This window comes from Rhea pennata, chromosome 15 (genome assembly GCF_028389875.1).
Source record: "Rhea pennata isolate bPtePen1 chromosome 15, bPtePen1.pri, whole genome shotgun sequence".
Classification (NCBI taxonomy): Eukaryota; Metazoa; Chordata; class Aves; order Rheiformes; family Rheidae; genus Rhea; species Rhea pennata.
The window spans coordinates 3923312-4049647 of NC_084677.1; the positions used below are offsets into that span (position 1 = coordinate 3923312).

The window sequence follows — 126336 nt, forward strand, 5'->3', positions numbered from 1 at the left end:
CTCCATAGACTGAAAACGGCCAGTAACAGATTTGTGCGCTGCCTGTGGCAGGCCCCCTTTCTCTCATACGTGCTGAGAAGAAATGCTGGAATAGGGCCTGAAGATTTACTCAGAAAGTAATCCAGCAGTGGCCCAGTATTGCTGCCAGTAAATCACGCTCAGGAAAGCCTTCCTGCTTTTTGGCATTTGATCTCCCTTAAGATATTAGGGATGAAAGAGGAGGTAAAAGTGCTTTAGCTGCTCCTAGCGGATTAGGACGTAGGCATTGTCTGGGAACAAACTTGAGTAGCGAGAGGGTGAATCGGGCTCCTAAGCAGTTCCAGCTGGCAGGGCTCTGTCGTCGTGCCAGAATGGACTGGCTCGGGGGAGTGATCCTAGAGCTGATCCCAGCTGCGAGGCCAGTTAAATGGCCGCATTTGGCAGTTCAGCCTTCTCCTATATTTACTCCTTAGCGTTGCTGCGGGACCTGACAGGCAGGCCAGCGAGGAGCACGGAGAGAGTGGCGCTGCCTTGGAGAGCGCAGCAGCACCTGCTCACGGCAGCCTGGCCGCGCGCTGTCTTAGTCGTATACAGTCTGCAACTCCAGCGGTGCTGGGTGCCGCCACCATGACCGTTCCCTCTGCTTTCTGGCTGCTCTCCTGCTTTAGCACAGGACTTCTGCTCGTGTTGCTTCTCACTGGCCTTTGAACTCTCCTCTCTTCCAGAGAGCAGGGCATTTGCAAATGATTTAGGTGTAAACTGATGTGATCAGCAAAGTGAAAGAGTTGTTGAAATGTGGAAAAGGGTTGAGCTAAATATCACAGGAAATGCCCTTTAACTGTCCACTTCACAGATTTCCTCCCACCACTGTTACCATCTGCATGAAACATGAAGCACACAGCTGCTGCCTTTTCTCCTCAGCCTTTACGTGAGACCTGCTCATATGAAGATTTCTGTAGAGCGTGCATTTATTCTGTACCATTCCTTCCCACATTATGAATCTTTAAAGTGAAGATCAGGCTTGCTCCTCCAGTTACAGACATCAAATGAGAACTTGAAGTAGCAGAGCTCTCTGACAGTCCATCTGTATTGGTGCTCCAGTCAGAGAAACAGCCTTGGTGGACTTTCCTGGAATTAATTCAACTGTTAGATGGAGGCAAAAAGATCACTGGGAAGAGGAAATTTATTCTGAAGGTGTGCTTCCACTGTTGCAATATCAGTGGTGTTGTTTTGAGCTCTGATTCAGAGGAGGAACTTTTGGGGTTTCTATGTCAGTGTAGAAGGCACTGAGTTGCACTTCAGTGAGCAAGGCCCCAACTAGCATTATTGAAACCTCAGACATTAGGGGGATCCCTGACCCCTGCTGTCTTGACTGCAGCTATTTCCAAATAAAAACTATAGCATTTGCTTTGGGAAAAGGGAATTCCCAACCTAATGCATCATATTGCATGGAGTTTTGTGGAGCTTATCAGGCATCTCCTTGGTCTGGGAGCTCAGCTACCAAATTCCCCTCTGCTGCCTTGAGCTCCATGTTACTCTGTGATGTGGTTCCTCCACTACCACCCGATTCTGACTGTTGGTGAACATTTTCTCAAACAACTCCAGGACCCACCTGCCCAAGGAAGCCACAAGCAGGACCTACAGTAAGAGGTCTAGCCTCCTCAAAGCACCAGTGAGGAGCAGGACATCAGAAGTCAGGACACTGCAGAAAATATTTGGCTCATTCAACAATGTACCTGAAAGGCAGCGCAGGATAGACTCAACATGCAGCTGTCCCAGCTGAGGGGCTGATCCTGTGTTGTTCAGGGACAGCTCACTAACACTTTCCCATCCAGTTCCTGTTCCAAACATTGCTTCACCCTCTTAGGAGGCAGCCTTTCCACTGCGCTCCAGCCAAAGGGACATAAAGCTGGGGGGCTAAAAGAGGAAAGGAGAGCCAAGAGGCTGAAGACAGCATCTGTAACAAGACATTTATTAATGTGGAAGTCTCTGTTCTGAAGCAGAATCAGCTGTTTCCACTGGCTGGGCTCCCAGCAGTGCTATTGTGCCAGCAACAGCTCAGCCACTGCCGAGTCTTGGCAGATAAGACAGCGAGGCTGACCAGCACGGACCACAGTCACACTCCACAATCAGGTCCAGGAAAAGGTCGGGGTTGGTGGAGAGCGAGCTACGGCAGGGTAAGTCTAGTCCAATACGGTGGGCTCTCTGGCTGATGCCTGATTTAATCCAGGTGTCACTCAGGAGTCACCTTTCAGCTTCTATGCTGTGTTCTCTGCAGGCCTTAAGGCAGACAAGAGAAGGAAGGAGCTGACGTGGATGCTCTAAGCTAAGGCCCCTAACTCCACTGCAAGGCTCAGTCCCACTGTCACAGTGAGGATCCGTGCCTGAGCTTTCATCCAAACATACCAGGTTCAGGGGATAAAACCCAGAAGAATTAAGATCTCCCACTTGCAAACAGACCTCCCAAACAGTCAGAGCAAGCAACAGCTGCTGGACATACCATGCTGGATAAGGGCAATGGGATGCACACTGCAGACCCACAACTGCACCAGCTGGGATGGGGAACCAAATATACAAAGAAACTTTGAGCTGGTCCTGTTAGGTGAGACCAAGGCAGAGAAAGGCCTGCAGGGGCTAACAGAAACTGTAAGTAGGTACTGCTGAAACAAAACTTATTGTCTAAATCAAACAATCTCATCTGGAGACAACCCTTGCCTTTCTGGAGAGGCAATTTCACACTGATAGCTTTGGTCCATCAGAGGCCTTGGGCAGGGAAACATGCAGCACCTATCCCTGCCTTAATCCTCCATGCAGCAAGCTTTTAACTGGAAACTGGGGGATTTGAGGGCTTACTTGTAACAGGAGCCCCAGAAACGGATACACTTCTGCTATAGCTGCTGCCATTGCAGGGCTGACTCTATTAAACTGCTGGATTTGTCTCTTCCACACTTGCCAGAGTCCTGTGCTGTCCTTCTCCACTCACACCCCACTGGCCCAGGCCTCAGCAGCACAGAAGGGCAATGCCTCAGTCTCCTGCAGAAAGACAGATTGCTGAGAGCAAAACCTAGGGATGGGCCGTGCAGTGAGCACTGGCCTGCAGGTGCCACATGCTGCCGCCTTCCACGGGCATTAGGCAGTTGGCTTCCTGACTAAAATCCCTCTCTGTCCAGGACTAGTATCTTTTCTTCACAGTTCTCCTTCCTTCCTGGGAAAGCTCCAGAACCTCTTGTTGAAAAGGTTTTCCTAAAGCCGTCATTTTCCTTTATTTCCTAATGCTGAATCAGAACAGCACTCACCTTCAGAACAGAGGCTTTTCATAGGCACAAAGGATTGGAAACAATCTGGAGAGATCATCTAGTCTGAGCCCTTACACTGACAGTGGCGGGGACAGGCTTGCATTCACAGATGAGGGTTCCTGTAACTTCCACTGAGGTTTTCCAAAGCTCTGGTCTTGGGATTTGACTGGTTCCAGGGATACAACTTGTTTGTATGGATATTTTGCTATTGCTGTAGTCAGCAGGGACATGCTGGCCAGATCTCTGCCACATGTCTAAGAGTAGTACTTCAACATTACCCCACAGCTGGAGCACCACCAGTGCCTGGAGGGGAAGGGACACAGGTGAAACACGTAACACTCCACACAAGACAAAGATTAGCTCACACGGGCCAGCTGTAAGCCAGGCCAACCTGAGGCCCTCACCCTCCTCCAAAGACACATACCCAGCTTATATTTCAGTTGTGCTGGTGTCAGCCTTGACCTCCAAAGGCACCTGGGGAGAGGAGTGAGGAAACACATGGGCACAACACATCCCTCAGCAGGTAAAGCTGGGCTAGAAGCAGAAGGAGGCTGGCCTGACCGCATTAACTCTGTTTACACAGCACAGCAGTAAAGCCTGCTTGTCCTTCTTAGCTTCCAATAAGCCAGCAAATCATAACGCTCTTCGGGCCATACTCAGACAACAGGGCAGGAATTTAGTTCAAGGGATATCAAGCATGGATTCAGATCATATTTGACCTAGTTTGTGACAGGAGCACCCCTGCTCTGTTGTGGGATACAGGTTTTGCAAGGCAGGCACCTGGCTGAGGCCTTAGCTGGACCCAACAGACCCTTTCACGCCTAATGGGAAGGGGGAGAAGGGGGGCAGGCTCCCCTATACAAGGGAAGGCTAGATCAGATCTGAACCAGGGTCTTACAAACAGGAAGATCCAAACAGGAAGATCCAAGTCCGCTATCCTATCCAGTCCCACTGCAAGTCAGGGTGAAGAAGGATACCCGAGGCTTCCAAGTTAGCCAGTATCTCCCCCCAGCACAGCATTCACTACATGCAAGCGCTCACCAGTGGGAACCTTTTCTGTACAGCTCAGCCACAGGTAACACATAACTTCAAGGACCATAAGAAGTTTCACCTCCTGTATCTCCTGGTGGATCAAAGACAGCCCTGGGCCAGGCTGAGATCTGTGACTCTGCTTTCTGAGGCTCAGTGCTTGCTGCCTGCCTTGCTCCTGGTTACACTTATAAACAAGTGTATGTAGAGCTCTTTTCCACCAGCTCTACATAGTAACACCTGGGACTGATGTCTGATAAAAAGGACAAATTTAATCAGCTCAGATCTGCCATCTCCCAGAACAAGCAAATCACTGAAGATGTAAAAATAACCTGTTAAAGAAGACAGTGACAGCTGCAGAAATTGCCAACTAAGAAAAACTGGCTTTGTCTGCACTGTAGGCTGTTATTTGACCACATTATCTGCACCTGAAGCCTGTTATATGACCACAATAGCTGTGATGTTTTACCCAGCACCAGTCAAAGTACAGATCTGTCTCCACATGAAATTCTTGTAGCAAGGATGAGCATAAGAACAGGCTACTTCTGCCTTCACTGCCATTCAGATACTGTTTTACACAGTACCTTCCAATAGCAAACTGAAATGGGAATCATGCTTAGTACTAGAAGGTACCAGCCCTCTTTTGAATTCGCAGTGAGCTGGGTTTGAGAAGCAATCACTGGCCTTTGGACACGGGGGGGCCTGCAGCAAATCTGACTAGCCTTTTCCAGACACGCAGTTGGTACCTGCAGCAGCATGCTGCATGCAGCCCCGGCTTGGAAACGCTCCCGGGTACCCGCTGCAAGCTCCGCGTGAACGACCTGCAGTGAGCCCACAGGGAACGTCTACAGCTTTGCTGAGCTAAGTTTGGGCTGATTTCTTCCGCGACAGGTACCTCTCCCGGGGGCTGCGCTTTTCTGGGAAGTTTCAACAAAACAGTACAACTATTTCCAAGAAGATAAGGGAAGGGGAAGAACACACTTTTTATCCATGTTAAAAGTATCAACACCTTGTTTAATTAGGGAGCTCTGCCAGGGGGATTTGAAGTTTGGTCATGCTTTCACGAAGATGACAAGAAGTCGTGCAAATTTGGGGGTGAGCAAGGCTCAAGGGACCGGGCTGAGGATCCCGGAGCCCGCCAGCGGTCGCGTTTTTGCGGTGGAAAGGACACGGTGTGTCTGCGCCGTGCCGCCGCCTCCCGGGGCGCATCCCCGGCAGAAGCATTTCTAAGAGGCTTCAGGGCAGGCCGCAACAGAGCGGATCGCAGGGCTGTTACAGGGCTGTTTACCCTCGGTGCCGGGGTAGGACCAGGCTACCCGAAAGCGCTCGCCGAGGCGCCAGGCCGCGCCCGTCGCCATGGAGACGCGCCCGTCGCCATGGAGACGCGCCCCCGCCGGGCGGCGCCCCCCGCCGGGCGGCCCCCGCCGCCCCCTCACCTGCGGCGCGGCCGTTCCGCTGCGGCGGCTGCCGCCAGGCCCGGCCCGTGCGGGCACGGCGGGGCCGGAGCCCTCGCTGGGCGGGGTGACACCGGGGGGCGCGGGGGCGCGTTAGGCGGCCGGGCCGGGCCGGGCCGGGCCTCGGCGGCTGCACCGCCCTTCGCTCCGCCTCGGCCGGGCGCGGCGGAAGCGGGCAGCGGCGGCGCCGGGCGCCGCCATGTTGTGCGTGGCGCTGGCGCTGCTCTCCTACCTCCTGCAGAGCGGTGCGGGGGCGCGGGGGGGCGCGGTGCGGGGGCGGCGGGGGGGGCGCCGGGACCCCCCGCCGCCCGCTGACGCCCCGCTCCCCCCGCAGCCCGCGGCGGCGGCGCCGAGCGCACCTTCGTGGCCGTGAAGCCGGACGGGGTCCAGCGGCGCCTCGTCGGGGAGCTGGTGCGGCGCTTCGAGAGGAAGGGCCTCGCCCTGGTGGGCATGAAGCTGGTGCAGGTGCGGCGGCCGGGCCGGGCCGGGCCGGGCCGGGCCGGGCGGGGCCTCGCCCGCGGCGCCGCCCGCAGCGCGAAGGACGCGTTGCGCTCTCCCCTGCGCAGGCCTCCGAGGAGCTGCTGAGGGAGCACTACGTCGCCCTGCGGGACCGGCCCTTCTACAACCGGCTGGTGAAGTACATGAGCTCCGGGCCCGTGGTAGCCATGGTGAGCGCTGCGCGGGTTCGCCCTCGCCCCGGCAGCGGCAGAAGGGGCAGCTGCGCTGGCTTGGGGTCGGGGGGACCACACAGCGGTGGCCCTTTGGAGGGCGTAGTGCGGCCCTGCTGAACCGAAGGGACGCCTCACTGTAGCAGAGGAAATCCACTCACAGTTCGGATTAGTTCTCAGAAGCACCGCTTGAAGGCTTTGTGGTGAGAGCCTTTCCTGGCTGTCCTTGCGGTGGATCAGATAGGGGATTTAGAGACCAGATAATACGGCCTGTGTTGCTGGGTGAGCTGCGGAAGCTGATTGCAGGTTTCCTGTCACCTAGGTCTGGCAGGGCCTGGATGCAGTCAAGACAGTCCGCATGATGATTGGGGAGACTAACCCGGCCGACTCCAAACCCGGCACCATCCGAGGAGACTTTTGCACTGACATCAGCAAGTGAGAGCATTGGCTTTTTGTTCCTTGAGTAGTTTTGTGAGCACCTGTCTAGGCATTCCTGCACAAGACTTGCCTAAGCCACGTGAGCCTGCATCGCAGCAGAAGGTGTAACTGGGGCCCTTCTGCAGTTTGCCCTTTCTGTGCTTGAGTCACAATGATCTTCCTCAGCATGGCAGTTTGCAGAGCAGCACTGTGCAGGATGTGCTGAGCTCTGCCTTCTGAGCTTGGGATGAGCCTAGTTTTGAGTCTTCCCTGTTTTCTAAGCTCTCTTCTATCTAATCTAGTATTTCTGTCTGTCTAGTTGGATGTTTTCGCTTGGCTTTTGCCCCCAAGGAATCAAGCTCTGTCAGGCTGTGAGGAGGAAGGGAGGAGAGGGTCCTTTCCTGAAGAAGCAGGGCACCTAAAGAGCTGCTTTAGCTCTACCAGAGTTTGAGTCATCAAAAACCAAGCAGGACTTCTGCAAAGGAGGCCCACATGCACTAGGGCTTTCACCAGTGAAGATTCACCACTGCTGACCTCTGGTGGTTGTAGCTAAGCCTGGCTTGTGGTAGGCAAAGCTTTTAACTAACTTCTTTCTAGGGTTAAATTTCTGTTCCTTGGTGTCTGATACCAAACCTACTTCACAAGACCATCTTTATGATAGAGGGAAGGGAGTAAAATCTGGAGACAAAGCCTAAATTTCATAAAAACAAGCAGAACTCCAAGTAAACAGCCACTTTCATGAAGCTCATCTTGCAGCAAACATGATTCCTCATTGCAAGAGGAAGGAATGTTGGGAATTTGCAGCTCCTACAATATCCACAGCCTAAGCTATGTTCAACATAACCACAACCAGCCCTGAGCCAGAAGGAGGAGAGCTGCAAGGTGGGGAAGGAATACCTTACACTGTGACTGGCTCAGTAGGTTTTATTAAGTTGGTTAAAGTGAAATTTTCCCAGCTATGGCTTCCCTCCCCCTTTTCTCTGTGTACTGCAGACTAATCCCCTTTTTCTTCCTGCAGAAATGTGATTCACGGCAGCGACTCGGTTGAGAGTGCCCGGCAGGAGATCTCCCTCTGGTTCCGTCCAGAGGAGCTGATTTGCTGGGAAGACACGGCTGAGCACTGGATCTATGGCTGAGCGCTGGATCTATGAGTGATAAGAGCAGCCTGAGGGAAGCATGTCTTCCTGACTCAGGCACGATGCATGTCCATTCATTTCATTTCAGCCTGTTGGGCTGGCTGTGGTTTCTGCTGCAGCGTCATGTGCAGTTGGGGGTTTCTAGTTTGGTTGGGGGTGGGGGTGGGTCATGGGAGCTGTTCTGTGGTTTTAATTTTGCAGTTCAGCTCCTTGCAATAGTAGCTATTTCTTTTTCTTATCGGCTGTAGTAAGTAATTATTGTTGCTATAGCACCCTAAAATCCCAAGTAGCTCAAGGTGATTTACTGAAGGAAAGCTAAAATTGGGCTCTATGCCCTTGACAGTGTGTAGGGCAGGCCTGCATGGTGCAGTAGAACAAATACTCCTAACCACTAGGAAAGATGCTCTGATCATTGGATAAGAGTGACCTGATAGGTATAATCTACATGGATTTCTGCAAGGTTCCTCACCAAAGGAGGTGGTTCCTCACCAAATTTTAGAGTTAAGTTGCTATGGGATAAGGGGGAGGGTTCCTCTATGAGTTAAAAGAAAATGGTTCCAAAGTGAGGAATGAAGGATAGGAAGAACTTGTCTCTCTCTTTCTGTTGGTGGAAGGTTGTGGTGGGAGCTCTGCAGGGTGCATGTGAGGGCTGGTGCCAGTTCACCTGGCTTCCGAAGTGATTTAGAGAATCTGTGAAAGGAAAATTCACTAAATGCTGTTAAACGCACAACTGCTGCCTCTGGTTCAAAGGATCCCTGGGCTACGAGTGTTGGGAATGGGGAGGTGGCTTGTCTAGGTCTGCTAGGTCACCTGTGTGAGTATGTCCCTTCAGTCCCAGGTCCCATCTTGCCCATCGCCCCTTCAGGTTTTCACACTGCTGACCATTCCTTAAAGCTGTGTCGTGTTGGAGCCCCCGGCACAGCCTTGGCAGCGCATTAGGGCAGGGACAGTGACTTTGCATTCTGCCACAGAATAGGAGTAGTTTTAAATCCAAGGGAACAAGGTCCACCAGAGTTTTGCTGCATGTGGGCAGAGACATGTTTTGCCCATGCCCTAGATTCCTGCCTCTCTCTCCAGCTGACCTAGCTTTATAGCTGCTGGGGAATGAGTGCAGCTCCATGGGGGCAGAGAGAGCAAATTCAGTCCCTACTTCCACCTCCAGACTGGCCTAGAGCATGCTGGGGCCAGGCAGGCCCAGACATAAGAACAGGCACAGATTGGGAATAGATGGTGTTCCTCTGCTGACTACAGTTTTCTTCAGCTGGCTGATTAAAAGGTGCAGCCACTAGCAGCAAGGACTTCTCCTGCCCCTAGGGCCTTGCCAAGAGGTTTACAGATCCAAATACATTACAGATTCCATTTGTTTCTAGAAGTCATCCATTTGCTTTTTTTATAATAAACTTTGGACAGTGCTGTTGTCTCCTCCAGTGGTTATTTTCCACATCGATCTGGAGGGTGGTGGTGGCAGCTGATGAGTGGGTTTATTTAGGCCAGTGCTGGGTAAGTGCTCTGTTTGCAAACCCACTGCACCAAATGACTTACACTTTACTGATACTGAATTATGCTGCTAGTTGCAATTTTGCTTCAGTACCCTAGAGATGCAATGCACCTAATGAGGAAGCAGCCACAGTTTGTCAAGACATTAAAATCATTTAGAAAAGTAATTGCAAGGGAATCTACTTGATGTAGTTTATTTTAATGACTAGCAGCAGGTAATTGGCAAAGGCAATATTTATAGCCTCATACAGTTTTCACTACTTCCCTATTCTGTTGCCTTTTATTTATTATTGCTACTTACATTCCTTGAGTTCATTAAATTCTACAAAATAAACACTACTGGGACTGAAAGGAACAAACAAGCACAACAAATCCAGCTTTTTAGAGGCAGGAGTAACGAATGTCATGGATTCCTACCAGACTTTCTCAGTAGCACCCTGTAACTGACAGGGGGTATGGCAGCTGCTCTGAAAGCTGAGACTGATGTGTTAATTCTTTGACAGGACCTTACTATCCGATCTGAAGGGGGCTGCACAAGGAGGCTGTAGTTAGACAGTAGCTGAATGGGTCATCCTTTCCGCACTTTATTTCTGATATTAAGAGAAGCTACAGACTGCACAGTCTTCTAGTGTATGTACCCTGCAGGAGCAGCCCTTTCTGCTCTGACTCAGTGAGCAACATGTATCTCATTTTCCAAAGACTGCTTATAAAGGTGAACACTTGAGCTAACCACTCTTCTAACAGCCCTATTACCACAGACTGAGTAGAAGTTTCAGTTACAGGAATAAACACACTGGCACTTAATATCAACACATTTATTACACACAGAACAGATATGGTTCATTCATAGCACAAAGGACAAAACACAGGACCATATTCATACAGCAGACTTTACAGAATATCATCTTCATACCAAACAGTGGAGTTCACAGGTTCTGTAACCTTAAAAATCCTTCTTTGACATACAAAATACTTTATATAGATCACAGTGGAGATGTGACAGGGAAACGTTTTGAAGCCAGTCCACTCTCACCATGCTCCCCAGTAGCTAAAAAATGATGACAGGAATATGCCAACAGCAGTTAGTTTTATTTAGCTGTAGCTGCCCTTTCCCCCACCTTTAAGCTTGTGTTTCTCTTGGGAGAAAAAACATGTATCAAATTGGAAAGGAAACTGCTGATTGAAGCCTGAGACCTGTTTCAGCTGTGAAACCAGCTGAACTATGCAATTGATCTGAGATGCCTCCAGCCTGAATTATCTGGATGAGGGTAGGCTTTGAGCCATTGCCAGGCAGCCTCAATTTAGGATTCCAAGGGCTAAATTTTGGACCTCGTAAAATTTCACTGCAGAGCTGGCATCTGTTTTTGGTCATGTGTGTTGCTCTGCTGAGAAATTTCCTCCCCAGTGAGGAAGCAAGTGCTAGTCACAATCTATTTTTAGTTCACCCTGCACAAACTCTCAGACTTGCTTGATTTTTGCAAGTTTCACCAGTTTGCCTCAGAGAAAGAACTGCCTTTGGGGTAGGTACTGGTAGTGCTGATGATACTGCAGGCTCCATGGTGGGAGGTGCAGCAAACTTATGGGAATTTCTTGCCATTTTTGCCTGTAGGATCAGATTTCCTTGGCAGCCTCCTGAGATAAGCTGGTATGTCCTACCTGGGCCCAGTTCAGTAAGTGCCTTGTCACTTACCCGTTGTGTTAATCCCACTGGTTAAGAGCGAAGTTCTGGCCATTCCAGGCTTGCTTTCAACAGTTTGCGAAGGTGGAATAAGACTATCAGAGCCCACATTTTGCATATGGGGATGGACTGCTTGTGCATCTTTCTTCAGGGATATTAGTTTGAAAATGCTCAGAGACAATCAGCCTCTGCACTTCGCACTTTGGAAAGCTAAGCAGTGGAAACTGCAGTAGGTACCATTAGATTATTTGCCTGTGCTTGTGCTCTCCCAGCATATGCAAGTCCTTGCTTCTAAGCAAGCCTGGAAGATGCTACAGCAATTACAATCTTGTAAGATTAGCTTTTTCCTCACAAGGATCTAAATTAAGTATTGATGCAAGTAATCAAAACAGAGTTTAAATTGATAACTTTAATTCTTCAGGACAGAACAGTCTAGTAAGCACAGTAGCCACTGGTTTCCAGCTCAGATAGCTGAGATTCTTAAAAGTTAAGATAGGAAAATAATTACAGCAGAATCCCCAGATAAGTGTCCCATTCACTTCCTTCAGATGCTCACCACAGTAAGATATGTTCTTTAGCACACATACAAAAGAATCACACACACACAAAAAAAAAAGTTTACTTCCTTCACTTGCAAGTGTTTTCACTATAAAAACTACAGACTATTTATTCATAGGACATAAAAAGAAAGAACAGTTAGTGCAGAATGTTATGGCTTTATCATTATCTTATCCCTGCTTTATACTCAGGCTACAGTACACTCATAAAGCTCTATCAGTCATTATCCAGCAGAAGATGGCCTGAGAATTTCTGGAGCCTGTCAGCTGCTAAGTAAAAATACTCAGCAGCATTTCAAACCCTCCTGGGAGGACAGTTCTACACAGAAGCTTCAGCTGCGATGGTCAGGCAGGAACTGCCAAGAGCATTAATCTGATGCTTCCATTCTTACACTGACTGCCCTCAAAGCCTTTTCTTTGTCAATCTTCATCTTACAGTTCTTCTATAACAGGTCTAGGGAAAGTACCTGTCTAGATCATCATGTAAAAGACTAAAGCAGGATAATCTGCCTTCTGACACAGAGCAAGCACAGCTGTCACAGCCCGCAGCAAACACTTCTGTGTACCCGGGGTACAACCACGGGGACCCGCCGGCCGCCGGCTCCAGCAGCCCCTCAGGTGCGGCCCACAAAGGGGATCAGCGCTCCAGGCCTCCCGCGAAGCCGCCGAGCGCGCCCGGCCGGACACGGCGCTCCACAGCGGGGCGCGGCCGAGGCCGGGCCACAAGAGGACGCGGCTCCCGGCACCTGGCGCAGCACCCGCCTCCCCCCCGGGCAGCGGCCCGGCCGGCCCCCCCGCCGGCGCAGGCAGGGGCCGCAGAGCGGTGGCAGCGCCAAGCCCGGCTCCAGCTGCGGCCCTGGGCGACGAGCAAGGCCCCGGCCCCGGCCCCGGCCCCGGCCCCGGCGTCCCCTCACCGCACCGCACCGCACCGCGCGCCTCCTCAGCCGGCCGCCGCCATCTCGCCGCCGCCGCCGCCGCGCAAGGCCTGCCGGGACAGGGCGGCACCAACCGCGGGGAGAGGGGGAGGGACGAGGCGGAGGGGATAGGGCCTCCCCCGTCACGTGGGACAGGCCGGCCGTTGCCGGGACGCTCCCCCGAGGTGTGACCGCCGCGGCGGCGCTGATTGGGTGCGGGGCGCGCGGCTTTGTGACGCCGCCCGGCTTCAGCGCGAGGGCAGCGCCCCCTGTGTGTGACGCAGGAGCGTCGCTCGGATCCGGCCCGGGAGACGGCGGCGGCGGCGGCGGCGTCCGGCGGCAGCGGTGAGTGCGGGAGGCGGCCCCGCCCGCCCGGCCCCGCCGCCCCGGCCCCGCCGCCCCGGCCCGGCCCCGGCCCGGCCCCGGCCCGGCCCCGGCCCTCGCCGCGCGGCCGCTGCCCGGCCCCCGGCGCGGCGGCGGCTCCCCGCCGCCCCGCGGCGCGGCCTGGGGGTGCCGGCGGGCGGCGCGGCTGGCCGCGGTGGCGGACGGCGCCGGGCGGGAGGCGGCCGCGGGCCCGGCCGGCCGCGTTTCGGGCAGCCGCCGTTTAACGGCTTTCGGTCGCGGTGTCCGGCCGGGCGCGCTCCGCCTTCCCTCGGCCGGGCCCGGCGCGGCGGCGGCCCGGAGGTGCGGCGGCGGCGGCACCGTGCCCTGGGGCAGCCCGGGGGAGCCCGGCGCGGCCCTGTCCCGCCCGCTTTGTGGGGGTCGTGCGGTTTCCCGGCCCGCCGTGCCTCCCCCAGCCTTTGGGAAGGGCCTTGCGTGGTGCTAGGGGAGAATCTTGCGGCTGGACCGCGGTACAAAAGCCCGGGACGGCCAGCCCCGGAAGCAGCTCTGGTCTGGGCACTGACTTTCTTCTTTTCTTTTTGTCCTCCTTTAATGATTGCAGCAAGCGCTAACGGCACAAGCCCCTGTCATTTCCTAAGAAAACTTCAAATAGCTCGATCCGCTTCCAGCGCCCTCCTGTATCCTTAACTGGGCAGTGAAGTCCTCTTGTGGGCATGTATGCGGTTTGGGCAGAACTTTTCTGATGCGGTGGGGACTATGGCATGAGAACTGGTAAGACTCGGCTGTCGCCATGACGGAACCCCACAGGGTTCAGTTCACCACTCTCCACGGCCCGCTAAGCTCCAGTTTCTTGAAAAAGCCTCGCAAAGAGGATGCAGAGCATCCACAGGACTCTGAACCGGCTGCAGCAGCAGCAGTTCGAATCACGCTAACTCTCTTCGAGCCGGATCACAAACGCTGTCCAGAATTTTTCTACCCAGACCTTCTGAAGAGTAGTCGAGTCAAAGCAAAAAGTAGTTCTTCAGGAGACAAGGTAAGCATCCTCTTTTGGCCTGTGGTGAAGCATCTGGTTTGTCTGAAATTTTCGAGGACTTCTGCAGTATTACTTTTTTAATAGTTACGAGAGTTGGTTGTGTGTTACCTGCTAGGCACTGAGAGGTGAAATGATTAGTCAGCAGTCAAACATCAAACTGGTAGGAGAGCTGAGATTAAAATCCAAGGTATCTGATGGCTGGATATGTGTTCTTGCTGCCAGGCCACAGTGTCTTGTTGCTTTGTCTTCCCTGGAGTTTCACATCAATTAGGTGACATGCTCTTGGCAGAGTTTGACACATTGTCAAGAAATGCTGATACAATTTGAAATTGCTGGATCTAAAGTGTTTCTTTGTATCTGGTTTGCTAGCAAGCAGCAATGTCTTCCAAACAGTGGGTACATATATCTTTTTGAGGATGCCCCTCTACTGCACATGAAGATTTCCAACTTAGGGCTTGACATCTGTTCCTGCTTGAGGCTTAGTACGCTTTCAGATGTTGTCTGACAATTCTACTTGCCTGATGAAAAAAATATTTCAAAATACGGTGGGATGCCAATTAATATAGTGCCTAAATTTTGTATTCAGTGTTTCTTTTTTTTCTTCCTGATAAAAAAGTACTTAGAAAAGATCAGTATTTTTCACACTGTGACGTCGAGGAGCTCTGTTTTCCTGGCGCAGCACCGTTGCCGCTGCTGCTTGTGACATCAGGGTAATGATGCTTGAGAAGGTCAGTGGGATTCTAGTCATTTTTCCTGCTCTTCAGAACTATTTTACAGTCAGTTGACAATCCCATGATGCTCCTTTGACTAAGTCAGGAGAAGCAGAGATAGGTGCAGAACTAGCTGAGAGAGCGGCTTCAAAACCTAGAGACTATAGCAAAACAATAAATGTTTGTGCGAGTGTCACGAGAGCACCTACAAGTTGTTGCAGAAATGATATGCAGTAAAGAACAGGGTAAAAGCAAGTTCTCTTGACTTCTATCTGCCAAAGAGCATTCATGTGAAGTGAAGAGCTGCTGGGGGAGGAGAAGGTTGTGCCCCAGATTTGTTCATCAGCTCTTGGAGAGCAGTTATAAAAAGAGGAAGGACTTAAGCAGTACCTGGAGCCTGATAACAGGGTACTGTCTCACCGTCGTCTTGTTCTTTTCTGTGAGAGCATGACTGGAGTTGAGAGAATATACCACTCATTACAATTTTGTGTTTTTCTCTGTCTCTAAGAAGCTTAATCTCTCATCAGTCTCCTTCACCTCTTTTTTTTCAACCTTTTTGTATGCTTGTTTCTGGGTGACTTGTTTTGAGAATAACACCACTCTCAGAATACCATACTCAAGGCTGATTGTCTGAGGTTCTGCCTGGGTGTTCTAGCCATGGATTTAATGCACGTGGTATAGGTTTCTGTGGCACTGTGACAGAGCTGGTTCTGATGGCTTTGTCTTTATTTGTTTCTACAGAGGAAGGATCCTGCTGATCCCTTCAACGATGAAGAAAATGAAAGGCAAGAAGTTGAGGCTCTTGCTAGGAAGTTTGAAGAAAAATATGTATGTTTTTCTTTTTTATATTTTGCTGTTCCTTAGAATGAATAATGATGCTTAGCTCTCAAACAGTAGTACTTGAATAGAAATTAAAGGTCATTAGCTCTTACGTTCCTATTCTTGTGCAATCTTTTATCTTGGCTGGAAGGTGCTGTTTTCTGTGTACTTTTCTTTCATCTCAGGGCTGTGGTATACTAAAATAGTCCAGATACATTCTTAAATCAGATGACAATCTGATTAAAGTGAATTTCAATCTCATTTATGGTAGCAAAATGCATTAACATAATAAATTGAATATATGAAATTTAATCTTTTAAGGAAAAATAAATTTCTGGCTCTTGCAGTTGTGGCACAGTATAGTCTCTTAAGTGCCTAAGTATGGTGCTCTGGTACCTACTACCCTTAAGATGGTGCTAAGCCTGGTAGTGTGAGAGAAGCTTATCCAATTTCTTACCTATTTCCTTGCTGCTCTTCCTCTTATTTTACTTCTATAGATGGCAACAAAACTATGTTTTGTTTTCTACAACTGGTATTTTTGGATCTATGAATTGCTGCATTATCTTGCAACACAGATTTGCTGAACTGGGCATCTTAATGCACTGTGTGTATGTTTGATACAATACAAAGTTTGTACTACCTTTCTGGCAGTTATGGAAGGGCAATCCATCTCTGCCCTGGCAGAAGGTTTTAAGGGATGCACACCTGATCCAGCATAAAGTTTGCTGGCATAAAGTTAACCTGTCAAAAAGATTTTCTATTAGGTCAACATTTTGTTTCATATGTCTGCACCATTTTTGTTCCATATGACAGGGCCTAAAACAGGATTTATTGTATCCTAGATTACAGTATGAAATCAGTTATTTAGTTCTACTGCAGCTTGGAGAAAGAACTCATTTTCTTGCCTATACTGGAGAGAATGTGTCCTGTATCAGGGCTATTCCTGTGATAATTAGAGATGAAAGATGAGCAATCATCAATCTTTTATTGCTTAGGGTGGCAAGAGACGTAGAAAGGACCGTATGCAGGACTTGATTGATATGGGGTATGGATACGACGAATCTGACTCCTTCATTGATAATTCTGAAGCAGTGAGTACTTGGGCAGGTGCAAGGGTGGTTAAACTCAGGTGCCTGGGGGGACTGAGCTGGCGCCTGGGGAGAACGTTAACTCACTACATGCAAGGAACGTACCAGAGCTGGGTAATGAGAAGTCCTGGGGCAACTGTATAGCAGAAGAATGCTAGTTAGCAGATATATCCACAGCCTAATCTATTCTTGGGAGGCGCAAGTCCCATTCCCTTCTCCAAGTAGCTCAAACACAGAATAAAATAACAAAACACACAATTTCAATAGATCGTTCTTTTTTATTACCAGTATGATGAGCTTGTTCCAGCTTCTCTAACTACGAAGTATGGAGGGTTTTACATCAACTCAGGAACACTGCAGTTTCGGCAAGCATCTGATGATGAAGATGACTACATTAAAGAGAAAAAGAAGAAAACTCCCAAGGTCAGCAGGCCAGCTTTCTAGGAGTATTCCCTGTGTTAGAGCTTGGTGGGTTTGCTGCATGAAAAGAATATTGAAATATGAGAAGGATTTGTGAATCGGTGTGGATGGAATAAAGAGGAGGGATGTAGAGTCTTGTAAATGAGTTCTTCAAAACCCATTCTATCCCTGTATTTGATAGTGAAATGAAGCTTGTCTAGCACATATGAGACAACTGGTGGTGTTCCCTGGTTCCTAGTGTAGAAATAAGGGCAGCCCTTTGTCACCCTGAAGGGTTGTTTTGCATTATTGGGATGCCAAGAAATATTAGAGGGTTTTTCTGTTTCTCATCTGAGGTGCACTGGATAGAGAAGACTGTTGGTAAGCCAGCACCTCTGTTTTGTGGTAATAAGTCTTTGGAGAAAACCACATTTTCATAAAGCTAAAGTGACATGATTGAAAGGGTAGACAGTAAGAGCACTTAGTGTTCCTTCATCTTCACTGATAGGATCTTCTTTAGTGTAAAAGCTGGGTGCACTGGTGAAATGTTGAAGACCAGATGTGCCAGATCTATAGTGATATTTGTATGTAATTAGGGTTAATACACCCTTTAGGGAATGAGCTGATCTCAGATTATTAGTGAAGGGCCCAAAGTAGCTCTGGGGGTGCTGCTCCGATTCTAGGATCAGGGGACACTGTGATTCTGACTTGGTTTTAATTCTGTCCAGAAGCGGAAGTTGAAAGATGGCGGTGAAAAAATGAAGAAGAAGAAGAAAGATGATTCTTATGAGAAGGAAAAGAAATCAAAAAAGTCCAAGTTCCCCAAAGCTGGGTAAGGAGGAGTAGGGGGAGGCTTGCTGCCTGTCACCTTGCTTCAAGGCTACTGGTGGCATTTGTTATACCACAATAGTACACTTTGGAGTGAAAGGTTGCTTTGATGCATGCTGCGTAAACACCAACAGATAAACACCACTCAGAGCTTCAAGAAAAAAAAAAAAAAGGCTCATGGTCTGGAAAAAAGCATAGCTCCCCAGCAAGAGTGTCGGAGAAGAGAGGGATGCAGGTGCCTGAAATGCTTTTATTTCTTGGAGACCTGTTTAAACAGTAAGAGTGGGAACAGATGTAGGACACTGTTGAGAGAGAGAGTGAGTGAATACTGGGAGGAAGTTGAAGGGGGAAAGGCAGGAAGGAAGGGCATGAACACAGAGTTGTAAGTGTCTGGCTAGCAGGGAGAAAGAGTTTTGAAGGCCATGGGCATCCAGAGCGGAAAGGAAAGTTATGTGTTGCTGCCACCCCTCACCAATAGTTGTGCTCTTGCCCCAAATGATTCTTGGATGAGTGCTCAACTTTTGGAATTTTTCTCCTTTTGTGCCATAAATGTGAGTTGTCTCCAGTAGTCTTCTCATTTTTTCCATTGGTCCGTACTTGTTTTGTTTTGATTTCTGTATCTGCTGCATTTGTCTTTCTTGCTGCATTTTTCTCCTGTGTATCTCCTCCTTCCTGTAATTATTCTTTTGGATTTTTTTTTTCTTGCATGGCTCTGTTTTCTGGCAGCACGAAACCCGCATGTCTGACGGGGTAGAACCAGTGTGTGATTCCTCAGTAGTGAATAAGGGAATATACTGTGCTGGCTCTAATAGAGGCAAGAAGCATCAAGTATGATCAGCTGCTGTCACACTAACTCTCTCTTGTTTCAGTCACTGTGCATTAATTGTTTGTGCATTTCCAGTTCTTCCTTTCTGCAATAATGTGAATGATTAAATAAGAGCATAACTTGATGGAGAAGTTTTAAGGTACATTACCTCTCTGGAGTGAGAGAGGATTTTTACACCAAAGTAAGTTCTGTACTGAGGCAGTCCTGTCCCTGGTGTGAACAGTGCCACAGATGATGAACCTCTTACAGGAATCTTTCCTCTTCCCCTCAATTAAAAACTGCACAGCTGAGAAGAGCTTTACCTTATGGTCCCTGGGATAGAGGGTCACAGATGGAGAGAGAATTGCTGTTTAGAGGGAAGCAATGCTATATACCTTAAAATGGAATCCATGGCCTCAAAACAGTTGTGAAGTTGATCTCAGAGGCAGGAGCATGCAGAACAGCAGTTTCATATGTATCCTCAAGTCTTGCTCATTTCTGACAGACTGGTAATGTTTCCTCTGGTACAGTAATATGGATTTGAGGGCAGTTAGGTTAAACATCCTAATTATTTCCATTTGCTGACTGCTATTTCACAGGCAATAGTTATTAAACCTGGCATAGGAGTTATGAGACAAATGCATTTTTAAAGCCTGATAGATTACAGGCAAGGAACTAAAATTCTTACGTATGATTAGGACTGGATGGAAGAATACCTGATAGATAAATTGCTTAAAAAAAAGAAAGAAAGAAAGAAAGAAAGGGAGGGGGAGACATTACAAAATGAATGTAAATGCTCTGTGTCATGTGGGGCATGTGTACTTTAGCTGAAGTTTCAGGCTTTCAGTCTTATCCTTAACTCTTAGCTTACTGCCTCTCAAGGCCGTAGCTATTTTTCCTGGTATAATGGGTTAAGGGGTTAAGGCCTTCCAGAGGATTGGTGCATATAGCTGAAGTGAACTGGGATGAAGGTATCCTTTTCTCCTTGATCTTGTTTTATTTCGTTCTTATTTTTCTTTCCTCCTCCATTCTTTATTTACAGCTTTACAGCATTAAATGCGAGTAAGGAGAAGAAGAAGAAGAAATACTCAGGAGCTCTTAGTGTCAAGGAGATGCTGAAGAAGTTTCAGAAGGAGAAGGAAGCTCAGAAGAAAAGAGATGACGAGCCGAACGTGGTGACTCCTTCACCAGCAGAACCTCCGGCCCCAAAGGAGGTGGAGACGATGTCTGACCCATTGCTCTCACTCTTCGGTCAGGCCAGTGATAATGACCTGCTTCAAGCAGCTACTGCTATGGATTCATTAACTGATCTAGACTTGGAGAGGCTGCTCAGTGAATCCCCAGAGGGGAGTCCCTTTCATGATGTGGAGGATGGGAGTGATCCTCTTGGGGTGGGCTTAGAACAGGATTTCAAGCAGCCACCATCCCTTCCAGAAGGACTACCAGCCTCTTTGGAGAAACGCATCAAAGAACTGACTCAGGTATGGCAGATAGTTGGGAGGCAGCAAGACTGTGTGGTTACCAGAGCAGGAGAAGCTTTGCTGGGTTCATGGGTGGCTTGAGACAGAGTGTGCTGTAGTGGGGGGGGGGGGGTTTCCCAGCACCAAGTGGTATCACAGTTTTATATCACCCTGTTTTCTGTTATGGCCAAGTCACTTTTTTGAGTACTCCGATGTCACAGTGGCAAAGTGCTGGTCCTTGGCCTTGTTATCTGATGAACATGACACTCATGAGTTCAACTGTTAGTAGGGTTTCTTTAAGTCTCTTGGCAAAGTATGGACCTAATGCAATAGGTTATTTCTGAAGTCATTGGAAATAAGTCACGAATGGACTTAAAATATGTACTGGAGAAGCTGGGGGCCAAGTTCCACCATAATAGCTTTGATGTGCTATAGTGACCAGGAAAACATCTATGAAGTAGAACACAGAATTCTGTATGAAAAATGAATAGGTGCACCTGTGCACCACAGCATGAGAAGGTGTGAAGAGCCCTATAGATTGGATTTGAGATTTTGTTAGAACTGTTTCCTCTTTCAGGCACATGTGGAGACCTTCAGCAAGGTATGGGTACAATTTGGCAGCACCCATGTGGAGCTACGTCGCTGGCCATTTGAGTTCCTTTCCCATTTGTTGTGGTACTGCTTAGGGAGTGGGATACGTTAATTTCTAGAGGAGTGATCCCGACACTTTCCTCTAGCCACTCCTGCAACTGGACTTCTGTGGGGCTTGCCCATCTTCTCCAAAAGGCTGTGGCCCAGTTTAAGAACTAGTGTTGTGAAGTGGGAGTTAGGTGCTGGTCAAGGAGCCATCTCCTGGTATGTCAAAGAAGTACACTTTCAGATTTACTACAGGGTTTCTCTGATGTAAGAGCTATCAACATCATTCTGCCAACAAGTGCTGAGATGTATTAGTCCTGCTACTAGTGTTGCATTTAAACATTGATTTTAAGCCCTAAATAGTGCTCTTATACCTCAGCACTGGGGTGTATTCTGCCTTCTGGGGCAGAAGGTCATCTTAGAGCACTTATTACTTAAGCATCTGTTACTTAATAACTCCTGTTACTAAAGATAAGCTTCTATTAAAGATAACTGTATCCTGTTGAGAAATCTGAAATGTGTATAGTGATCATGAGCAGATGGAAGAGAAGCAGGAATTGAAGTATTGCCACAGCTAAATGTGTCTGATAGAAAGATTGCTGTTCATACTGTTAATGGATAACACTGAAAAAACTGCCTCTGAACTATATCTGAGTTAAAGCTGAATATTACAGAGGCTCCCTTGATACCATGTTAATCATTATACTGCTGCAAGATAGTATAACAGCAGATTACCACCAGATTTTCCTGCTCAGATTTTCCTGCTGCTCTTTTTTGTTGCTGGACAGTCTACATTAGGATAAGAAATCAAGTAGGAAAAGCAAGATTCAACAAACTGAACCCCCTGGGTCAGTCAGGATTTGGGGACATGAACTCCACTGCAAGTGGGAATGGAAAGGTGCTGTACTTCTGTCTGAAAACCAGGTCTCTTCCATCCCAGCAGGTAGGAGAATCCCATGGATTAAATGGAGCCTGAGACATTTTCTCTTGCACTTGAACTGATTTGATTTTAAAACTCTCCTTCCTAAAATAACTGTCGTGTTGAAGATTTTCTTTCATATTGAGTCTTCTCTTTTGATAGCACCAGCTGTGTATGACCTGTAGCCAACAGAGACCACTTCAGGAATGTCTACCTTCCAGGCATAAATTCATCTCTTACCAGCCTGAACCTTGAAACCTTAAATTCAGAGATTTCAAAATCATGCCTTGGTCTCCTTTCCCATGCAAGGACTTAATAACTTGATGTGGTGCCTTGTGGCTAATCCCAGTTTTGCTTGCATCAGTTTTGTGCCACTCAGCAGAGACTATAAAAGCTCCTTGGCAGTCTTCTGCTTTCTCATTAAGCTTTTGGAATTATTTTTCCCACTGGACATATTTTTCAAGGGTATGGTTTTTTTGGACAGAGCTCTCTGTATTGCAGTCATAGTTTAGGGAGCTTCCTGAACAGGATTTTTTAGTTTCCATGGTATTGATAGGAAATAACATAGCCTCTATGGCTACTATTCATTCTGTTGGTTTCTTAGCTTAGTGTTTGGATTGATCTAGAAAGCCTGGTGATAAGTATCCCTGGCCTTCATTAAGCATGACTAGGATGAATGTTCCTGTTCCAGGGGCAAGCTCTATGCTCACATTACTGAATCTAACAGCTCTAGCGTGAAACCAAATCCATGTCCTAGAACCATCCCATCTTCCTGTAGGAATTACGCCAAGCAAGACAATTTCAAAAAAAAAAAAAAAAAAAAAAAGTCTCCTTTGCCCCAGGAAATGGAGTATATCTGGACAGCAGAATCCAGAATCTGAGGGGTTTGTGGACAGGTCATGGTCTTACCAGTTCAAATGGCCCTGTTGGACTTGAAGTGAGGGAGCTGTAAGAGGAAAGGGCATAGGTAAGGTAGGATTGCAGTTTGCAATTCACATTTTGGCCTTTTTCTGCCAGTCCCTTGATTTAGAAGATGACTTTGCTCCTTCTCCTCTTGACACTTTCTGTACAGTGGGGAATTCCAGATATCTTCCTGTAAGTCTAGTGATAGTGTTGGGTGGAGCAAAAGGAGATAGGTTTGCACCTGCTGCCAAGAGAGTGGCTCCAGTTCCAGGCTTGGTGGTGCTTCATTAGCCTAGAAGAAGAGAGAAGCATTAAAGCAGGAAAATAATTGGACCTTTCGGCTTGATGGTATTTGACATGGTTAATGTGGACTAAATTGGAGACTTTTGAGCATTGATGCATTTTTCATTCTCAAAGTATCTTCCAATGGGTGTGATGCTTCTGGCTGAACATAGCAACATAAATCTGACCTCCTTTGCTTCCCTTTGTCTTTCCTCCTCTTCCAGGTGTGCAGCATCCAGTGCCTCTGTTTGAGTGACAGCAGGAACATGGTGCCCTACATATTTAGGGCTTCAGTATACCCTTCAGTTACTTATTGAAAAAATCCTCTGATTCCTGTTGTGCAAAAGCCTTTCTCATTTAAATAGGTGCACTGCCTTTAAAAAGAGTGGCAGGAACAGAATAGGATGGAGTCTGATTGCAAAGGTTGCAGAGCACCATGGATTCATTTGTCATTCATTGCAATCAAGCATAGCAAACCCTCCAAGTGAGAAGCTGCTAAATTCATCCTGAGGCATATATCACACAGGGCTCGAGCTAGTGTCCCAGTCTTCAGTTGTTGAAGAAGTGGTTAGCATCAGTGAGCTAAGCTCAACCCTTCTCCAGCTAGTTGACTGTTTGGACTTTGAATTTCCAGATGATGATTTGGACAGTCCTGTCCACCTTTTGGAACAGGTGGTGAGCTCTGAATTCAGTCAGGGGACTGCAGCATTTAGCCCACTTGCAGCATGTGGGGTAGCAGGTGCAGAACTAGGTGGGGTGAAACTGTGCCTTGTTTTACAGTCTTTCTGAAGTGGTTTGAAAAACACTTGGTTACTTGTGCTTGTCTGTACCTGTAAGTGAATGAATGACTTACGTTATTTTCCAGGCTGCCAGAGCTGCAGAAGGAGAAGGAAAACAGAGATTCTTCACTCAGGATATCAACAACATCATACTGGAGTAAGTGCCACCAGGGAAGAGGAGTGGAACTAATGTGGGGGAAAAAGAATATCCAGAGCATTTTTTTTAAATTATCTTTTTCATTTCATTTTTTTCAGCAGCAGGTTTAGCAGGAGTTGTGTGGATCTGCTCATGCAGATCCTCCACATAGAACATGCCTAGGATAACATGAATGTCTCCTAGAAATGATTTTATGTTGAAATGAGATATATAATTGAGTTAGGAAAAGGTTGGAGGGGATGTGTTGAGGCCTCCTGCTTTCAAGATGATATTGTGTACTTAAATTTGGTCGTTTGACCTGTGGCTATAGCTTCATACAAGAACAGTAAATCTCTTCCTCTTAGAGATGTCAGGCATGTTCCCTGCTATTGAAGTTATGTGCTACATGGAATATTTTGTCACAGGGATAAGGCTGCTGAGTTTAGTTCCCAATCTGCCACTGGTTTTCTGTGTAAACTGGAGGAACTCCATTATTGCTCTGTATTTTTGAGTCCCCCATCTACAGAATGCCAGTGTTGCTTCATGCAGCTGTTGATAATGGCTTCATTCTTCTTCAAGTGCTTGGAGAAAGCTGATGAATGCATGCAGCTTTGTGATCATCTTAGAGTAATACTTACACAGAAGATTTAGTTTTATTAAGGTTTATTAAGGCACTCGAAGGGAATTGTTGAAGGGAAATTTGGGAGTCTGTTTCTCACTCCTTTCAAGTGTTGATTATTACTTTTTAACATTCCAGCACTGACTGCATGAACAGTCTAGTCACAATCTTTTTTAAAAGCTAGTAACTTTAACCACTTTCAGAAGTGATTTAAATGGATCTATATGAATCTGCTCTAAAATCAGTTAGGGATGTTTACAAGTATATTGCCACCAAGATGTGGTTTTAAAAAGCTAGTCTCTTAAGTCATATATAACTGTGTAGACAGGTTTGGCACACACTAACCTAATCTACTAGGATCTACAATCTACTGTAATCTACACGGGCAAGTAAGTTCAGACACAAGAGCTAACATTTTATTCTATGTTATCCTGAATTAGACTGCAGTAGCATCTGACATAAGTAGCGTATACTTCTGTCATGTCATTGCCTGACATTCCTGCACCTCAGCTGCCAGGAAGAAATGCAGAATAAATGGAAACTCCTGAAATACTTTTGGTGCTTTTCAAGATACTCTGCACTAGAATGAAAGGCACAGATTGGGAGAAATGGCCTGAGTCCATTGATTCTGAAATCTAATGAACCTTTGTGTAATTTCACTTGTGCTTTCTCCGTCTTCTCCCTGCATCCAACTCCCCAGGTGTCAGAATTGCATTTATATCGCTTAGAGAATCTGTGTCAGATCCCTGGTACATGTTCTGTCTGTCCTGTTCTTCAGCATAGAGCTGCAGACCCGAGAGCTGAACAGCCAGATCCGCTCAGGGGTGTACGCCCACCTGGCTGCCTTCTTTCCTTGCAGTAAGGACACTCTGATCAAACGTGCCCGTAAGCTTTATCTCTATGAACAGGTGAGTAAATTTGTCAGCACAGCCCCATCTTGTTTGCTCTTACCTCTGATCTCCAGAGCACAATTATTTTCTACATTATGCACTGTTGTCCTCCACTGAGCGATGAGCCAGCCACCCCAGCACTGTGGATTCAGAACTGACAAAGTCTCTGACCTGCCAGATTTGAGGTCTCTTGGCTGCAACGTGCGGTGTAGGACCTTGTTCTTTCTGTGATGCACTTTAGGGTGGCCGATTGAAGGAGCCTCTACAGAAGCTAAAAGATGCCATTGGTAGGGCCATGCCAGAGCAGATGGCTAAGTACCAGGAGGAATGCCAAGCCCATACTCAGGCCAAATTTGCCAAGTAAGCTCATCATTTGCTCATTTTGCATCTATAGCTCTTCTCAGCAGGTTCTGTGTGAACTGTGGGCTGCTCTCATGTAGTTTTCTTCCTATTTCTCTCTTGTATTTGAAAATTGATGACAGGCATTAATTAACCTAATTAAGCTGTATGTGTTCTTTGCACTGTCTGTAGTGGTGCCAGCTACTGCAGCACTGATGGGACAAGAACATGGCTGTAGGGTTTTTTTTTTTTTTTTCCTGCCCAAACTGTAATTAGGAACATGGCAATCTAAGATCAGTCAGGCTGGATCAGTCCTGTGGTCTCTCCTGTACATTGTCAGATACGTAACGGTAGCCAGTACTAGGGGAAAGAAATTCCTTAATGTTGAACACTTAGATCAGCTTACAAGCTAGAGCAAGAAATTCAGGCCCTTCTTCCAAACCATGCATTATCTTCAATTATTGAGACCTCTGAACAGTCTTATTCAGAGATATTTTATCTTGACTTCAAACCTAGCTAAGTGATCATTGCACCTTTCCAGGACAATGATTTCCACATTATTTCTATCTCCTTTTTAGGATGCTGGAGGAGGAAAAGGACAAAGAGCAGCGAGATCGAGTTTGCTCTGATGATGAGGACGACGAAGAGAAGGGAGGCAAGCGCGTCATGGGACCTCGAAAGAAATTTCAGTGGAACGATGAAATCAGGTTTGCGCAATTTAAAGTGGACTATGACTTGTCTTATTCCAGGAAGCTGGATGCAAAGCATTCAAATGTTTGTATCTTGTTTTCAGAGCAGGACTCATCATTTGTCCTAACAGGCAACTTGAAGGTTTGTGTATGTGGAAGGCACTACTGCATTTATTAAATCTGAACCTTAAATTCATTCCAAAATTAACCTGGTTTCAGGCATTGGCCAGCTCTGAGATATGTGGTAAGAACCCTCAGTATGCAGAAGCCAAAAGGCAGTGACTCTTCTTTGGGAAAAGAAGGAACTCATCTGAATTCTGAGATCCTACAGACTAGAATTTTAATAGGACCAGATTTCTGATTATGAAAACAGTTAAAGGTAGTGGGAGCTGTTGCCCCTGACATCCAGGTAGCTGACAAAGAACAGAAGGCTGGGTGAAGGGGAGAGTGAGAAAGGATAAAATGAGAATAAATCATGCTGTCTTTTTCATCTTAATCTGTAACAGAGTGGGGTGCTGCTACATGGATCGCTGATTCATTTAGAATAAAGAAAGCTTTACTTCCTGCAAGATCTCACTGCCTCTCAGCACAAATTGTTGCGGAGAGGTTCTGTTCTGTGATTTTTAATGAGGCTTGTAATTCTGGCACTGGTTTGCCACCTCTGTTGTTTCAGGATATTGGTATGGGAAGGGGTAATAAGGCTTTTTTCCTCTAGTGCATCTATGTATGTGCATGTGTAGACAAACACTCAGGAATGTACCTTTCCTGTCCTCTTTCTTATGAAGTCAGTGTAGGGTTGATTTTATTAGAAAAGTGTTTGGAATGACTGGACTTGGAATCCTGGGCTTGGCTCGTTATGGTCTGATCCAGAATAATCATGCAGAGCCAGGCATGTCTTAGCATATTCATCCAGCCCTGCATAAACAGAATGACCTTCATCTGGGGAAAGCTGATCTGAGTAACTATATTTGAAATCTTCCTGTTCTTCAGGGAGCTGCTTTGCCACTTGGTGAAGATTAAATTGGATGGCTATGAGCTTGAAAAGAATAAGGCTCAGTCTCTGGAGGATTATGTGAAGACCTTCCTAGATGCAGAGGTGAAGCCCCTCTGGCCAAAAGGCTGGATGCAGGCCAGGTGAGCAAGAATCATATTGTACTGCAGGGATTCCTTATCATGAGGATCTCAGAAGGTCATTAGTTCTACCCCCTATTCAAAGTATGGCTAACTTTAAAGTTAGATCAGGTTGCCCAGAGCCTTGTCCAGTGGAGTTTTGAAAATCTCCCAAGAATGGAGGTTCCCACAGCATCTCTGGGCCCCTGTTCTAGTACTTAATCACTCTTCATAAGATCTTTTTCCTTATTTCCAATGAGAATTTCTCTTGCTGCAACTTGTGACTGTTCCCTCTTGCCTTTTACTGAGCACCTCTGAGAAAAATCTAGTTCCATCTTCTTTATCTCTCTTTCTCTCTCACTCACACACACACACACACACACTCACACCCCACTCACTCACTCTCTCCCCCCCTGCCCCCTCTCCCTTCAGATAGTGGAAGACTGCCTTTAGATCCTTTCTTGGCCTTCTCATTTTCCAGGCTGAACAAACCCAGTTCCCATAGCCTCTCCACATATGTCATGTGTCCTTGCTCCCTAGCCATCTTAGTGGCCCTCCTATGGACTGTCTCCAGTTTGTCAATATTTCTCTTATACTGTGGGGGCCCTGGAACTGGATGCTATTTCCACATGTGACCTCGCGAGTGCTGAACAGAGGGGCATAAGTATTTGACCTGCTGGCTACACTCTTGCTAATGCCTCCTAGTAGTATGATTTGCTTTCAGCAGTACACCCTTTTAAAGGCAGCTCATGTTCAACTTGCCCACTGGGACTCCCAGGTCCTTTCCTGCAAGGCTGCTGCCTAGCTACTTAGTGCCAGCCTGTGCTGTTGCATGGGATTAGTCCATCCCAGCTGCAGGACTTCGTGTTTGTCTTTTTTGAACTTCACAAGGATTTTGTTAGCCCATTCCTCTAGCCTGTAAAGGTCCCTGTGAATGGCAGCCCTACCCTCTAGGGTATACTCTTGTTTTCATGTTTTCATGTCACCCACAAACTTGGTGAGAGTGCAATCCATGCTGTCATCCAGGTTGTTAATGAAGATGCTAAGTGGTCTTGGCCTCAGTATTGACCTTTGGTAGATGCCACTGGAAGTGGGTTCCAAGTTAGAACTTGGATTGCAGTCAGGCTGACAGGCCTGTGGTTTCTGGAAACCTTGTCACAAAGGATCTTTTTAGACACTTACAAAGTCTTTCCTAGTATTCTCAAAATAGTATAGTGTTCCCTATATTTCCTGTTTTTATAGTATTCCTGAAAGAAAGCAACGCAGAAAGATTTAGGGACCTAGGGACTTAAACAAATCAGGTTGAAGAGAGTCAACAGAGTAAGTAGGAATTAGGCCTGGTTTTCTTTATGACATCCTGTGTATTCACTGCTCTTTCATGCCCTCCATGCTCCATGCCATTGAGCTGGCAATTGCAGAGAGTCATGCAAACTGCAGAGTAACTCTGCTAGGACTGTCATCAGCTTCTGGCCTGCTTTGTTTTGCTCGATAGTTTTAAAGAAAGGACACCTGTGTAGTCCTACTGCTGGAATCTGTGTCTCTTTGCATTTAATGAGCTGGACAACACTTTTCTTTGCTGGATTTGATGTTTGGGATTCATGGGGGATGAAGGAAGAAGTAGGCTCCAGTTTGTAAAGTCAATAAGCGTGAGCAGGAAATTACAGATCCATTTGGAAAAATGCATGACCATTTATTGCAGTTGCATGTGCACATGAAATATAATAATGTGCATGGTTGTAGTGAGCTGCTCAGTATGTGAGGTGAATGATGGAATTAGGAAATCGGTGCAGATTCCTTCTTAGTTAATGATGATAATACCAGCTTGGGGGTCCCCGCTGGCTAATTTTTAAAAACTCTTTCCTTGAATAACAGAAAAGTGAAAATCTGTTCCCCCTATTTGTAGGTGAAACTGTTCTTAAACATTAAGATGTTCCCCTAAGAATCTCACTGAATGTAGAAGAGCCTTACAGCAAAGTTAACTAGAGAATAACCGAAGAAAATTAGTTTTTCTGTTTGCTTTCCAATGGCTAAAGGACAATGGTTTCTCTTCCTGGGACTTTGTGGTCTAAAGACAGAGAATAGGCTGACAGCCACACAGAAGGGAAGGGGAGGGATTGGAAACACTAGGAAAATTAGAAACAATTTTATGGACAGATCAGATGATTCGCTGTCAACAAGAGCATAGAAGTTCATCTTTAAGAGGAGCTTGAAGATTGACAGACTGGCAACTTTGTGTATGTGTGTGTGTGTGTGTGTTCAGAGGTGCCCTGCCATGATTGTTTTCTTGGTTAGCACTAAAAGGCAATTAACAGAATATATGGTTAAAATAAGCTGGCTTATTAAAAGAAAAAGGATGACAACAAAAGTCTGTGTCTCAAAAATTCAGTATGGTAGTAACAGAAGGAAAGCATATTCAGTGTGCCAGTATTGATGGTGTATTTATGAGCTTTTCTCCCTAACATCTAAGAACAGCTGATGGGTGGCAGCTCTTCTGGCTGAAATAGTGTTTGTGTGAGATGCTGGTTTATGTAGTCTCAGTAGCCCAGGATTTTGGATGAAGCTCTATTGGTTGCAGTTAGACAATTGCTACAGAAATGGTTGTGCTGATTTAAGAAGTCACCTCAGCTGTTTGCAGAGGACACAAAGGCAACAGAGACATGCAAAGCCTGAAGGCTTCTCATCCATGTTACTCTAATGCCGTATTTGAGGCAGAGGAAGGTAACTTTTCTCCCTTGAACTTGGTGAAGAGCTTTTGGATGATCTGCCAGCCTTGCTGTGGCAGCAGTAACACCCATCTAGGATGATTGTACTGCCTCTCCAGTTGGCCATCAGTTTTTTAAGCTGGCAGAGCTTTTTCCTTAGTTATTGTCCAGCAACTGCCTTAATGGCCTCTCCAGCGCCTCCAAGCATAGCTCCCCAGAGAGGGAATTGAATGGGGGAATTAAGAGGATTTTCCTGGAAAAGGGATGGATATTTGTTTCCTCTCTCTGTGGTTTTAATTTCACTAAGTCCCCTGCTGTACTGTGCAGCTCTTTCTCCAGTGATCCCAGCTGCTCTACTGGGTCTTGCTGGATATCACTTCTCATTGCTCTCTTCCCTTCTTAGGACACTGTTTAAGGAGAGCAGGCGTGTACACGGACACCTCACATCAGTCCTGTGAGTATCGCGCAGCATTCCTTTGGAGTGATAACTGGTGAACTCCATTCCCTGGGGTCTGGGTGGATCATGCAGGAGCACCTGAGCTTGCTTGGCTCCCATCAGATAGTTTGGCGCTGTGTTACTTGGGGAGGTCTAGGGAGAGTAGTTTCTTCGTGTGTGTTGTCTCCCAGCAACAGTCTTACTGAGGTGCCTTGCAGTAGACTCAGAGATAAGAATAAAGTAAGAACTCTGAAGCAAAGTTGCCTCCTGGCATTGTTCACCAGACTGTAGTCAGGCCTCTGTTCTAGTCCCTGGGAGGCAAATCAAGGTAAAATGGAGTGTGATGCCAGCACTGTGATTACTGCTACCTGTTCAGTCAGTTCTTACTGAATTCTGGATTCCCTCTTTTTTGTTGCCTGGTTAAAGGAGGGGTGTGATGAGCTGAAGCTAGTGAAGGGGGGTAAAAGAGGCTTGTGGGTGGCAAATCAGGAGAGCCACCAGAATCCAGCCAGGCAGGTGCTTTAATGCCAAAAAGTCTTGTGGATCTTGCTGGCAGTCTATAGTAGACAGTCATACAGACTTAGGCTGTTTGAGAGAGGGTACTGTTCTTGGCACTGGTTCGATGAGGGGAAGTGCAAGAGCATACGAAGTAGATCATAGAACCACCTTCCCTCAGCCATACAATTCCAGCAGCTCAGGGATGTCTTGAACCAAAGATTGCATCTGACCAGACATAAAGTGATCTATTTTCTGTGAATTTGGCAGATGCTTTTGGATCCTTGGCTTCTTCTTGGAACCTAAAATAAATTTAGAGCTTTTCTCCATTATAGTCTTTGTATTAGTTTCTGTCTGGGTATTGCTATAGTCAGGTCAACCCTGGGTTCCTGTAGTAGCGCCTAGCCCTGCAGCTGGTGCAGGATGTGTCTGTTGAGTGCTTTCACTGCTCTGCTACCATTTCAAAGACTGCTCCGCTCCCTAATTCATTCCCCTGTGTGGGAGTTGGGGCTTCCTAGAGCAGCAACAAATGTCATACAGTTTTGAATTCTAGCAACCTGAGATGCTGCCTCTGTTCCCTTGGTTCTTTGCAAAAGACTCAGTGGATCATCATTAACAGCACCCAAGTGTGCTCCTTAATTGGGTGCTTCCCTGAGGGCATTCAGTGAGCCCGTGTTTCTTTTGTCTCCTTTCAAACAGGGCAAAGAAGAAAGTTATAGTCCCCACTAAGGTGAAAGTGAAGGTGAGTTCTTTTATTTTCTTATTCTCATGATTGACATATCCTAAAAGTCAAGAAACTGCCTTCTTAGAGGGGCTCTACATTTGAGCCCCCTATACATTAGATACAAGGATATTGTTCCCTGAAATCGTCATGATAGTCTGTACAGGGCTTGAGATCTACTAGAGCAGCAGCTAAAATCGATGACATTGGCTGTAGTGCAGTACCAGCTGGGAGGGATGGAGGGACAATCAAGCACAGATCACACTCTCTGTGCCTCTCCTCCCCACATTAGGAACCTTTCATTCACTTTTCAGCAAGAAACTCTGCCTCTGTTCTAACTCTGCCTTTTGTTGTGGTTTTGTTCCAGGAATCTTCCTGTAAACCAGATAAAAAGATCCCAGTTTCTGTTCCTTTGATGCACTCAAGCAGCACCTTGGCTCTGTCATCAGAGCCCCAGGGAGGAGCTCTGGGAAACAGCACCCAGACCAGAGAACTCTTGACCCTTGGGTCAGCCCAAGCAGCCAGCAGCACTGGCACTTCTGCTACCTTCATGGATGACTCTTTGGATGAGGACTTAATTCATAATCCCACCTCTTCACTTGAAGCAGTCTCTAAAGAGCTGGCTGTGCTGAACAGCAGAGCAGGAGGGAGCCCTGACTTTACTCTTCCTGGACCTCCAAAAGCTCCATCAGAGAAGATGCCAATTCTTGCATCCTCAGAGGAGAAGAAGACACTTCCAAAATCCAACCCTTCCCCTACACCACCTCCTGCTGGTTCCCTCCAGTCTCCTCTAAATTTCCTGGCTGAGCAGGCACTGGCATTGGGTCAGTCCTCTCAAGACAAAAAGACAGAGAGCTCAAATTACAAAGAGCTATCCTGCCAACCCTCCCCGAGCAAAATCCTTCATGATGCACACCAATCTAAACAGAAACACCACAGCTTGCTCCGACCTAGCCACGGGCCTCAGACCTCCACCCCAGTGCCAGGCACTCAGGTGAAGGTCTTTCACTCAAGCAGCCAGCCACAGAAAACTTTCACATCCCCAGCTCCATTTGTCAAACTGCAAAACCCCAAGTCATCTTCCCCAGTGCCCCAGCGTGCACTTCTCCAGCAGGTCAAGTCATCAACCAAAGCTCAGAGCTTCCATTCCTCTGCTTCACCAAGCAGCACCCCAACTTCCACCAGCTCCCACAAGAGCCCAGGCTCATCCTCATCATCTCTCAGCTACACAGGAAAGCACTCAAGTGGGTCTAGCTCTTCAGGACAATCTTACAAATCTCCCTTTGTTTCTGGCTCCCTCTCCAAGCATGGAGCCTCTTCCAGCAGCTCCTCATCTGGAGCTTCTGCAAACCAGGGCTGCTCCTCTGGTAGCTTGCTGCCTGGTGTGCAGACTCCTTCCTCGGGCCAGACATCCAGCCGCTCATCCCCAAGCTCCTCAGTGAAGAAAACACCCGTTTCCCAGAAGCTGACTCTGGTAGCACCGCCTGGTGGTTCAAACGGAGATTCTAGTGGGGGTACTCAAGGGGTGGCCAAATTACTGACATCCTCCCTAAAGCCAGCTGTTGTTAGCAGCACTGCATCTTCTACCTCTGTGCCGGTAAGCAGGAGTATGCTGGCTTAACCTAATGCTGGGAGAACAGATGGCACTGTTTCAGGCAGTCTCCTAACTTGTTAAGACATGCCGTAAAGTTGTAACTTCAAAAGAAGTTCGTGAAATTCTTGAATGACTATCTGAATCCTGCCTGCATAGGCTATAAAGATGTGGTTGCCATGGGTTGGCACTCCAGAACTCAAGCTTTCATTTTCAGTTTAGTGTATCAAATAAGCAAAATAGTGCAATTTCTGGGTAGTCTACATAGTTGTCTTGGCCTGACTTTGTGAGTTGTGGGGACAATAGTGCTCTCGTTTAAGTCTAGAGGAAGTGCAATGAGACAAGTTGCCATGAAAATTGAAATCACTGCATAAATTGAAATTGTAATTACCAATTTGTTTTTAATTGGGTTTGAAAACTTGGCCTTGTTTAAATTTTCCTAAATTATTTTAGTATTAGTGACACTTTTTTTTACTACTGATCAACTGAATAAATAACCTGTGATACTGTGCTGTAAACTCAAAATGCCTGCCCAGCTGTCTTGGGTGGTTATTCTTTGTCACTTCCTGTTGCTCCTCAATCACTCCTATAACTGAGTGGAGTGATGTTTAGAATTGACCTCAGTGCCACACTGCGAGATTCAGGATCTGAAAATTCGATGGGATTTAATATCTTGTGAAGGACTCCTGGGTTACTTATACAGACTTGTATTTTTCAGTCCTGGTATCTAATGATACAGGAGCTTTATTTTTCATCCATAACAAGAAATTATTCCCAACGCTTTCATATTAATTACTTGGCAGCTGCTCATACTTGCCTTCTTTTGTGGCACTCAAAGATCTCAGAGAGGATCACTGGGCAATTAAATACATATATTTAAATGGTCCTGAAAACTGTATCTTGCTCAGCCTCTGGACCCTATATGTTACTGAGATAGCTGAAAAGCATTCAGCAGTGGAGTAGATCTCTAAGAAAATAACGTTCTTGGGTAGAGGAGTATAACAAGCCTTGATGCCTTGAGTTGTCAGCAATGATATGCTGCTGGAAGTTAGAAAGATTCTTCTTTCCTGGAAATCATAGCGCATGCTTAGGCTTTTCCCCTGTCTATCGCAGGCAAAGTTCTAAAGTAAGGGATTGATGGGATCAGATACAGTACATTCAAATTTAGAAGAACGTAGCATCCAGTGGCTGGATGGTCACTGTCCTGGGCTTCTCCTGATGGCCAGCAGCTGGCAGCTCTTGGGCCCTGGCTGGGAGGGTGCTTCTTGCATGGCAGAAGTCTTGAACTCTTCATGTTTTTCAGTTCCTTGTTAAGTATGAATGATGAAATGCCATGGCTTTTCCACCCCTGACTGACCTTTTCTGTTGCCTTTCAGAAAGGAACTAGTGGAGCTGTGCTGCTAACAAGTTCTTCCTCCTTAAGTGTACTGTCTCCATCCTACAAGTCCAGCAATCCAAAGCTGCCAGCTGCTCTAAGCTCCACCCCTTTAGGTATTATCTCTCCTATTCATTCCTTCCCTCTTCATGTCATCTCCTTCAGTTCAGACTCCTCCCCGAAAGCAGGAGTATCAAAGGATGCAATAGTTACAGGACCTGCCCCAGGAACTTTCCACCATGGCCTTGGCCACAGTGAGTGCCAGTCATGCATGTGCATGTTACTTGTGCCTGTGCTGTCAAATAACAAGAACACCATTGCTCTGCTGTGTTGACCCGTTGCAGACAAACTCATCTCTCTTGCTGTTGCTTCATGCTGTAGTTTGTGTATTTATATCTCTAGCAATTGCATTTGGAGAACCTTGGGCACATCCTTATAGCTATCCTAGAAGTCCCAATAGCTGGAGGCTAAGCTATAAGCTCTAACTGCTGCAGCTCCTCTGCTTGTTCCTGTCTTCAATGTGTATTTGTTCTTTTTTTCCCTCTCCTTTCTTTGTTTTTCTCTCTAGGTCTTCTAGCTGGCTTGCACTCCAGCCCCCACCATGCAGCGCCACTCCCACATTCTGCCCTGTCCACTCATTTACCGCAAAGTTTGCCAGGTAACTTGTCAGACAGTCTTGTTTGTCTTCTGCGTCATGAGTCATCCTGTACCTTTGCAGATGCTTTTTCTAGGGGTGAAAGCAAAGTTGTTTGCCATATTGTCAGACTGGTGCAGTCCTTGCTAAAAACTGTAGCCTCTTCAAGATACAAAGCTAGGTTTAGCCCTTTGCAGCCTTTACTGTTTAGTTAGCCAGTGCAAACTTGTTCAGCTGTGGAATGATGAGCTGTCAGTGCTTATAGCAAGTATTGGTTCCTGGAGGTACTCAGCTTTGCTGTTTGTGTTGTACTAAAGAATATTCTAGGGTTAAAGATGTGCGTGTTTATGTACAGTCTGCTAGGACTGCCTAGGGTTGAATGTTCTGGCTTTTAGAGATTTGTCACTGGTGACCTACATAAAATGTGTTGGAGCAGAATGTCTTGCATCTGTGCACTGAGCTAATTGCCTGCATTTCCCTCACAACAGGTTTGTAGTGTGAATGGAAACTGCTGTACTTGATGTTGACAGTGTGATGGTTTTGCAGTTAAGCCTGTTCCTGCCTCAGTTTGATGCCTGCAGACCTAATGTGCAAGACGAGAGATTTCTGAAGAACACCCTCTCTGCTCATAAATGGAGTCCTGCCTGCTGTGGTTTGGTGGGCCGTGAGTGTGTAGAAACATGGTAGCGCTATGGAGAAAGAAAAGTGAGGGGGTCCGTGCAGCATTCAGGAAATCAAAATGTGAGGGTGCAGGATTGGGCTCACCTGTTTCTGGCAGTTGCTTACCCCAGGGTAGTTGCTGCAGCTGTTTCTACTTTCTTCATCAAGTCTCCCTTGTCTCTTCAGTACAGTTCAGTGCTACTCTCCTAGCACCTGCTCCTATAGTGATTCTCTTACTGGGTAACGTGTCTGATTTGGGAGTAGATGTGCTAGCTTAATTTTATGGCACTGAGGCTATTAGTAGATGTGCAGACAAGCTGCTGGAGTTAATCTAGCTTCGCAGAGTAGTCATGGGGTAAAATGCCCTTGACTGTTGAGAACAGTGCTTGTTTGCTGAAGTAAGAAGGGTGTGCTGTGTGCTGGTGAAAATTCGAAGAATTGATCTTCTTTACTTTTTTTGCTGAAGTTTACCTGAGGCATGTTGTTACATCTCTTCAATGTGATGGAGCAGAAGAAGAAGCTACTGGCAGCAATCACTGAAGTGAAAGACCTTTCCTTGATCTACAGGGAAGAGTAGAAGGCCTTCTGCTTTAAGCTGGATTTGTAAATTTACAATTACTGAAGAGCAAATATTTGATTTTTAGTTGGTCAAGAGTTGTGAAATGTATTTTGTGACACTGAGGAGTTCTCTGCCTCATTGTTGGAGGGAATCTAGAGTGGTGACTTCACTGTGGCTTTTAGAAGAAGATTTTTTTTGATGGACTGCTGCTTTTAGACAGGATGTAGTGCCAGAAGCTGAGGGCGGATGAAGTGCAACTAGAAATAACTGACCACTGAAACAGCTTCTACAAGGGCACACTGGATTCTTCCTTACTTGGCCTTTTTCTATAAAGATTGGAGGTTGAGCTCAGTGCTATCATTTCTGAGAATGTTATCAATTGTGCTATGCCAAAGTAGATACTTAAGTGACCATCATGGGCTTAAAATATATTAATTTCTTTCTGTGGAATAAACTGTGGCTAGATGTATAAATAAATGGCCACAGCTGTATTGTTCTGTCTGAAAACTGAGTAGACTCCAGTGTGTTCAGAGGTCTCTACAGGTGTAAGGAAATGTTTAATGTCTTAAGCAGAAGTGCTTATACCAGCATTCATCAAAAACATTTGAGCAAAGAACATCCAGTGGTTGCTTGTGTGTTATTACTGCTGCATTTGCTGCTGGAGGTGCATGTGTGCTGGTGCTCTAGCAATGGTTCTGCTTGCTTTAGAGAGGGTCCATGTTGGGACTGAGCTCTTGCATGAGGTAAACTGTCCTGGCCTTGGAGAAGAAGCTGTTGCTACCCTGCTTAGTGCTTTGTTCATGATAGTCTGATGCTAGTTTAGTTGCTTCTGATAACTTGTGCTTCCTTAAACTTTCTCACTTCTTTTTTTTCTTCACTGCATTTTTCTGTTCTCTCCACATCTATTCCCTTCCTTTATTTCGGTGGTTACGCTCCTGTGAATCCTGTTGCTATCAGTGAACACCCAAAGCCTTCACTGCAATGGCAAAGGTCCACTAACAATTTTATTTGAGCCTGCCTTTAAATGCTAGGCAACAAATACCATGTATTTCTAGTTTCCTAGATGGGGGTACAGGGTAGCATAAGTTGCTAGGCTAGCTAGCCTCCCAACAATCCAAATCTCTGCTTGGTGCTTTTGCTGAGTGATCGCTGGCGACTATCAGGCCTTCCCATGGTTTTTATCCAGGTGCAGAGGAAGGGCTGCTTCCAATTACTAGATGTCTCTGAAGTGCTTCCTCTTACCCCTCATTGGCTGAAGAGGAAAGTAGGTTTTTCTGTGCAGAGGGATTTGGCTACCCCAGCTGCATGCAGCTCCACATAGCTGATGCCAAAACCCCTTCCCACTTGGTTTTCATCTCTTTCAGATGCTTCTCAGCTTCATGGCAAAGGGTCCAATGTACAGCAGCGGAAATTGTGACATCTGCAAGGAGGGGAGCTAGAGCACACATAGGATAAAACCAAGAGGAACAGGTCATGACGATTGAATACCGGCTATGTCTTTTTCTCACGACAACTGGAGAGACTGAACTGCAAAGAGGAGCTCATTGGCGCATTTGCTCAGAGGCTTTCGGAGCAAGGCCTTACACAAAGGGTCACCTTGAGCTATGCCCTAATGGGAGAAGCATCTGTAGCACTGTTTTATTGCTGCTGCCCTTCACGCATTCCCTAGCACTGGCAAGTGCTAGAACTTACAAGGAGACTCTGGTGGCTTGGCTTTCTTGCAGAAAATCTGGTGCTGGTGGATTCCCACCCACCTATGTCTACATCTGCCAAGTACCTCCAAGTCTAGTTACCTCCTTGGTCTCCCAGTGGAGCGTGTGAAAGGTGCTTCTTTCTGCTTTGGATTTACTTGGATAATTCTAGCACTGCCAGTGCTTTCTGAAGATATTTGACTAACTTTTCAATTGTACTATAAAACTGTGCTACACTCAATTGGAGGACTTAACTTTTCCTGTGTGGTGAATCTAACAAACCACCTGACGTTCCCCTCTGGAGGAGAAGGAAGACTCTTTAGAGAGACATTTCTAGATGCACTCATGAACATCGAGAATTCTACTTCTTTTGTTCTTTGGATTTTTTTTCCTCCAAAGGGATGCATTTTTTTCTGCTCAATTTTATCCTCATTACCATTGAATGCATTGGATCGAATGGGACACTTCTCAGCATGTCACATGTATAGGAAGACATAATTCCAGTGCCTTTTATGGTGGAGCAAGAATGGACTAATGATACACATTTCAGCCCTATTTTGTGTGCTCCTCAACCCTTTTTTAATCATTCTGTATTTAAGATGTATTCTGTTTTATTTAATAGAGCTTTTTATGGTTGCACATCAAAAAAAAGCTGCACTGTCTGGACTTTAATGGTGTCTTGGTGACTGTGAATACAGTACCAAATCCAGCAAGAGCACCAGTTCTTATCTGAGTTTGTGCAAGCCTTCCCCTAAAGCCATTCTTTCCTAGGGTCTTCAGTCATGATCTCTTTGGTGGGCAGAGGGAATGATCTAGGTTAACCAGGGTCACTACTACTCAACAGAATTCTGGAAAATAATAATGCTCTCCTGGATGATTTCTGCACTAGAATCATGTGCTTGTCACAGCTGCAGGAATGGGGACCATCTAGAACTGGGGGATCTCATTTTTAATTTTTTAACTGTTAGACCTAAATACTGATCCTTGAGCATACCCTTTCGATCTGTGCATAGCTAAGGGCAGACTATGGTTCCAGCTGAGCTTACGGGTTTTGATTTTTCCACTCTCCCAGTCTCTCTTCTCTCAGGCCCCCATAGCCGCATCTGAATTATGCAGCAGCAGCACTGACCCACGTAGACTTCACTGGTATTCCCAGGAAACGCTTGCAGCCTTCCTTCTTGAGCTTTGGGGAAGGATGCTGACATTGAGCATACTAGCAAATATTTGTTTTAGTTTTCCCCATTTTTTGGTAAGATCCAAGATAAATGATTTCCCAAGATCACTACATTGTATTTTTAAGCAAATGCAGCTCAGAAATTAAAAATTTGTTTACAAAAATACCTAGGTTGTAGCAAAAGAGCCAAAGACAGAACTTGTGTTAGCAAAATTTAGCACAGCGGTTACTGACGGACTCTGAGCAGTGGATGTCGCGTGGTTCCCGTTGAAGGCCTAATCCTGAGAGGTACTGTGCACCTTCAACTTTCAATGGTAGCTGAAAGAGTGTTTAAATACCTGGCAGGATGGGGACTCTCAGCGAGCGGCCTGAGGTACTGGTTCTACTCCCTCTCTTTGCTTTCACTTGAATGCTTCTGCTGGGAAGCACACACGTGCACGGCCAGAGCAGAATGCCCTCATTCTAGGAATTTAGCAAAGCCTCTTGCCTCAGGGAAATGTTTATTTGGTGGAAATTCTGTGGGCTATTTTTTTTTCTTTACATGCTATAATGAATGAGTGAATGGTATTGAGCAGAGTCGCAGCAAGGCAGAACCACGCAAAGCCCTGGCAGCTGACGGGGAGCCGGGAGTCCGGCAGCTCTGCCTTGACAAGGCCACCCGCAGCACTCCCGTGACAGCGTGGGGAGGCGAGGCTCCCGTGGCGCTTACTTTGTATGGCCGTTCCTTTCGAGCGTAAGAGCTGCAGTTTACTACTATTACATCTGTGTGTGTGTGTGCATGTGTTGGGACTGTCTTGCTGAAGATGGTGGGGGTGGTATGAGAACTGTTAATCTTGTACAGAACAACTGAATAAATTGTTTCAAAGTTTCCAAAATGCTTTTTCCATCTCCTTACCTCTAGTTTCACAATTTGGTTTTCAAGAGTAGCTGTAGCTTGGATGATCATTTCTTGATCAGCTGTTACTTCAGTGATTAATGAATTAATTAGCATTTTAACTAAAGTCTGCTAAATGGTAAGTAAATTATAGCTCTGTTTCTAGACTTTGTGGTTGTAAAATTGCATATTATTCAATGGATGTGCTCCTGTGGACTTTTGAAGTTTTATCTGCTGGGAAAAAACATCTGGAGTTCAGAACTGGGACCAACAGTGCTGATTTCTGTGTATTCCTTTCATTCACAAAGGTAAAAATTATTTTGTTGATCTCTAAAACCAAGATGGATATGCAGTGAATGCTTATTGGTGCTTTTGTTGACAGTGGAGTTTACTGGAGTCTGGGCATTTAGCGCTGCACAGGCACACGGGAAGTGAGCGTGTCGGATAAGGCATACAGACTGTAATCTGAGCACACCTGAATGTGAGCACTGTTAAGAGGCAACACTGATCTGTAGACCTTTCACTGGATAAGTGGTTAAATAATATGAAAAGACCCCACGTTTTAAATTTTGATTGTCTGCGTGCCTACAATTGGTGGTGTGGGGGGTGCTGTTTACTCTGGTAAAGTATAAATTGAGGGAAAAGAAATGAAGTAATGAGTATGCTCTAGACTTGGAAGCCTCTGGTACTGTCCCAGCATAACGCTCTCTTTTCCTGTAGCTTCAGTCCCATTTGTTTCTGCATTTCAGTCCCATCTACCACTGCTAATTAGTCCCAGCTAGTGCTGGTTCAGCAATTTTCCTCTTGGAAAACAGAGTCAACAGTCTTATTCTTTAATTTAGATTCCGAAATTTCATCTTCCTTTAAAACCAAAGATCAAAAGACTAACTAAAAAAGAAAAACAAACTTCTGTTTGGAACCACTGCGTTTTTATTTTGTACTATAAATAGAATTTCCCCTCTATTTCCCATTCCCTTACACAAGTAAATGAAACGTGTAGCTGCATGTAACTATTCAGTAAAATACCAGCACAAATGGCTTTTAACCTTGAGGTAAGCTAACTGTGTTTAGAAGGCACTCTACGTTTGGTTACAGTTGCATGCTTTACGCTAGCATCTTGTGTTTGGCAATACTGCCACCTCTTCACCTGTTTCTTGGTGAACCCTACGATAAATGAATGCTCCTCCTGAATCTAGCACTGACACCATCAAATTACGGTGCTTTGCTTCACTACTCCTCAGCAGCATAGGCACATAGGTGAACAAAATGATAGTGTTTGGATATTAATGCAGTGATACCAAATTAAGATGTATACTACACCTTTTGTCTGCAGAGCTGGTTTTCTCAGATGAAAATCTCATCATTTAGTAATCTATCCACAATGAAACTGTCTGGCTTAACAACTTGCAGTTGACATAACTAGCTTCTAGTGGCCATCCTGGAGTCATCTTGACCTTCAATCTCTCTAATGTCTGCTGCACACAGCATACTCACATATTTGTGAGCACATGCAAAAGAAACTGCAGGCCATGCTGAGTCTTCAGACTTAGACACTTCACAAGTTTAAGGCTGTTTGTCTTGTTTTTTTGTTAGGTTGAGTGATTAAGTAAGAAGAAGGGGATAAAGCTTTAATGTGGTCTTGATTAATGTTTTTTCCCACTATCGGTGGTGCTTTTCTGCAATGTATCACAGCAAGCAGTGTGGCTTCATAGCATGCTTGTGATGGCTGGGGCAGTGGCTCTAGCATTCTGGAAGATGCAAAGGAGGGCAAGGATTTACAGTGATCTGGTAGTCTAGCAAGTGGTGCAGCTCTGACCAGCTGCTTTTAAGAAAAGTTTCTAAAGTGGAGGGAGTGCTGTGTAATTACTTCCGGACACCAAGACTGCCAGCTCCTGGATTGACATCTCCTTGTTGAGGTAACTGTCATACTGAGCCATGGTTAGCCTTCCACTCTTCAAGGCATCCTCAATTGAGAACTCTCTACCAGACTTCCTGTCAAGGATCACAGATGATTCCCCATTGGGACCCTTTATTGAGATCTCTTCCCAATCACATTCTTGACTCTTCAGTTTGACAAACAGGCTCCATTCAATGAGGCCAAGCCTATGAGCTTCCTCTGGAGACATCTCCTTGCCTGTATCAGGGTCAATGACCACGATAGAGCGCCTCAGATGGTTCTCTCTTTGTTCCCTCTTGATAGCCACTGTCTTGAGGCGATTTTGGAGTTGCTCAATCTCTGCATCTTTTTCTCTGGATAACTGCTTCAGATCATCTAACTCCCTTTCCAGTGCTTGGAATCTGGAGTCCAGGTTTATTCCACTGTCCACATGGGTCATGTTTCTCAGATCCCGAGCTTCTGTTGCTGTGAGTTCAATCTCTGACTGCAGCCTCCTTGTTTCCATCAGCAGGTTCTGTTTTTCAAGATGTAGTTTGTGGTTTTCCTCTCTTAGTAAGTCTAACTCCTTTGATGACTTAGAGTTGTTGAATTCCACCTCAGACAACCTGGTTTCAAGACGGTTGATATCTGCATCCAGCTCCCTCTTACGCCTACTCTCCTCCTCTAGATTGCTCTTCAGCTTTTGAATCTCATACTCTGTGTCTCCTCTGTCCACTTGGACACTCTCTGAAAAGACCACTTTCTCTTTGACTTCCATCTTCTCCAAAGAAAGAAGCTTCTTTCTCAGGGCTTCCAGTTCAGTTTGCAAGACTTGTCTCCGGTGCTTCTCTTCTTCCAGCTCCAGCTTGAGGAGGGAGTGTTCCTTCTCTTGCTGGGGATCTTGCTGCAGGATCACTTTCTGTTTCACAGTCACTCTTTCTGTTGTTTCCCTCTCCTGTTCTTCTAACTCATTCAACCTAATCTTCAGCCTCTGCACCTCCAGTTCAGCCTCTCTGCGTGCCTGTCTCTCTTTCTCAAGTTCTTCCAGCTGACGTTCTAATTCAGATCGCCTCCTCTGCAGCTTGCGGAGTTCTTCACGGAGGCAGTCAATTTGCTTCAGTTCACTCTCAATGCTCTGAGAGAAAGAGTTGACTTCAGCCTTCAAGGCAGGATCTTGCTCATACTTCACTACTTCCTGTTGGACTACCTTCTCCTTCACCTGGGAAAGTTCCTCCTCTTTCTGTCTAATTTTCTCTTCTTGGAGTAGCCGCTCCCTCTCTAGGTCAATGTGTTTCATCTGTTCCTCTGCTAGCTGAATTCTCAGAGACTCTACTTCCTCTCTAGTCTTGGGGTCTTCCCGAAACTGCAGAATTTCTTGAACGACTTCCTTCATATGCACTTGAGGCTTGGTATCTTTCAAGGCTTGTATCTCTTGTTTCAGCTGGTAGATCTCCAGGTCAGCTCTTTCAATTGCTCCTGTCCTGTCTATGATTTCTTCCCGAAGTCGCTGTAGCTCCTTTTCAGTTTCGGGATCGTTCTTGTACTTAATGACTTCCTTAATGACTTCTTTGACTTCTACCAGTGGCCCTCTGTTCTTCAGAGCAGCCAGCTCAGTCTGGCAGGTCTTCAGTTGTTCATCGCCACCCCGGCATCTTCTCTCCTGCTCTACCAGCTCCAAACGAAGGTTGGCAACTTCATTTTCAGCCTTAGGATCTGGGCGCACAATCTCACGCACTTTCTCCTGGACAACCACTTTGGCATTCTCCTCCTCCAGTAGCTGGATCTTCCTGAGCAGCTCAGCCTTTTCTCGCTCATTGGAACGACCCTTGGATTTCTCATCTTCGTACTGGCGCCGAAGCTCGTTCACCTCTCTCTCAATTGCTAAGTCTTTCTCCACCTTTAGCACCTCCTTGACAGTAATTTTGCCCTCAGCAATGGCCCGTTCCTTTTCAAGGCGTTTGAGCTTGTCCTTGAGGAAGCTGAGCTCTTCCTCTTGCTTCTGTCTAAGGGCGCTCTCCCTCTGCTTGGTCTCTTGCAATATCTGGAATTCCATCTCCAGCTGTGGATCATTCTGCAGCTTCAGCACCTCCTTCTCTGTTACCTTCTCCTGCTCTTTGTTCTTCTCACTGGACAGCACAGCAATTTGTTGGCGTAGAAGGATGACTTCATTCTCTCTAGTGCCTTCCTGCCTCCTAAGCTCTTCCAGTTCTTCCTTGAGCTTTAGGATTTCATCAGCTTGAGCCTTATCTTGTTCAATACGTAGCACCTCTTTTACAATATACTCCTGTCCTCCTTCTCTCTTCTCATGCTCTAGAACACGCAGCCTATGTTTCAGGGCCTCCAGCTCATCCTGGAGCACCTGGTTTTTGCGCTGCTCTTCTGCTAGATTTTGCTGTATTTTGTGGAAGCTCTCATCCAGTTGAGGGTCAGGCACCTTTTTCAGCAGTTCTTTCTTAACCACAGTTTCTTGAGGCTTTTGGTTTTGCAGGTGGACAATGCTGTTTTGAATGGCTTTGATCTCTGCTTCTAGCTGCTGCCGACGCTGGGTCTCATCCTCAAGCTCTTTCTTTAGCTTCCAGACTTCTTCCAAGGGCCTTTCAGACTTCTTGGTCTGGACAAAATCTTGCATCACTTGAACCTCTGGCTGCTGTTGTTGAAAAAGAGCATGTAGTTAAAATAACCAAAGGATCATATTTGGTGCTTACTTTCAGTGCATCCGGTGAGAAACACTACACAAGAATGTGGCTCTTGGTTAACGGAAGCTGCCTATTGCAAATGCTGATTAGGGTATATTTGCAAACAGGCTTCTCTTGAACTACTCTGTTAATTTCCAGCCTCAGAAATACTTTCTGTATGATATCTGTTCCTGTCAGAACAACGGTTTCAGCCACAAGGGATACAAACACCTCCCCCACCAACACACACACACGTGTACACACACACACGTGTACACACACACACGTGTACACACACACACGTGTACACACACACACTTCTGGTACTGGTTTGGCCAGGAAAATGTTAAGAATGATGTGGTGCCTCTTAGGATGAGGAGATTATGCCTATGAGGGCACTAGGAAATGCAGAATGGTTGTCTGTCTGATTTTTGGCAGATTGTTTAATTTAGGTTTCTGCTGACTAATGATTTTTAGGGCATGAAATGCTGAAACATTTCCAGTTCAACTTGTAACAGCAAAGGCACATGTGGATATTATTTACATACTATTCTTCCAGAACAGCATTGCCTCAGCCTATTGAAGCTAAATCATATCCACTTGTCTGCTGCGTGCAGAGATCCGAACTGTTATCGACAATTGCAATGGAGCCGAACCCTTCCTCTCTCCCCCCCTCCCTCCCCCAGCCACCAGAAGCGATGGCTTTGGGAGCAGCTATATGTGGCAAAGCTGAGCTCCACGCTTCCTCTTGCTAAGCAAACGCTGGGTAGTGATCAGTTACCTGCCGCAGGAGGTTCTGAGCAAATTCTAGATTCTGCAACCTCTGTTTATTAACAGCATTTACTTCAGTGAACTTGGCTGCCAGAACAGCTTCCTAGGAAACAAAAATGCATTCAGGAAAGGTGCAGGAACCAGGGATGTTTGGTCAAGACTTGCTGAACAGAAACAAATGGCCAGGCCCAAAAGAATGGGTGCTTTCCCCAAACCTTTCTACAACAGTGATCTGATTAGCTTTGGGAAAAAAGGAGTGATTCTTGTGCGTGCACACTGATACCCCCCCCCCCAACATGCACAGTGGTCTCACTTCTGCTTTTACCTGTATGCTCCTGCTCAAGACTTGCAAGAAAAGATACAGCCAAGGAAGAACCAGGTAGACATTTTTGTTTGCCTGCCTCAATAAACAGGACATGTTTGAGGCAGGTAGCAGGCAGATCCTGCGCAGATAAATAGTTTGTGCCATGCTCTCTCCCTAAGTATGTGTATCTAGCATTCCACCTTTGGCACCGAAACCTCGCTCTCTGTTTGAACGGCTTGAGAGGGGAAAGGTTTTCTTATTTCTGTCTTTTCTTTTTTTTTTTTTTAAACTCTCCCCTTTTTGGAAAGGAAGTGCTGGATCTGGTATTTCCCCTCCCTCATTCTGGCCAGCTGAGTCCAGCCCAAAAAACGGATGGGCTAAGAATGCTGAAAAGTTCCTTTCTCCCCTCATCCCTGTGCAGTGCTTTCTGAGGCTGAGGCCACTGACAATAAAATAATTGTTCTCAAAATCCTCCTTGGTCTCACAGGCTGTAATCTGCTTTAGTTTCTTACCTCCTCTTTCACTTTAGCAGCTGGAGATTGGAGCCTGGGCTTCTTGCTCATGTACCCATTCCGTCCATTCTCCAGGTCAAGGATGGACCGTAGCTTCTCAGCTTCTAACTCATAGTCCTGTGGGAACAAGTTCGCAGGAGAAAGGGGAGGTTATTGGGTCCCCTTCGCAGGCAGATCCCTCCTGGACCCTGACTTTAATGACTTCTTCCCTTGAACTGTGTTTTTTTCCTAGGCGAGTCACTGAGGATGGTGGGACCTCCCAGCAAGCTCCGAGTCAGGTATTGCCTGTCGCACAGTCCTGTTAATACACTAGCAGAGCTGCACACGTGTGCTCAAACTTTCAAGTTACATTACCCATACTGAGCTTTGGAGTCGGGAACCTCATTTTATGGATAGGAGGATTGAGGCAGTCACATGGCATCTGACTGGCTGACGGCCACAGCAGGAGTCAGTGTCAGAGCAGACATAGCCTGGTTTTACTGCCTTAGCGGTTGTGTGTGTACTAGGCTACACAGGCTTTCTCTGAGCAGCTCTTTGTAGGATGTTAAAAATTCTTCCATGGGTAAAATCACAGTCCTTACCTTCACTGCCTGCTGGTATTGCTGAGCCGTGGTGGTGACTTTCTGCACCTCCTGTTCCTTGCTTGCAATGTCACTTAGGAGTGCCTAACATGCACAGAGACACATGTCAAAGGGAGCACAGAACCAAACTCTTCAGCCTTTTTGAGATGTGTAATTAGAGTTACAATACTGAGAATTATGCCTTGGCACTTCACGTATAAAGAAGTCACAGACAGAAGAGTGGGACTTTACAGTGTAAAAGTAAATCTAGTAAGTGTATTTTTCTCTTATGTTCAGGAGCTATCTGGATTCCCTTCATTATTTTTTTTTTTTTAAATAATGTTGTTACTTCTATTCTCCCCCTTGGAGCCCAGGACTTTCTCAAAAGGAATTACCGCTTGGTTCTTCAGCTTCACTTCAACTTGCTGAATGTTATCAGTCTCCTGCGGTTCATAGGTAGGTATGTTGCAAAGGAACTGGTTGATTTTGTCATAGTTTGTGCGGTAGTTGGAATAGGCACTTCTCGCTTTCTGCAGAGTTTGAGTTCTGTAGGGAGAAAGCTCAGCTTCAGTACTGTCAAATCTGCTGCATCTTCTGCAGACACCTCTTAACTGGACCCCACTTCCCCTTCCCCTTTTCCCTAAAGACACAGATTTGTTTGTTTTCCTTCCCCTTTCCTCTGAGAGAGAGTCTTCTGCAGGAATTGGTGGCACCTGGTCAGTATAAATGTAGGCAAAAATGAGAGGAGAAAGGACTCATGAGGCAACTGCAGGGAGAATCCCAATGACTACTGGCCTTGAGTCTTTAGCAGGATAAGAAGGTACATGATGTGACATGATCCAGGGAGAGGTAGAGGTGAGAGGATGTGGTGGATGGTACACTCTTACCTTACCCATGCAGCAATCAATGCATGCTCTCTTACCAAAGTTCACATCCCTGTTACAAAAGCAGTTAATCCTAGAGGCTGTCCAGATCTACCCAGTCAGTACATGCCAAGAACCTTTCTCTCTTCTTCCTTAGACCTCTTGGAGGCCCTTCTGCAACTGCTCGTTCTTGTGACAGCATTATGTTTCTTCCAGATTCAGTGTGGCTCCATCACTGTAAACATCCCAGCTCTTCAGGTCGGTCCAGTTCTAGCTAGATCATGTCCTAGAGTCTTACCTGTGGTCAATTTGCTTGCTGAGGTTGTTGAAGCGCTGGTTGAGTTTGTAGAGCTCAGCTTCCTGCCGCTCGATGTCAGGGCAGTGCTCTTGGAACTTGGTAGCCAGGGTGTTGGAGCACGTCTTCGTTTTTAGCAAGTTCTGTTCTGCTTCACTGAGCAAGTACCTTTTGGATTGGAGCTCAGAACCCATGGCCTGCAAAAGAAGCAGAAGGGAAAGGATCTCCATGGCTACACAGCATTTGTCACTGTTTCCCAACAACTCCAGCATCTGCACTGGAGCTGTAGGTGATGTTAAGGAATAGCTAAACTGCAATAACGCTGTGAGTTCTGGAGAAAAGCAATTAGAGGCGTGCTTCGTAAGCAGAGCCATCTGGTAAATATGTTGGGGAAAGAAGCGAGCTCTTATTCCTTTCTCTACCTGTCTTTAAAAATAAGTGTGCTGTGTGAAAAATGTTTTGTGCTCCTCACGTAGACCTTAGGTCCTTTTCCTGCTAGTGCAGCAACTCCAGAAGGAGCTACGAAAGCTTTTGCCTGCTATCCTCAACTTGTGGACTTGTGAACTTGTGCAAAAGCTGAAGAAGGATGTGAAATTCTGGCCTAGCCAGTTCTTGGCCTTTGTAGCAGAACGAGCGCCAATTCTGCTCAGTAGGTTTTTCCAGAGGTAATTGTTCTCAAAACCTTGATAGGTCCATCTCTTTCACTTATCAGGCTTCAGCTTTGCTTTTCCCAGACCATTTTATCTTTTTTTTTTTTTTTTTTTTCCCTCTATTAGTCCTCAGTCAAATCAGAAGTACTTAACTGGCACTTGCTTTCTGGTTTGGGGATGGGAACAGTTTGCATTTAAGCTCTTTTCATAGGTTCTCCTCCCACCCATGAGCACCTTCTGAGACAGCACTCTGCAGGAAACTTGAGAAAAGACTGCCTCTTCTCAGGTATGTGGGGATCACTGGACTTTTATATAAGGTATGTCACATCTCCAGCGGGGATAGGTCATCCCTCTACCAACTGACACAAGTTTGTCACAACAGCAACTGCCACAGCTTTTGGGAAGTGCCTCTGTACGCGTAGTATATCAATAGGGTAGAAAACTGTCCGGAAAAAACACTCACTGAAAGCTCTTCTTTCTTACGATCTACAACCCGCAGATCTTCTGGTACAGTATCATCTATGACCAGCTTATTCTCATATGTAGACAGCAGGTCTCGGCCTTGCTGGAGGCTCCTCTCGAGGTGCGTGGCCACTTCAACTCTGTATGGACACAAAGGGAAAAGAACTAAAGCATGTCTGAACCAGTCTCCTGCAAGATCCAACATTATGCCTGGCTCAAGTCATGACTTACTTTTCTTGGGCAGCACTGAGCAGCTGGACTACACGGTCATACTTGTTGTTGGTGTCCTCCACTTTCTTCTTGACCAAGGTGGCACTGCCAGTGTTCGGCACAGATTCAATGAAGACCTCGCACTCCTGGATCTTCCTTATTTTGTCTGGTTCAATGCGGCGGACCTCGTTGGTGATGTTCTGCAGCAAGAATAAAATCTTTATAGCAACTGAATTATACCTTGCAATTATGTGTCAAACAAGCTGACCCTTGGCTCTCTGCTATGAGACAGGAGATCAGGCAAAGCAATATGTTCTGTTGACTTTTATGCAACACTGTTCTGGGGCAAGCCAACTAGCCCTTAAAAAGAAAACTCCGGCTGGGAAGGGAGTGGTTCACACCAGCTCTAGCTCAGCTAAAAATCAGGACTGCTAGGCTCCACAATGTTAAGGACGAATTTTTGATGCTGCTTGAGCAGAGGTGTTGGACTAGATGATCTCTAAAGGTCCTCTCCAGCCTCAGCTCTTCTGTGATTCTGTAAAATCTTGTCTGGACATCAAAGCACTGCAGGAAGTTGGAGCAATATGCTTTCACTTGTGGTGGATTCGGATTTTGACACAGCCCTGGGCAGGTGATGTAACTGGGGAGTTCAATTTCCTCCAAAACAAGGGAAGTTTGTGGCAAGGAGCCTGGCCTAATTAGGGGTCTGAAGGAGAGGAAGGAACCTGGATGTTACCAGCACAAGAGCCTGATGGAGCCAGTGCCTGGGACCACAGGTATTTTCTTGCTTCTCCTTTCTTAGGTGGTGATGGCAGTGGCAGAATTAGTATATGTGCTGTGCTCCAGGAATGAGGGCAGGAAAGGCACGTCAAAACTTTAGGGTTCCCCTTCTCTTCCTCTCAGCCCAAAAAAGCAGCTGTCATTTACTTCCCATTTAACCCTACAAGGACAGAGCTGGACCACGAAAGGCAAAGGTTTGGCTTCTGAGGCTGCTCAAAGGGCAGTTCCCCATCTCCACTGAGAGAACGCAGCTGGCTGTAAGCATCACGCCATGCCTGCACGCTCCTGAGCTCAGGGGGCAGCTGCAGCAACTGGCACGCTGAGCACCACCCTTGGGAGTACAGTCCCTGCACGTGCCTGCTGCTACAGTGCTGTACCTTCAGCTCCTTGGAGCGCTCAGCGCTGTCCTGCACAGCCCGACTCTGCTCCAGCGGCGGACGAAGATTTGCTGTTATTGCTTTTTCCTGCTTGTCCAGGTCACTATTCACTTTCTCCAGTCCTGCCAGAAGCTGGCGCCCCTGAATCGACGCTGCATCTGGGTAACAAGAAGGAACCAGGTTAGAATTGGATGGAACCTGGGGCTTGGCTTGACCCTACCGCTGAGGAGCAGCCAGGGAGCAGAGCGCGAGACCAACATCCTCTCCCGCTCCTGGAGCCCTGCCCGCCATGCCCGCAGCCTGGCCGCGCTGCTCCTGCGCACGTCCTGGCCCAGCGCCCAGCCACCGTTCTCCCTGGGACCGTTACTGGACTGGAAGCTGTCGGCAACATGCCCCCACTGCAAATATCCAACAGCCCAACTCCTCTGGCAGCGAGGATGAACCAGCTACAGGTAGGAGCCAAAGGCAATGCTTCTGGGATGTCTGTGCCCGCTACAGTTCCCTGTCTTGGTGAGGTTAGCAGGGCGCTGTGGTTTCAGCCACCAGGCTGAGGGCGTAGGCAGAGCCACTACCAGTGTCTGAACCCAAGCTCAAGCCTCAGCTCTCTTTTGTGCCTGTGTCGGAAGGAGCGAGCCAAAAGCTGCCCCTCTAGAGCCCCACCTCCAATGCTGTCTGCCTTTAGCCCCTCGTAGCGCTGCTGGAGGATGGTTTTGCAGTTGGTAGTCTTCTCCTTCACGTTCATATACTGGTTGGCAATGCTGTAAAACAGGACAGCATGGATGAAAGGTTAAACCCTGGCCCCTCTGCCTCCCCGTCTCACCCGTACGGGTGCTCTAGGAACGCGGTGCAGCTCTGGAGGGCCCTCACCCCCACTGCAGTCATGAAATGAGCTGGCAAATGGGCAGAGCAGTGTCTTCACCCAAGGGGTGTCCGAGAGCAGGGGACGCAGCACAGCTTCTGCCTGCTACCTCCATGTGTGGAAACACCCCTAAAATACCCCATGAGCATTTCTCAGGCCTGACTTGCAGAGAGACAGGCAGGTCTCTCCTGCCCTTAGGAGGGCCCGGAGGAGGGGGGACCTGGATGGCCCGGAGCTGGCTCACAAGGCCTGCAGGTCTCAGAAGGCAGGTGAGTGCCTCGGCCTCTGTCCTTGGCAGGTCAGACCTTACATACAAACAGAAGGGTGCTGGAATCCCCTCCCTTGGAGGAAGTCTGAGGCTTCAAACAGGCATGTCTCACTGGGGGCATCGGGGCAACAGGTCCTCGGTACTGCCAGGTGCGGTGAGGAACAACTTGCAGCCTCTGCATTTGCCCAGTTGCTATGTTCCTCTAGCTTGTAGCTGCCTGGGTTGGTGGTCTCCAATCTGGGGGGTGTGGGCACTGTGGTGCCTCCAAGATCCTCTGCCACTGCTTGCAGCCCCAAGAAGCACAGATGGATGGTGAGGACAGCTGTGATACCGCCCCAGCATGGTCCTTGCTCCGTGTCACAGCCTAAGGCTAGTGTGGGTAAACTCTAGGGCTCTCACTCAAGAATGGCTGAAGCTGCTGGGGCAGCAGGAGGGTCTGACACGGCCCAGCTGCAGCAAGGAGCAGGCCAGGTAGCACGTACTTGTCAGCAAGGGCTACCGCTTCGGGATCAGTGGGGGGGATCATGAAGCAAACTCCAGGGGCGCTGATTTTGTGTCCTGAGCTGTCTGTGATGTCCCAAATGTCTCCGTTGTTCTTCTGCAGGGTGTAGCGGGCTCCTCGGGTTATCAGGCCCTTGGGAACAGAAACGAGTCATAGCAGCAGCTCAGGAAAAAGGCGTCCTGCTCCGCTCCGGAGGCAGCCCTGGGGAACGGTGCTTTCGGCAGGCAGGAGAGGGCCTAGATCACAATCCCGTCTCTCAGCACCCTCCGCATTCTCCGAGTATCTGCCACTTGCAGAAACCTCTTGTGCCTGCTACTCCCTTAAGCCTCCAGGTACGAAGCCTTGCCTCCTCTCGCGACAACCACAACAAGCCAGTTCCCGCTAGGGCAGAGACAAGGCGGCGTTCCCAAGGCTGTGCTGTGGGTTTCCTTTTCTAAGACCCGGGCAGCTGAGTCAGCCAGAGCTACTCTCTCCTCCCCAGCCCCCGCTGCTCCAAAGCTGTCTCTCAGCTTTGCAGCCACATCGCTTCGTTCAGCCATTCAATCCTGTACAAAAACTGATATTCTACTGGTGACGTGACAGCGCAGGTGGGAGGGATGCAAATGTGCCTGCTGGGCCAACACTGGTGTTGGAGGTTTGAGTGTCTCTGGTCAGAAACATGCCTGGACGCCTTTAACATGCCAGCCCAGGCAGCAGGAAGCATGGGAACGCGACGGGGCCGGGCTCTCGTAATCCTGCCAAGGGTGCGATGCGCACACCGTCCGCAGGAGGAACGGCGGCTGCATCCTGCGCTGCTCTTCCCAACCTGCAAGACTTGCTTTCACATCACCGCAAGCTGCACCCTTGCCTCGTCCATCGCTGCCTGGGCACTAGCAAAACCTACTCCTTAACCAGCGATCTTTCCTGTTCCCTGCTGTGCTCCAAGGAGCCGAACAGACTGTTGCCAGCCGTGCCTCTGCGGCCCCCACGGGAAGAGGGAGACTTTACCTGCTCGCCTTCGTACTCGCAGAGAGCCTCCACGGGAACGGGCTGCAGTGGCGTCTCCCGGCGGTACCTCAGGGGCAGAACTTGCTGGCTGCGCTCCTGCAGGGACTTCACCACAGCATCGTACTTATCCAAGGCCTTCTCCTGGTCCTGTCATAGGGTGACAACCAAAACCAGTGCAGAGATGGGGGAAAAATGAGGCAGGGGCTCCAGATCTCCTGGGCCTTCCCAGCTGGTGGAAGAGCTGGTCTGGGGAAGAGCTTGCACAAGTGCTGGTGGCACAAAGACTTCAGAAAATGCGTCCTGAGTGCTGCTATCCTGCTGCTACGCTCCTGCACTGAGCACTCTCCTCTGCTCTTCTGCCTCTGCAACTAGACTGGGATTTGGGAGCTTAGAACGACGTTCCCCCGTGATTTTGCATTCTTCCAAACCTAAGCCTATGCCAAGCTCACGCTGTTGCCATGCCTCAGCTCTAGCCACCAGGCAGCAATAGGCATTTCCCGGTCTACAGCCCACATCTGTGCAGTTGCATATTGATGTAATAACCCTGATCCCAGCGAGCAGCTCTGGAGCCTCTTGCAACAGCTCTGGATCAGTCGCTCTACTTCTAGATGCGCAGGTGGGTATCCCACAGTGTTTACTGGGATGGAGCATGCAAGAGGAAAAGGATGGCTCTTGGGAAGAGCTCTCAGCTGTCCCAAGAGATGTCAGGCCTGCTGGGGCATGCTTAGGCCTGGGCTGGGCCAGTTGCTCCACACAGCCGTTCCCAAGTGGGCGATCTCACAGCCCAGCTCTCTGCAGCACAGCTAGTTCCACAACCTCCTCTGGCTGCAGGTCTAATTATGCTCCCACCCCTTATGAGCACTAACTGAATGAGAGAACAAATAAAAACCAGCCCAGTGAGCAATTACGTCGCCATGGGAGAGGCAACCTCTAGCTGGAGGGGAAGGAAGAGTCAGGTGAATGCTGGGCGAAGGGAGGCAGCAGTGAGGGCCCTCCTGCCAACCACCGTGAGAGCCACGCTGAGACGCCTGCACAGCCAGGGATGTGCCTTCTCTGGGTGCTGCAAGGACCCCCTGGTGCCCACTGCTGCTACCACCATGCTTGCCTCCCCTTTTGGTCCTGGCTACACCGAATACTCACATCCAGCTCCCTGAGGAGAGACTCGAGCTGGTATCTATCCTTGAACTCCGGGCTGAATTTCTGGTCCAAGTCTGTATCTACCTTCTTCAAGAGCTCCTGGGCATCCTTAGTGTCTTTCTGGAACTGCAGAAAAGCACAGTCTCTTGTGAGCGAGGGCCCCTGCTGAAAAATGTGGCAGTCCCTACAGCCCAGCATCCCAGTCCTTGCACTACTGGAGTGGAGAGAGACAAGGGGAGAGACGACAGAGGTCTGAAAACTCAGAAATGCATGGAGAAAGAGAATGAGGATTCACTATGTGCCATGTGCAGGACACTAGAGCTAGGGGAAAGACAACCAGTGAAATAATGGGGCAGATTATTTCATGCTCTCTTCCTGCAAACTTGCTAAATCCTGCTTCTGACCCATCCTTCCCACCTTTAACTTCGTTTCACTTGAACAGCGTCATGAGCAGGACGCCTTTCTGCACCGCGTCTCCCCGGCCTCCATTGCCAGCGGTGAGGCAGAGCCGAGCCCTTCCACACACAAACCATCCCACGGGGCAGTTATTCTCGTAGATACTAAACAGGCACCTACAAAAGGCACGGCCTGGGCTGGGCGCTACCATTCAACTTTGGCAAAGGATTCATCACGTCTTAAACACACCCAGGTCGTGGGAGAGGAATCCTGCCTGACCTGCTCTCCTGCCGAGCCTCCCTAGCTGTCAGATGCAATTTATCAAGCAGACATCTGTCTGCAGAGCAGAGCTGGAGTGGCGAGCCCTTCGCAGGGCTCCCTGTGCGGCGAACGGAGCAGCGTGCAGGTTAAATGTCCCCCTCAGACCTGTTCTGCTTCCCCACAGAACACGCAAGGCTGCCCGTGGCCTGGTTTGAGGGTACGGTGACATAAGGCTGGCTTGAGCCTTGCTATAAGCCCAGCGGGAAACTCCTCTGCCGTCCTGCAGGCAGAGGATGCTGACACTGGACAGCAGCTCTTGAACCTTGGCAACAGGAGCGGAGACTTTCTGGAAGTTATGCTTTGGCCAAATAAATTATTGTGCTCAGAGTTTGAGCGATTATGACTGATGTTATATCAGGTCAAGGCTGAGGACCCAATAATTCCTCTAGCTTAAAAGCTCCTTAGACTAGAGAACTAAATCTCTTCTGTCCTGTTTCCAGAGTGCTAGGGGCTTGTTCGCACACTGGCATCGCTCACGGCCCAGCATCTACCCTCCGGGGTGCACAGAGCAGGTGACAGTGCCTCGCTAGTCCCAAGGCTCTGGTACCTTGTGGAAGTTCTCCATGAACTTCAGATGGCTCTCCTCGCAGATCAGGAAGTTGAGGTACTCCTTCCAGTCGGCATGGACTGCCTCAATGTGAGCCTGTTACAAAACTCAGCATCAGAGCCCAGAGCTGGCAGCGACGCATTAGCCGCGCACGCACACAGTGCTTCCAGGGAGCAAGGTGGAAAAATTTGCTGCGTGGCCGAGCTCAGCCCGCTGCAGTGAAAGGACTTGTGTTGCAGTGAACCTGAACTGGCCAGCAGCAACTACCAAACTCCATTTTGCACAAGCAAATCCTTGGCTGCCTATGAAACCAGCCAGAAGCTCTTGTTACAGAGCTAGGATGGGAATGCAACAGAGATAGTCTGAAACTGGGGTGCTTTTATGGGATTGTGGGGAATGGTGGAAGAAAGTGGCAAATTCTGTGGCAATATGTCCAAATTCCCATCAAATGTGGAATTTGGACATGTAATTTATCCTTTGTGGAGAAGCAATGGATAAACACTACAGGAATAATGACAGTAGGAAGAGCTACTTAGACTATCTCTGCTCCTTTGGTTCTGTTTATACGCTTGCAAGTGAAGGATGCTTTTCCCACTTGGCATCCCAGGAAGTAATTCAAGTGTTGCAAAAGCACAAAACCCCCTCTGAGCATGCGGGGAAGCCAGAGGTCACCTCGATGGCATTCTTCCCAGGGTGATTCTGGGCAAGCAACTGATCTCCATCTGCGTGCAGCTTGTTGATGGCCTCCTCTTTCTCTTCTAGTTTCCGGTGGATGAAGTTCTGCAATGAGAGGGGACCTTGGCTTAGTCCTATGTTGAAGCTACTTCAGACTAAAAGGGTGTGAACAGCTCCACAAGACTGATGGCCTAGTATTCTCCTACTTGCAGATGTTGCTAAGATCTCTGGGTTTGATGGTTACCGAGCTAATGCTGAGCTAAGGAAGAAGAGAAGTAGGAACTTGTCAAGTCTCTTCTTTGCTTAAGCATCCAGCACCTTTATTTCTGGCAGGAGGTAAGGATTAATTTTCCTATTCATATTCGATCTGTAAATCTTAGTGTTTCATGATGGAATGGGGAAACTGAGGCATGGGAAAGGGATATTTCCTGTCCAACCTCCAGTCTGCTTCCCTGGCTCCATGCCTACATGCATTGCTGTAACGCCTCCGGCCTGGAAGGCTGGTAGATGATGGCTGGTATGGGTGCAGGCTACACGGGAGTACACAAACCTCGTACTGCCGGCGTCGGCTGGGGTAGTCCAGGTTGTGGTCGCTCCAGTCGTAATGTGTCCTGTCCTTCGCCTGCTGATCCAGCCAGTAGAGCTTGTTTGTGCAGCGCTGCATGTAGTCCTGCAGGGAATTCAGATCCTGCTGCCGCTGCTGGGAGCTGGCCTGTTAAGTGGAGGGTTAGAGAAAAAGCTCAGCCCAAAACTCCTTTCTCCCCTCCAGGGTCTTGCTCTCTCCTCCACGGGGCAGAGCTGTCTGCTGAGGGTGCTTGGCTTCCCCAGCAGAAACACCCCTGTAAAAGGCTCTTCCCACCCCAGCCTCATCCTGCTGCCACCCAGCCTTTCTCCAGGGCCTCAGAGGTGTCTCTTACCAGCAGTTTCTGATATTTGGTTTGGAGGTCACTTGTGTGGTCCTGGTAACAGAGAAGAAACATAAGCATTAAGAGCACATCTCTAGTGAACAACAGTCCAAAGTGGGTTGGATGAGGGAGGAGGATGTGGATTTAATAGGATTTGCCTCACTGTAAAGCCAGGGTCAGTGTGTGATGTTCAGCTCAGAGGCTAGGAGTGGATCTGGTCGCCTACACAACCCCATCCAGGCTCTGACAGCTTTGGAGCTGTCCATGATCCCACCTGGGCAAGTTGCCTTGCTGCCCTTGCCTTCTTCAGCAGCATGCTCCCCCTCCCCCCAAGTCCAAGGTCGACTCTATGGGGCAGTGCCCCAGCTAGCAGAGAGAGGGATGAGAACTGACCTTGTTGCCTTCCTTGGTGATATGTGGGCCGATGGCCATCACCTCGTTGTGGAAGATGTTGTGCTCTTCTACTTGGCTATTGACCAGTGGCAGGTCAGTCCCGAAGCCCTTGCTGCTCAGCATGTCCTGTATCATACAAAATTTAGGGTTAATGATGGGAGAAAGGAGGCACATTCGGCTGAGGGATGTGGAGCTACCGATGCTACCAGGAAAGTCTCATGCCCTGCAGGTTAACCTCATGCTCTGGGTTCCGAGCTGGATGCTGTCTGCATGCTGAGGTCATGTGGAGCAGCAGAGGGATAGCAAAACTGCAAAACTGACTGTGAAAACAGCCCAAATAACTTCTTGGCACCCAAAGCAGGGTGGTCAGGGTGTGAGCCAGTAGCCGAGGGTGTTACAAGGGATCGGCAGTGGCAGGATCCCTGGTGAGCAGGCAGTGCGTGCCATGGACCAATCTCTCAAGCTTCCCAGCTTCTCATGCCTACAGGGAGGTTACTGAGACAACAGAGCTAGGCTCTTTAAGTGCTGCATGGTGGGAACTGTGAGGAGGTATGAGACAACAGGCATAAACTGAAACAGGAGGTTCAGACTGGCTCTAAGGAAGCCTCTTCACTCAACAGTGAGTATTGCTGAGTATTGGAGCATGTCACCTGGGGAGGGGGTGCAGTCTCTGTCCTCACTGACGCCCTGTAGGGATTTGCCCACGCTCACCTAGCATGACATGAGCGTTCAACCTAGATGCTACCTGCATTGCTGCTTTAAGCATTGATTCCAGCACTGCGGCAGCTGACCTGCCTGGCCTTTTTCTGTCACCTCTGGCACCCTTTGTTACCATCAAGCACCCCATGTTCTTCCCATCTGTTCCTTTGCACTCCCTCCACCATACTGTTTACTGCTTGCATGGGTATGAGACCCTGTCTTCTTCCAGGCACTGCTGCCAGCTGGGTAGGTGTCACCGGTGTAATCTCAGGCCCCCTTGGTACCTGTTTCTCCTTGATTACTGTTGACCAGTTGACCTGGGGTTCCACCTGCTGCAGGGGTAAGTTGTAGATCTGGTCATGTTTCACACGTAAGTTTGCCACTCGTTCCTTCAGCTGCCGGATGCTGTGGGAACGGAAAGATGAGGGTAGGATGCAGGATGTGGGCATGAGCCAGCCCTGGCATTAATTTCAGCAGCTCTAGGTGATACCCTCCCAGCCCTCTCATAGATGGCCTATGCCCAAGCAGACTGCCCGTAGGAGACCCTGGAGAATGTAGCACTGCCAGGCAGGGTGGTAACAACCACAGAGTTTGTTGCCCATTGTGCAACAAGCTGGGGAGCGAGAGGGCAAAGTCTCCTGCACACTGATCCTCTGCCAAGGAGGCTCAGCAGCAAGGAGGCTCAGCAAAACTTCTAGCTCAGAGCAGGCTATAGCGGGGGAGAGCATGGCTTGCCTGCCTGCCGGGCAGATATGACCACATGGGCTCTGTGCAGAGCCTCACACATGGCTACAGACCATGATGGTGCAAGGATCCTTGCCTTTTGCATGTGTGTGCCAGAGGATGGGTGCAGGTATGAGCTAATGCAATGGGTTGCAATGGGAGGTGAAGGAGCCTGCAGTACCTCCTCCAGGTCCAGGCAGCAGCTGAGCAGACCCCCTGGAGAAGGGGCTTCCCAGCCTGTGAGGGACTGGGAACAGATTTCCTTCTGTGGTACTTACTCTTCGGTGATCATTTCACCCTGGGGGTGCTTCATGTGCTTGGCAACTGCTGCATCCCCATCCAGCACGTAGAGCAGCTTGTCCGACTCGCTGAGTTTCTGAGCCGTGAGGTCCTTGTACTGGGCCAGCTGGCAGGCCTTGATCTTGTGCAAGTCCTGGGGAGGCACAGGGAGAAAACTGGGAGTAGAATGAAAGCGAACAGTCACAAAGGAAAAACTACAGCACCCAAATGGCCACCGCACAGAGCTGGCCTGGCCCACACTGGGCTGTGGGATGGGTGCGCGCACACACATAGCACCGCTGAGGTCTTCCTCCACACTGTTCCTGGAAGGTTTCTCAGCTGCCTGGAGATGGATCACCCTTTATACTCCCAGTAACGTACTTTGCTTTCTCCTCCTGTAAGTTAGCCCTGAGGAAGAGCTAGGGGAGATTATATTGCCTTTGGATGCACCATGTCATCATCTGAGAAAATGAAGATGTTTCAGCCCCCTTCTTCATCACAGATGCCTTTTTACTGCAGATCCCTGCTCTGCACAGTAGCATCCTGCCCCGGATAGAGAAGACTAAGGGGCACATAATCTCTCATGGACTTCCAGCTTCCTCCTGTAACCCTGAGGAACCTGTACCTCCATCTGTCACAGAAAGGCAATCCCAGCCCAAGTGAACCCCTCCAGGCAGGGCGAGTGTACACACATGTGACAGGACAGACAGCAAAAGCACTTCGAAGCAGCACAGGCTGCTGGAGCCTGGCCCGTGGCTGGAGAGTGATGCTGCACGTGGACTGGCTGTGCAGAGGACTCTGCAGGGAGTGTTTGGAGGAGGAGGGTGGGAGCACAGGGGAAGGAGCCTGCCTAGGGTGTGTAAGGACATTGTATACTCACGCTCTGCATGCGGGAGTCAGTCTCCACAATGTTTTTCTCCACCTGGTCGGCATTTTTCTGCAGGCGTTCGATGAGCTCGGTCAGCTCTTTGCTGGAGATGCTGGAGAAAAAGAGGGTCAGAGAGAGGCACTTGTCACCCCATGAACGTGTGTGCGGAAGGCGGCGGCCTGGGGCTGCCAGGGGCTCCTCTCGGCACGCCGTGACCCCGTCCTCCCTCCGCAGCGTGCGCAGGGGTGGCGGGGGGCCAGCCGTGCCTGCCAGGCGCTGCAGCTGCGCATGACTCACTGGTGCCTTTCTAACACTTTCCAAAATACTTGGCTGCTCTGCCAGGGTGGGGGCGGTGGTTGGGGACTTACCATCTCCAGCACAGTGCAAACAGGAGTCCCCACCTTGGCCAAGCCTCGTTTGGCCTCGATGCAAGCAAGGATGAGGGCTGTTTGCTGGAGAGCGAGAGAGGGTGCCTCCCGCACAGAGGAACGGGAGCACGAACCCCCCTCTCTGCCAGCAAAGGGGACCCCAAACCCCAGCACCCAGGCAAGAGGGCCTGTTTGGCGGCACCTGTGCTTCTGCCTGCGTGCAGCCCTGGCTGCGTCCCCTCCTCGGCTCAGGGCTCCCGTGTTTTGCGCTGCAGCAGGCACTGCCCTGCGTGCATCGAGTACCTGCCTGCAGCAGCCCCAGCTCCCTCAAGAGATGGCACCTGCTCGGCAGCTTCACATCCACAATTTAAACCAGGTGAAAGGGGACAGGACAGCACCCAATCCATCTACCCTCAGGCAGCCTGTCTCTTGCTGGGCAGTGTTTTTCCTTCCCTCCAACAGGTGCCCAGGATAAGGGTGCTGTCCAAGCCCCCCTCTGCGTTTGCAGCTGTGCTGATGGGGTGCGAGGCACCTTCAGTGTGCTCCACACTACTGGGGGATTGCATGGGGTCGGCCAAATATTCACAACCGTATTGCAGAGTGATATAGCAGGCTGAGCTAGAGCAAATTCTTCCATAAGCTCACAAAACAACCCGTGACAGGTTTTGCATAGCTATGATTATTTTAAACATTTCATCCTCTCTCCGTTAGCTTGGCTGCAAGAGGAGAAGGCGAAGTGCAGCCTGCAGCGTGCCAGCTCTGTTTCCAAATGACAAGCACACTCCCAGTGATGTGCTGGGCAACACTCGCGTCTCTTCTGCTGGAGAGTCCTGGCCTGCTTTGCAGACTTGAGACAGAAACCACTTTGCTCAGCGATGAATCACAGCAGCCTTCTCCCAGCAGCAACACCTCTGCACGACGACTTTGAGCAGGAAATGCAGGACACAACGCCCACCCACAGCTCCCAAGGTAAGAAAGGTATAATTAGTTGTTCTGGCATGTTCCCAGAACGCCATCGGCCACGCTCCTACTCTTGGTAAAAAATGGGCTCCTGAATGGTCCGAGCAATGTCACCGTTCAGAGCAGAGTCTAGGCCACAGAGCTGGAGTTCATGGCCCATTTGCAATTCCTGTTCGCCATGTGGACTTAAGCCATCGTTTAAGTGTTGGCTCACTCCAGTTCCAGCCATCTATAGAGTGGGAATAATAAGCCTTAATGGCTTTGCTATGTGGTGGTAAAATTAATCCTTATGTGGTGTTTAAAAATGTTAATTGCTGTTACAGCTGCCAGTAGACAAGGCATGTATCGCCTGCAAAAGCTGGTTCCCCGGAAACCTAAACGGCAGCAAGACAGGCGGGGGTCTGGTAAGAGCAGTTATCTGGAGGAGAAGCAGCGTCCCAGCCTGGCTTGCTTACAGCACCGAGGGCTCCTGCGGCAGCCCTTTGCCCCCACGCTGACAGCCCAGAGCTGGCAGCTTCAGCAGGTGAATCCCTAATGGAGCAGGAACCAAACGTGTAAGCTTGGTGGAGGAAATTGAGAGTGACCCACGTCCTCCCTCCTTCCGCAGAAAGGTGGCTCAAAGCTGGCAATGAAAACTGCCTGTCAAACCGCAGAGGTCAAGGCAGTGGCTTCCCTGGACACATGCCCTTGCTCAACCATCAGCTGAGGAAGACCAAGAGGTGGCCTTGGTGATCCCTGTGCATCATATACCCTCCAGCAGTGGTGTTCCTCTCAGCCTGCTGCCTTTTCGACACGGGTGCTGCAGGGAAGAGCCAGCCTCCCCTCCCAGCACCGCTGCTGCGCTCCAGAGCATGGTCTTGCCAGCTCTGCGTGTCCATCTTCTTCAATGCAGCAAGAATAAAATTCACCTTGGTGCCTGGTTCTCCATGCCTAGAACTCGCTACAGGAGTCTTGCAGCATGTGACAGATGTGCTATTGCTCATGCTTCCCCTAGTTCTGGCCTGGGCAAGATTCACGCTGTGTTTATTTTTTTGTTTATTTTTTTGTTTTTGTTTTTAATAGAAGCTGTATCATCAGAATGCTACTTAGTGTGGCTGGTGGTTAGTGTCTGCTACCACTCTTCGTGCCTGCCTGGCACCTTCTGATTAACAAAAAAAAAAAAAAAAAAGAAAAAAAAAGCACTACCATAATTGCAGGCCCTCTTGCATCAGCAGAAATGAATGCAATTTCAGAGGAGAGGAAAAGCAGTGCTGGGCTCTGCAGGAGGTTAAAGGCTGCCCAAGGCACCCTGGGCAGCACAGCGCACGGTCTGCAGCAGGGCCTCGTGCGCAGAGGGCCTGCGGAGCAAGGCAGCAGCGAGCTGCGCGCAGCTCCCGCAGCTCTCGGGCGAACGAGGTGCCGGGAGCGTGCGCGTCCACACCGGCAGCGCGAGCCGCGCACCAGCTGGGCAGCGGGAACGGCGAGGGTGAGTACGGGTTTCCATCGGTAAATAATCACGTTTGGAGGACGCACTGGTAAATAATCACGCGCACTGGGCGAGCAGCTGCCTGGATCCTGCTAAAATAGTAAGAAAAAGCTCTTCAGAATGGATTTTAGAGTTTCTTCTGCTGTGCTGTCAACGAGCTCCAGCTTCAGAGAGCCGTGGCCGCGCAGGGCACGGATTCGAGGAGGCGGAGGAGCGTGAGGCCCCGCGGCCCCGGTGAGACGGGGCAGCGCTCTCCGAGCAAACCCAAGCGGCCCGGTGTAGCTGCATGTACGGGGCGCTCCAAAAGCGATCGAAGATGAAGTTAGGCAGTCCCTGGCGCCGGGCACCTGTCCGCCGAGTACAGCAGACCTGGCTTGTGAACGACCCTTCAGGACGGGTGCTGCCAGCCGCGGGGCATCGCTGGCGTTACGGACGGAGCCAGCGCTCCGCGTGCCGCTGCGGAGGGCCTCGGTCCTGTCGCCTGTCCCCTCTTACAGCTCCTCGCTTAACGCCGAGCGTTACAAGGATGGGAGCCGATCGCCCCGCGCAAACCCGGAAAAACGCCAGATGAGATCAGTGGAGCGAAAGTGGTTTGAAGCAGGATGACTAAAAGGGCATCACACCACGCGCGTGCGCTCCTGCGCGCCCGGACGGTGGTTGCTGCTCGGCGTGAGTCACGAGGAGCCCTGGCCCTGGGCTCCTGCGTGACCAGCTGGGCAACAGGCTTGGGAAACCTTCCCAAGCACAACGGGGCACTTCTCACCCCTCACTGGCCAACTGGAGGCCAAACCCCACCTCAAGGGTGGGACGGGCTGATTTTCCGGGTGCAGGTTGGGAATTACAGCTGCCATCGCGGTAAGCTGAACCAGCACTGACCAGGGGCTCGGGAAAAGCTGGTAGGACTCGCCGGCTGGTCTCTGCGTTTTCTAACAAGCCCAAGGATGAACCTTCAAGGTTTAAGCAGATCTACAGCGTGGATAGGAAAACCATCTCTAAAGGCAGAAGTAGTCTGGGGATTTTCTAGTTCTGTTTTAAACTGTAACAAAGAAACTTCTAAATTGCACAGGGCAAATGAAAGGGAGCAGAGCTCCGCCGGGATCCGCGGCAGCCCGGCGTTTCACGCACGGCGCTCGACGGTGGGGCTGCTGAGCTGGTCCGGCCGAGCTGCAGCCGCGGCGCCCGGCCGGCCCCCGTGCGTGCTCCGAGAAACCACTCGGCACTGCCAAAACCGATCTCTGGTGCCGGGAAACGGAAAGCGTGCAACACCCAGGCCACGGCCCTCTTACTCAGGTGCTGCCTTTGCCAGGAGTTTCCTACACAGAAACTGGATTTCCTCGCTGGTGCCGAGACAGCCAGGAGGGGGTCCAGGTTCTGGATGATCCCTCAGGGCGAGGATTTGCCCCTCACTCCCTTCTGCAACTTAATATCCACAATTTAAACCAAGTAAAAGGGGGTAGGATTTATATACTTTTTTTTCCAAGCAATTCATGACAAACAGACAAGGCAATGATTTTTGTGGTATGAAAACCTTGCTACTAAAAATGAGACTTTTCTCCCAAGGTGACTGAAGAGAACCGATTCCTAACCCTAAATTCCTAGCCCAGACCATTACACGACCAGTCCGCTGCCCAGCAGCAGCCTCCTTGCCAACAATTTAAATCTCTCTGCCAGCTAACGTGGCAAGCCACGATCATTTTGCAACACGAAACGCAGTTTGAGCGCTTTCCGTGTGGGGCTGTAAACGGGCGCACTGATTTCCTGGTGGCTTCGAGAGGGCCGATGTTTGCTCGGTGAACAGTTCCAGGTGACAGGCTGAGCTGCTCCCGAGCAAAAGAGCACCCGCAACGCAGGGCGCTGCGTTTTTACGCCTCCTTCCCCCTGCAGTGATGCGATCCTTAGTGGTTTTTTTAACCTCTTCCTCTCAGGTCGTGCCTTCGCTGATAAGAACATTTTTTGGAGCTGACTTCCTCAGCTGTGCCAGAGGCCCGAAGCCCCGAGTAAGCATCTCTGGAATGTTTGTACGTTCACACCCTCGTTCTGCACTTGCTGGCAGGTGGCAGGAAATCCCTTCAGGGGCTCTCACTTCTTTGATTGCTTCCTTTTCCAATCAAGGCAGATACTTCACTAACAGGCCTAGGTGGGGGTGCTCAAATAGATGGTCCTCGAGTTCTGACGGCTCCAGCTGGACCCAGTCCCTGTGAAAGCTCTTGTGTTGACAGCTTGCCCATACACCAGATCGTACTATTTTGCTGAGAAGACGCAACATTTAATGGAAGTGGCTCTGTACTGCTCCTTCCTGCAGCTCGGTGGATGTTGCCTGTGACCCTGGCACTCCTGATGGCTCCAGGGGTTGCTGCTGGAGCCCACTGGGAACTTGCCCATAACACCAAGGGGGAGCTCTTAGCCAGGGTCAAGTGAGCAGCTTCACATAGGGTCTCTGTGCTCCTCACTCAAAAAAAACCCACTGCCCACTGCACCCCACTGTTGGAAGCACAAATGACTGCTTACAACTGTTCTTGAAGTAGGTTGCCATCTGTACATGTATCCATGCGAGCGCTGCTGCTAGAGACCAGACTTCACACGCTTAAACTGTACTAATCTTCCTGAAGGCCAAAACACAAGAGTGTAACTGCCTTTAAAACCTCCTGAGCCTCAGACGCCAGTGCATAATGCTCCCTTGCTAATTCCTCCGAGCTGCTCCTAACAGCCCTGGAGTGACACTGCAGCAGAGCAGAGGACGAGAGGGCTGAGCTAGTGTCATTGAAGTTTGGTGGAGATTAAGATCTGGCTCAAAACTTTTGATTAGTGTGTTGTCAAGCTACACACACTAGGGCATAGCTGGACAGCTGGGTTGCTATGCTCAGTCCAGCTTGTTTCAATTATACTTATCTTGCCTTGTATTAATGGAGATATATTATTGTAATGTGCATGGAAATTAAAGCAAAACTAGGCCAGGTGATGGTGAGGCTTGCTCCACTATAAATACAGAGCAACGCCCCTGACTCACTCGTTGTCTGTTCATTATTGCTGACTCTATCCCTGCAAAACCACCTCTAGAAATCAGTGTCAGCCCTGCTGCCAGAGCCTCTGCAGATGTCCCCGGCTTGTACCCAAGGTACATAAACTGCCTTTTGGATAGGGAAGTGGCTGAGCCACTCTGAGAAGGCTTCGGGTCTCCAGACACCATTGAAGGTCTACAAGGCTGGGAGCCCTCCTGAACCTGGGCGTTGCTCTGATGCTGTGTGTACTGAGGGGGAGCCCAGGAGTGGGCCGAGCTTCCACGAACATTTTGGCAGCGACTTCTCATGGCTCAGCTCTGATCTTTGTTTTCTAACTCTCAAGCTTGGCCTTAGAAAGGGGAAAAAACAACCTCATGTTTTCTTAATGCAGCAAGTGTTTGGTAGAGATGAAGGAAAGGAGTGAGATGTGGGTCACCTACCACATACTACATTACAATGTGCGGAGGTGCCCAAAGCCCAGGGTCGGACAGGATGGGCTGCCGAGCCTGAGGAACTGCAGTCTCAGGCCAGAGCTGTAGCACCCGCCACTTCTGCACCCAAAGTCCTGCCTCTCGCTACACAACTAGCTCAAGCTAGAGCCCAAGGCTTTCACAAGGGTCTCACGTGGCAGGTTCCTTGCCTGCCTCTCTCCTTAGAGGGAAGGAGAAGAGATAAGAATATTCCTAAGGAGACACCTGGGCCCTAATCTTGCTAATTTGTGCATTAGAAGAAGGAAAAGCCTTGGAGAACTCCTGTGGAGGAGCATTAACCTGCAAACCGGTGATAAAGTAAGTGCTGGAGGATGGGGCACTGGTGTAGTATTAGGAGGCGGCTGGAGGGGCAGAGGGATCCAGGGTTCTGTGCACAGAGCATCACAGGGGTTTTCCTCCAGCTAAGCAGTGGCACAGTGCATGGCTGATGAGCTGGAAGACTAAATGTGCTGCTGAGGACAGACAAGCCACAGCAGGCCAGAGGCCCCGGCTCTACCTGTGTGCACCAAGCTGTGTTTAAATCATCACGGCTCTGCAGGATTTAATGCTGCTTCTGTTCTTTCCATGCTGTTGCCTCATGAGAACTCCAAAGCGGAGTGACTTTCTTCCTTGCTTGCCCTTGTGGGGCAGATGAGCTTTGAGACGCGGGTCGGTCACCACAACCAGCTTCTTACTTGTTTGGGGAGGGAGTGAGCTCCTGCGGCCGCCCACTGCCAAGGCCTGCAGGACCTGGCCCCCAGCGAGCACAGGCCACGTCCCCACCAGCCCAGGGGCAGCAGCAGCCTTGCCGAAACAGGCCAGCTCAGCTGCAGGGCCAGAGCGGAGCATCCCACCCCGGCGCACGGGACCTCATGCCCTGCTGGGCGAGGGCCTCGCTCTTTGCTGTCAGCAGGCTCTGAATCACAGAGTCGGTCAGGCTGGAAGGGACCTCTGGAGATCATCTAGTCCAACCCCCTGCTCAAGCAGGGTCACCAACGAACGCTCTGGGTAGCACCTTGGTGTACTGGGGCCCTACATGGCATGCAGATAGGAACCGGAGTAGGGAGGGGGTTGCTCGATGCCCTCACGTTTCAAGTTGCTTTGGATTGGAGCCTTACGGGCTAATTTTGGGTTGGAGACCGGTGACCACCCGCATTCTGAGCCAGCAAGACAGAGAACGCTGTTCCTGGGCGGATTACCGAGCCCGGCTTGAGCTGCAGAGATTCAGCTTTGGATCCTGACAGCCCTGCTCTGGTCTCTGGTGCTGATCACCACGGCAGCCGCCTGAGCACAGACGGCAAGGTGCCCCACTGCAACAGGAATTTGTCCCAGGGCTTCCGACCGAAGGAGCCGCTGAGATCCCGTCGCGCAGCGGCTCCTTGTCAAAGCTCTAACTGCCCTAGGAAGGTACTTCCGAGGCAACCCCAACTGCATCGGCCGAGATCACAGGCCCGGCTCCTTATTACCTGCAGGAAACGCTCCCGCGTGACTGATCGCCTGCCAACCCTGTGCTCAGGTATCCGCTCTGCCACCACTGCACTTTGCATGCTCAGTCTCCAGGGGCACCCTGGCACTCAGCCCTGCGCTAACCCGCAACCCTGCAACCTACCTTTCCCCAGCTGAAAGAGCCTCCCCGGAGAGCAGGCTGGGCTGGACGGGGCGCTGTGTCCAAGTATCTGTTCCTGTTTACAGCACAGGGCTGTTGACTTTAGCATGGTTGCTCTGTCTTTCTAGCAGCACAACGGGGCGGGCGGGAGCTGGCTCCGACTCCAGCAGCGCCTGGAGCACAGGACGGGGCAGCAGCAGCTCCTCAACTCGCAATCTCCCCCTGGCTCCCCGGGCAAGTTGTTTAACCGGTCTGGTGCTGGCTTCCCCATCCCCGCTGCGGGGATATTTCCATGGAGTGGGAGCGTTCCCTGGATTCGCAGATGTTTGTAAACTCCAGCACAGGAACTAACAAATTGGGCATAACAGGCGCAGCCCTCCCCGGGGTGCGCGCGGGTGCCCTCGGAGGCGCAGACGCGTGCGGGCGGCCGCATCGCCCATCGCTGCGCCTGCCTGCTCCCTCCAGCCGCGAAGACCGCGACTTCGCCGCGGCCCTCGGGGGAGCGCGGGCGCCTGGCCGACGCCAGGCCCGGGGCGCCTGGGCTGGCCGGCCGGGCGCTGCGGGGAGGCCCGTCCCCGCCAGCCCCACGTGCCCGGGCTCCGAGGAGGCCGCGTCTCCTGCTGCCGCCCGGCGCCCGGGTGCTGCTGAGCCCCCCGGCTGAGCAGGCCGTCGGGGCAGGCGCGCCGGGAGAGACGGGCTCCTTCCCGGCGCCGGTCGCCGGCGCCTCCCGGGCTGCGTACGCCAGAGCCTCTCCAGGCTCTCCCAGAAACGCTGAACTTTCTCCTGAATTGATCCAAACATTCAACTTCTGTTGCAAAAATGCCCCCTCTGGCCCTGGCAGGCACCGGGGGCCGGGGGCTGGCCGCCCTCCAGTTTCCTTCAATGAATCATTCAGGCTGGAGGGTGGCCATGCCTGCTCTGCTGGGGATTTCTACATCTTTTCCATTTTCACAGCACCCTTTCGGGGGCAGGTTTAACGCTGCGCTCTTTCTTAGCCGGGCACAGCTCAAAATCCACTTCCCCTCCAACAGAAAGAGCGGCACGAGAGGAGGAAATACTGACTATTCGGGGCTAGCAGATCCGAAGCTCACGCGAACGGACGCCGAAGCCGCGCAGACCCGCCGGGCTCGCCCGGGGCAGGCGGCCGCTGCGCGGTCCCCGTCGGGGCTGCGCGGGGGGCTGCGGCCCCTCACTCACCTCTTCCTCTGCCCGGCGGGGCTGTACTTCCCCTTGTTGCGCTTCCTGAAGAGCGAGTGCATCGCGGCGGCCGGCTCCTTCCCCCGCCGCCGGGAGCCTCTGCGCCGGGAGCCGCCGCCGCGCCGCGCCGGGCCGGGCCGGGCCGGGCCGAGCCGCGGGAGGCGGGGCCGGGGCTGCGGCCGCCGCCTGCTCGCTCCGCTCGGCGCGGCACGGCTCGGCACGGCGCGGCGCGGGGCAGGGCCGGGGCGGCGCCGGGGGCTGCGGCGGGGGCGGCGGCGGCGCGGCCCGGGCGGGGCCCGCGCGGGCGGCAGGTGCCCGCGGAGCGGAGCGGAGCCTTCGGCGGCGGCCGTGTCACGGCCACGAGCTTCCTTCCTTCTCAGCTCTTCCAGTCGGGGAGAAACTTTGCTAAGCTGCACTGCCCCCCCCCCCCAAAAAAAAAAAAAAAAAAAAAAAGCCCAGGGTTCAAAATCGCTCCGTGGGAGACGAGCATTCAAATGGGAACGGTGTAAAAAGCCACGGCAGCTTCCCCAAAGAGAAACCCCCCGAAGAGCCACAAATTGCCCGGGAATCCGGGAATCAGCCCTGGCCTGGGCAGTCCCCGGGCTGCAACCCGCTGGGGCGGGGGGAGCGGTCGGGTGCTTCCCCCCCCCCCCGGGCCAGAGGGGCCCTGCTCCAGGCCCTCGAGCCGAGGGGCCGGTGCCGGGCCGGGGTCGTGCTGCCCTGGGGCCTCGGGCCTTGCTTTGGCCTCCCAGACCCCCGCCCTGGGGAGGGACCCTTGCAGATCCGCCTGCAGATCCGCCGGGAGTTGCTGCCCCAGCGCCAGGCCCTTCGCCGCGTCGGGGTGCAGGCGGGCGGGGGGGGAGGCAGAGCTGCCTCCCTCCGACCTGCCGCAGCCCGCGAGGTTTTGCTCGCCCATCCCAGTGTGCACAGCATTGAGCAATTAGGAGCAGCTCTGGCCTTTTTATCTAGGGATTTTGTGCCCATCTGGGATTAAACAACTGAATACATGATTGTCGCTACCTCGCCAGCCCCAAATCCTCTGCTGATTTTCATTCAGGGGGCAAGTCAGTGCAGGCTGCGACCTATTGATCCTGATCCCCGGCTCGGCTCGGATTGCCACCTCCTCCGGCGGCGCTGGCAGCGTGCAGAGCCCCGAGCCCGGCGCTCGCTGAGCGCAGACGTTCCTGCGCGGATCCGGCCGCGTCTGCACGGCGCCGCGAGGCAGCAGCTCCCAGCGCTTCGAGCACGGGGCAAGTACGTGTGAGCGTGCGTTCGTGCGGGCGTGAGGACGTCCTCCACCTGCGTTCCTTAGGCTGCAGCCGAGGGAGGAGAAGCGAGGGCGTTTCCACCGTGGCACGCAGTCCGCGTGAGCCGGGCTGCTGCTTAGAGGGTGAGCGGCAGCTTCCAGGAACCTCTTGTGTTTTTGCAGTTCTCCCACATCTGAGGGCGCTTCTGCAAAATGCTCTGATTGAAGCAAACCCGCCTTTGCCGGTGGGGGCTGTTTCGCGGAGCTGCGCTGCCCAGCGGCGACGCTGAGCCTCTCGCAGGGCCGCAGGGGCTGGAGTTCGGGGGACCCTCAGTGGCCAGAGCAGGGGGCTCGCGGGACGGCCGGTGGCACTGGGCTGCTCCGGCCGCCCTCACGGCTCTGCCAGCCGTTTCCCTGCCGCGCGCTGCCAAAGCGGAGCCGCCCCCCGTCCCGGAGCGGTCCTGGCTGGAGGACGGCGGTGGCGATGGTGCTGTAAGGCGTCGAGGCGCAGAGGGTCGTCCCCGCTTACGCGGCCCACTGGGACCTTGTCGCGCTGCTGACAGCCTCTCGCGGGTGCATCTTTGCTCCTGCTCGTAATTCGGATGCTGCATTGCTGCAGCCAGGTGCTTTGGAGCGTCCCTGCGGCTCCAGGGGCAAGGTTGGGTAGCAGGGCGTTCGGATGGGCCCGGAGCCGGGGCAAGCGCTAGCACGTGCGGAAGAGTGAATTTATTACTATTTATTGCCTAGTAAGGCTTTGCATTTTCATGGCCTCTTCCAACCCAGCATCTTAAAGCCTCTGACAAATAGAGATATATTTAGCGCTCTCCCAGATGCCCAAGCCCGCGTCTTAATTGCTAGGTCGAACGGCAGAGCCCGTCCTGGCTGGCACCGGTGCCCGGTGCCCGGTGGCTGGGGGAACGCCTGGAGACACCGGCGCTGCGCGGGGCGAAACGCCGGCTCCCGGAGCTGGGCCGGGACGCCCCAGCTCGCCTCCGCAGCCTTGGTTTTTGATTCGGACGAGCCTTCGGTGGAGACAGGCCCCTCGGTGAGAACCGCTCGTCCGATCGCCGCCGGCGCGAGTTGATCATCCAGCGCCGCCGCCGGCCCCTCCCGCCGTGCTGCTGAGCTTGGCGCTTCGTGGTTTCCCCGGGCCCGTACCGGGAAGAGGCAGCTCCCGGGCCGCGCCGCAGCTCCTCGCCGGCCGTTTCCCAGCGCGCCCCCCCCCGCACAGCCCCAAAAGCGACCGGAGCATCGGTTTACCCGTGAAATGACCGTGTCTATCACATACTTCTTTTTTTTTATTACATCTTTTCTGTTCGCCTCCCGCGTGACCTCTGCGGCGTTAATCCCCCTAATCTCCCCTCATCTCCGGCGCGGTTCATTTGTGCTGCGGGTGCCCTTGAGAGCTGCCGCGCCGCGCCGCGCCGCGCCGGCTCGGGGACGCGCGGCGGGCGGCGAAGCCCCGGCCCGGTGCAGGACGCTGCTGCCTAGCGCAGGCTGCCGCGTGTTTCGCCTCTCTCCTGGCTTTGGACCCAAGGCGCCGTGAAAGTCCAGCTCACAAGCTGCTCTTCGGGTAAGAGCTTCAGCCCCACGGGCTCCGGAGCTGCGCCGGGCGCCGCCGGGCTGCCGCTCTCCTGCACCAGAGCCTGGACCGAGGCTTCGCGCGATTTGGGGGCGTCGGGAGCTCTTGGAGGCGGGGAGGAATCGCTCCGCTGCCGGCGGGCCGTGGCGAGGCCGGCGCGGGGCCGCGGAGCGGGTTGCTGCCGGCTCCCGGGTGGCTGCGACTGGGAACAGGCAATACTGGTTAGGAGAAAATGGGAGCTGGTGTCAAGCGTGGGACACGCGGAGACGGCGGCGCGCCGGCCCTCGGCGGGGGGTTTAGCAGTTTGGGATGGGGAGCAGGCAGGAAAAAGATTGGAAACTTCTTCCAAAAGCTGAAGCGCTTGGTGCAGAAATACTTGGATGAGCCCAAACCTCTTTTTTTTGCTCCGGGGTGGAAATTTCTGGCAGGCCCCATCGGCGGGCGCAGCGGTGCTGGCCGCTCCGCTGCCCGGGGGCCGCTTCGGCCGGTCGGGGGCAGCAGGGGCTGTGGGGAAGGGAGCCCCCTCCTCCGCAGCCGCCTCCGTGGGCCCCCGGCAGCAGCTCCGGTGGGGTGGGACGCGCAGCGCGTCGGGCGCGCGCAGCCCCCGGCCGGCTCCGGCCCGTCCCAGCGCCCCGTGTCCATCCGCTCCTGAAGCTCCCCAGCGCTTTGCAGAGCGGAGCAGACGGGGGTCCCGGCGCGCCGCGGCGCTGCTCGGCGCCTGCCTTGCAGCGAGCCCGCCGCCGGCGCCGCCGCCGCGGAGCTGCCGCTCGGGATTAGAGCGAGGGCCCGAACATCTGCTCGGAGCGCGGCGGCGCGGGGCCGGGGGCAAAGTCGGAAGCGGCGCGGCGGTTTAGCGCGGGCGAGCCGGGTCGGGAGACGATCACATGTCTTGCCCGCCGGGGATTAGACGTGTCTCGGCGCGGCTGAAAGCCGGGCTGACCACCTGGGCGCGGGCCGTGCAAGGAGAGGGGCCGTGCCGGCCGCCGGCCACCCCGCGGCGGCCCCGTGGCCGGGCGCCGGGGCTGACGGCGCCGCGGAGCACGTCCCGCCTGGCGCCGACCGGCCGGGACCTCGAGCGCTTCGGCGGGCTTTCCCTCATCTACCGGTACGGCGGGCGGGCGCCGAGGCGCCGGGCGGCGCGGGCCGGGCGTGCTGCTCGCCCGGGCGCCCGCGGGCCGGCTGCAAAGGCGGCGGGCCGCTGCGCCCCTCTGCCCGCGGCCGCGCGCGGGTTTGGTCCCGGCGTGGGGCAGGGTGCCCCGGGCGGCGAGGCCGGCCCTCGCGTGCGGCGAGCAGATGGCGGGGGAGCTGCCGCCTCCCCCAGCCCTTCGATGAATATGGCCCGGATCTGCCGCTGATTAAGAGATTACTTTGAGAGCCTGAAATATAAATTTTTCTATATAAACACGAGCCCCCCGCGGGCCGTCCGCCCCGCCGGGGCTGTTGATAGCTGCTGCCCGCGCGGCTGGGAGCTCGTTTTCTGGCTTCCCTGGCGGGGTGCTGGGCCCGGCCCGTGCCCGCCGCGGGCGCAGCCCCGCGGTCCTTGGCCGCCCCAGGGCGCAAGCGAGCTTTGCGCAGCTGCCCTCCTGCGGGTCCGCTTTGCTGGCTCCCTGCGCGCGCAGCAACAACCCGCTACTGTTAATAAGTTTATAAGCCGTCAAATCCTATGACTGAGGGGACTGGGAAATGTAGGGAGATTTATAATCTTGTTGACCCCTAGTGTGTCTGAATCACTGACTGAACAGTACCCGAATGATTTATGCTGGCCACCGCTATTTCTTTTTTTCCGTGCTAATATTTAATTGCATCCGCGGCTCTCTTCTTCCTTTTTCTGAAGAAATCAGGTATTTGGAGACGTGACAGAACTTACGCCACGTGAAAGAGGTTTCTTCCCATTTTGGGAGGGATAACGTCTGCGTAAATACGTGTGTGGGATTTTGGGGCGCACGCGCGCTCGTACAAATGAGTGTGCGTGCGCACGCTCTCGGCACCTCGCCGAGGGAAAGCGCAGCACCGAACTCGCCGGAGCGAGGAGCGGAGCCAGCGCGCTGGGCGAGCGGGGCCGGGCCTGGGGCAGAGCAGGGTCCTGCAGCAGAGGCGCTGCTCCTCCGCCGCCGTCCGACTTGCTTCGCGCGGCTGGTGGAAGGAGCAGGTTAAAAACGAGCAGGAAAAGGTCTGGTTGTATTGGATGAGCTGGGAAGAAGAGGTGTTGGTTCATCTGTCAGGATCAGGCACGGTTTATAGTAAAAACGCTTTGGAAAGTGGGGATATCCGCTCCTTTGGAAAGGAAACGTTTCTTGTCCCGCTCCCGATCCTGCAGCGCTGGGGCAGTCCCTGGGAAGGGCGAGCTGCGTGGCGTGGCGAGGGCTGAGCACGAGCTGGGGCAGCTTGCGGCCGGGCCGGGCTTTCTGTCCTCAGCGGTGCCTTTCCGTTAGACACCCCCCCTTCGACGTTGATAATATATTAATTATCCGACCCTGCAGAGCCACCGCGTTTCAGACCCCATTCCAAGAAATGGTATTTCCACAACCTGAAGCCCAAATTCGGACTGCAGCGCAAATCCCTGGGTTCCAGTGAAGCAGAGCAACAGATTAGAGACGGAGGAACAAGCTTCCCTGCGTGTGAAACGGCGGCCACGCTGGGGGTTTCAGTCCTGTTAGAACAGATTGAACATGAAAGGAGCTTGTTAGAGCTTTCCAGATTATATTTAGTTTGATTTAATTTTGATCTCAAGTAAATATATCCGGTGGTTTGGGCTGAAACAGATGTTGATAGGTACAGGACTTAAAAAACACTTATCTCATTTGGATACATGGCCTCGACATTACCAAAGCTTTTCAGTAAAGTTTTGGACTATACTTGACCCTGCTTCTACCTGAAATAGCCTATTTTCGTGATTGCAATGGCACAGGGTAATTAAATAAGGAGCTTTTCTTGCCTTTTCCAGAAGCAAAGATTTTTGAAGCAGCAAGGGAAGCACTATGTCTCAATGGAAGGAAGTCTGTCTGTTTTGAAATACTCTTAACCTCTCTCCAAGCTTCCACGGCCTATAAAATGCGTGCTGTCTTTGTAGATCTCCTAATCAGGAGTCTGAGGGCTCCTCCCTCCCCCCATAAATTAGAATGAATCCTATGGGATTTCATCCTCCTGAAGGCATCTGCTGCTGACTTGAGGAAGAGCAAAAATGTATGTTGGGACAGTATTAGCAAGAGAGACTGCTTGTGGTTTTTGCGTGCTTTGGGGGAGAGAAGCACCTCCACAAAATGGTTCATCTCAGTTGACTTGATTCGTATTTTCAGGTAGGATCGATTCCCTTGTAGAAGTGCCTGTCTGTACAAGGGTACAGGTGACTAACTCAGTTTAGAGACTTAATTATATGGCAAAAGTTCACTGAGATGAATCCCTTGTGCTGAAGAAATCCACTAGCCAAGAAGGATGCTGGAAGACAGGGCAAAGTTTGGAAGAGAGTCACAAAAGTTTGGAAGAGAGTCACAAAAGTAATTAAAGAGCTGAAACACCTGACTAGCAGTGAGAAACTGCAGCCTGAGACAGAGGCTGCGTGGTGCTTGATCATGGTCTAAAGAGCACTAGAACAGGGGGCACTTAATTCTTGAAGGCTGGAGTGACACATGCAGCCAAGGATTAAAACGTCTTTAACAGTCAGAAGAGGAAACCACCGAGAAGCTTTCAGGCTTGATTTTGAAATTGCCCACATCTCAGAATCTTTAGACTAAAAGTTATGCTTTGATTCAGACACGAATTAACCCCATGGATGAGCGCCCACCGCTGCGAGGGATAGAACGGATCCACCACCCTACCACCCTCCGTGGCTGGAGGACGTGACGGGAAATACCCACACTCAGTTGCAGGCAGTGAAGGTGGGTTGCCAAGAGGGTTTGTTAGGATGGGGCAGGGGTGCTATGGCCACTGGCTTTCCTTCTGAGGAAGGGAAGCTCCCTTTTACTGGGGAGCCCCTTTTACTGGGGGTTTGGAGGACTGAGCCCTGTTGCAAGAAAGGGGCTCCGTGGTAATGAGAGGGCAGGTGTGACTGAGTGACCAGGATTGGTTTTCCACCTGGGTGAAGAGCAGATGGGTTTGTGATTGTGAGGGCTGTGATAGGAAGCAGTAGCTGCCCTTCTGCAGCCCCTTCCTATCCCCCGTGATTCCTGTCCCTGGGGCCACCCCTTCGGCGCTCTCGGAGGAAGGGGACAAAGGAGCGCGGAGGTCTGTAAGGAGAGGGGGAGGAGGAAGGTGTCTGCAGGGAGCAGACATTGCGTGGGTGCTGCTAACCCAACAGCCTGTCTGGATCCTGAGGACTTGCTTTGTTCGAACAGGGTGTTCTCATGTGAGCTGTCTGCTGCCTGAGCCTGCGTGCTCTGGGTGCTGCTCCTCCTGGGTCCTGCTGGTCCCTCTCTGCTGATGGGTGACACTGGGCATTTCCTCTTCTTGGGACCCTGCATAGATGCACTTGAGGCTGAGAGTTGCCTCTGTCTGCTTCTACCCAGCCTCTTGTAATGTTCTCCTTTTAACCTCAGCAGATGAGAGCATTACAAGGAGACAAATTTTTTGGTCTCAGTTGTAACACCTTTACTTCTCAGTCAGGAGAGCTGGCCGTTTCACAGGTGGGAAGGATTGCAGAGCAGGGACTCAAAGCAGCTGCCTGCTAAAGCCAAAGCTGGCTTTGGCATTCACTCTGCGCTGGTGCTGTGGGAGGACGCTAGTTCACACCTTCTCTGGCTGGCTGTACTGCTGCCACTGAAGGATGTGGGGACATCGGGAGAGGAAGCACAGCAGGTCACTCCACAACACAGCTCATGTCCTTAGGATAAATGTAATTTGTTCTCAGTGGCCTGTAAATCCTGCATGTTTCCATGTGGTGTTGTTAGTGGCTGGAAGTGCTTGGCGAGCAGGGAGCAGAGCAGTGGAAATGCTGCTGTTGGCCTCCTCCTCCCTGCCGAGAGGTTAGCAGTGATGTTGCAATTCAGTGTTGGCATGTACATGTGCTTGAGACCTCATTAGTTTTCCATGCTTAGATGAGGAGTGGTTTTCAGTTATGCTGTAGGTATTTACACCTCAAAGAAGTCATGGGACACTTGTGTGTTAGTGTAAATGAGATCCAGGCTTGTGGGTACCAGACTTTTCCATGGGAGTGGGCAGTGTCGTGGGTCACACCCTTGCAAAAAGCTGCAGCAGCATGGGAAGCTTCTGGGGTAAGGTTGAGATGTTGTGTGGAAGGGATGAGGAGGTGACATTGCTGGTGTGAGACAGCACTAGTGATCCAATTAACACCTTGAGGACAGGTGGAGCTGCCTAGCTTCTGTTCTCAGCACCCTTGGGAACTGTCCTTCCAAACGCTGGATGCTGCCAATTATCAGCTGTGCTGGATGAAAGTGAATTTTTGGGGACTGTTGCTTTCTGCTGCGCTAAGCATTTAATGTGCAACAGCGTCAGTCCTTGGTAGGCTGATCTGGTCTTCAGACTGGCGCAGGGCAGCAGCAGTCTTGGAGCTCGGCAGTAAATGTCAAACCAAGTTCCTCCGTGACTTGAGGCTGTTTACCCCTGATCTTTGCCGTAGTCCAGCCTTGCACAAGCGGGGGTCCTCCCTGCGCCGGCGCCGTGGTAGCGTGGCCTGGCCGGGCTGCCCGGTGGGGACTGCCTTCCTCTGGCCCGGCCCGGGAGCGGCGCGAGCAGGGAGCGCTGCAAGCCCAACCGCGGGTGTGCGCAGCAGGGCCGGGGACCCCCGTCTGCTGCAAGAAGGAGGACCCTCGCAGCGGTCACTCCGCCCCCCCAGGCGGTTAGCACAGGGCTCCTGGGCTCGAGGAAACTGTCCTCCTGCTTGTGATGCCACCGCCAGCTAATCCGCTAACAGCCCTGCGGTGCGGCTACGTGATTAGGGAGTGCGTGATGCGAACGGCAGTAGCTATGGTGACTGGGGAGGGCATGCAGCGCTGGGGGCGTCTCGGACGCTGCATGGCATTTATCTGTGTACGTTTTAGGGTGCTTTTTGGTTTGCTGCCTGTCCGCTTTTGAAATGGCTGAGTGGGGCCGTGCACGAGCGCTTGGCAGCGTGGCCGTTGTCCCCCGCTTACCGGGCAAACCACCGTGTGGCTGAAGCTTCCTCTTGGTTTGCCGGCAGGGCTGAAAGCGTTCACGTCCTCGTACCTGGCCCTTCGCCTGTCTTTCTCGTTTTGTCATGTATTTCTGCCAGAGGTGCATCTCTTCTCTTTACTTCTTATCTCCTCATCATGCTCCCTTTCACTCCTGCCCTTGTGATTTTAGAGTTCTCTTTCTTCCTGTGACCGTTTCTCAGCACAAGTCTTGTGATTCCCCATCTTACAACCAGTCAGCGCTGAAAGCAGTGGGAGTCTGTCTGCAAGACCCAAGGAAACATCTGTGGCATGAAGGTACAACCAGGCACTGCCTCTTTTCCTTTAGCCTTTCTTGCCTCCTTGATCTAACAGCATGAATCGGTGACCATCTTTCACATGTTTTGATGTTCCTGCTGGTCTTTCCCAAGAAGCAGGGAAGAAAGGAGGCAGAAGATGGAAACAAAGGAAGAAATGTAGAATAGAGAAGAAACACAGAATACCTGGAGAGAGTCTAGAGACTGCACTGCCCATGTGCGGCTTATAGGTATTCCCAGAAAGTTCTTTGATTAATATTTACAGGAGAGTTGGATAATAACTTAGCAGAGAATCGGAAGATCTGCTTGTGACTTTCTGCTAGATAGGAAAGAAATTCTCATCAGTTTTATTGTGTCCCTACCATAACTTTATAGATCTCGCAGATCCTAGTTGTGCTTTCTAAAGCAAGAAAACTGAAATCTCCTGCCCTAGGAAATAAAGGGTAGAGATCCTTGAGGCAGGATCTCCCTGAACATAGTGTATTGCTTGCCTAGAAGCAGGAAGGATTATGTAATTGGTACTCAAGAGAAAATCCAAGAGGATTTTAAAATTTGAAATGTACTGCCAGGAAAACTCAGAGCGGAGAGAAGTACAAGAGAGCATCTTGGAGCCTGCAGGCGTTTGAGAAGGACTTTCATGGTGTTACTTTTAAATACCAAGTTTGGAAATGCTCAGCTGTTGAAAGTCTAGAGGCTGTGTGCATCCTGGGGCAAACAGCCCTGCTTTGGCAGAGAAATATGTGCTGTTCTTTCTAAATCAAGGATGTAGTGGAATCTATTTTCTTAGCTGCCCTTTCAGCAGATGGACATCTCTTTTGAAGCACCACAGATGTCTTTTTTGTGCTAGTTTCAGACTAGATGGCTTTTTTTAAAGTAGTCATGACCTCTGCTAAAGGAGTTGGAGTAAGTAGTGGCAAAGGGACTAATGCTAATGTGGAAGACCTAGATCCTTGTCTCTGTGTGGCTTTGAAGCAGCTTGGGCTAGGCAAGTTTTCTAGATCTCCAGGTCTTTCCCATCAGTTGGTTCTGAAAGCTGACACGTGGAAACGTTGTCTTCTGGGTTTTAGCCTCAGTGTTGAGACTGAGATTGCTAAGAAGACAGATGGCTCTACTTATTTGCTTGTATGGCCTTAACACAACCCAGAGGTCATTCTACCCTCACAGACGGCCTGGAAAGAATTGTTTCACTCGCAAGAGCACTCAGTGCAGCCCTCAGTTTCAAGTAGAAGTATATTTTTTCAAGAAACCAGTCTTAAGCGATGTTTTCCTACACAATTTCTAACTCTCCACTGGACATCTATCTCCTCCATTGTGTTGATTACGCAGTGTCAAGACTTCCAATGATACTAAATCCAAGACCTACACTGGCTGTAGGCCAGTTGTTGCCAGTACTGTTTGCTTGTAGTCCAGGTAGGAATGGCTAGGGGAGATGTGTATGATGAGAGAATACTTTACATTGTACAAGTACATTGTACTTGTTGCAGTCATCCTTTTCCCTGCTCTTCTTTCTGAAACCTAGAAACATATGATTTTTCCACCTGAGATTGGACCATCTTCTCTGTTTGCTTCACTTTGGCAGAGATCAAAATTTGATGTTTTGGAGAAGATGCAATAGCTCCTACCCGTCACTTAGCCGTGAGCAATGTGGACCAGGCGGATAACTCCAGATGAAATTTTCAGGTGCTCCTGACAGAGGAGGACAGGGCAGGTGTGTGCAACATACTGTTCACTCGAAGTAACAGCCTATTTTACCTTCTTGCTTCCTGGCAGGAAGAGCCAGTTCTGCTGGTTGGCAGTAGGATGGGGGAAGAGCACAACTATGACAGACAGTCACCGGTATGTAACCTGCTGTCTTTCTGTGCTTCTCCCCACCACTTCCCATTTCTTTCCTCACACTTTCACCTCTTTTAGAAAAATGTGTTGGAAACATGTCTGATTTGTACTGTATTTTGCTATCAGCATTTTTTATTTTATCCTGTGGCCCTACTGTAAGACTTGATTCCGCTTGTAGCTTCATTCCCACCTGCTTTTACATAATATTATTAAGTAAGCTGACTGTTTCCATTCAACATTTTAAATTAAAAATATTTTTCAGGGAAAAAGGACTTCCACATAGAAAAAAAATTTTGCTAAAATTCATTTTATAGCAGTGAATTAAAAGGTGGAAATGCTAAGTTAAGTACATGTTTATAGGCTGTTCAGCCCTGTGGTATTAGTTCATGCTTAATTTGTGCTCCTTCCACTCACCCATTTATTTAAAAATGTAAAACCCATAATCCCCAAAACTTGAGCCCCAAACACTCATGTGCCTGCTCGATGTTAAGCATGCAGATTTTCCTCAAGACATAGCAACTGGGGTGGATGTCTCTTTACTGAATTGCGAGCAAGGGGATTTCTCCTGTTTGCACATTCTGGGGCAGAGTGGCCTGACACCACCAAACTGACCCATAAGCCTTCTGAAGCCAGTGTTGGTCAAAAAGAGGTTACCTATTCCTACAGAACTTGCCTCCAGCATCTCTGCCATCCCTTGACTTCAGCAGAGCTGATTTATCCCAGCTGGGGTTCTGGCCTATGAGTCAAAGAGTTGATTTTGTGAATTATTTTATTAGCAGAGTCTGAAAGAACCTCCCTAGGCTGCATGAAACAAGTCATGTAATGAGTTTCAGTGGTGGGATGGAAATATTCCCATACTGTGACCGGTAGGATTATTAGTGCGTTAGAGGATTTGCAGTATGATTGTTAGTGTAACCAGCGGGACAGCGAGAGGTCTGGCTCCGTTCAAATACCCATTTTCAAATGAGCCGCTGAGGCAGGGCTGCCTGAGCGGGGCTCCGCTCCGGTTGCTGCCGCTCGAGGAGGACGCTTTGGAGAGCGCCGTGCCCCGGCAGGGGCCAGCTCTTCAGGAAAGCAGAATGGGCTAGGATGAGGGGTTACGGCACCCGCAGGGGAGCCGAGTTCCTGCCGACAAGGTTTTCTCGGTAACCTTGGTCTAGCAGTTAGGGTCAGAGCCAGCAGGAAGCTGGGCACGCCGGTGCTCGGTGGAACCGGCGCGAAGGTGGGCCCTCGAACGCCAGGGAAGGCGGAAGCCCTTGCGGCCGCAGCGGAGTTTGCCTTTAGCTTCTGTGCGTCCCAGCTGCAAGACTGGAGGGAAAACTGCCTTTCCCTGCTGTGGGGTTGCTGTAAGGATGGCTGCTTCTGTGAGGCGCTCGGACACCCCGACGGGAAGGGCGCAGGCGCCCAGCAGAGTGGAAATGGCATCAAGTAAAGCGCCTCGTGCTTAGTCTCATTTATTTCCCCATCCCTTAAACTAAAGCCTTTATGCAGATGTAGAGTAATTACTGCAACAAGCAAATAGGTACTGTTAGATGCGTCTACGTTTGCAGGCTAGTTGGGCGTTACGTATCCAGATTTTGACCTTGCAACTACATGAATTCGTTTTTAGGAGAGCTTTGGCGACCTAACGAGTCTGTTCTGCTTTTTAATATTTCATCAGAATGCTCCCAAATGGAAATCACTTAAAGCAGCAATTAAAAGAAAATGTTTCACATTTTTCATTGTTTTTTAAAGTACCTAGAATTCACACAGTGCAAGTTCATGTGGCCATTGGGACATTTCTTGCTAATAAAACTAATTGTTCGTTAGTGAGAAAATTAATATCCAACAGCATCGAATACAAGCAAATACTTGGCAAATAGCTTGCAGTTATAAACAACTGTGTCTGTATCAAATCACCAGCTGATCTGGGCTGATGTACCGCTAATGGGGCCTGGCCCAGAGCCTGCACGCAGAAGCCGCGAGCAGTGGGAGAAGGACGGTACTGGAGTTAGCAGCTTGCTGCAGGGCCTTGGCTGCCCACCAGAGCTGGCGTGGGCAGGGAGCTGCAGGACCTGTGCCCTCCTATCTCCCCCGTGGTCTCTGGCTCCAAGGAGGCACGTTTTAGTGGGAATTTCTCTTCACTTTGCACAGTACCCAAGATCAGTGGTCTGTCTGTCTCTGCTCACTGCACAGCCTTGGATAATCCGATTTTTTTCTTTTTTGGCCTCAGTTTCCATGCCTTATAAAACAGGGATTGTGTCCCTTCTCTGACAGGGGGATGTGCTGTGAGATAGGTGGATGAAAGAGGCTGTTTAAGGGCAAATCATGCTTCTGACCTCCTAACTGATATTAGAACAGCTGAACTCACTTGGCATTAAGTAGGATATGCCGTGCGCTGGGGAAGATGTTAGAAGAAAAAAAAAATCCTAAGTGCTACAGTCTGTTATTACTTCCAAAGCTTTGCTGCAGATTTTAAGCCTTTAGGGATGGCGAGAGCACGTCCTACGCCGGCGGCTGCCCAGAGGGGCCCTTCCCGGAGACGAACGACGGGATGTGCCGAAAGAATTGCCCCGCTGCTGCCGCCGTTAGGTGCGCGGCAGCCCTGCGGGGCTCGCCGACGAGAGCCCCTCGGGCACGGCTCGCTCCCCGCTCGCGCGGGACCGCGCTCGCCGTCGGCAGCGTTGGCTTTGTTTGGCTTGCGTAAGCTTTAATCTAAAGTTGGAGATGTTTTTAGCTGATCTGTGTTAATGTTGGGGGGAATTAACATGCATCCGGGAGGACCATGTGACCCCCTGCCCTCCCCTTTTTTCATCGCTTTACCGGATTCCTGCCAAATCAGAGTGGCTGGAGCCCGGCAGGGCTGGGCTGCCGCCGCTCAGCTCCGCGAGCAAGATGCCCGCCGTCTCCGTCCTGTACAAGGGAGCCATCATCATCAGCAGGTAACGCCTGGCAGCGCCGGAGCCGCCTGGAGCAGGGAGGGAAACCTTGGACGGCTCCGTCCGGTGTCGGGTCTCGTGTCAGCCGCTGCAGCGCAGGCTGGAGCCGCCTTCCCGCTGGAAGGTGGAGGGAGGTCTGCTGCGGTTTCCTCGGAAAAGGGCTTGGGTTGGCGGGGATTATTTGCATGCAGCAGGAAGAGCTGAGAAAATGAAACGAGCTGAAAACCGGGAGGAAGTATCGCTTTTCAGCAGCAGAGCGAGTGTGCCTTGCCCCGTCCGTGAAATCTCCCTGGCTGGGGGCACACGTGGGATCTTTCGGTTTCGTATCTCCCCCTACGAAGAAAAGGGGACCGGGTTATTAAGTAGGAGCGATGCAGAAACGGGAGGAATGCTCTTCACTCTGTGCTGTTCTATTTGATTTCTTTGTCTCCCGTGAAGACTTTCTTTCCTGTTTCTGGATTTCCAAGGTGAGGTGATAGGTGTTTAGAGGATAGTCACTTAGAAATGAAGCTTTCTTGAATTCTCCTTGGGAACGGCTAGAGCTGTTTACTCCTTCTAGGAGCAAACAGTGGTCCTTCTCTGCACCTTCACCGCGAGGTCCTGTTGTTGGGGGGTTTTTTATCTCTAATATTAGGAAAGCTCGTTTGTGCTTCTGCTCCGCTGGTTGTGCGTCATATTTGGAATAAAATTTGGTCATATCAAGTAGTCATTGGTTTTACCAAAAACAGTACTAATACTACATTTCAGATTGGTTTGAATTGTTTCCTGTTTATTCATGATGGAGTTTCCTCAGATATTTATCCAAAATATTCTGAAAAGCCTGGAAAACTGCTTCAATTTGTTTAATTGGTCTGGATCCAAGCTTTAGAGAATACAGGCTGGTTTAGCTTCCCGGGGATTGCTGAAACTCCATCATTTTCTGACAGCAGATGATTTGGCTAGTTCTTTATCAAAGGTCTTGAATGTGCATAACATTATAAGAACATTAAGGAATTTTATTTTTAAGGAGGAGAGGGAGCTTCCTGTCAAATCTGTTGTCTTAGAATAGTTTGATATTTTAAAGTATTTCAGGGGTGCTTTATTTGAAGAAAAGTCCCCGAGGTTTATTCCGCTCTTGTGACCGGTTAGATTTAGATGAGTATGTTGTGCCCCAGTTGTTCAATGCAATCTGCAGCCTCTAATCGCCTTTTCAGAACCAAAGGGTAGGAGTTTCTGAAGTCCAGTGCTGGAGCTGTTTGCTTGTGTGAAGCTACTTCCACTCCAGATGCCTTCAAAGGACCTGGCAGGGAAGGTGCCTTGGGAAGGGAGGCTATTTCTTACTCCTCACTGGGATACACCACAGCAGCGTCCGTGTCCACGGGCTGCGTTGGTGGTTGTCCAGGCGACACTGTGTCTGTTTTGGAAAGTCTAAGTCCTTACTCCTTCTCACATAGCATAAGGAGGCTTGAGGCACTGTGGGCCAACTTCTTGACCTGATAAGATGTTTTGGGAATTATCTGGAGACCCACTTGCTTATATGGGAACTGTGGATAGTCCCAAGATTGGAGTCGAGAGTGCTCAGCTGGGGCAGAGTGGATCAGAGGGTCTTTAGTAACGCACAGTTTAGGTAACACATGACACCTCCCTAAAGCCATGCCTGTTTTCCCAACACTCATCAGCATGTGTTCGGAGAGACTGTAGCATGTAGTGACTGGGATACTAACTTGGCACGGAGGAAACTAAGGTTTAAGCTCCTGTGTTGCCAGCCTTGGCCTGCAATGAAAAACTTCTGATTTCAGTCTGACAAGACTTGAAGCAAAACTTGCATCCCATTTTTTCCAGCTCCTCTGCTAGAGAAACCAAGATGCAGAAAAATACCTGTTTCTCCTTGCCATGCATTTTGCGTGTGTTACAAAACCTTGGAAATGGACTCTCAGCCGTTTTCTTCATCACAGATTGTGTGTGTTTGTGAAACTGGCTTATTCTTGGAATATTGGTTCGAGCTCTGATCTCATTTACATGGAGCTGGACAGCTGTCTAGCCCCATTAATCCGGGGTAACGGATCACAGGCGGGTCCATCAGATTTGCTGGGTGGAGATGATGATGTCCATCTCTGCACATATTTCTCACTGATTTGTGTAAATTTGGGGGCGGGAGCTGGCAGGGGGTGTTGCTTTTTGCCACCATGGGCTTATGTGGGGCTGTGTCCTTCAAAGCCTGGAGAAGGGCAGGGAGGGCTTGTGTGCGTGTTTGGCTTTTGTCCGTGTGCATCTCTTTATTTCAGCCTGTGAAAGATGTCTCTTCTCTCTCCCAGGACGCTCATGGGACCATACGGAATGGATCGAGTCGCACATTGTTTTGATTTCTATGACTGTGCAAACGGGCTGGGTGAGTAGCGCTGCTTTGTGCAAGGGACATCCTAGTGCACTGGGAAAACTGGAACAATCGCCCCAGGTTTCCAGCATCTGCATCACGATTTTGTCTTCCTATTTGAAGTCTGACTTCTCGCAGAAGTACTGATTTTGTGCCTGCCTGCCAGTCAAGCCTCTGATGTCAACTTTCACAGCAAGGAGATTAAAATAAGGTCAAAGTCCTGATTAATTCTCTGTGCTTACTACAAGAGCTACACTTAGAGCTGCACAAGAACTCAGTGCAGAATGGCCCTTCCCTTGAGCAGGGTTTCTGGGAGCTGGAAGGTCCTGGGGGAGGTGTAAAGGAAACCCACGCTGTACTGGGCTCTGCCTCTCTATTCCTCCCAGTGCCGCAGTTTCAGAGTGACAGCAGTCAAGACGTGCAGCCAGGCTGAGAAATGTGAATACCAGCCTGAGCTGTCAAAAGCAGCGTGGCTATAAGTAACATTATGTGACACCTAAGTGCCGTACGGATGGTGTCTGAGCTGGCATAAAATGCTTAGAGTTGATCACAAACTCCTGTTTGTTTCCTCTCACGGAAATTTAATAAATTAGGGGGAAAATATCTTTTTAGGATTTTTCAGTCTTTTTGATCTTTCTGAAAAAGAAAATCCTCTCAAGAGAATCCCAAACACTTCCTAGAGGAGTATCACAGGAGCAGTGCACCTACTGCTCCTGTTTTGCTCCGAAGGCAAGGCTTCCGGCCTGAAGCACCCCTTCAGGAGGCAATTCCTGATGGCTGGAAACAGCACGTTATGGCTCTCCTGTGGACTTGGGTGTATTAGAGCAAACAAAATCTGGAAAGTTTCGCCCACAGGTAAGAGTATGAACACAGAATGAGTCAGACTTCCTTTCAAAGTGCTCTACACATTAAGAGAAAAAAATAAGATGGTCATATTCATCAGAATCGGAGAAATAGTAATAGATCCACAAATTTAGGGCCAAAAGGATCTATTGTATTATCTCGCTTGGCCTCTGTATATCCAGCAGTATAAAGAGAGATGCTCTTTCATAGCCTTTGTCAAAACTGAGATCCTCCGCAACGGCTGCTCCAGAGCCGTGTAGTGCATGAACCACTTCCTGTGCTCAGGATTTGTCAGGGTCCACCGTGCATTCCCACCAACAAATTAAAATTGCAGATGTAGATGACAGTCTAGCAGAGCAGCTGAGGACCACTTGGGAAGGTCACGGGTCCTTAGATGATTAGCTGGGAACCACTAATTCTGAGTATTTAAACTCATCAGAGAAACAAGCTCACACAATAGTTAAGGTTTAGGTTTCCTGAGAACTAAGAACACTTGTTAATTATTGGCTATGTTTCTAGCTCTTGGACAGGGTAACTAGGATTTCTGCTGAAGAATGGCTTTGGTAGGATCTCTCCCTCTGTATTTTGTTCATGAGTTATGTGGGAATTCAGAGTAAGTTCTTTGCTCAGTGAATATGGTGTTTTAATCTCTAGAGGTAGATTTGGTTGAGTTAATGGGATTTTAGCTGATAGGTTAGATTAGCTTGTTAAAGGAGGAGACACAAAAGTCTGATAAGGATGTTGCTGGAGACTGCAGCCTAGAAATGCACAGGTGATGTATCCCACTGAGAGGCACCTGGATGGATCACAATATTCTTTTTTTCCACCACTCTATGGCCAGAAGCAGGGAAAGTCTTTGAAAGGTATTGCAATGTGCTGTAGTAGGCTGTAAGGATATGGCTTTTCTAATGCTATTGTCAGCTTTCTTAGTACTCTTAGGAGATATGAAAGATCCAAAATAAGCAGTAGTCCTCCAAAAATCGTCCTTCTCTACTCAGAATGTAGCACAGAGAAGTCCTTGCAGAAGCTCTGTGTCTGCCATAGATTTTAGCTGGTCCTGCAGTGCTCGCAATATGTTCTGGGAAAAAAAAGCCTCTGTGAAACTTTGAACCTGTAAGCCTTTGTGTTTGCTGCTAGCTTCTTACTTTCAGATCCTGGTGTTATTCCAGCAGTTTCTTTAAGGTAGAATCAGTCCACTTCATGCTGGCATTGCAGGTCAGCGTTTGGCCCCAGGTCTGTTACTCTGTGGCTTTAAATGGAAACCCACATGTGAACCTCAGCAAAAGTTCAAAGAGGTTACCTGGCAGCTCCTAAAACCTGAACTTTGAATTAAAGAATAGCCATCAAAGGGAAGTGCTGATTAAGAAGTATTTCCCAGAAACACTGAGATCCCATTATCTTGACCTTCATCGTCTTAGAATAGGGCAGAGAGTGATTCACCTGCAAGCTGTCCCTTTGTCCAGACAGAAGAACCTGGCAGGGACTGTAAGATCAACAGAGGGATTAAGGGAAATGTAATTGAACCTTGCTAGCTTAGACACAAAGCAGGAGTCCTCTCCACAGTGTGTATTGAGAGGAGCAGGGCACAGCCGCACACAGTGCTGATGGAACCAGCACTGGGACACAAACCCGCAGCAGGTCAGAAGCACTCTTCATTCAACACGTGATCTGATCAGTCCAAAACCAAGCAGCAGCTCTCCTCTAGCATTCCCCTGAGAAAAGCGTTTACAAAGCCGAGTGACCACTGCGGTCTACAGTTTGCATGGGAAAGATAGTCCCAAAATGCAAATATGTCAACAGTACTGTATTGGAAGGCGGAGCTGAGAAGAGGAGGCTTTGGGATTTTTCTCTTAGTCCTAAGGCTCTGGACCATGCCACGTATCTGTTGCTTGGATTCCAAGCATCCTCAGAGCCTCCGGAGATGATTACAGTTGGGCTAAACAAGCAGATTAGCCAGAATGCCCCTTGACCTGTGGTGTACAGAGCTGCATGGGGATCCAGGAGCAAGTGAGATTATAGGGCTGAGAACTGTGACACTGGCATTACAAGAGCAGGATTAAGTGCACCTGTGCAGCTCAAGGGTCTTGAAGAAATTTAAAGGCTCATTAGGAGTTTCATGCAAATTCTGTGTAGGTCAGTCTAAACTACCTGGATTTCCCCTGTAAACCTTTATTCTGCAAAAGAGAAGCTCCTGGAGACATCAGCATCAACTCCAGGACCCTTGCCAGAAAGGAAAGATTAAAGGGAGAGATCCAAAATAGGCTAGATTATCTGGTCCTAAGTATGACTTAATAAGCATTATGGTGGGACTTTGCTCTGATAATTAAAGAGCTGTTATTTACCTAAACTATGTCCCAAATATAAACTTAGTTGCAATAAGTGTTTATAAAATACAAAATCTCCTATGAATGCTACCACGAACTCTAAAAGCTCCAAACAATAACCAGAGTAAAACCCTGCAGAGAAGTAGGCTGCAGAGCCGTGCAGTAAAACTAGTGTTTTTACTGCCGTAAATGTTTGAGATTAGAAATCTTGTGGCTTGAGCAATGCTGGAATCTGATTCAGATTTGGTGGCACAAGTAAGAGGATGTCCCGTGTCCGGACAAGGCCTTGAATTGGATGACTCTTTCCTACTCTTCCATGTCCTCATGATGAATGCCCTCCAGCGGAGGGGCAGGCAGTTTGCGGTGCTGCAGGTTTCCAGCTCTGCTGCCAGAACGATGCGGATGGGAGGGCCGGGGGGTGGCAGGGAGAGGGAGGCAGAGGGCAGGTTTGTTTGCCAACAAGAGAGTTCGAAGTCAGTTTTCCCCTGTCAAACTTTGAGAGTGTTGGGAGTAATGCTGTGAGTAATCACTGATTTTAATAACAAGATCGGATTTTCTACTGACATTGTTGGGGATAAAGGAGGATTTGGAGATACTTCAGCTATATTAAGCCATTATTACAATTGATTTGTGGACACAAAAGGAAATGAGTCATTATTGCTTTTGATACCTAGACAGAGCAGCCTGCAGAAGCCACCGGCTCTGTCACAAACAGGCCTCATTGCGTTGGCATGTGATATTGTATTTGCAATTATTTTGAGATGCAAATCTTACATGATGCCTCATGCATTTTATCATTTCTAATTACTTTAGGTACTGGTGCATAGAAAGATGTATAACTTCTTTCTGAGTCATCACATTGGCTTAAATATAGCTTCTAGTGCCCTCCCTCCCCTCAGGAAATGCTGTGACTTTGCCTCTGTGAGATCCCTGTCCATAGAGTCGGAATATCCCCTTGCCAGGAGCTTCCCAAACACGTCCCCAGTCTCAGTGTCTGCTCCACAGGGTTTCTCATCCAGGTCTCTCTTCACGCCTGTCTTAAGCGAGCATGTCTCACATCTGCTTGTGGCATAAAGTCCAACACCAGCCATGCCAGCTCTGTCAGGAGTCCACTGCCTGGTACTGCCAAAAACTGGCTGAGTGAATTTATAGCTGAGGATCCTTGGTGATGAGTAGACAGAGTTTGTTCTAGCTTCTGTCACTCCTAGGAAGTTTTGTCTGCCTTCAGGTACTAATGGAGATGCAACAGCTGTCATCCTCTGCAGTCCAGAGGTACCTAGCCTGCCAGACATGCCAGGCCAGTCCTGCTCAGCGAAGCTCCAGGTGTTCAGATGTTATGGTACTCCTGGTTACCACATGTCCTGTCTCCGTAGTCATATAACCCAGCCAGTTCTTGGTGTTCTTCACAATGCAATTCCTGTTATTTCTTGAAACTTTTACAGTAAAAAGTGAAACGCCATTAAAATAATCTTTGTGCTGTGCCAGATAATCTGCAATGAATTCATTACTGGTGACACTTGCAAACACCTACTTGACATGGTACTGGATTGGGAAGATGCCACTAGCAGTGGTTTATCTTCTCTACTCCTGCCCAAAGGGCACAGTGACAGCCATGTGCTCCGTTAGTCCCAAACCAGAGTGTAAGAATTTCATTTGCCATGGCCTGAAGACATACCACTTCTGGACAGTGTTTCAAATTTCAGTGGAATTCTTAAGACTGCAGTGGAGAATAATGTTGATGTTGTACAATATTTTGATGCATCACGTCCAGCCAGGAATGCAATACCATCACTGGGATGGCGTTGTGTTCTTGTGTTTGGGAAAAGCAGCAAGGGATTGGTGTGTACGTGAATGAAATGAAAAAAATTATGGCAATCTGGTTTTAATCCAGTTTTAATGGATGGTGCTTTGAGAGACTAACTCTTTCCCTAGAGGACAGAAGTGTCCCAGATGAAGAGACAAGTTAGACATCTGAGTATACCATACGTGAGTATACACACAGCTGGCCTGTGGTTTTTGTAGACCATCAGAGAATTCACTCTGGTGGGAATGGTGTTGCTGAGTCTCTGTGGGGCCTTCAGAAATACCATTTCTGGTTCCTTAGCATGGCACTGAAGTCACTCCCCAGTGTCCTCTGAGGATGTTTAGGGATTTAAAAGTTCAAGGGAGGAGGTCAGAGGAGAAAGTTGTCTCGCCTGAAGCAAGGAAGTGACCCTTTCTCAGTGGATCTACTGCTTTCTGTGGTGCCGCTTGTCCTCAGGGTGCCCTCGTTCTCGCCTCATGTTCAGAACAGCAAAATGTCTCATCAGCGGGTCTCTGGGAAGATTTGTTAATTAAAGCCAGGCTTTTTAATCCTGCTGTCCACAGCCCGGATCATGGAAGCAGGATTTAATGAGCCCCTGACATGTAAGTCTCTTCAGCCTTTTCCTGCCAGACAGCTTACGTAACTCGGCGCTGCCGTGAGAAACGGAGCGCGCTGCAGTCCCGCCAGCCACGGGAGTCGGCGCGCTGGGAGCGGTGAATGCGTGGGGCTGCCATAGCCCCTAGCAACGATGCCTCGAAGCGTCCGCTGCATCGTACCTGTGAGCGACCTGTGCAGTGCAGGAGCGGGGGCTGCCGGCGGTCTGCTGCGCAGGAGCTCGCTGTGTTGACTGGGAAGGCTAACGCAGCATCGTACAGATGCGCGCCGCTCTGGAGGTTTCAGCGCCTCTCTGGCCGCACTTCCAATGGACGGTGTTACAGAGCCCCAGCTGTCCTGTGGCAACACGGGGTTTTTCAGAGTAGCAGAGCACCGAAGATCAGTGCACCCTGGCTCTCAGGAAATACTCTTGTCCGCAGTAATGTTTCCTATGGCAAGATTTCACTGGTTTCGTCAGAGACGTGAGCACAAGCTGAAGCAGCCACAGCTGCCAGTGACTGAGTTGAATTCTTCTCTGTCAGTGACTGATTTCACTGCAGATGATGAATGTTCTGGTTGATGGAAGGTGCACATTCCTTGCCTATCCATCTCTTGGAAACTCTCTGTAGTTGTTGTTTTGAACAGATGCTCTTAGATGCTTTTAGACTTTGTTAGTCGATGGCCACATCTTGTTGTTCCTACTGCTTCACTCGCTGCCAGAGCTCCTTTCAGATGTGAGCGTGTTGTTGCTGCTTGTGTAGTGCAGATAATATACAGGATGTCCCACAAATGTTTTCAAAAACAACTCATAGATTCAAGAACTGGTTATGGCTGAAAGAAACTAGTAAGAGTTAAGTCACATTAGTGATTCTGATGGTTGTGCTTGAGTAAATGTCTGCAGCCATCTTTTTGCACAGTTTATCCAGTATACTTGAAAACATGAGGAGGTGATGCTGTCCCAAGTGTACATTCCTCAGTTGTGTTTCTGTGCTTTGCAAAATCTATGGAATAAAAAGAGGAGATGTCAGAGACTGCCCTCACCCGCTGTTGCTGTAGTATCTTGGAACTCTGTGGGAGGTTGCTTCCCTCCAAGATGGCCCAGAATAGCACTGTCCCATGGGAACTGCCCTTGTTCACGCCTTTGTGTAATAGGGTAATTTCTTTCTCTGTAGGTATTAAGGTAATTGGTGGTATCAAGGAGCTCACAGGAGAAGAACATGGAGTTTATGTCAAGAGGATCCTACCAGGAGGTGTTGCTTATGCAGATGGTGAGTTAAACACGGTGGAGAATATCACAACTTAAGAAAAGCCAAAAGATAATATACTTATTTTATATCTTGCGTTACTGATCATATGAGACATTTCCTCCCAGATTTTCTAGCAGTGAGGAGTCTTTGTAAACTCTGACAGCAGTCTTCTATCTGGATTCTAGGGCACTTAGACGATTACTTCACTATGTTTAAACCAACAAATATCCATGCTTCTGAAAGAACTCTCTTCATTTTATGATACCTCTTTTCCTAAGGGTTGTTAATTATAGATAGCCTGAAAATGACCTGAGATCCATTTGCAAACTGCTCTGATCTGGCCTGCACCATTCATTTCATTCTGAACTTCTTCAGTAAGTCAGTATTAAGCAAGGGTCTGCAGAGCTGACCTTTCATGACTTAAGCCCAGAGATTTTTCAAATGTTACAATTTAATTTGTTCATCTAATAAGGAAAAATAAACAGGTGGAGGTGAAGCTCATGGGTTTTCTACCTGATCTTAAAAATTAGATCAAGTGAAAGCTTTACAGCTTTTTTTTTTGTATTTGTTGTCATACCTTCCTGTAGCATAGGAATCACTGTGACAACGACACAAATTGTTTAGGGAGGCTGTAGAAACTTCATCTGTGGGCATCTTGAAAAACAGGTTGGATAAGCATCTCTCAGAAGTGACTTATGCATATTTCATCCTGTCTTTGTGTAAAGGGAGGGACTTCTCAACCTCTCCAAGTCCCTTCTAGCTGTATTTTTTGCAGTTTTTATCCATTAGTTTTCTTTCCTAGGTCGCCTGCAACCAGGAGACCAGATCCTGGAGGTCAACGGAGATTCCTTAATTGGAGTTACAAGTGAGAGGTACCATATCCAAACAGAGATTTTGCATTCCTGTTGGTTTTGTGTAATTCTGTGGTTTAGGCTGCAGGTTGCATGAAGAGTGCCAGTGCATTTTGTCCACGCCCTAATGTAACCAAAGGGTTTCTGCATACACCTCTGTTCCCAAGAGCCAGCTGTGTTATGGGACTATTACAAAATGAAAAGTTTCTATATAAAGATAGACCAAAGAACCCAAACTGTATTACGAGAAATTCATATATGGCTCTGGAATGCTGGCTGAACCTAGCCTCAGCTTTCCTTGCAGAAATAGTCTTCTCAATATCTTTTAGCTTTCCACACTCATCACTGTAAGAATATGTAGATATTATACAAAAATGAGTTACTGTTCCAGTCCAGCGCTGTGCTGCGTGGGGTAGGGAGGGGAGTTCATGCTTTATGTCATCTCTGTGCTTTTCAATTCTGGGCATCCACTGGTGTATTTCTACAATCTACTTGACTTTGCAGTAGTGTTTAATGTCTCATCAGGAGCGACTCTGCAGCCTTGAACTGCTATAGAGGAGTGCTATAGCTACTCCCCTTTTGCTTATGGCACCCCCACTCCATCTGCCGCTGCTTCCCAGCAAGCCCCTCTGCTCACAGCCACACTAGAGTTTAGCCAATACATAAGCCCAGCAATGCTGCTGCACTCAGGGGATTCCCTCCAGAGCTGCAATCCAGCCCCTTGTCTCAGTGCCAAGAATATAATTAACTGATCAGAGCACCTCGCTTTTGGGGCACCAGTTTTCCTTTAAATATTGTGCTAAACTACTGGTGGCCTTGCACTTCTGCACATCACTCTTAAGCTGCCCCAGCTGAATGGATCTTTAGAAAGCAGCCCAAGGCGCTTCTCGTGCTCCCAAATCCCTAGAACTTGTTCTTTCTGAAGGATGTTCCCTGTTGCATTTCTGCAGCTACAGGGGCTGCGTCACGCAGGGATGGTCCGTCTGGCCAGTGGACCCCCAGTACTTTGCCTCTGACTCCAACTGGGATACGTGTATTTTGAACCAGGAAGTAGTGGATGCCTCTGAGAAGGAGCCTTGCGGTGGGAGGAGGTGTGCTGGGAGATATTTGCTTGCTGGCATGAACATGCTCTGGGCTTGCTTGATTATCAGGAACTTCTAAGTTAGTGTAGAAGTGGGAAAGTCAGGCAGTGACTTAGCTTCCCTTCGACTTTGCTGTCAGGCAGGAGAATCAAGGCTACTTAACAGATAATTCAGTTTACCGGAGGCCTCTCCCTCAAAAAAGGAAGAAAAAAAAAGTAAGTTGGCTACTGCTTTAGGGTTTGCCTAGGACATGGCTCAGCGCTGAGTTTGATGAGAGCTTTGACATGCCGATGAACGAGCTTGGTGGTGCATTGCTCTAATGCAGTGTTGACAAATAGTCCTCTTCTTGCCTTTCTTCTTACAGGGCCATAGATATTCTCAGAACAGCGTCCGCCACCAGCCACATGCGCCTTCTTATAGCCCGAGATGATGATGCCAGGTAAGGTGGTATCATACAATTAAGAGGAATCATGAGACTTGTTGGCACCAGTTGTAGTGGAGTACCATTAAACTAACTAGGCTCATCCTCTCTCTGGCTGTGGTTGTGTTGGAGCCACATGATCTCTTTGTGCCCACAAAGCACAGCTCAAGTTATTACAGTAACCTGTGAGTTCCTGGGTGGGCTGTTGAGGAAGCACTGAGTGAAGTGATTAGATCCTCCAAATTAGATTTGGGATTTGGCCGTTCTGGTCTGAGTAAACTTGCACAGATCACTGTAGTTATCCCCGTGGTGAACAGTTTTCCTTGCTTTAGGTGAGGAAATAGTAGGGGGCTTCTTGCCCTGTCTGCTGTGCGGGGCTGTGGCCAGAACTGAATGCCACCAGGGGGTTGGATTCCCTTGTCTGAGTAACTCCCTGGAAACTCCCGCACGGGCTGAGCAGGAGCAGCACTTACCCGTGTTCTTTGTGGAAACGTTTTGTTTCTCAGCCAGTGCCCCCAAAGCAGGTTTTCTGCTTTTACCATGTTTATCTGTTCCAAGCCTTTCAGGCATCTCAACAGGCCTCTTAATATATTAAATGGCAGTAGATGTTTCTTAAAATATATGCGTGTGCGTCTGTCTGCAGCTACTGCTCCTTCGTGCATCTGTCAACAGAGCCTCCAGTCAGGTTGTTGTAAATTGATAGGCTGGAGACCGCGAGGGCAAGCAAACTTCAAACAATCTATTTGGCCTCTATTTGCTGTTGGTTCGTCTGTTAAATCTGCTAAAGGTTACCCAGAGGGAGTGTGGGGAAGTAATCAGTTTAATATTTTTTTAAAGATTTGAAGAGATTTCACTTGCATAATCATCTCACAAAATATTTAATACATAATTTAATACTCCTGGATTAAGAACTATGGAAGAGGAGGAAGGATTTATCTGCTTTCTACTTCTCTTCTTAGTTTTGTCTTTATTTTTTGATTCCATATTATCTTTTACCAACGGCCTTGAGCTCGGCCAGGCAGACAGTCCTCTGTCCCTTGGAGCATCAGGAATGCCTGCTGATGTAGCTGTGGCCAGCGGCACTTTATTGTCTGGGTTTTAAATTAGCAGGGACTCGGCCAATTGCAGGACCGTGAGGAGAGCCTGATTCTCATTTACACTAAGGCCTTTTTGCACTGCCTTCTCAGCCTAAAATTGCCCTGGTGTGAATAAGAAGCAAGACAGGACTATTCTATTGGCCGTCCAAACAAATTGGCATTGGCTTTGTCATCTTCTCACCTTCAAATGGGTGGGATGAAAAACTGGTCCTCTCAGGATGTCTTCCTTTGAGCCCGGGCGTTAATATCAGCATGATGCTCCCACAAAAGGACCCTTCAGGAAGTGTTGCCGTGACAGACATGGGACAGTTATCTTCTTCCCTTTCGACTTCCCTAAGAATGTCAGTAATGGAAGTCATATCCACAGAGCTGCTGCATTATTAACCATGCAAGCCAAAGGAATAACACTAGGGAGACACATAAGTCAGTCTGTCCATTTGCAGATGTTTGCATGTGGGTTTTCTTCGTAAATCCAGAATATGTAGCTGTGATATCAGGTACTCTGGAGGGTGAAATGTGATGGCTCTGGATCTGAAAGAACATTCAACCTACTTGCCAATTTTCCCAGTGACTCAGTTGAGTAGCATTTTGTTGTGGCTGTCCTTGGGTGAATTTGACTTATAAATGCTAGTATTTGTTCCTGAAGTTAATTACAGGCCCCAATTGCCTGTGCTGTTACTGGAACTTAGTCCCAGTGTGTATAAGATGCATGCTTTCAGCTTGACACATCAGACATGCTGCAGAGAACTACAGTAATCCCAGGATTTAAAGCAGAAAATTCAGTTTTAGAGCTTAATGTGCCAGATTTGGAAGATGTTTGGATCTAATTTTGTCTGTGCTCATCTTTCCCTAATGAGGATAAACTTACTGAATGTGTGTAATTATTATTTATTTGTTCTCAGCCTGCAAGTGCAATAGTTCCTTGTTTGTATAAGTTGCATAGCTATCATCCTAGTCTTTCAGGTTTAGCATTGTGAGAATGCCTGTTTGTGCTGTACCTCCTTGTACTTGCAAGATAAAATGCTAATGTAGTGCCTCTCTGCGTACGGTATGCAGAGTCACCTTGGTGAAAAATTACTGTTATATTAATAAGGCCTGCATCAGAAGAAATAAGGCAAGTAGTCTACTTTCATGTGAACATACTGCACTCTTTACCCTGTGCAATTTCCAAATTACACATACTTGCATCCAATCAGAACTATAAAATCCAGGGAACAGCGAATAAGGCTGCTTTCTTTCACTCAGCGTTCATTACAAAGTACACCTCCAGCATCACGACACAGTTGACTGAATGACATCGATACAATCCCACCTCTGTTGCTGCCAAGGGACAGGGTTTCCCTGTATTTCCGTATTTCCCAGTGTGGCCTTTCAGAGGTAACCATTTGCAAAGCTGTACCGTGAGTCAGTTTTTCTTGGTTTCAGTGCTACATCTATGATCTCCATTCTGTTGCTTGTGCATTCTTGGACATTTGCAGAGGACAAGCAGAGCGAGTGGGTTTGGGTTTTGTACTTTATGAGTGGCCGCAGAGGACATGCCTGAAGGTGTGCTAGGGACACATTGCTTGCTTTGTGTTGCATTTGCATTCACACATCACTTTTCTAATCTCTCTCCTTCTCCCCTCCTCACCCCCCCAGTTTTGGCAAGTGGGCAGGGACGGCTCATGTATACTAAAGCCACCCCTGTTAATCAATATTCAGGAGCAGCAGAGAGACTGTTACTGAAGTTCACGCTTAGCCTGGTGCAAATGCAAGATGGTCCCTTTTTACTGTGAGCCAAGCAGTGCTGAATTACCTTCCATTTGTGTGGCAGTGGTTCAGGCAGTACCTAGAAACTAGCTTCTGTCATTTGATTGTGCATCTGAGCACTTAGTGCTTCAAGACTTGTGCTGGGACTGAATCCTGCAAGCTTCAGGTATTCCAGGGTCCTGAGCTGCTCTTTGAGGAAAAACATGTATCCTTTTAAACAGAAGCTGAGATACGCCTGTGCTCACAGCTTCCTAGGCATTTACAAAACGACAAACCCTAGTAACGACCTAATGTACTGCCCAGTATAACCCTGGCTAGAGAGCTCAGTGGTAGCACAGCATGAGCTAGCTGTGACTCTGCCAGGTGAGTGCAGCCCTATTTCCAGGCAGTTCTGCTGCCAGAGCTGGGGCCAGGCCCTGGGCATGGGGCTGCAGTGTCTCCAGTGCAGGTCTACCCAAAGAGAGGCTGTGATGCTGTAGTTGAGAGTACTAGGTGTCAGAGAACCAGCTTCTGTGATTGCTGTTTGCGTGTAGCTTGCAGTGCTTAGGGTGTACAGTTCCCACTGACCTGCAGGCTTTGTTTACTGAAACAAGCTATTCGTTTATCTGACACCACAGACTCCTCTTTCTCCACCATCTGCAGTGCAGAGGCTGAGGCTTCCAGACACTGTGCTCCCACATAACCTTTGTAGGATTCACCCTTTGTTCTCCTGAGAACAAAAGGGCAGGCCAAAAAGGTATTATGAGATAAAACAACAATATTCTGCAGAAAGATTTACCCCCTGCTGCTTAATCTGTAGCAAAGTCAGCCTACAGCTGGCTGCTGCTGGCAAACTCTGACTCCGCTCCACAGGTCCAGCTGAAGCAAGTCTGAAGGGGATCTACAGGGATTCTGCAGACCATTACATTTCTATGTCTTAATGAAAATAGCTGGAGAAGAGGTTGCTAAAATGAACTTTCCACCTATTACAACATCACAAAATTTTTTTGAAGTAGAGCTGGACATTTAGTCCTGCAGAGATCTGACAATTTGGGATGCTTTAATAAGGTCACATTTTAAATTTTAGAGAAGACTTTTGAAGTCATCTTTTCAGATGAAGATACTTGAGAGCACAAAGAAAGGTTCGATAGCATTCCTCCAGGGTTGTTGATTAATCAGTAACGTTTGGGTAGTGTCTGCCCACTTGAAAATTCCTCCAGACATGATGCTGAGGGGCTCATACGAGAAATTGTGTTGCTTGCTGTTTGGATAAGCACGTTCTTCAAAATAGTCATGTATTTTGTCCTTGTGTCCTGCTTTGTTGGTCAATACTGCAGGCCCCAATTCAGCCAGGATGGTTGTTCGTGACTTGCCAGTTGGTCACACCATCCCTATAGCAAAAGGATGGGCTGGACAGTTTGCCGAGCACCTGTAGGCTCAAAGCTCTTTGTCTAGGCTCCTGAGCAAATAACAGTAAATGCTTTTTCACTTTGTTGATGAACTTAATGACACAAAGCAAGCAACAACAAAGAATGCCCAAATCATACTTACCCTTGTTTATAACAAATAGTTTGACAGCTCGGTCTGGTGATTGGATTTGCATTGCTTAGCAGAGTTTAAAGAATATAAGAGCTGCCTCACTAGTTGCATTTCCATTTACTGAGATTTTTTTTATCCTATTGTTTTTAATTCATAACCTTTTCCCAGCTCTATTAAATTATCATCTGAGAAACATGTAGTAATAGATGACGAAAAAAATGCCCAGCCCAAAACAACAACCCAGCTGCTGATAACTAGGTAATCACTGGAAATAATATATTAGCTCATACTGCTAATCAAGTTCCAGCAAATTAGACCTCTCATTACAAGAGGGCATAAAGGGATAGGTCCATCACTGCATAAGTTACCAGTGAAATGGGATTCTGAATAACCTCTACAAAGATAAAAGTTTTACTGAATTTTGGAAAAAATCTGTTATGATCTGTCCAGTGCTTAAACCAAAGATACCAGAGGTCAGGAAGCAGCTGTTCTATTGCCATTGGATCTTTGTATGTTGTTATTCCACTTACTCAGTGCTTTTACAAATAGCTTTGGTATCTAAAACTATGAAAGTGCTAGTTGGCACAGTTTTGGAGAAGGTGAGGTTTCTGAACAAAGAAATTGTCCTTATATAAGGTCATGCGTTTAGTTGATAAAGATGACAGCGTTGATGCAAAATATTTGGACTCACCAAGGCATTCCAGTAAATACTGTGATACTTGGATGTAAAATTAGCATTAAATGGGATGAATAAGGCATATATTTGATGGTAATAATAGATAAGGCAAACATTATTTTTTGAAGTTTGTTAATGAGCTGGTTGTTAATGGGAAGACATAAATTACTGAGAGCATTTCCAGCAGGAACCAAAGGAACTGATGATTCATCCACCATTTAATATTGTTGACTCTCATCCAGCAATAAAGCATAACATCTGTCTGTTCGTGTGCTAACAATTCAAGAGCAGTCTCCTCGCTGAGGAAACTTTGCCGTATCTGGTTTCCTACAGATCTGTGTCTCAAGGTTCACTGACTGTTAAGTGTGAGAGCGTGCTGCTCATACCTAGGCTTTTGTTGTGGCTGTAGCATAAAGAGGGCACTTCTCCCATGTAGACTCCCTCATGTCTTAAAAGTGAATGGTGTTGTTACCACTGCCACACAAGCAAAGTTTTTAGGGCCTCCTTCCCCTGCCTGGCAGCTTATTTAACAATGCCTGTAAGGAGTTAGTTCTCCTCGAGCCCTTTCTCTCTGTCAAAGGTGGCTGAATGTGTCAGAAGGTGTTTGTGTTATGAAGGGAGAGGAATACACAGACATAGAGGAACCACACTCCTGGGAGCCTCATTTCCTAAAGAGGTTGGCACAGAAGGGATGAGTAAAAGAGTGACCACAGGTCTGTGCGCAGCTGACTGAGACTGATATTAGAACATGGCATCCCCCTTCCAAGCTTACTGTTCAAAATGGATACAAGGTTCTCATGGCAGCTCAAAGAAGAATTAGAGAAATGATGCAGGAGCTGGTGAAATATGATTAATGGTGGTTCTTAATGGTTTAAGAATGCAATGTATTTCATTTGGCACAAGGCAGGTCATGAAGCACTATACCTCTTGTGGGCAAGTATTTACAGCTCACTAGGGGCTCAACAAGTTTGACCAGTTATAAGGTGGTCAAACTCAATCTAGAAGCACTTGAGCACTGAGCTACCTTTTCAGGGGATCAATAACCAACTTCATGGCAGGGCAAGGTTCTTACGATGAGTTGGAGCTTTGGTATGCCCCTTCCCTGCTGCAGAAGACATTCAGGGATAACGGGGGTGAGAGGGGCTGAGAGGGGTGTTTCAAGAGGCAGGTCGGGGAGCTGTCCCTTAGGAGTACACAGAAGTTCCAGGCCATCTTAGGAATCCTGCACTGCCATGAGGTTGACTATCGACTTTAACAACCTCTTGATATCATAGGGGGCTATCCTTAGGAAGAGAAATTTTGATCTGCTCCCTACTGCAAGAGAGAATCTGGCCTATAAACTTGGTTAGTATGTCAAAGCCGTTAGAGGCACTGTTGTCATTACAATGAGGTAGGAAAATGTTTTGAGCAGCAGCTCAATATGTTGTGTTTTTGTTTCCAGGAGAGAATTCTCTGAGCTGATGGAGAAGTTTGGCTCTCAGAGCAATACAGGCTCAGCACGGAGTTCTCCTGTTCCGCATGGTGGAAGTGAGTACTGATCTCTGATGTGCAGCGTTGTCAGCACCACAGCTGCCAGAGCTTGATGTGCCACTGTGTGAAAACTGGAAGTCCCTTTATCTTTCTGCCAAGATAATTTTCTTTATCCTAGTGTTATTTTGAGGGAACTTTGATTTGATAAGATACTGTTGTCTGTGATACGCAATTGGGAGGAGATTTGAAGGAAGCAAAATCTTGCTTGTCATTATTAGAAGCACTTCAATGCATCCCAGGATACAGAGCAGCTGAGTATGGCCAGTAGTGTTTATGCAAAACAAGAAATGCCAAGCAAGCAAGCAAATTGGCTTCCTTGTGGTGAATAAAGGAGAATGAGTTGGACTGGTAGCAGCTTTCCAGATCCCTGAACTCCATTTTAACTGTAATATCGAACTGATAACATTAGAATAATACCTATCTCTGCAAATGCAGCTTTCTGCTGTGGCTTCAAAGCATTTCAGTGTGGGGAATGATCATTATTTTTCTTTTCCAAATCAAGAAATGGTCAGAGAGAGACACAGCAATGTTAATCTAAGCCATTGGCCAGCATATCAAATCATGTTTGTGTATGGGGGAAGATGTGTCTCTTGCTTGGTGTGTCCCACCAGAAGGCTACCAACCCTTCCCTTATGGAAGCCATAGGCAAAGGTGGCAAAGAGATAACAGTCACAAGTTGAGATTGTCTCAAGGAGACAAAATGTCCTCTATATGAGGAATATACTGATATCTTTAACAAGCACATGTTTTTCCTCCAAGTAGAAAGCTAAGCAAATTGTGTCAATCCTCAGTGGTGGAATAGAGTAAGGGAGTGGTACAGGAATATTTGAATTACCTGGACTGATTCTGCCTTTGCTGTTCAGGTCGATATCTGGAAAGTACATCCTCGGGGTCCTCCTCACGCTCACAGAGTCCACTGCTACTGAGCCCTGCAAATTCTCACAGCCCCTTCCTCGGAAACTCGGCACACTCTCTTCACTCACAGTATGTACATAATCACACAGTGCAGATCCAACACAGCCTCTCTGCTGGCCTGACCCTTTTGTGCAACTTTTTCATAATCAAGTAATAACTATGACCTGCTATCAAAAGTCATCTGGGCAAGATGTCAGTCATGATTTTCAAAGGTTTATAGTCACCAATAGTGGCTTGTTGGACTGTTTCAGTGCTTGGCCTCCAGATCATTATTTTTCATAAAGTGTAGAGTACCTTCTTCTAAAATGTATGCTGTTTAAGAAATTTTTATATGTGTTCAGCGAAAAGTGAGGTATTCCCGACCTTTGGTCTGTCACGAAGACGATCATTGAGTATCTAATGTCGTTTAAGAATAGATCCAGTAAATATTTCCAGTGTTTGAATGATTGCTTTGTTCAGCCCTATGTTTCCTACACCATTTTATCACCATAATGACTTACTGTTAATGTATTTCCATCACAGTGCCCCAAGACCTGAAAAAGCCCTCTATTGAGACCGTCAATATGTTTGGAATGCGGTTATCTATATAATTGCTTGAGTTCCTCCCCTCGGAAAGTTGGGAGAAGCCATAGTTTACAGCCCTCTGAGAGGACAGTACATATCTTTTTAAACTATGTCACAAGCTGAATATTTCTGTGAGGCCACTGCTTCTTTCAGAAGGGGATTCTGGACCACATTTTCTATTGCTCTGCTCCTGACACATTTATGCCAGTGCAACAAGACTGCAAGCATTGCCCCCTAAATTCAAACACTTCAGTTGCCCTTTGCATTGGTGTAAACAGAGGTTGCCTACAGAGATGGCATCATTTTGTGTCTAGAACATTTTCTGGAATATGTGTGATCATGTCGTCATCTGTCCCTTTCATATTTCACAAGAACCGAGGTTTGAACAGGCAGAGCTTGTTGTCTGCAGAGTCTAGTCTCTAGGGTGCTGGGGTTGCCCTTCTCAAGAGGGACAGCTTGATGTTAGTTGTCTTGGAATTGAGACCATTAGTCCCCAGGGCCTGCTGCTTCTCTTCCTTTGCTACTGTAAACAAGTCAAGTCACTGGTAAAGGAAATCAGGCCTTACTGCAGACGCACTAAATCCTCTTGGCAGGTAACAACTGCCACATGCTAAATATCAGCTCTTTATTAGGGATTTGTGGAGGACAAATATTTGGCATCAGAGATTTAAGCTGCTTGCATAAAGTGAGAGAGCCTTACAGAGCAGAGACCAGCTCATCTACTTGGCAGCTGGTTTGGATAAATTAGACATCCTTGCTCCACAATTAACACCCTTAATTAGACTAGAGGAGACCTAGCTTGAAAGCATCTTTATTCCACGCTGTCACACTCAGCTATGTTCAGTGTGTCTCCAGACTGGTGTTATATCAAAGAATAGCCAGGCCCAAGTAATCTCTTCTTTGGAGAGACAGGAGCCATTTGAAATTACTGACTGTGCAGGGCATTGGCTACAGAGATATAACTTAGAGCAGATGCAGTCAGGGTCTTTGTCTGCATCTGTCTGGAACGGGTTTAGTAACTACCAGCCCTTGCTGCCAGGCCATCTCTTATTTGGAGGCCTCACTCTCCTTGCCTCTGCCAGCAAGCCCCAAAACGGACCCTGTGCGCATTCCTTGTTCACAAGGGCACAGTCAGGCAGTTAAACTTGAACAGCCTCCACCTGTCCCTTGGTGCTGCTGGGTCTTTGCTCTCTGCTACGCCGTTCGTTATGTGTAGTGCTTAGGCTGTGATCTCCCATCACAATGCTGTCTGAAGTCCTTCCATCTCATTAAGCAGTGTGACTCGGATGTGATTCAGTCTCTCCACAGATAGAATTTTGGTATTTTGGTTTCAATGCAGAATTTTAATGCTATGTCTTAATGTATTTTTCCAGAATATTTATTTTGCAGATGTTTTTCATAAGATTAAGATGCATAGTCTATTAATAACACCCCTTTGCTCCAAATAACCTGGTGGCTTTCCCAGGGGCCTGCTGCTAGTTTGGAAGGGTGCTGGCAGGACGGTGCTCTTTCACTGTCATGTCTGACCACCGCTGATAGTATTGTTGAGAAGCACAGGGTGGTGGTTACACATTAATGTCTTCGTGAGGTGCAGGATGTACAGCCATCTTTCTGCCTTAAATTATCAGATAGCACAAGGGATACTGGAGGCTGCAGACTGCTTGAGTGGAGGCTATAAAAATGTCCTGTGAAAGAAAAATACCAGGTACAACCAGGCAGGTATGAGGGAGAGGGTTCCTGGCCCTTTGCTATGTGGCTTTGTTCTGCCGTTAATGGAAGCTCAGTAACTTCCTTGCTCATGTTCCTGGCACAGATGCTCTTTGTGCTGTGCCCTGCCCCATTTGAGAGGACACCTTACCATCCACATTTAGAATCCCATCAAATCCTTCTTGAAAGCTTCCCTCTGCTGTGATCCTATCCAGTCCTACCAGCTTTGGGGTAGGTCAGTGAAGTCTCTGCTATCCTACAAATTCTCTTACTTTGTTACTTCTTCTTTCCCATACAGTGCCACCTGCCATGACCCTGTTTTGGTGGCCTATTGTGTCCTATTTAGCAGGAAGGTCTTTGAGGGTAGGGTTTGATTTCCTTGTTACTTCTCCATGCAGTAGTGATCAGTGCAGTGTCCTTGAGCCTTGAGCGGGTGAGTCATTACTATTAGTGCTATAGAAATAAATCAGTGTAGTAGTTATTGCTATAAATGGCTTATGAGCTCAGGTTTTAAGGCATCTTGCAAGATTTTGAGTCCAAACCTTGGCTGAGACAAATTCAGATGTATATCCTGAGCTTCACTTTGCCTGTTGCTAAGGGCTGCTTATAGTTGACCAATCTGCAGATTTCTGTCTAGTGATCTAGGCCAGTATAACTGGATTTGAATGAAAGCCACAAAAATCCTTTGTGTGCTTTTGGCTACAGAAACAAGGGTGCCAAATACATGCTGGCTAAACGTTTATTTGTTTTTCTGTTTAATTTCCAAAGGAAAGCAAGTATTCCTCAGCATTTATGAGTATGCAAGCCAAATATATTCATAATGCTAAACAATGTCTGGCAAGAAACTGGAGTCCTTATCTCTTCTTTCAAGATGGGGTGGAAGAAAAGATTCAGAGGGAGAAAAGGTTGGGAGAAGTTAGAATCATACTCAGGATGACAATCAGACAGAGTTTGTTTGTGATGTGGGAAATAAACCAGATCACTTGAGTCACCTGCTAACATCTCTCCTTTGCAGTTACTCCATTGAATCAGGAATCCAGAGCATCTCTATAGCAAAGTCCTCTGGCTTAGGGCTGACAATCAGTGGTGGATCTAACAGGCCTGATGGCCCCATGATTTATGTTCAAGAGCTTACGCCAGATGGTGACTGTTACAAGGTAAGTCAGTGTGCAAACCGCCAGTGACTTTGCAATGGGAACCTCTCCTAGAAGCTTCTGAAGCACCTTTTCTAAGAACAGATGAATAATGCACTGTATGGACTAATGAAGATTGATATTGCAGAAGAAAGCTTTGGGTAGAGGCACATTCCTTTCCATTCCTCTAACTTTCTCCCTCCTTGTTTAGGATGGTCGGCTCCGTCCTGGTGATCAACTGATTGCTATCAATAAAGATTCTTTGGTGGGCAGCACATATGAAGAGGCCAGGAAAATAATTGCAAAAACCAAATTCAGGTAAACATGGTGCTGTTGTCATGATGCTGTTGAGTCTTAGGCAGAGACCCTTCATGTCATACCATTTTTTGTGTTCAAGAAGCATCAGGCATGTTAGTCTTGGATGATGGTTCAAGATGATTCTGACAGGTGGTCAGTTGAGGGAATCTGAATGCACGAATCATCCAGAAGTGAAATCCAGACCTTCCCAATATTTGGTCCTTGTGAACATCCCTGGTAAGAGCTCTGCAGTGGAAGTTAAGTTCAGCTAAGCAACTCATCTGGTAGAGATCCAGCTCCACTGGTGTAGATTACATAGGTTTAAATGAGATTATCCTGGAGGAAAAAAAACACTGACATAAAAGTTCTGAAAATGTAAATTGTGTTCTTTCATTAATAAAATGCTCTGTATTTGTTTTTTAAGACATGAGGGAAGCACAGAAGTGGCCTTTATTCCTGGAAGGGGACGATTACATCCTGGACTATCAGTTCATAACAACATCCAGTCATCTCCTCCAAAGGCTGTGGGAAATGGTCTAAGTTCCTGCAGATTGAAGGTCCATGCAAGGTCCCCAGAGGTAGGCTGAAATTCATATCTAAGAATACAGACGCCAATCCTGTGATCTCTTTAACTGATCAGAAAATCCTCTTTTAAGGGACTCTGTGGTAGTCCTTCTGGACTATGGAAGGTCTGTAATGTTGATTTACATGGCCATGTTTATGCTTGTTTAGAGCCAGGTATTTTTATATCTGAAATACTGTTCTTTCTATCTTGGGTTTGGGATTGGAAAAGATCTGTGGAGGTAATGACAGGAGTTTTATCTCCAGGGCCTGCATTCAGACTTGTTTCAGAAGTCTCAGACTGGAAAAAATCTTTCTGCGGATAGCTACCTACATCTCATTCAATTCCAATCATAGGGCTGGAAGGGATCTCAAGTCTGTCTGATCTAGTCCCCTAGCCAAAGGCAGGAACAATTATTTGTTCTTAAAGACCTCTGGTGAGGATGAATCCACAACTTTCTTAAGCAGTCTATTTCTGTTCTTCACTATCCTAATGATAAGACAGGTTTATTTCCTTGGCCTAGCTCTATGCTGTATTTGCAAAGGCAAGTGCTCAAACTGCGCATGGTGAGACAGGATTTAACTCCACGTCTTTCATTATAATTTGGGCCTGTGGCTGGATTGTATACATTTGTCATTTCTGTCTTGGATTATTGCAATCCCTGGTGTAATTTCTGCCTGTTGCCACATAAACTTCCTTTAGAAAAGGCCAGGTGGAAGTTCCTTTCATACAAACCTAATTCACAAAAAGTCTTTCTTTCCAGAGCTTCTGGAGACATGGACATGCAAAGATGCCAAATATATGACTTCTCGGGGGGTCCCTGACTGAGATGTGCTTATGAAGTCAATCTTAGCTTGCTTATATGGTAGAATACTATGATTAGATTCTGTATCATATAGCAAAATGTGTGCCTGTATAATTTTGAGCATCTATATGAAGTTATACTGCTGAATGGAATTAAATTCTCCTTTCCTCACTTTGCTGCTAAAAGATGTAACTTTCAATAAGGTCTAGATTTCTGTGTTAGGGAAGGAGTGTTCAGACACTTGCACTGCCTGCATCTGTAAGCGCTCAGCACCAATCCTAGGTCTCTACCTCCATATAAGTTGCTAGCTATGGAAGTACTATGTCTGAGTGATCCTCAGCTTATCCACACTGCCACTCTTTTTCCTCTTACTTATGATTTAGGCATTTAAGAAAGTGTGGGCAATATCTCTCAGCTTCCTGCTGTGCTCATTATGATAGTGTTTCAGATAAATAATGCAGCTGGCCCTGATCTGAATCAGGACCTCACTGATGTTTTGGATGCAGGGCTTTAGAGAAAATCTCTATGGACAAAACACACAAGGCCATATTCATCCTTGCCTCTCAATAACAGTTACAGAATTGAGTTTGCTGTGTGCAATAAGATTTTGAAAAGACTCAGGAATGGACCTGTGCCAAGTGTTCAGAGAAATTCCTGGAGTCTCTTTTGGCCTGTCTGCATAGGAAGTGTACAACCTAGTGCCTGTCTTCTTTATGCAAGGGTGACTCTATGGGACAGTTGAGATGGTCTCTCTTGAACTTCTCTATCTTCTTCCCTATATTTACACCAGCAGATTCTGCTCAGCAATCTTTCTGTGGCATTTTGTCTTGTTTTTTCCAGAATAGACGTGAAAATCTTTTTCCTGTGCCTTCTTTGTCACCAGACATTTGCCCGCCAGAGCTCACTGTCTCAGGTAAGAGCCTTGCTTCATTGCTCAGTTTGTGTAGCTGATAAACACTTATAGCCTCAGCTCCTCAGTGCTGAAGATGGTGAAATTAATTTTGATCAGTACTATACTGTTATAGTGCAATCTAATGATGTGATAATGAGACTCAGCCCACTAGGACTGAGGGAAGGCAGCAGCCTGGCTTACTCATGGGTATTAACTAATTAGTGGGCAGTAATTATGTCCATGTTGGTTTGTTCATAGTAGCAAAATGCTAAGACAGTCAGAGGATTAGAAATAGGAGACCACACTTTTTTCCACTCTCTGACCGTGGTTCATTTGCAGCAGTGTCTTTTAGTTTTTTTTGTATGAAAAACAGTCAGCAATGATTCTTGTAACGTACATGGCAACTCCAAGTATTTTACCTGCATTAAGACTGCCCACAGTTCAGGCTGGGAAACTGCTCACTGATGTGATTAAGTCAGTTACATTTGTCTCTCCAAGCTTCATTTTTTCCTTTTTTTTTAATGCTGTGTTTTCTCCCGGTGCTTGAAGTCACGTACTGAATTTTTAACTTCTGTGGAAGAGACCTACTCTCCTTCCCTGACGGGATGGCAGCAAGATTTAGCGGGAGATGAAGGGGTGAACTTTAATCACGGTATAGCTTCACAGTTCCCTTAGGAATCACTGGAAGTCACGTTAATGCCTCCAATCCAATGTCCTATGAGATGACTTTCCGCAAGATACCACATATCTCTGTGGTATAAAGATTACATCCACCTGGGAAAAGATGGGCTTTCTTACCACATCTTAGTGAGCCCCTCGCGAGTGCAGGGTAGTCTGATGTTTTCACACATTTGCAGGCCGGGTCTAATCTCTGGCTACAAGTGAAAAAGCCTTTGCTCCTCCATAAACTGCTGAAGTGCTGGCCTTGCTTGTGAATCCACAAACTATGCTGTAATTTCCATCTGAGGTCCCAGAGGATTAGCCAGAGATGTGGGGACAGATTAAGACTGAGCTTTGCAAGGTAAATTTTGCTGTAGAGCCTATATAATTGGAATTAGTGGGAGACATAGGTAGCAGACAAAGCACTGAACTGTGTGTTGGACAGGGTGTACGTTGCACATTATGCACTCTCCTTCTAGGGCTGTGCTTTCTCACCTTGTCCCTTCAAGTTGCTTTGGCCTTTGTCTCTGTGGTCCACACTGTGAAAACACTAGGATGGGACTGCTTTTATCTCCATCCTCACAGCCCCTAGTATCCTGCAATCTTGATCCCAGGTGGGCTGTTATGTAGCCATCACTGACAAACAGAGGTGTGAGGGTGAATGAAGCCCTGGGCCATATAGACCATACAGCACTGCAATAACTTAATCAGTGACTTTTGTAGGGGATTTTATTGCACAAGTTATGCGAAATGCTGAGAAGGCCTTGTCAGTGTTGTCATCAATGAAAACAGACAACTCGCTTTGAAAGAGCAGTGGCTTGGCTTGGAGTTTGGAGCAGTGATTGCCTGCCTGGGTGTGCCACCCTGGATATTTCTCTGCTTAGAGCTGAACGCAAAGCCATGTGGCACTAATCCTGATTAGCCATGAGTTGAAGGGTAGCAGCTCTGCCCTTGAACTTGCACAGTAAAGTGTTGGTGGCCTGTCCAGGAAACCCATTTATTACCTCTTCCTGCTTCCCAGTCTCTGGCATTAGCAGAACGGATGAATGCTGCTGAATACAGGATTAGAAGGATTATGCTTGTGCTGCACCTCTGCAGCTTCCTGTTGCCTTTTCCTCATGTGCAGTCTCTGCCCCTGCGAGTCAAGGAGGGTGAGATTGAGAAGTGCTCAAGGGATTTAGAAGAAATGGTCTTATTCATCAAGTCTTGCAGGCTCATGTCATTCACAAGTTTCTGAAAATCTGTCCCCTCCACTGAGTCTGAACAGCAGTTTTCTTTGAATTCCAGAATGGTAGCAGCTTTAGCATATTTGTTAATCAGATCCCAGGCAGGTGAAATAAATTGGTCCTTGGGCAGATCCTGTGCTGTTGACTTGAAAAGGACTTCTGTTACTGACCTCAGAACCATGGAGTTCACGACTTTGGGGTGAGTGGGCTCAGGCAACTGAGGTTGCAGCAATGCTGTAGCACAGCAGTTGTTTTACACCTTTGTGGAAGCTGCTAGGGGAGCTCCTGAGCAAGCAGCGTTTTCTGCAGTACTTTTCCCAGAGGATGTTATAGCTTGTTATCGACGAGGGTTAACTGTAATAAAAAGATGGGATTTCCTCCAGCAATGGAGAACCATAGGTGCCACAGCATGGGAATAGGATCTGTGCTTTGTGCCTTTGAGCTCTGAAAATGCTATCTGAAGAACCAACTTTCAGCAGCTTGTTCTTTTCCTGATCTCGTGGCAGCTTTTAACTAGAAAGCAGCTGCTAATTCTCCTCTAACAGAATCATTTCAGTTGCTGTGGTCTCAGATACCCTCCCTCTGAGTCTGCGTAACAGAGCATGTTGTTACTCTATCTAGACAACTTAAATGTGCCACTGAGTGAAAAGGCCTCAATACTTTTGCAGTCTTGTGGAGGGGAAGAGTCTTGCATGAGTATTTTTCCATATTGCTTTTAATCTCTGAATTTCCCTTTTCTTGGGGGTTGTGAAGGTCAAGTTTGAATTCTATAAAATGTTGTTACTTTTGTGTTTCAGTTTGGCTAGATCAGTGGCAGTTGACAAGGTCCAGACTTACAAGATCATGGTAGCTACAGACCCCAAGACTTTCATTTTTTATTTTTTTTTAAGTGCTTAGAATTTTCCAAAGTGACATTTTGCAAGCTTAGGTGCTTAGATAAAATTTGATTTCAGCATGGGTTAGCTATTCACGCTCTGACAGCTAGTCTTTTCAACAGTTGCAAAGTTAGGGCTTCCACAACCTGATTTAGAAAATCCTGTTCTTTGATTTTGCTCTATCTGCACACACACTATATTTGTGTTGCCATTATATTGCCAACAAGAGTCCCGAGTCCTTTGCCCAAATGCTCTTTTGTTAATGTTTGCCTCTTGCTTTTTAGCACCTGCTTCAGCATCTAATCAGAAAGCAGCTTCAAGCAGCAAACCAAAAGTAGCACTGGATCCTCATATTCGTCTCAAGGATGGAAAACTGGAACTGGTAAGTGGAATGGCTCCATCTCTTGAAGGAGCGATTTCCTCTCAATCCTCTCCAAGACTGTGGTATGCAGAAAATTGTCCATTGACATGATACCACTTTGTCCTTGTTTCCAGCTGCTAAATTACTGTCAAACAAAATAAGCTTATGTAAATGCTCTCCTCATATTTTCTTCTGTGAAGAGTTGTCTGTAAGTTTTAGAGAAGGCTAGAAGGGGGAAAAAAGAGAGAGAATGAGAAAGGTATGGCCAGTTTGTGGTCAAATCGGGCACTTACACTAGGAAGGGGGAGGCTCTCCATTCGATTACGAGACAGTCTACTCTGGGAGGACATTGGGCTGGGGAGTTCGCTGATAGAACAGCATGAACATGTAGCTTGGGGGGGAAGTCTGTGCAGGAAGCATGAGAATAGATCTAGACCTTTCAGGTTTGGTTCTTCAGCTAATGTCCCATTCAGGCATGTGAGCATTGTCAGTTATTAGAATTGAGGTTAGTATGTCACTGTTTTTTTCAGAGGGATTAAAAACACAAACCTGTGCTCTAAGTGGTCTAAGAGAATCAGGTCTGCCTGATGCCATGTTATAGCACTTGATATACATGCAGATTAGATCACTGACCATCCCCCCATTGAACAGAGTCTGCTCCAGCCTAATTCCACTTTATTCTGATCACAAGCCCTATCAGGCTGTACTGGGAATATTAATAGTTCAGGAGATGTGGACTGCAGATACAGAAGAAGTGTTCAAAACACTGATTTCATGATTAGCATCACACTGCTCATGGAGTACAATTAAATTTCAGTCCTAATCTGATTAATGAGATAGAGGTATAATAGTCTGGTACCAAACTGTATTACTTGGAATTTGGAAGAAAAATTGGTCTTAACTCTTAAATTTAATTTGCTTGAGATTGAGTCGTACCTCAGAAATCCTAAAAATAGAAAGGAGAGAAACACAAACATCATAGTGAAACATTCTGATCACATCTGAAGGTGCATTTGAATAATGTTGGCTTAGCTCCTTTTCAGTGCTGCAGGGAGATCCAAAAGTTTGTGGCTGGCAGACTTATCTCCCATGGATGTACTGCTTTTGAATCAAAGAACTCTCCACGAAGTCAGCTGCTGCCCTTGTCCACTTTGTCAGCTTCTGGCCAAACTTTCCAGAGATGCTTCCCTGCTGGAGCAACCTCAGGGCAGCCTGGGGTGGGAGAGAATTATGCTGAAATAAGAGATGTGTCAGAGTAGTGAGTAAAGTCTTGGAGTAAGGGTAGTGTTTGCAGGGCTGAGGATTCATTCAAAATTGTCACTTTCTTAATCTTTTAATGGAAAATTTATTCAGAGGGTGTCATCAAAGGGCAGGGAGTGGGACTGGCCACTCACTGGAGAAACCCAGCAAAGGTGAGGGTGCTCTTGGAGCTGTAATACTCACTGGTCTGTGTTTTGGAGCCTCCTCACCCCCAGGCATTGCCTGCCTTCTGGTGAGAAGTATGTGAACATACCCTTTCTGCAGGGAAGATGACTACAAGTCAGGGACGGATGTACACACATGAGCTGGCATTTGCTGCCACCCAATGGCAGATGCAGCCCTAGCATTTTTACTGCTTGAGCCTCCCAGGAGGTTCAGGAGGGCAGCACACAAGCAGAGTTTTCTTCTAAGCCTGTGTAATTCTTAATCAGGATTTAGGATTGCATTTTCTCAGTGATCTCTTGCCCATCATGGATATAACACCAACTCCTCTTCAGTAGGAGGCATGTAGGACACTTGGCGCTTTAAAAACAGATGTAACGAAGGGCAAGCTGCTGTGGATCAACAGGAGCTCTGTTGTGGGGTGAGGTGGCCCCTTCTCCCCTCTTCCACACGGCTGCACAGCACAGCCCCGCCTGGCAGAGCTTGCAGTGAACACCCAGCCATTTGCCCACAGTGAGTGAGGGTAGCCATGCAGGGACACCCGAAGTGGACCTGTCAGGTGTCACAACCTGAGATGGTTGCTCTGTGGCTGAAGCAATGTGCCAACAGAGCAGACTGCCAGCAGGGCAGCCAGCTACATCTACGGCAGGGATCTGAAAGCTGGAGAGAGTGCGCAGCTTCACTCTGCGCCAGTGTGAGGTAGAGATGGCAGGGAGAGAAGCAGGATGCAAGAGGCAAATGAGCCTCAGGCCCAGTGCAGGAGAGCTGATGGGCCTGCTCCAGCCTGTGGGGCTCCTACTGACGGTTACACACACAAGGACTCATCTCCTGCCTCCCTCCCGGGGGACCGAGAGGGAGGAATTGTATGTGTGTAGACAGGTGTGGCAGGTTCAGCCAGGACAACTGAGACAGGTGAGCTTTTAATTCGGGCTCTTTCTCAGATTCCCTGTTGAGCTTGAGCTTGTCTACTAATCTTTCACTTGCTGCTGCCAGCAGTGATGTGGGATTTTCATAGGCTTATCTTCCTCTACACAGGTGCTCTGAGGTTGATGTAATAAATATCATAGAAGATGGGGCATCTCACATAATAAGAAAGCAAAAGCTGCAGTGAAGAGCTAAAATGTTAGAATGCCTTCTGCTACCACAGAAATACTGTGACTAGTTCTTAGCTTCTCAAATACCGGCTGCACTCGTGGGCAGTAAGAGCGAGAGGAGAGGCCGAGCCCTTAGCTGAACACTGACAGTTCCCCTGGCTTTTAATAAAGCTCTGTCAGTTTATAATAACTGTAAATCTGTTTGTGTAAAATGTTCTTGGAGGATATTGGGGCAAGCATGCTTGTACAAATGTAGGAAAGAAGACAGACTGGAAATACAGTCCAAGTCTATTCCTTTAGGAGAGGCTGCATGAAAAATGACTTCTAGCAGAAACGCAGCACTAAGTGTCCTGCAAATGCCTCCTTCAAAGAGGTGCTTTTCCAGGATTCTCTTCACAGGCTTGTTTTTGCCATAGGTTCTGCAGTATCTTGGTCTGGATGTGACTGAGGAGAAGAAGAGGCAGTTACGGCAAAGTTTGACAACAGACTCGCAGGGAACAGTGGCCTATGGAGGTGAGCAGGCAGTTCTGCGCGTGTAACGGGGCCCCTTTCACCTTTTATGCAGCTTTGCTGACAGCTGGGAAAGACGAGCTGCATCTGCTGAAAGGTGGCAGGTATGATAACTGTCTGGCTGGGCACTGATGCGGCTTCCAAACAGTTAAGAACCAGTCACAAAAAGGAAAAAGTGCCTTTGGTAGAAGCAGGTATAAAATGAGAATAAGAGAAGGTAGTTGTAAGGACTCTTTTTACTTAAATCCTCAGCTTGCCTCCCAAGAACTAGCTAGGAAGTACTTGGAAAAGGAAGGCCTTCTCTGTCCTGGAACGTTACCTGTTCCCTGGAAGCCTGTGCTTTTCACTAATGTCCCCCATCAGATAGAACAGGATTGCAAAGTGCATTGCCTATTATATTTGGCTTTTTCATGCAGAGCTAGTGATGGATACAGAACCTTATGCCTCTCTCAGGTGACTGTGTTTATGATTGGTGGCAACGGAAATAAAATGATTAGAGGTATTTGGCAAATCTGCTCTTCCTGAAAGGCTCAGTGCTGCTGCATTTCCTACGGAGATGTGGCACAGAGTTGAGCACTGGAAGGGCTAGGGCCCATTTCACACGAGCTATGTAGGGTCTGGTCTGCCCCACCCACCCTCTTGCACTCTGCTGTTCTCCGCAGTGTCTGAGAGCAACAAGAATCTTGATTCTAAGTGTTGTCAATTTAACACCTTTTCTAAGTGCTAAAGTCCTTGATTTAGTTTTATTTAATTCCAACTTGAGAAATGTCAGCAATCAGGTTGGTGAAACGTGTGTCATCAAAATCTTTTGTCAGAAATTTTGTTTTGGATAAAAAAAAATCAGAACTTTTAGGAACATATTACTGGTTTTTGTTTTCTTTTTTTAAGTTTCTTTTTTCAATTCAGTAACTTTGCAGTATTAAAAACTAGTCTGGTAATGATTGTTAACAATTTATTTTAGCTTTATTTAGCTAAACCTGATCAGCTTGGCAGTCGATGAATTTCATGAAGATCTGTGGCATTTTCTCCTGAACACATACAGCATGCTTTTCACTTTTGGCCATGTAACAACTCTGATTCTTTCTCATAGATTTTCTCCAAGCACTCGGGGATCTAATGCGGGATGAGCTGGATGAGGCCGGCCTTGATTCCAGCTCAGTGCTCTTCAGTCAACATGAAGTAGCCAGTTTGCTGGATACATCTGCTTTTCACTCTTTGGTCAGTTAAAGTCAAATGTTCCTCGACTTCCTCTTCCAGTCCAGCTGCAGGCTGACTTGCCTCCAAAGCTCTCCTTAAAACTAAGATTTCTGTATGTCTGTCTACAAACTGACAAGCAGCTGACGTGAGGCCAAAAAGTTCTGTTACAGACTTCTGGGCCGCACAGCGGCTGCAGGAGTGGACGTACAGAATCAGTCACAATGCTACTGCTCTTGATACATAAATTCATAACTGTCTGAGAAGGGAAAAGGTAAATTTTCATTTTCTAATTGTCCTTGAGTTATAAGGAAAAGGGAGAATTCCAGTCATTAATCATTCAGATTGCAGGAAATTCTTTAAAGACCTCAGACTCCTTATTTTTATAGGTAAACATCTATGGGATGATGTGAAGGAAGCAGCCTAATGCCACTCAGTGATGTAGAAGGAAAATTAGCCGTAGTTAATCAATTCCAACTAATTTCATTTGGCTCACAAAATGAAATGCGCTGTAGCACAGCTATTCCAGGTGTGTCATGGATCAAAGACAGAAATCCTATGGGAGGAGAAAAATTGGATTAATGTGACATTTGGTCTGTTTTGTAAAAAATGGAAACTCTTTCAAAGGGATCTTGATTAATCGTTATGCTGGGCATGGAAAACAACATGCCTGCAATATAACCACATGCGCTTGGGAAAGAGCATAAATGGTGCTTATTTGCTGTCTGACCCTCTGCCTTCCAGACTTTTGACTCTCTCAACTGTAATGGCAATGAGGAAGTGGAGCAGCTGCAGCTGGAAATGACAGATCTGCGGCAAGAAGTCCGAAGGCTAAAGGTGGAACCTCTCATTTGAGCCGATTTTGTGGCTGGTGCCTTCTGCTGTAACTCAGTGTAGTCATGTGCGGGAATAGTCTGTGCAGCTTGTCTCTCTCAAGTCAGCACTTTGCATTCTGTGCAATCTTTGGTACAAAGAACACTCTCAGGCTCTGCTCTCTTTAACTGGAGCTCCTCGTGCCCTCTGGCTCTCTTGTGCACTCTCGTTCAAATGACAACCTATTTGCGTTGAAAGTATACAGTCACTTTTTTAACAGAGTAAATTGTACTTTTTAAATAGAAAAGCATGTTACACAAATCAAATTTGTGACTAGTAGGAATACCACCTGGGGTCCCCATCTGACCCACAGCATGGCTCTTAGGGCCTCGGGGGAATTTTGCATGCATGCAGGTCATAGCCCACAGACCACTGCTTACAGTGTGACAGAGCATGTGACTTCTATTGTAAAATAGTGCTCGGGGCGGGGGGTAGAGGGGGGTAAGAGTCAAAGTACCAGAGAATGTCCTATCACTGCTTTCTAATCCAGTGAAAATATTTTCTCTAGTCTCTCCTGAAAGAGGTAGAGAACAGTAAGAAGTCAATGGAAGATGAACTTCAGAGACTGAACCAGGTTGGTGAACAGCTCATTCATGAGTCACACTTCTTACTTCAGTGTCCTCAGGTTCCCCTGGCCTACAATAAAAAAAAATAAACCATGGAGGCTCTTCCCCCATACATCCAAGCCTGCAGCTAGGACACAGTCACCACCCATGGCACAGTCGCAGTTCTTTCTGATCATGTGTTTTGGGGCAGAGCCAGCGCTCCAGCTGGGGTTTGGGATCTGACTGCAGGTGGCTTTCTGCACCTAAGTCTCTAGAAGAAGAGCCTGAGCCCCAAGATCTCCCATACTCAGTAACCAAACAATGCTTGTTTGCCATGGATAGGGGCCTCAGTCTCCAGAGGAAACAAAGCTACAGTGTGACAGTGTTACTGTGATCAAGACTTTTTAAGGTGCTCTGGGAGACACAAGTATTTCTGAGTTCTAGCCATTGCTGCACTGACACGGAGGGATGCCAACGATGTGTTTAGCGTGCAGAAGTCTGAGAAAAAGGCAGCCACTAGTGCTGGGACAGGGCCTAGGAAGGCTGTTTGGGTGGTTCTGGCGCTGGTGGCTGAAGGGAAGCAGTGCAGTACATTAAATTAACCAGAACTCCTTGCTGGTTGCAGAAAGCACTGGGCTTCCTCTCTGAGAACCGGACCCTGCACAGCAAGCTGCAGATGGCAGAGGTTGTGCAGAGACAGGCTCACAGTGCAGAGCAGGACTATGAGGAAGTGATCCACTTGCTGGAAGCTGAAATTGCTGAACTGAAGATGGAGCTGGCAGGGAAGAGAGCAAAACATGTCTCTGAAATAGAGGTAATGCAACCCCAGAGCCTGCAAGGGGAATAAACAGACTAGGGAAAAAAAAGAACCTCCTGATCCCTTTTCTTCTCTTGCCCCCCACCACCGCTACCTTCCTTTTTACACAGAAAAATGAGTTGCATCACTTACTGATCCTTGTATACCACAACAAGGCCAGTGTGGTCTTTTTTTGCTGTGTACAAGGCCAGCGTGGTGTTTGTGTGTGTTGTAATTTGTATGATTTCCATTGTGCATTCCAAAAGGAGACCCTTCCCTAAAAAAGAGACCGACTCCAGCTAAAACTTTTCCTGTGACCACTGCTCCCTGCCACACTCTTGACATCCACAGACACCCTACTTAAACTCGCCTTTTTTTTTTTTTTTTTCCTTTGGCTACCCCTCTCAGCAAAACCTCATTACAATGCGAAGCCTGGAATGAGGTGTTAAAGGAAAGGCACATAGGAAATCTTATGGTTCTCACTAGCTCTGGCTGGTTTGGGAAATTATGTTACCCTGGAAGACTGACCATGTTATTCTGTTCCTAGCACATGACTTGGTCTAAGTCGATATTTCCAAAAGCCAGGACTGTAGTGTCATAACCACCTTTCTCTTCTATCTCAGGGGGACATTTTGGAACTGAAAAGGCAGTTGTCCCTGGCTGATGGCCAGTTACGAAAATCGGAAGTCTCACGGAAGCGTCTGGAGATCTGCAATAGGAAGCTGCTCTTGTTTGTGCAGGTAAAGTGCTGAACTGCCACCTGGGCTGACTGGCACCACCCTGTCTTGTTGCTTCAGAGTTATTTTGCAAGTCCAAATCATTTCCTGGTCCATAAGCACGAGCTAATTTTCTTCAATATCATTCTAAAAAGACTGTTGGTTAGGAGAAACTCTTTGGGAATGAACTCATATACATAAAAGCTGTGTAAACACAGTGGTTCGTTATTTTCCCTGTGTGATTCCTGTTGTTCTGCTGTCTAAGAAGAGAGAGTCCCTGCTCACCGGTCCTCTTCAGCACAGCTACTAGGGCTGAAGCTCATTCAGAAATTCTGTTGGACCTGGTCTAACTTGTGTTTTAACCTTCCCTTTGTGTAACTGGACTGTTGCTTTTCTGACTGTACAGCTAATGCAAACTTGAAGAGCAGTTTGCTTTTTTTAGCATGTGGTTCTCTTCCCCCCCCCCCATCCCATTTTCTGTGCAATGCACACATCTAATTGCATCACCGCTTTAATTGATTGTTCTTCCACTTTGTTACCTGTATTGGGAATAGAGGCTTGTGTAATTAGTAAACTGGTCAGCATGGGAAGCACTACTATTCCGTATATCTGCTACAGTTGGTATTAGCCTATCTCAGGAGCTCTTGAAATCAATAGGAAACAGTGGAATGAAAGGAAATATAGATGCTATGTCCTCTGCTTTGGTGAGGAAAGAATTAAAATACCTCTAGAACTGCAGCACTAGGTACTGGTACACAAGCAGCTTGGTGCTAGAATTTAGAAATGGATTTGACTTTACTCTGTGGTCAAACATCATAGGTTTTGACCCCTGGAGCAAAATATGTTCTTTTGTATGTCCCTTAGTATGTTAGAGAATTCACAATCCATGCATGGTAATAAGAGATAACATTAACATGTGCAGGCACAATCAGAAACCTGGCATTGTTAGTAATTTTGATCATGGGCTCACTGAAATGTAACCTGCAAAACTGTTCTTTGGAAGCATGCTTTTATGCTGCATCCGGTATATTTTAGTGTTGATATTAATATATGTGTCTATATTGCATAGACTGGGAATATTGCCTGTGTTGCCTTGAGATATTAGCTTCAAGGGCAACAAATACGCACAAGCTGATTACTGTTGGATTAAATCTGATCACTAGCAAAAACCCATGGGGTTTGTTCTCAGGTATTATTTATTTTTACAAGTTTGAAACCTTTTACCCTTTTTGTTTTGTGGCAGAATGTTCACAAGGTCCTGAGCACATCCAGTCATTTGCCAGATGAGAAAAGGTAGGAGTCAGCTTCTTAGAATTGTGAACAGGAACATGAAATGCCCCTTTTTTGACCTTTCTTAAGGGAAGGTGATCCCCACACTTTTTACTCAGTTTCTAATCATAATGTCCCTTTGGAATTGAAATTGTTGTGAAAAGATGATCAAGAGGCTATTGGTGGACTGGTACTCAAAAGGTTTGGCTTCTGTTTCAGACTTTTTCTCAACATTGTAAGTGAAACACTTCTCTGGTTAAGTTGATCTTGTTAGCAGAGATCCTGAGCAGGTCGAGTCAAAGCAGCAGAGCTGGGACCCACTTGCCTTTTCCTAATGTTTGCCAGTTTTTGACTTTAGAACCTGGTCCTTTTCTAACAGTAGTTACAGAAGCTGATAGTGAGTGTGCAAGTAAAGAGCATACATGACTCAAGTGTGTAACTGGTTACAGAAATACAGGCTTTTGGACTCCCCTCCAATCTAAACCTACCTCCTATCACTTGGGAAAAAAATGTATCGGAACTCTATCAGAACTATTTTTTAACTGAAGAACAGATTGAAAGGTCACTGTCTCCCTCATAACAGACCCTTAAGAGAACCAGGTTTTTAAGAATGATGGTAAGAGGAAACAGACTTTAAATTTCCAATGTGGTTATTTCTCAGATAGTGAAGGAAAACATTTCTGAGAAATTCAAAAGAATACTTTGATAGTATAATCATTTGTCTGTAACACAACAATGCAAATATGTCAAAAAGAGCATCTCTTGTGATTATGAGAGATGAAATCCATTCTGAATGAAAGTTGTAATTAACATAGAATGTCCTTTATGAGAGACTGGCCAGGACTTTCAATGATCATTTAATAATAGAAGTATTGATGACACTTTCCATATTTGTAAGAGCCAACAGTGAAACAGAAGAGGATAAAACAGATGCAGTCTCAGATACATCTCTTCCATCTTCAGATCTTGTTGACCTTTTGCTATCAGAAGCTAAAGAACTGTTAGCACCAATCCTCTCCAACAAGGATGGTAAGCACTAAATTAACTAGAGCAGCCTGAACCTGAGGAAGTCTCAAAGTTGTCTATTGTTAGTGTTATTTTCAGTTTCCACTACCTTCCATATTTGCTTGCTATAGCTATTATGACTCCAATAAATGGATGTGATTCTCATAGGCCACATGAGATGTAATTTACACTCCACATACTCACGTGACTCATCTTTGAATCTGACATGCAAACATATAGTGTTTGACTTGTGCTCAGGGCCACAAGAAAGGCATTTATCCAGAAAAGAAACTAACAGGAAGGAGGAGGGTTTCACAGAGTCATAGAAATGCTGGTTGAAGGGGATCACTGGAGATCCAGTCTTCTGCTCCAGGTAGGATTACTGCCCACACTAGATGAGGTTAGTGCTGGCTTTGTCCAGCAAAGTCTTGAAAATCTCCAAGGTTGAAGATCCACAGCCTCTCTGGATAATGTCTTCCAGAGCTGCATTATGCTCCATGTAAAGGAGTTTTTTCTAATGTCAGCTCTGAACTCCCCAAGGTTCAATTTGTGGCCATTGCCCCCAGTTACATTCTCTGCCACTGTCTAGAAGAGTTTGGCTCTGACATCTTTGTAATTATCCTTGAACTGGTAACGAGTGCTGCTAGATTGCCTCTTAGTCTCATCTTTGCCAGGCTAAATAAGCCCAGCTCCCTTAGTTTCTCCTCAGGTTACATGCTGTACGTTTCCCTTTGCTGGACCTTGTCCAGTTGCTCAATAGCCTTGAACCAGGGACCTGAAACTTGATACAGTGTTCGAGATATGACTACACCAATGCTGAGGGGAATAGTAATTTCTCTATTTCCTTGGCATACAAGTCTGTCAGCCCAGACTCCCTTCCACTCACATGTCTGTGGGTGGGAGGAAATGAGAGAAAATGAATCTATCTCTGTGAGAGTCTTAAGTTTCCCAGTTTTGGATTTTGAGCTTAGCCTGTGGGCTGCAAACTTCTCTTGGCAGCAGTTGTTTGACCCCGCTTGTCTCTTTCCATGCAAAGGAAGAGTTTATGATCCTCCTTGTCATGGTCAGGTGAGCACACAGTCCCAAATATGTGTTAAGTCTTTGCTCTTCGATACCATTCACCAGTTGAACATACTGCCATGACATTCTTGTGCTGCAGTCCCACATTGCCTTCCTCAAAGCACAACACACAGAAAATAACTGTTGTTCTTAAGGAGTACTACTGATATATGAATTTGTCAGTGTTTCCAGAGTCCCTATATCACTTAAACATGCATTTCCTGTGATATAGCAGTGCTGCATGTATTAGGGATGTTTTCTAAGCCTTCACTTACACTTGGTTCTGTGCTTACATTTGCAGCTTTGCCATGTGACTGGGACCAGTGCCTGCCTACTGAAGGAATCTCAAATTACAAGGAGTAGGTGTCAAGACTGCCTTGGTCTGTAACTTTGACAATTTATATAATAAACTCCTGATTTTATTAATCAAAAATTTCCTTGACAGCTCTTAACCATATAATCTAGTAGATGTCTTCAGATGATCATGTCAGGGAAAGAGACAGCAAGACTCTTTTGCTGTCTTAGTAGACAGCAAAACCCTTCCTGCCCAGCACAATGAAGTATAGTGTGAATTCCTGGATCTTTTTGCTTAGTTCATTTTGTTTTTATTTTTCTAAGATGTGCTTTTATCCTTTGGGCCAGATTGGAACTTATGTTTCCATGGCTAGTCTAACAGACATTCTTCTAGACCATTATGGAGTTCAGACCGTGGGAAAAATCCTCATTAAATGTGTTAATATATAATGGAACCAAGATGCTGTGCAGTCCCAGTCAAGGATAGTAGGACAGTCATGGCTCCACTTGGGTCTTCATTCTCTTCATTCACATAAAAGACTTTAGGAAAATTCTTATGCTAAACAGAACCAGCCTAAAGGGCTTTTTTTTTTTAGACCTAAATGTCTAATACTGCAGCATTAGTTGACCACTTTTACCGAACCTTAATGGCATTTTCAAACAAAACAAACGCTTAATGTCAAGTACAGTAAATAGCCATGCAAGAATTGAGGCCTCCCCTTTTCCTTCCTTAATAACAAATCTTGTCTTCTTGTCATCTTTGTGCTTTTTCCAAACTATGTATTCTTCATTTGCAGCCATCTTCATCAAAAGACCACGTGGCCCCCTCCCTCAAGCCAGAACAAGAATGATGAGCCAGAGCCACTGAGTCCAACGAACAAATCTCCTGAGAAGCCTACATAAATCTCCCACAACTTTCTCGTGCTCAGAACTATGCATATTCATAACCCAGCTGCTCTGCTGGGAGATGGAAAGGACACACAACTGGTGGCTCAGCTTCAAGGCAATCAGAGAGGGAAACAAGCTTTCTAACAAGAGACTGATTCTTCCTGAACAGCCACTGAAGACTTTCAGTAACCTCCCCTGCATGTCTACCTCTCAGTTATCGTACAAGGCTACTTTCTCTTGGTTTTGCAGCTTTATAGGAAGCATGTTTTCAAGTGGATACAAATGCCTGGATTTCACTGTCAGCCTTTTAGAGCTTGTATCCTGAACTTACCAATGGACTTGGGGGGGTCTCAAGCAGATTCCTTTTGGTATTTCGTATGAAAAACCAAAGTACATTTAGTGACTATAATAAAACCACTTTAATCTGTAGTGTCCAAGGTGTTTTGGGATAGGTACTTTTTTTTTCTTTTTTTCTTTGTTTTTGTTATAGCTTATCCCAGCTCTAATGTTTGACATGGCAAGCACCATCCCAGCTATCCCTTGGAGAAAGGGGCCAGAGACAGCCATGCGCTACCAATGACGTGGTATTACTACGCACCGAACGGTCTTTGGAAAACAACAGAGGGCACAGTGAACGTATTTAAATAGAGGCCCAAGGTGTCATCTGGAAATTAGATACACAGGATGCAAGATTGTATGTGGTTAACAATGAACATGGTAGAGATCTGAGATGAATGTGAGGTCTGGAAAATAAAATGAGAACTGCTTACAGGGTCTTTGCTTTCTGAACCGGGTTATCATTGCAATTGCAATTCATCTTATTCTGGCAGCTAGCAGTAAGATGCATTGAGATGTTACAGGAAAATGGTGTATATTCTAGCTTTCACCCAGAACTTGGTGTTACTACTTCAAATGTCTTCATGAGAGTTCAAAGCAAGTGGATCCTTTATATGCTAAAATAAAAGCCTAGGAAGACTCCTGGCAATAGCTAATATTTACTATATTTAAATCTTACTTAAATTATGCTGCTAAAATATTAGTTACATGGTGGAATTTCACAGCTGGTGTGAAATTTAATTTCATAGCTCACAGTAAATTAAAATTCTTTGAATACATTTCTCTGAATATAAATTAAAGGACTTTTAAAGGAAACATAATTTTTTGGAACATTCATGAGGAATTCTCCCAGGAAAAAGATACTTTAAAAAATATTAATCTTTTGGGGGATGCCATATGGTTAATCATTTTCTCCCCAGTGCTGTTTCAAAGGAATGATGGTACTTACTGATGTTGCTTGTGAGTTTAGTCATATGGCTTCATTCTCATCTCATGTGTTATATAGACAGGGAAAAGCTGCAAGACAACAGGAAAGAAAAGTGCACGGAGCAAAATTCAGTCTCACCAGTTTGGCCTACTCTGTCCCTTTAAAAACCTCCCAGTTCCCCTGGGGTTAGTATGGCAATGCCAACCTGCCAGTAGTAATGTGTTTTTAAAAGCCTTCAGCCAGAAGTGTTCCATCCTAGGAAGACATCTAAGAGCTTTTGCTCCCCGCAGTAGCCAGACAATATTACAAAGAAGATTTTGGGAAGTAGCAGGTCTTCAGATAGAGTGTTACATATACCTAGAAGCATCTGAGAAACCTAATAGAAAAGAGAGAACTTATGGGGAAAGGGGACCAATTTAGGTCTAATTCTGTTCTGGTGGAAGTTAACTGGAGTTTTGCTAATGACTCCAGCAACTATGGAATTATATTAGTATATCTCTATTGAACTCCACTCCTCTGAGTGCTGGAGCAGTACAGCCTAATAGGGTCTGTCCTGTACTGGGGATCAGATACATGACCTGAAAGGGAATGCTATCAAGCGATTTGTCTTTACGTGTCTAAGAAAGAAGGTTTTTGTACAAAAGTATTGCAGTGTGCGAATGACTCATTGAAACAAGCCTGACAAAGCACAAATGTTATGCAGGTGAGGCAAACACATGGCAAAGGGTGGAAACAACCAGTTGCTGACCGAGGGCCGCTGTATTTTGTGTATCCTGAGCTGTCTGCCAGAAAATGAGCTGTTAAGATTTAAAAAGCCTAGACAATCCTGTGTTCTTGGCATACTAGCAACCTCTGTGGAAAAGAAAGCATTCAGGTTGCTACTAGCCGGAACATCAAGTGTTGCATACATTTTGCTTTTCAAAGCAGTCAAATTTTTTAGCTTGTTTACATTATTTTTCTTAGTATCATATTAAACTCATAATGTTCCTTTTACCATTGCTTAGAACACAGAAAACTTTCCATTTCCTATTAACAGCATTGTTGTTAACTGTTACCTTTTCAGAGAAATGTTGAAAGCTAAGGTATGATCAGAATTGTGCTCCTGGAGGTGCTGCAGATTTTGGTGACCTAGAATAACAAATCTATGTCATCATTTACTCCTAAGCATATGGATTTAGGCAGAACAGAGCTAGTCACAAAAGGACATCTTCCCATAGAGCTACCAAGAGGCAAAAAGGAACAAACAGCACAGAAAGAAAAATCAGAGAACATGGTATTTAGGCAGAGCACATTTTATTTACACAGGACCTGTCTCGCACTCATAAAGAGCTAAATTCTATCATCATTTGCAATATCATAATTTGCTGGTGGACTTCTGGAGATCTGCTGCTGTTGCAATGGGTTTTATCTCTGTAAGTGGGCCCCAGAATGTCCTAACAGAAAGAAAAAGAAGTATTTCTGATAAAAATGAGAGTCTTGGATGGTATTAGATCTCACTGAGTGATTAATATGGAAAATGGCAAATATCTATGAGCCACAAGGGAAAATGGAAACTATGCCAGTAAATGGGTGTAAGGGACTGTGTTCAACATGTTGCATGTGTATAAAACTCATGACAATGCATTTAAAGAACATCAGTGTGGTCAGCTGCTCGCTTGGAATTTTTGAGTGTAAAGTAACATTGACCTGATGCTTTTATTTTGCATTTTTTTTAAGCAAGGCAGAAATTAATTTCTCGCCTGTTGGTGGGTCAGAGGGTGGAAATCCTTTTCCTTTAAGGAAATAAACTAAAACAAGATAGGAATATTGAACTACTTTAACATATGCAAAAAAGGGAAGCTTGGGCAGGTAGCCACCTAGGCATTATCTTGAAAGGTGAATGTAGCAGAGAGCCATTAGCACTGTTTATCTGCAGTCTGATGAGTAAGGTAACCAAATCTGCTGAAAGACGTGCTGGACTGGCGCTCATTAGATCTACATTTCCATCTCTGCCAGTGATCTCTGCCATTTCACTGTGTGACCTTGGGCAGCATGCTTCATCTCAGTTTTGCACAAGAAAA

The 126336-nt window shown here is 48.0% G+C and overlaps 5 protein-coding genes across 14 annotated transcripts; 3 read left to right on the forward strand and 2 right to left on the reverse strand.

Annotated features, from left to right (window-relative positions):
* Positions 1 to 1937: 1937 nt before the first annotated feature.
* EME2 (essential meiotic structure-specific endonuclease subunit 2) lies at positions 1938 to 5662 on the reverse strand. The gene is given in 5 exon segments (XM_062588593.1): positions 1938 to 2223; positions 2833 to 3012; positions 3458 to 3500; positions 3502 to 3578; positions 5621 to 5662. Coding segments are annotated over 5 exon segments (528 nt in total). The 3' UTR covers positions 1938 to 2037.
* Positions 5663 to 5885: 223 nt separating this feature from the next.
* Positions 5886 to 9401, forward strand: NME3 (NME/NM23 nucleoside diphosphate kinase 3; the record flags this gene model as incomplete). Its single annotated transcript, XM_062588594.1, has 5 exons — positions 5886 to 6003; positions 6093 to 6223; positions 6325 to 6426; positions 6749 to 6861; positions 7862 to 9401. Coding segments are annotated over 5 exons (582 nt in total), but the record flags the coding sequence as incomplete, so codon positions are not given.
* A 3505-nt stretch (positions 9402 to 12906) lies between these two features.
* Positions 12907 to 40324, forward strand: UBN1 (ubinuclein 1). Of its 10 annotated transcripts, none has more exons than XR_009959990.1 (19): positions 12907 to 12970; positions 13569 to 14000; positions 15452 to 15538; positions 16525 to 16620; positions 16906 to 17040; positions 17745 to 17848; positions 19692 to 20130; positions 23715 to 23785; positions 25162 to 25291; positions 25515 to 25633; positions 26191 to 26319; positions 27292 to 27435; positions 30517 to 30567; positions 31744 to 31786; positions 32133 to 33362; positions 34733 to 34985; positions 35300 to 35389; positions 35854 to 36029; positions 37949 to 38020. XR_009959990.1 is itself a non-coding variant. In XM_062588371.1 (18 exons), the coding sequence occupies exons 2-18, from the start codon at positions 13758 to 13760 to the stop codon at positions 37999 to 38001; spliced, it is 3417 nt and encodes a 1138-aa protein (XP_062444355.1). In that variant the 5' UTR covers positions 12907 to 12970; positions 13569 to 13757; the 3' UTR covers positions 38002 to 40324. The 10 variants fall into 10 exon arrangements, 6 of the variants coding, with proteins under 6 accessions (XP_062444355.1, XP_062444356.1, XP_062444358.1 ...); XR_009959987.1 differs by having other exon boundaries at positions 35854 to 37848; positions 37949 to 38007; XR_009959989.1 differs by having other exon boundaries at positions 35854 to 36106; positions 37949 to 37978.
* A 912-nt stretch (positions 40325 to 41236) lies between these two features.
* PPL (periplakin) lies at positions 41237 to 69409 on the reverse strand. The gene is made up of 22 exons (XM_062588314.1): positions 69283 to 69409; positions 60230 to 60329; positions 59349 to 59503; positions 58632 to 58752; positions 57649 to 57774; positions 57268 to 57309; positions 56901 to 57062; positions 56348 to 56455; positions 55676 to 55771; positions 54415 to 54537; positions 53275 to 53421; positions 52268 to 52419; positions 51319 to 51416; positions 50659 to 50816; positions 49523 to 49701; positions 49293 to 49431; positions 48183 to 48376; positions 47417 to 47567; positions 47043 to 47126; positions 46462 to 46578; positions 45656 to 45748; positions 41237 to 44846 (listed from the first exon to the last, which is right to left on the reverse strand). Exons 1-22 carry the CDS (start codon positions 69342 to 69344, stop codon positions 42162 to 42164), a joined length of 5292 nt encoding a protein of 1763 aa, XP_062444298.1. The 5' UTR covers positions 69345 to 69409; the 3' UTR covers positions 41237 to 42161.
* A 16126-nt stretch (positions 69410 to 85535) lies between these two features.
* On the forward strand, positions 85536 to 123039 carry LOC134147384 (syntaxin-binding protein 4-like). The gene is made up of 21 exons (XM_062588488.1): positions 85536 to 85629; positions 92352 to 92447; positions 93229 to 93298; positions 94724 to 94798; positions 101262 to 101347; positions 102214 to 102334; positions 105552 to 105693; positions 105881 to 105987; positions 106391 to 106544; positions 108174 to 108246; positions 111271 to 111368; positions 114280 to 114376; positions 115464 to 115591; positions 116312 to 116404; positions 116949 to 117014; positions 117611 to 117799; positions 118405 to 118521; positions 119741 to 119790; positions 120665 to 120795; positions 122132 to 122189; positions 122922 to 123039. The coding sequence occupies exons 1-21, from the start codon at positions 85536 to 85538 to the stop codon at positions 123025 to 123027; spliced, it is 2151 nt and encodes a 716-aa protein (XP_062444472.1). The 3' UTR covers positions 123028 to 123039.
* Positions 123040 to 126336: the final 3297 nt, after the last annotated feature.

What these genes read in the sequence shown, in the direction of transcription:
- UBN1 (XM_062588371.1), top strand. Translation starts at nt 13,758, where the DNA reads ATGACGGAACCCCACAGGGTTCAGTTCACCACTCTCCACGGCCCGCTA. An exon ending in TCATTGATAATTCTGAAGCA is followed by an intron (nt 16,621 to 16,905) that starts GTGAGTACTTGG and finishes TTTTATTACCAG; the next exon opens with TATGATGAGCTTGTTCCAGC. An exon ending in CATCTTCTACCTCTGTGCCG is followed by an intron (nt 33,363 to 34,732) that starts GTAAGCAGGAGT and finishes GTTGCCTTTCAG; the next exon opens with AAAGGAACTAGTGGAGCTGT.
- PPL (XM_062588314.1), bottom strand. Translation starts at nt 69,344, where the DNA reads ATGCACTCGCTCTTCAGGAAGCGCAACAAGGGGAAGTACAGCCCCGCC. An exon ending in CAGTAATCAAGGAGAAACAG is followed by an intron (nt 57,775 to 58,631) that starts GTACCAAGGGGG and finishes TGTATGATACAG; the next exon opens with GACATGCTGAGCAGCAAGGG. An exon ending in AATACCAGCAGGCAGTGAAG is followed by an intron (nt 46,579 to 47,042) that starts GTAAGGACTGTG and finishes TTGTTCCCACAG; the next exon opens with GACTATGAGTTAGAAGCTGA.
- LOC134147384 (XM_062588488.1), top strand. Translation starts at nt 85,536, where the DNA reads ATGTCTCTTCTCTCTCCCAGGACGCTCATGGGACCATACGGAATGGAT. An exon ending in TGACTGTGCAAACGGGCTGG is followed by an intron (nt 85,630 to 92,351) that starts GTGAGTAGCGCT and finishes CTTTCTCTGTAG; the next exon opens with GTATTAAGGTAATTGGTGGT. An exon ending in GCCCGAGATGATGATGCCAG is followed by an intron (nt 94,799 to 101,261) that starts GTAAGGTGGTAT and finishes TTTTGTTTCCAG; the next exon opens with GAGAGAATTCTCTGAGCTGA.